Source organism: Pipistrellus kuhlii, unplaced genomic scaffold (assembly GCF_014108245.1).
Source record: "Pipistrellus kuhlii isolate mPipKuh1 unplaced genomic scaffold, mPipKuh1.p scaffold_m20_p_35, whole genome shotgun sequence".
In the NCBI taxonomy this organism is placed as follows: domain Eukaryota; kingdom Metazoa; phylum Chordata; class Mammalia; order Chiroptera; family Vespertilionidae; genus Pipistrellus; species Pipistrellus kuhlii.
Genome location: NW_023425535.1, coordinates 4,339,400 through 4,483,578, shown reverse-complemented (window position 1 = coordinate 4,483,578; position 144,179 = coordinate 4,339,400). Strand labels below are relative to the sequence as shown.

The following is a 144,179-nucleotide window of genomic DNA, read 5'->3' as shown; positions in this document are numbered from 1 at the left end:
GGAGCCCTGGATCATCGTCAAAGCCCTCCCCAGCCCCAGCCCCAGCCCCATGCTTTTCTTTCTGATGTTTCTCTTCCTGTCCTTGTTTCTACTCAGGTATAATTTTTCTTTTCTTTTTTAAATATATTTTTATTGACTTCAGAGAGGAGGGGAGAGGGAGATATAGAAACATCAATGATGAGAGAGAACCAGTGATCGGCTGCCTCCTGCACTCCACTGAGCCACACTGGCCAGGTGACTCAGGGATAATTTTTCAATCACAGGGGACAAAAGTGTCACTACCTCAATTAACTTATTTTCACTTGCTTATTGTCTGTTTCTATAGAAGATAAGCCTCATGAGAAGAAAGATGTTATCTATCTTCTTCAAAGTTTTATCCCCTTACCTAAAACAATGCCTGGCCTGTCTATATGTTCAATAAATGTTAGTTAAATCAATGAACTAATTAATGAGCAAATGAACATTTTAATGTACTTCCCCCTGCCAAGAAATTGTTTCCTGAAAACATTATTTTTAACAGCCACTTACAGTTCTATCTCATGAATCTATCAAACTTTATTCAACCAGTCATTTGCTCTGGGACATTTTTCTTCCAATTTTCACCATTGTAAACAATGCCACTGTAAAAATACTTACACAGGCATTTTCAGCTCTTGTGCAATTATTTTCTTAGGATAAATGCCTAGAATAGTTATGCATAGTTTAAATCTCTTAATGCATATTTTCAAAATTGCTCTCCAAAGCTGCTCTTTAAAGCCAATTTGCATTTTCATGAGCAATTCGTGAAAGCGTTTGTTTCTTTGCACCTCCACCAACACTGGGCATTACTAATTTCTAATATTTTTGTTTCGAAAAGTCGTACTCCCAGTTGCTCTCATGTACGTTTCATGGCGGATTGCTCGGTTCCTGCCAGTGTATGGCTTTGGGCGGGTCTTTGGGCTGGGGATGACCTGCATCTGCCATCATCTACCGGCAGTGTGTGACCCCGCATGGTGGAGGTGGGGTCCCCTTGGCCAGGGTGCAAGCTCCTCCAGGAAGTGTAGGGGAACAGCCGAGAGGTAGGCCGGTGGAGTCCCTGAGGTTTCAGGACTGGAGTCTGAGAGGGACCTCCCTTGACAGGAAGCTGAAGCTGAAGCCAGGCCCTGAGCAGCTCAGGACTTCTGAGCGGGCTAGAAGGGAGGGGGGCGGGGGGCAGAAAACACGATAGCACAAGCAAAGACCCTGATCAGCCCTCGCTTCAGAATCACACAGCCAGCAGGGACCCGCACTTCACCACCGGTTCGCAGATGGGGGTTGTGCCCTGGCTGAGGGCAGGGCGCAGCGCCCCTGCGCCGAGGGGTAGCGGGAAGGCCATGGGGCGCCCGGGCCCCGAGGAGCCCGGGGCGGGCAGAGACGGCCACCGGCCACCGCCTCCCCGCTCCAGTGCCACCCCTCCTGGCCCGGGGACCACGCAAAAGACGCAGCCCACCCCCACCCCACCTCCCACCCCCCATCCTCCTCTCTCCACCCTCCGCCCCCACCACCACCCTGGGCTTCCGAGGCGGGGCCAGGGCAACTGTGGTGCAATGCTGCCCCCGTCTGGCGGCCTGGGGGATGGCCCCGGCTGCAGCTGCCTCCAGAGCAGAGAGAGGGCTGGGCTCAAGGACACAGGTGCCTTGACCTGGAAGGGGAGAGCTTAGTTGGAATCCAGACAGGGCCTGATCTCCAAGGAAAACAGTGTAAATATTTGTCTCTTTACCGCGTCCAGCGCGGCTAGAGAGAGGACAGGAGTCCTGAGTAGGGGTGATGGGGGATTGAGAAAATGAAAGAGATGATGTCACTCATCTAGGGGAAATGGTGAACAACATAGACTGATGAACAAGAACAGACCCAGAGATAAGGAGGCATGCGTCAGACTGTTGGACCTCAGAGGGAGGGTGGGGATGAAAGGGAGAGATCAACCAAAGGACTTGTGTGCACACATATGAGCCTCACCAGTGGTCGAGGACAATAGGGGGGCAGGAAGGGGCATGAGTGGGGGATTGGAATGGGGGCTTGAGGACAAATATGTGATTCCTTAATCAATAAAGAAATTAATTTTAAAAAATAAAAGAAGAAAGAGTTTTTAACTGAATGAAAAAGAGAGAGAATGAGAGAGACAGACACAGAGACAGTAGAGGAAGCGGGACAGGGTGGATAGCTGGCCCTCTGATGGGGACCCAGTGACCAGAGCCTGCGCAGTGCGTTTATTTTATAGGGTGTGATTCCAGGGAGTTTTACTAAAATTTAAAACAAAGGGGATTATGAGAAATCATGGTTAAAGAACAAGCTGTAACTTTTCATGCTTGTGGCTTCTTTGTAATTGTCACTCCTGGCTTAGCCCAGATCATTGCATCTGTTCCTTGCACTGAACTTAGATAGTGAAACCCACCCCCTGGCACCTGAGGTGAGGGTCAGGCTGACGACGCACTTGCCTTTGGCACGGTGGGTTTCAGGAGGTGGCTCTGCCAATGCCACCAGGCTCAGCTGACAATAATTAAGGAAATGCTCATGTGCCTTCCCAGGCGCTCTACAAACAGCAGCAATAATGGCAACGTTTATTATGAGCCAAGCGCCGTCCGAATGCTCTGCATCATTAACTCACTCACCCTTAACAAGGGAGGCATGCTAATCATTCCCACACACCAGAGGGGAAACTGAGGTACAAAGAGGTCTGTAACGTGCCCAGCTATTAAGTGGCAGATTTTACTTTGGAAAGGTGGGGAAGAGCCTGTGCAGATGGGCTTGAACCCAGGCAGTCTGGCTGCAGCATCTGACAACCTTCAAACACCTGAGAGTCAGAAAGGGAAAGGAAGCCTTTGCCTTGAGGTATCCCAACACAGCCCTCTAAAGCAAGCATGTCAAACTCGCAGTCCACAGGCCGCATGCAGTAAGAAATGTTTTAATAAAAATTTCATAACTTATAACATTCTCTTATACATAATCCTACCTAATAAAAGAGTAATATGCAAGTTAACCATCACTCTGCTCCATAAGCCACACCCACAAGCTAATCAGAGCAAGTATACAAATAAACCCAACCAAGATGGCTACAGCCACAGAGAGCAGGAGGAAGGCGTTTCCCCAGCAACGGGAAGCCAAGCTTTCTGCCTGCCCCAGCCAGCCTAAGCCTCCACTCGAGGCTATAAAGTTTCAAGTATAGAAGGTAAACAAATCCAAACAGAAACGGCTGCTGCCATTGAGTGAGCAGGAGGCTTGGCTCTGCTCCAGGCTACAAAGTTTTAATTGTAGAAGGTAAATATATCTCAGAAACCAGGGCCTCCGCTTGGGTCACTAGGGGGTGTGGCTGGCCTGAAAACCACCACAGGCCCCTCACTCAGGCTGCCCCCACCCCAAGGGAACCCCCACCCTGATCCGGGATACCCTTCAGGGCAAACCAACTGTCTCTGACCCATGTACCAGGCCTCTATCCTATCTAATAAAAGAGTAATATGCAGATTAACAATCACTCCAATACACAAAGATCCTGGCCCTATGTGGACTCAAGATGGCCAGCAGGGGAGGGCAGTTGGGAGGGACCAGACCTGCAAGAAAGGGCAGTTGAAGGCCATCAACCCTGCAGGGGAGGGCAGTTAGGGGTGACCAGGCTGGCAGAGGAGGGAAGTTGGGGGCAAACGGGCTGGCAGGGGAGCAGTTAGACATCAATCAGGCTGGCATGAGAGTGGTTAGGGGGTGATCAGGCTGGCAAACAGAAACTGTTAGGGGCAATCAGGAAAGCAGGCATGTGAGCAGTTGGGAGCCAGCAGTCCTGGATTGTGAAAGGGATGTCCGACTGCCAGTTTAGGCCCGATCCCACTGGGAAAATAGATTTATTTGCGTTACACTTAATAACTATTCAGTGTCTGTAGGTTAATGTTAAAGAAAAAAACACTCATATTTATTAAAATGGCCTGTTATTTTATGTTAACAATGACTCATTTACATCAGCCCTTTGTGTTCAGCATGTCTCTATCGAAATAAACCTATGTTTCTATGAAAATTGAAGCTTTTGTTTTGTTTTTTGCAGCCACATAAACTTACACCTTGTTTATTTGGCCCATGTGGGCCTTTGAGTTTGACATGCTTGCTCTACAATCTCTAGAGCTGGGCTCTATGGCCGGGCCACTGCTGCCAAGGGCAGACAAGTGTCCTCCATCCCAGTTACAAACCATTCTCTGCATGGGCCTAATCGGGGCTGCCCTGAGCCTTCCCTGGGTCCACACAGACCCCAAAACCCAAAGAACTTACCTGGGCGGCCTTTGTCAGACCAACCGGGACCCCGAGCAGGAAGAGGACCCGGGGCCTCAGTGAGGCCTCTGTGCATGGCGTCTGTGCTGCCCAGCGTGGCCTCCTCTCCTCTCCCCGTGTCGCTGCAGACTTTTCAGGCTCCGTTTTCTCCAAACCACACGTCCAAGTCTGACACCCTGTCAACAGCAACAAGATTTTAAAATGGCAAAATGAACCTCTCTCTAAAGAGGATATGCACATGGCCAATGAGCACAGGAAAGGTGTTCAAAGCCACTGGTCATCACTGAAATGCAAGTCAAAGCCACAATGATCTACTCCTTCACATCCACAAGGATAAAAACGCCTACACGATAGGAGGAACCAGGGCTGGTTACAGCATGGATGAGCCCTGAGGACATTATGCTAATTGAATAAACCAGTCACAGAAAGACAAAGACCCTCTGTTTTCCTCATAGCTGGTATCTAAAGAAGTCAAAGTCATAGACAGAAGGTGGAGTGGGGGTGCCAGGGGCTGGGGAAGGGGAGGGCAGTGGACACTCAATGGAAGAGGAGTTTCCATGTGGAAAGATCAACAAGCTCTGGGGAAAGTTGCACAACAATATGAATGTACTTAATGCCACTAAATTATACTCTTAACAATGGTTAAGATGGTAAATTGTATGTTCTGTGTATTTGTCACAGAAAAAGTAAACTAGGGATGGGTTTGGGGACTGGATGGAAGGGTCAAGGGATTAGAAAGTATAAATTGGTGGTTATAGAACAGTCACTAGTGTTGTAATTGAAATAGGATGAATTCAAATTCTAAGCAAGGTTACAGGCAGAACTTACTTTTTTTTATTAAAGAGCCAGCCCTATATACACTTAGTGGTTATCTTGATGCTGGCCTTGAAAAACAATGCTGTTCTTGCCAAGACCGGTTTGGCTCAATGGATAGAGCGTTGGCTTGGGGACTGAAGGGTCCCGGGTTCGATTCCGGTCAAGGGCATGTACCTTGGTTGCGGGCATATCCCCAGTAGGTCGATGACTCTCTCTCATCGATGTTTCTAACTCTCTATCTCTCTCCCTTCCTCTCTGTACAAAATCAATAAAATATATTTTAAAAAAAAGAAAGAAAGAAAGAAAAACAACGCTGTTCTATCCAATAAAAATTTAAAAAATGCACCTGGCATGGTATTGAAATTGTGGGCATATCTGGTCTCTGGCCTACAAGGTCAGACAGCTAAGTTTATCTTCATCATTCTTTAAATGGGCTAAAGCAAACTAGAAAGCAACATTTTATTTAGGAAGAACAGCAGAAAATTCCAAACAACAGTTTGTTGCAGAATGGGGGTTTTCCTTCTCAGAACCTTTAAAAATAACTACCTGCCCTTAAAGTGGCGCAGTCATGTAGGGTCCGCCTGCGTGTGGTGCTCTTGTGGCTGCTCTGGCCAGATATTTCAATAAATTCTTGCCTGCTTTTTTTAATAAATCATCAGCCTCCAGTGGTCTTATTTTGAACACAGGGTTTGACCCCACAACATTTGGAGGCCCCAGCGAAATACCCGAGAGAGAGGAAAGAGGGACCCCCCAGTAGGGGCAGAAGGCTCTCCCTCCCGAGAGAGGAGAGAGGGACCCCCCAGAAGGGGCAGGAGACTTTCCCTCCTCTCGGGGACCTTAGCTGGAGACAGAAGCCGCAAGGATTTATTGAAATCAAGAAGACCGGTCTCAGGAGGTAAGGCGCCCAGGTTGAGATCTCAAAAGGGTAAGAGTCCTTGGAGGGCTGGACCAGGCTTAACCTCCAGGCTCTGGCCGGAGGACACGATGGTGTCCTTGGCCCGGGAGGAAAATATGGTGTATGTATTCGGCCCCAGGTGTCCGGACGGGTTGTCTTGTGTTTTGTCATGTTTGTGTCAGGCCTATTTGTTTTGTGTTTTGTGTTTTGGTCTCCGTCAAAATGGGTCAAGGTCTGTCAGTGTCTCTGTGTTCCCCTCTACAGTGTTTTTTGAAAAATTTCCAGGACTTCAAGAAACGGGCGGACGACTACGGCTCTGATGTTAATGCTTTTGATTTAACCACTCTTTTTCCCAGGTCAACGCCGGTCTGTAGGATAACTTTCCTCTCACCGGTCCTAGAGTATTAGTCTTATTTCCTTTGTCCAACGTGAGTGCCATTTCTGTTTTGCTGAAACATTGTGATAGTACTTGTTTACTGAAAGGGTGTAAGTACAGACGTTTGTCTGATGTTTTGTTTGTCTGCTTGGGTATAATTATTTGTTCATATAAGTGTGAAAATCTGTGAAAAAGAAAAAAAGAGAGAGAAAGAAAGAAAGAAACCTTTTATTTGTTTAAAGCTGAGTGCTCTGACAGCTAGCAAACTGCCCAGAGTGGCCACTGGTTTTCCTTTTTTTCCAGGGGTGCTTGCTTTCTGCCAGAGGGGAATCGGCCCACCTAACAGGATTTATATGTTTATTAATTTAAAGGTATAAAATTGTAACAATTGTGGTACAAAAAGTTAAAAGCAGAGACCAAATTCTAAAGTTAACTATTTACAAGAAGGAAGCTTGAGCTGGCAAAGTCGCCAAGTCTGCCCAGCAAACTCAAAAAACTAAATGAATCTTATTTCTTCTGCCACCCAGTCTTGATCAGTGATGGAGGAATGGTCTCAGAACTGTTTGTTTCAATTGATCAATTTAAATTTGATATAATTAATGATTATAGTACATTGTAAAATCTTTCAAAGAAAAGGAAAATATTTTGAGGGCAGCTTGGTCCTTATGTGTGTGTGTCAACTCTTAAGTTATAGTTTTAAAATCAGTAATATTAATGAAAACACACGCAGGGGAGCTTTTCAAAAAGTCCAGGGAGTCTGATTACAGTGTGGGGTCACCGGTTTCCCCAGGGCACCTTTGCTAACAGGAGGCAAGCGTTTTTTTCCCAGTGGGAGAAGAGTGGACTGCCAGATGAAAATGCCTGGCCTGGGTGGGAGCTCCTCCTTCACCACCTGGGACCCCTGAGCTCCCTGCCTCCGCCCACCTGGTGTCTATTCCCTCCAGGAGTTGTTTAGAGTAGCTGAAGGTGGCAGCTGCTTCGAGGAGAGAAATTCCTTTGTGACCCCTTGCACCCCAATGAAACCCAAAACCCCCTGTGACGGCTTGGACACTTTTCACCGTGCTCTGTTAGGGGGCTTAAAGGCGCAGTTAGAAATTCTCCCATTCCCCTTTTCAGGCCTATCAGAATCTGAGATCTATATCTGTAGGAAAAATATGGCATTTTAAATTTCAAGCGGCTGGAGCCTGGGAACAGAGTACTGGCCATACTCCCTCCTCCCTCTGCTTTTTCTAAATATTTTAAAATAATAGGAGGTTTAAGGCATGGTTATACATTTTTGAAGGACATAGAAAGAAGGTTTAAAGGCTAATGTAAAATAGTGAAAGTTTTTGTGAAGGTGGTACATGTGATGAGAAGGAGAAGCAGGGAGAGAGGGAAAGAATGAGACAGAGACTTAAGAAAGAGACTCTGGGAGTTCGAGAGGAAAGGATTTTGACAGAAACAGAAACAAAGATTGGGAGAGAAAGTGATATGGATATGTATGTGAGAAAGGGAGGGAAAGAGACATGAGCAAGAGACGGGAAGGGACAGAGATTAGAGAGGGAGAGAGACAGAAGGTGAGGCCGGAAGAGACAGAGACGGTCTGAAAGAAAGGGAGACTTAGACTCCAAGGGTTTTTTAACTTAGAGGAAGAAGACTGACAGGACCGGGGCTCCTTTCAATTAAGCCCCCAAGGGTAACCTTACAAGTGGAGGGCAAACCTGTTACACTGAAGCAGTCTATTCAGTCTTGACAGAGCCAATGGGACCCATACATCAGTCCAAGGAGCCACCGGACAAACTGCCTGTCTTCCTTGGACATCAAAAAGGACTGTGGACCTACGAAGAAACACGTACTGGAGGAACACAACTGCTGAACTAGACCAAAGTGGAACAACGGGCCTTTGAGAAGCTAAAGAAGGCTCTCACCTCAGCACCTGCCCTAGCCTTGCCAAATGTCATGAAGTGAGTGAGGTAAGGGGCATTGCCAAAGGGGTTCTCACTCAGACTCTAGGTCCCTGGAAGAGACCTGTTGCCTATCTGTCTAAGAGACTAGACCCTGTGACAGCAGGGTGGCCAGTGTGCCTCTGGGCAGTGGCCACCACAGCATTGCTGGTAAAGGAGGCAGATAAGCAAACTCTGAGCCAGGAGCTAGCCCTGACAACACCCCATGCCGTTGAGGTCCTCCTTTGAGGTGCTCCAGAGAGATGGATGTCAAACACCAAAATCACCCAGGGCCAAGCTCTTCTCCTGGACCAGTCCTGCATCAGGTTCCATAAGACACTGGCCACCAACCCTGCCAGCCTGCTTCCAGATGATCCAGAGGAACCCATTCATGACTGCATAGAGGTAACAGACGCAGTACTGACAGATGTCCTGCCATCATCACCAGATGAGATACTGTACACTGATGGGAGCAATTACGATCAGGATGGGATCTGATATACAGGGGCAGCAGTAGTCACCATGGACCACACCATTTGGGCACAGTTCCTGAACTTTTGGCCTTAATCCAGGCCCTTTGACGGGGACACAGTGCCATCCCCTGGGAAAGAGGGTTACCAACTCCAGCCAGAAAGGACATTATTTTAGCCTTATTTGAGGCCATCTGACTCCCAATGGCAGTTGCAATAGTGCACTGCAAAAGACATCAGAAAGGGGAGACAATTAAAGACAGAGGAAATAGACCAAACTGCTAAGGAAGATGCCCAAAAACCAGTGGGGCTTTTACAAGTCTTAGTAGCCCTGCCGGACTCCCACCTTTACCAAACTAGAGGAGGAATTGGCTGAACAGAAGCAAGCCATCAAAGGACCAGATGGTTGGTGGACCCTACCAGATGACAGACTGTTGGTCCCAGAGGCTCTAGGTTAGACGTTAGTTGCCCAGTTACACCAGGTTACCCACTTAGGTGTCACCAAGACTTCTGAACTTCTGTGAGGCAGATACTACCAAGCTTAGATAAGATAATTAAAAGCATAGTCACTAGAAGTACTATCTGTACACAGGTAAATGCTAAGGCAGGAGGGTCCCCCTGGGAATTTGGGCTCCCAGAGAAATTCCCCAGGAGAGCATTGGGAAGTAGATTTTGCAGAGATTAAGCCACCAGCATTGAGGTACAAGTACATGCTAGTTTTTATAGACACCTTCTCAGTTTGGGTTAAAGCATATCCCACTAGGACAGGAACTGCCTCTATAGTAGTTAAGAAATTACTCCAGGAGATTATACTTATTCAGATTCGGGCTGCCAGTAGTCATAGGATCAGATAACAGCCCAGCCTGTGCTTTCCCCTCTCCCCTCCCTTCCAGGCGTCACCCTTCCCCTTCCCTTTCCTCAGCCCAAGGGCCCTTCTTTGGCCTCCATAACTTTCAACTTCACTGGGTGCATTTCCCAGTCAGTATCCCCAGCAGCGTCTTAGGTTCTGTGACTCAGGGTGTTTTTGCCATCACATTCCTGCTTGTTTGTTCACACCACATAGGTCTCACTGTGGAAGCCCAGTCAAGGCACATGCCTTGGTTTCAGGCTCAGTCAATGTTGAGGCAGCCAATCAATGTTGATGTTTCTCTCTCAATGATGTTTCTATCTCTCCCTTCCTCTCTCTCTAAAAATTAATAAAACACGAGAGAGAGAGAGAGAGAGAGAGAGAGAGAGAGAGAGAGAGAGAGAGAGAGAAGAAGGAAGGAAGGAAGGAAGGAAGGAAGGAAGGAAAGAAGGAAGGAAAGAAGGAAAAAAGGAAGGAAGGAAGGAAGGAAGGAAGGAAGGAAGGAAGGAAGGAAGGAAGGAAGGAAGATGGAGCAGTCTATAAACTTGGCTTTTGGAATGATACAATAATTCCTTATCGGGAGGCAATGCTCGGGGTTTCCAGCCCACCCGACTGGAAGGTTCAGTAACAGCCTCTCTGTTCCAGTCTCACATCCCATCCCCTGGCCCCCCTTGGGTCACACAAGGAGAGACCTTCACACCCTACATAGGCAAGGACCACAGCCCTGGTCAGCAGGAAGCAGCTACTGGAGACAGAAATCCTCCCTCAACACTCCCAGAAGATTTCAGAAATGAAAGTTCTCTGAGGGGCATGAGACAGGCTAGTAAACCAGAGCAAGCAGACTAGGGAAACTGAGACCAACAGTTAAACAGCCAAGTAGTTCACAGCCTCCAGCAAATAGAAAACCCTACCTTCCATAACCAAGGACACTTAAAAGTAAATGATGTGCCCTGGCCAGTGGGGCACAGTTGGTTGGAGCATTGTCCCATACACAGAAAGATGGTGGGTTCTATGCCAGGTTATTGCACATACACAGGTTGTGGGCTCGATCAGGGTCAAGATATGTATGGAAAGCGACTGATTGATGTTTCTCTCTCCCTTCCTTGCTCTAAAGTCAATTTTTTAAGTAGTCTTAAAAAAGAGTTAATAGTTTGCACTTCTCCCAAACCAGATGGTAAATAGCTTAAGTCACTCTACTCAGGGAGACAGAGAGCAGAAACCCAACTGGTGCCGTTTGTGCAGCCACACCTCAGACAGAGGAAGTTGAGGGAACACATCTCATTAGGGCACATTCGCACAAAACTGATGAACAGTCCACTGAGCTCTCCCCCTAGACCTCCCCCAAACTCCCACCTTTACTAAAACCCACACGCAAAGGCCCCAGGAGCGCTCTCCCACCCAGGAGCCGCTCCTGCTGTTCCCTCCCCCTCCTTACCCAGCAGGCATGAAGCCTGGCTCCCGAGTATGTTTTGTGTTCTACCAAGACCCCTGAATTGGAGGCTCTTCTTATTTCTAACAATTTGGGGGCTCACCCGGGATACCATCTGTCACCACAGAGAAATTGGACCCCTCTCCTGAGGAGGTGTGCCCCGCTGCCAAGTTGTGGCACCTCTGTGAGCAGGGACAGCCATCACCCCTGGGCCGACTATGAGCTTGAGATCGAGAGTCAGCCAGCAATGCATGAAGGGCCCAAGCAAGAACCTCGGCAATCAGTGACCTCATGCATGCCAAGGCGGGAATTGGACGGAGTATACTTTGGTGACTGGGTGTCCTCGGAGGTCAGGCATATGTGACTGGGATGTGTCTTGGACATAAAGTGAGTGTGGAGTTCTGATCTGTGGTTCCATTCTCCTGCAAGGAAAACAGCCGGAGAGGGACGAAGCAGATCTCGGGTACTATGAGAAACCTCCAACATGGAGGCTGAGTACATAGTCACAGGGGACCTGCTGAGGCTGGGAAACAGAAATTCTAGGCCTAGGAATACATTCCCCTGAATAGTCCATTGGGGAATGTATTCCTAGGGAATACTGAGGTTCTGGGGAGGCAAGTTCCCAAACAGGGACAGGAGATGTTGCTCTGCTTCAGTGGGTTTTTTCAATGCTGTGCATTCTGTGGTGTGTCTGTAATGTAATGTTGGCTTTCTGTCTTTTAGGGACTTTAGTTTGCTCTTCCCTGGGTTATGGATATGGGGAAGTAAGCTAAACAGGCTGGTTTGGGCAACAAGGTTAATGCTCCCATGACAATGGTCAGTTCTTGAATGAGGATGGACTGCAGTCCAAGGATGACTCCCAGGTCCTGGGGCATATGACTCCCAGCCAGGTTGGTATGTCCTTTCTTTGAACAGAAAGGTAAAGCATGGTTAACAGCATAATTAATATTTCCTATAACTATAACTCATCCCAATGTTCTGTCTTTCCCCATAACCCTGGGAGGAGCAAATCTGTAGGAGTGCCCTCTAGCAGTGAAGTGGGGCACTCCTGTTTTTTATAAAGAAAATAAAACAGTACTTTCACATCGCGTTATCCTTCTTTCTTACAAAATTGGTCCAAAAATGCTTTAGGTAATAATTGGCTTTAAAATCTCAAAGTTGTTAAGATATAATAAATAGATGTAACTAAAATGAAGAATTTCTGATAAAGCTTTTCAGTAATAATTATAAATGTGTTAATGACACAAGTCCAGTCACTCAAGAGGAGATTGACTATGCTCTGTGATGGAGAAAGGGGCCAGTTGTACTTCTCCCTGTAAAGGCAGGGAAGCCTAAAAGAGAATAAGGCAGATAGAGGGGGAGATCCCCTGCCTTGCCTTCCCCACCCTGTTACTTGGGGACACTCGGAGGGAACATCCAAGATGAACGTTTACAATCCCAGCCTCCCCTTCGGGAGGAGGCTGTCCTGAAAGGCTCCTACAGACGCCGAGCCTCTGTGCCACCAGGAACCAGCTTCTCTGGGTTGCCAAAGGAGTTGGACCAGTGTAAAAAAAATAGTTAAAGCCTCTGCTGGGGGGCCCACTTGGCTTAGCTGACCAGCCTGACCCAGTTTGGGGCCCACAAGTATATACATAGACCTGAGTTAATGTCTATCTTGGGGGGGAAAAAGGAGGGGGAATGATTTGAAGGTTGGGTATGGCTATCTGGGAAAGGGAGCATATAGGTCTCAGAGAAAAAAGAAGGGACTCCTCACCCTCACTGGGCCTTCAGATCCCAAGGCCACATTCTCACCCCCTTCCCAAAGAACAGTTTCTTTACTGAACAGTCCAGCTACTATCAGAAGTTGAACTCATTATCACCCAAACCTTAGCATGTTATCTCTAAGGGAAAATGTGGCAATTTTGAACCCAAGCAGCTAGAGGCCTGGGAACAGGCTTTGGGGCCTGCTCTCTTCTCCCCTCACCCTTTCCTCCAGCCTTATATGCCTACACATAATTTTCTAAAGTCTTTGATAACTTAAAGGCTTTGGATCATTGCTGGGTTAAATGATAAACATCTAAATATTTTGAAATAACAAGAAACTGAAATATTAATTAGTTTGAATTTGCCTCTTAGGGAAAATATAGAGGGTGGATTTGAATCTATTAATGAATAAGTCTTGTATTTTATTTGAAATATCTCTTAAGATGTGAATGTATTGCTAATCTGAGGAATATTAATGCCACCTAAAGTTAAGGTTTCTAAGGGTTAAGCATTCTAAAATGATGGAAAGAAATTATGGTTTTGGAATAATAGAGAAAACATGAGGCATGAAAATGCATTTTGAAGGTGAAAGAAAGTGGTTTCTAAAGCTGGTCATTTCTGAAACTTGTAAGGTTTCTAAAGAATGATTTGTGAAAGTTATAGAATGTTTGTAAAGAAAAATGTTGAAAGGAAGTTGAGTAAATGACACAGGCCAGTAACCCAGGATTAGTAGAATAGGGAATTTGAAATAAACAGCAATTTGGAGCCATCTAGTAAATCCCATCTTCCCTAAACCAAGGACACTTGCATTTTGCCTCCCCAAAAAGACAGAAAATAGCTTATATCAATGTACTCAGGGAGACCGATAGCAGAAATCCAATTAGCATCATTTGCTGACTGCACTCAAGGACAAATGCAGTTAGAAAATAAACCTTATTTTGGTTAGTCCTTCTGAAACAAAAGTTCTATAAATTATTATATGTTATATTAATCAGGTATTTTAAAAGTAATCTTAGTTGTGAGAACAGGTATATATTTGTGTTTAATACTCTCTTGTCACTTTGAATGCTATATAATCTTTTGGTAGAATGGGTTTGACAACCTTCCTAGGGTTTACATTTTAAGAAAAAGTGTTTTGGTTTTTTTTATTTATTTTTTATTTTTTTTCCTAATCTTACATTTATTTTTTTTTATTTTTAATAAATTTTTATTGTTCATATTATTACAAATGTTCCTTTCCGCCCCCTTCTCACCCCACCCTCTGCCCTTTCCCCACCCCCCATTATCTTCATCCATAGGTGCACAGTTTATGTTCAGTCTCTTCCCACATCCCCCTCTCCCCTTTTCCCCAAGAATAAACAGTTCACTCCCCTTCCATACTTCTGATTCTATTATATTCAACAGTTAATATTGTTCCTCAGATTTTTTTTTTTTTTTAGTTTCCTTGGTTTTTAGATTCACTTGTTGATAGTTACATATTTGTTGTTCATAATTTTTATCTTTATTTACTTTCTCTTCCGAAAGAACCCCCTTCAGCAATTCATATAATTCTGGTTTGGTGGTGATGAACTCCTTTAGCTTTTTTTTATTAGTGAAGCTCTTTATCTGACCTTCGAATCTGAGTGATAGCTTTGCTGGAGAGATTATCTTTGGCTGTAGGTTCTTGCTATTCATCACCTTGAATATTTCTTGCCATTCCCGTCTGGCCTACATGGTTTCTGTTGAGAAATCAGCTGACAATCGTATAGGTGCTCCTTTATAGGTAACTACCTTCTTTGCTCTTGCTTCTTTTAATATTCTCTCTTTGTCTTTTGCTCTTGGAATCTTAATTATGATTTGTCTTGGTGTGGTCCTCTTTGGATTCCTTTTGTTTGGAGTTCTGTGCGCTTCCTGGACTTGTAAGTCTAATTCTTTCACCAGGTGGGGAAAGTTTTCTGTCACTATTTCTTTCAGTATGTTTTCAATATCTTGCTCTCTCTCATCTTCTGGGACCCCCGTAATTCTGATGTTGGTTTGCTTGAAGTTGTCCCAGAGGTTTCTTACATTATCTTCAACTTTCTGGATTCTCTGGCCTTCTTGCGTCTGCGGAGGAGTGTCTTCTGGCTCTTTATGTTCCAAATCTTTGACTTGATTCTTGTGATCTTCCATTCTGTTTTTAGGACTCCATAAAATATTTTTTATTTCAGACAATTTATTCTTTATTTCTTGTTGATCCCTTATTATTTCTAGTTGATCCCTTTTCATATCCTCATAGGTCTTGTTTATTTTATCGGCCTTTTCTAGGAGATTCTTGAACAACCTTATAAGTGTGGTTTTGAACTCTATATCCAGTCGCTTTTTGTCCTCCATTTCTTTCGTTTGTGATCTATTTGGTTTAGGCATTTTCGCAGGCAGCTTTCCTGATGGGGCGGGGTTTCAGGGTGGAGCTTACAACCTTGGCTTCTGTCAGACCCGCCCTATGCGACTCCTGAGACTCGGGGTCCTTCAGTACTTGTTGCGAGCGCCTCTGAGAGAAAGGTGCCCTCAATTTTCGCCTGCTGCCAAACTGTCTATGCTCTCCCCCAATGAGTCCGGTATTGGGGTTCAGTTCAGTTGGTAGTGGGATTGGAGGTGGCGTTCAGAGCAGTCTGGAGCCCCTGTCTCCTTCCCGTCAGGGCAATCCCGCGGCACAGCCGGCCGGGACCTCCTTTCGCCGCTTCCCCGGAGTCCCGGCTTACAGCCCGGCTCCCTATGGATGAGCCTGGGTCCCCGGGGTCTGGCCTAGAATTGGGGTTCAGAGCAGTTGGAGCTGGGCCCAGCACAGTCGGAGCTTTTCTCTCCTTCCCGCTTGGGACTGCCAGCCAGGCACTCGGCCTCCCTCCTCTCCACCTTTGTCCTCTCCGCGCGCACTGCATGTCTCCGTACCTTGGGCTTTTACAGCTCCTCCGCGCTTCCTTCTGGTTTTCTCCTTGCTTCTTGTTGTAGAATTTCCAGTCAGTCGACTTTCCTGTAGTTCTGGGTAATGTCCATTTTATATTTTAGTTGTATTTTGTTGAAATTGTTGTGTGCGGCTGCGGCTAGTTGCCTACCCGAGCAGTCATCTTGGATTCTCCAGTTTTGGTTTTTTTTATCTAGAGGTGGCTATAGGTGATTCTAATAGGCCCTAGAATGTCTCAAGATTTCCTACTGTGGAAAATAGGGACCAAATTTCTTAAGAACTATGTACTGGGTATCTCTTCTACTTTAATCTCTCTCAGGTTAGAAGGCCTCCTGACCAAGTTTCCGGTTGATCACCTCTGACCAGAGAAGACTATGTTTGTTCTAATCAAGACTTGAAAGGGAAACAAGTTAGAACCCTCCTGGGAAGAGCCCTACCCTGTCTTGCTTACACAGAGACTGTTATTCAGACTGCAGAGTGAGGTTAGGACCCATCACACACGGGTGAAGAGCGGACACACATCAACTAGAACAGCCATACCAGGACATATCCCCTTGACACTGACGCTAAAAACTGTCTTAATAACCATCATGTACTGAGTTCTCTTTGTTTTAGAGATCTGACAAATTACAGGGCCTTACAATGTGGGCTGGAGAAAGGTGTTCAATCTGAATCATGATTACCCAGTTAAGTTCTTGATTATGGGTAACTTGGATGACGTGGATATCTCAACCTTTAGTCAAAAGATTGGCTAGGACTAGATTTAGGAACAGATGTCACAGGACAAAATCCCCTAGGCCACTGCCACTACCATACAAATAGAAGTAAGATATGAGGGAATGAATGCCTGGTGGAATGGATTAAATATTCTGTTCATGCCCTGAATAAAGTGACTGTTACACTTGTACAGCAGGAAGTCTAAAGTCCCAAGTGGTCCCTTCCCCATTTGGATGGATCTCAGACAATAACGGGATGGGATGTGTGCTTGCCTTATGCCTGGGAAAATGCTTCCTGTAAGACTCTCACCCTGTTGTTCCCATCCAGCAGAGGTAAAGAGCAAGGACCCACCCAAAATCATCTAGTTCCCATCTGACGTAAACTATACTTCCTGCCTCTCAAGCAGGGGATCAATACTCAGAGTGTATGAGAAATTTATCTGGATGCTCAAATGGACAGGTATCCTCAGAAGCCAGTCACACTGCACTGTTGTACCCCATCTGATGTCTGGGGGTGTTATGGGGGACCCATACTTGTGGCCTTGCCCAGCAAATGGAGTAGAACTTTCCCTCTGATACAATTGGCTACCTCTTTCACATTGTCATATTGTAAACCTTTTTCAATGGACAGACAGGAAAAAGAGAGAGAGTCCACAGTGGTATATGTACACAGATAATAATTTAATTTTAAAAATAATTTTTAAAAAAGAGAGAGAGTCCAGGGGGCTCCTTTGATCCCCACATTTACACAGATTCCATTGGGGTTCCAGGAGGGGTGCCAACGGAATTTAAAGCAAGAAATCAGATTGCTGCAAGATTTGAATCTGTCCTGTTCTGGTGGCCCACTGTAACAAGAATGTGGTTGGATTAATTATCTCTATATATAAAAGCCAAGCGACCAGAACACCGAAACAACCAGAACAACTGGAATGACCAGTCGCTATGATGCAAACTGTGGCTGGCCAACTGGCCCAGTGGGGGTTGGGGGGGAGGAGCCGGCCCCACCCCTAATCACCCCACCAATCCTGATAGGGGGCAGAGCCAGCCAGCCAACCACCTGGAGCCCTTCCCCCCAGCCAGCCCCATGCCTGATGGGCTCCCATCAGGGTAGGCCAGCCAGATCCCATCTGTGCACAAATTCGTGCACCAGGCCTCTAGTATCTATACTAATAAAAGCCTAGGTGGTCCTCACATCCTCGTGTGATGCCCTCAAGTCATCACAAGATGGCCGCCACAAGATGGCCAGCAGGGGAGGGCAGTTGGGGGCTAACAGGCCAGCAGGGGAAGGAAGTTGGGGGTCATTAGACCAGCAGAGGAAAGCAGCTGGGGGTCATAGGGCTGGCAGGGGAGGTCAGTTGGGAGCCATCAGGCCAGTAGGGGAGGGCAGTGGGGGGCATCAGGCCAGCAGGGGAGGGCAGTTGGAGACGATTGGGCCAGGAGGGGAGCAGTTAGGTGTCAATCAGGCCAGCAGGGGAGTGGTTAAGGGGTGATTAGGTTGGCAGGCAAAAGCAGTTAGGGGCAATCAGGCAGGCAGACCAGCAGTTAGGAGCTAGCAGTCCCAGATAGTGAGAGGGATGTCCAAAGGGTCCTAGGTTGTAGAGGGTGCAGGCCAGGCTGAGGGACACTGTCCCACCCAGGCATGAATTTCATGCCCTGGGCCTCTAGTCCTATATAATAAAAGCCCAGCAACTGAATGGTGGAACGAGCAGAACCACTAGTCAACCAGTCACTAGGACACACACTAACCACCAGGGGGCAGACATTCAACACAGGAGCTGTCCCTTGGTGGTCAGTGCGCTCCCACAGCGGGAGCACCACTCAGCTGACTGGGATGAGTGGCTACTCCCACAGGGGGCGTATCCCCATTGGCCACGCCGCCCACCAGTGCACAAATACCATGCACTGGGGCCTCTAGTATTTACTATAACCAGCAAAGGCTTGTTAACTATACTCAAGATGCAGCTAAAGGGATAGCTAAACAGCTAGATGCCACCAGCAGAATGACCTGGGAGCACAGGTTGGCCTTGGATATGATTCTGGCAGCAAAAGGAGGAACATGTGTAATGAGTGCTGCACATTCATCCCTGACAACATAGCAGACGGGCCCTCACTGAGGCCCTAAGGCACTGGCAGCTTTAGTGACGGGTGAGCTGACACCTGGGATCTAGGCTCCTTTCTCTGATTTACTAGAGCAATGGTTTGAAAGTGGAAGAAGCAACGATGTCCACTTCAACATTTTGATTAGGAGGTACAGTGATGAATGTCACAACATCCCAGTCTTTCCCAAAAACTAATTGAAACCACATTGACCAAACAGCAAAACAGTATTCTCTTAGACACTGCAGAGGAGCATGAAAGTCAATGACTGTCGGCCAAGTTTGAAGAAAAGAGTTTAAGTAAAGAGAAGGGGGGATTGTGAGAATAAAGAAGTCATCTTTTCTATCACAGAACAGATTAAGCAGCTGCCATTTTGGACTGTGTGACTTGGCAGCTGCCATGTTGGCCACATGATTTGGGGCCACCATCTTGAAACTGCAAAGGCCAACCCCTCCCTTTGAATTAACCAATCATGAAAGACTGTGTGCCTGAGCTCCAATCAAGAGTGAGGGGCAGGTCACATACGAAAGGGATTATAAAGCCAAGCAGACCACCCTCTCAGTGTGTGTGTGCTCCCAGACCATCTACTGCACACCCTCCTGCAGGAATAAAGATGTATGCTTTGTGTTCTACCAGGACTCCTGAATTTGGGGGCTCACCTTATTTCTAATAGTTCCACCCTTGGCCCCAGTTGGGGCACATGTGGGAGGCAACCAATCAATGTGTCTCTCTCACATCGATGTTTCCCTCTGTCTCTCTCCCTCCCTTCCACTTCATCTAAAAATCAATGGGAAAATATCCATGGGAGTATTAACAATACATATACAGAATAATAACAAAAATGCTATACATATCAAGAGTTATGTTTTAGTCTAAGTCCTTAGAGTACTTAGGAGGAGAGTTATATAGTCTTGAAGGAAGAAAGGCATAAAATTAATGAGAAAACATCTATTTTAAACATTAGAAAAAGGAAAGTAAATAACTCAAAAAGGTAGAATAAAGAAAATTAGAGTAGAAATTGATGATATATAAAAGAAGTATATAAAAAATACAACAGCAAGATCAAAACAAAAGGCAAAAAAGGGCTCTCTAAAATCTCTGACACTGAAACCCGTGGTGAGACAGCACAAAGGGGCTAATTTTTCCCATTGATTTTTAGAGAGAATGGAAGGGAGGGAGAAGGAAGAGAGAGAAGCATCTCTTTTTATTTTTTATTTAATTGTTTTATTGTCTAGCCGGGACCGGTTTGGCTCAATGGATAGAGCGTCGGCTTGGGGACTGAAGGGTCCCGGGTTCGATTCCAGTCAAGGTCATGTACCTTGGTTGCGGGCATATCCCCAGTAGGGGGTGTGCAAGAGGCAGCTGATCGATGACTCTCTCTCATCGATGTTTCTAACTCTCTATCTCTCTCCCTTCCTCTCTATATAAAATCAATAAAAAATATATTTAATTGTTTTATTGTCTAAGTATTATAAATAGTATATAAATGTCTCCTTTTTCCCCCCATTCACCACCCCCCCACCCCCACCCCAGTGTCTTGAGTCTATTGGTTATGCTTATATGCATGCATACAAGTCATTTGGTTGATCTCTTACCTCCTCCAACCCCTCCTCAGCCTTCCCGCTATAATTTGACAGTCTGTTTGATGGAGAAAGAAACATCTTGCTTGCCCTCCTGCCTGGTCAGTCTGGACCAGGAATCAAGTCTGCAACCCAGGTGTGTGCCCTTGACCATGTGCACCATACGAACCACTGTGCACCATACAAGGCTTTTTTAAAAAAAAAAAATTAAATTCTTTATTGTTTAAATTATTACATGTCTCCTTTCTTCTCCATTGACTTCTCCCTAGCTGTTCCCACCCCCCATACTATGCTTTTTTTAACCCGGTTATGTGGCTTATTATCAATCTCCCCTGCTAGATTGTGGACACCCAACAATAGGGTTGTGAGTTTCTTCAGTGCGGTACCCCCGGGCCTGGAGTACTGCCTGGCACGGAGAGGGGTGGCCACTGTTCATTAAGATAAGACTTTCACTCGTGGGTGTAAGACCGCAGAACTCAGGTGTGCACCCAGGTGTCTCCAAGCAGCCACTGGTACCATCAAGGGCCCTCAGAGGGGCGGCAGGCGGGGTCAGATCGGAAGCCCCCGGTCCTACCGCTCAGCTCAGTGGGATTCCACATGTTAAGCTAGAGGGTGGCGGGAACCCAGGGCACGGCACAACCTCTTCCCATGCAGGTCCTGTGGAGGCACCAGGGGGCGACAGAGCTTCGGGTCCCAGCCTCCTGCCCCTATCTCGTCCCACCACTGGTGCTGAGCAGGAGGGACTGAGGACGCCGGACCCTGGGCCGACGTAGAGGAACCACCAGCCCAGGAGAGAGGGACCTCTAGCATCTGAACTAAAACCTAAAGATGAGTCAGTATCCAGGTGAGGAGCAAAACGGTGTGGGAACGTGGGCCCTTAGCGACTGGGGCAGGGATGTCCGTGGAAGAACAGGCGTGGCTGGACTGCAGAGAGCAAGGCTCGGAGGACTGCTGAGAGGAAGAGGGCTGGCGGGCAGAGTGCCCTGGTTGTCAGGGAGGCGGGCTAAGGTGTCTGATAGGAAGGAGTGAGGGATGGAAAGCGGAGTGGGGCTCAGGGCAGCGCAGTGTGGCCTGGACAGAGCAGAGAGATGTGAAGTGATGGACTTATTGTCCAATTCTATGGGACCTGGGATGAGTGGGTTGCAGATGGGTGAGGCACCCTCTTGCAGTCCAGGATCCTTCAGAGGATGTCCACCTGCCAGCTTAGGCCTGCTCCCAGTTGGAAATCCCTCTCGCAGTCCGGGGCCCCTGGCTCCTTACTGCCCACCTGCTCGTTGCTCCTTAGCACTCAGCTCGCTGCCCCTTAGCGCTCAGCTCGCTGCCCCTTAGCGCTCAGCTCGCTGCCCCTTAGCGCTCAGCTCGCTGCCCCTTAGCGCTCAGCTCTCTGCCCCTTAGCGCTCAGCTCGCTGCCCCTTAGCGCTCAGCTCGCTGCCCCCTAGCGCTGCCATGGAGGCGGGAGAGGCTCCTGCCACTGCTCGCCAGCCGGAGCCCTGTCGCCTGTGTGGTTGTCCGCGGGCCCACCGCTCTCTCCCTTCTCGCTGAGGGCGGCAGCGTGTGAGGGCAGGGCGCTGGTGTGGAACGCAGAGGGCTGCCCGGAGCTGAGGGGAGGGGCCGCCCACGGGTGACCGGTGGGCGCGGAGGACGCCATCTCGCCCAATGTGGGGCAGGCTGGCCGGCCTTCACCTGCCTGACCCCACCCAGGGAGGGACCCAGCATCCTCCATCCTTCCATCTGTCACACCTGTCACCTTGGCCAGGCCTCCTCCAAAGTGAGCTCAGCTCAATCCCTGAATGCAAAAGGGCACGGGGGGGGGGGGGGGGGCCCTACACCCGTGCCCCCGATTCCCAGCGACAGGACCTGGTCTCCGGACGGCGGCCACAGCTGCAGAACACAGATGTTTCCGGAAAAGCTGGGCGTGCAGGCCTCCGTCGCCGGAGGAGCCGCAGGAGTGACCTAAGTGCGTGGAGGCGGCCAAGCCGGCCGTTTCCTCATCCAACCTCTCCGCGGCGCGGGCGGACCCCAGTCCCAGCTCTTCGCAGGACATCGGGGTTTTTAAGCCAAAGGACAGCAGTCTGTCTCCACTCCTGTTCGCTGGGATTTCTTCATCATCGGATAAAAGGACACATACATGGGGCAATCCTCTCGACATACAATATTCCAGTTGCACCCATGTGAGGACGACAGCGCCCCCCAGAGGGCAGGAGCCCACAGACGGGGGCAGGGAATCCTGAAAGCCCCGGCGATGACAGAGACCCCCCTCCTCAGGCGCCTGCAGGCCCGGGCCTGCTGGACCTTTACCACTGATGCCCTGGCGTAGTCCAGGCCGCTCTGGGTGACCCAAACGCCTCGCGGCCAGCAGAACCGCCCCGCCCCTGTCGGTGGCTCCTCAGTGTTTGCTGCTCGGGGCGCGGGAGGTGAGCCCACGTCCTCGTCGAACAGCTCCTTGGCCAGGAGCCTGAAGATGCGCCAGGTGCCGTCGGGGCTGGCACCCACGTGGAGCCTCACCTCCTCCTCCTCACGTCTCCAAACAGTGTCCCGGCGGCTCCTTCGAGGCGAGGTCACTCTGCTCCAGTCTGGACAGCTCCGCCTGGGGAACCGCAGGCAGCACGCCGGGACCTGCGCAGACTGTGGGCCCGTCCTCTGGAAGGGCCTCCAGGGTCTGTCGCACACGGCCTCGGTGACGGAGGGCTCGTCTGGGACAGGTGCTCCGTCCGGAGAAGTGATCCCTCACAGGGAGCCCGGGCCTGCTGGACGTGGCGTGCAGAGCGGGTGGCGGGGCCCAGCACACGCTCTGCACGCCGGTCCGGCCGGGCAGGCGGAGTGGGCACGGGTAGCGGGCGCTTCCTCGCGGAGCTGGCAGCCCGGCGCCCAGAGCGCCTCTGCCCCCGCGATGCGGACGTCCGCCCGTCCTCATGTCCACACAGCGCGCCCGCCGGGCCTGGGGACGCTCAGAGCCTCTGGACGCCTCGTGACACTGAGGCTGAATTAGCAGCAAACTGAGGCGGAGCCCGAGGACACAGGACATGCCGCACGTGTGCTGTGCGTGTCTCATTCTCATTAAGGCTCCGAACAGGAGGAAGTCCGCGGCTTCTGCTGAGAAAGCCGGGTCCTTCCCCTGCGGCCACACAGCTGCCCACGCCAGCCGTCCCTCAGGAACACCGGGACCGGCCAGCTCCCGGGCTTCGCCCTCTCCCCGTCTCTGAGCCGGACTCTGGGCGTTGGCCGTGGCCTTCTCTTGGTCACCGGTCTTGTTTTCCACTCCATTCCCTCCGTGTGCGGTGCTCACACTTCATCTGGAGCAGGGCCTGGAGGCAGCAGGGACGGCAGGCACTGGCCGCTCCTGGCGCTGGGCGTGTCCTTCCTTCCTGGGGAGCGTCTAGGGAGGGAAGGGCCGCAGTTCCCCAGGCCGAGCTCCAGGAGGCCGCAGTGCTGTCGGGATCCTGCTGGAGGCGCTGGTCCATTGGTGCCTGGCCTGTCCTCTGGAGACTGAACCTGCAGGCCTGCTATGGAAGCCAGTCCCCAGTTCCGCCCACCGCCGCCACCGGAGCCAGGGAGGGACCCAGAGGCCTGAGAGCCGGGATGGACTGGTCCGTTGATCAGCCCCTCCCTCCTCTGGGTTTTATATATTAGGATTCAGAGACCATGATGATGTGGGAGCAATGAGTGCCCTGGACCAGTTCAAGCTGCAGCCACAGGTTTCTTTTAACATCCCAATTTTTCAAGTTTCTTTCCATCACATCTAATGTCCTGAGGCGCCACCAGATGGTGCTGTCGCACTGGTGCTCCGCGAGGGTTCAGGCTGGGAGGCAAACTGGGCAACAGTGGGCCTGGCCATCCGCCTTGGCAGAAGTCCCAAGTGATTCCAGTGCACAGCCAGAGCCCAGAAGCTCTGGTCCAGGGAGGGCAGGCAGAGAGGTTCTGCCAAGGGGGGGGAGGGGTGTCATCATTTGAGAGGCCAGCTGAGGGCCTTGGACTATCTGGCCATGAAGTGTGAGCTTCATCACTGAGAGGAAGGAAGAAACAGGCCATTGAATGGCAGGGTCAGAGGCTTGGGGGGGGGGGGGGGTGTTTGGGGGTGACCTGGGAGGTCCCTAGTGATCAGAGCAGACAGGATGTCGGGTGAAGATAGACTAAACGGACAGTAAAGGCACCCATGAAGATGGGAAGGGGAGGCTGGTGCAAGGCACGTGTGGACAGTTCCGCGTGGACGCCTGCGGGGAAGGGGAAGGCAGCAGGGGCCGGGGGAGGAGATGTGGAGCCAAGGGAAGTCTGACTTGTCAAGGGAAGTTTAGGGTGGGCCTGTTGGGCATGTTGGGGTGGTGAGGGGAAGCCTCCGGGAGAAAGAGGAGTGGGGGAGCAGGCCCCTGAGAGATGAGACAGCCCGGCCTAGCCCTCTAGCCCTGAGAACCCACCTCAGAGTGAGGAGAGGAGGGGGGTGCTGGGCAAGAGGGTAGCGGAGCCAGGAGATGGGGTGCAGGGTCAGGGGCTTACTTAAAGAGAAGGGGATCCTGGAAGGAGAGAAGAGATGCCCCAAAGCAGGAGGAGGACATGGACTCCAGCGTCTCCCAGGCCCAGGGGCTGTGAGAGAAGAAACAGCCTGCATCCCACCTACTGTCCGGAGGTGTGGGGCCCAGTGCCTGCAGCCGGAGAGTGCTGGGAAGAAGGGAGGAGAATGAAGGTGGGCAATTGGAATGGCTACAAGGGGCAAGATGGGGACCAGCGGGGAGCAGGGTCACTGAGGCTTGGACCTCATACCTCCAGCCCCAGCCCCACCCTGCGAGGCCCAGCCAGGCCTCCTCCTGCTGAAGTCTTCCCCAACCTCAGCGGAGCACAGGTCTGCTTCCCTTCGGCCAGAACAAAGATGCACCCTACAGGGCCTGCAGGGAGCACTCTTGGAGTCTGTGCCCCTGCAGCCCAGGTCAGACAGCTCAGCAGGGCTGGGAGGGATGGACAAACATAAATGAAAGGGGCTTGAAAGGTAATGTTAGGGTGTCCCAGGGAATGCACTGAGCAGCATGGGTGAAAGTCCCAAAAACTTCCAAGTCAAATGAAAGGGGAAGACCAAGTCGGAACTCCTGCCAGCCTTCTGCCCCACCTCCTTCCCTGAGTGGGACTGCACAACTGCCCCAGATGGACTGAAGCTACAGAAAAGTGTGCAAGTGAGATGATGGTCAGTGAGTGACACAGCCCCACCCAAGCACTGAGATGGGACCAGGAACATGGACACATCAGAGGAACAAGGCTACTGGGGACGGGCAGTTATCATACTCTGACGGTGAGACTCACTGTGTCTATGGGGTATGCATATACACATGTGAGTTCATTGGTTGATCTCTTCCCCCCTCGCTGGCCTTCCTGCTAAGGTTTGACAGTCTATTCAATATTTCTGTCTCTGGGTCAATTTTTGTTTATCATTAGATTCCACAAATGAGTGAGATCATGTGGTGTTTATCTTTCTCTGACTGGCTTATTTTGCTTAGAATAATGCTCTCTGGGTCCATCATGCAGTTTCAAATGGTAACTTTTTATCTTTCTTTCTTATAGCTGCATATTATTCCATTGTGTAGATGTAGCACTGTTTTTTAACTCATTTATCTGCTGATGAGCAGTTAGGCTGTCTTCAAATCTTATATTGTAAATTGTGCTGCTTTGAACATAGGGGTGCATATAGGCTTTCTAATGTGTGTTTCTGAGTTTTGGGGATATATTCCTAGAAGTAGGGTCACTGGGTCAAATGATAGTTTCATATTTTAAAGTATATTTTATTGATTTGTTTTTTTTTTTTACAGAGAAGAAGGGAGAGGGACAGTTAGCAAAATCAATGAGAGAAACATCCATCGGCTCCCTCGTGCACACCCCCTACTGTGGATGTGCCTGCAGCCAAGGCACATGACATTGACTGGAATAGATCCTGGGACCTATTTCAGTCCATAGTCTGACACTATATCCTCTAAGCCAAACTGGTTAGGGCATGATAGTTTCGTTTTTAATTTTTTTAGGAAACTCCAAACTGTTTTCCAATGAGGCTGCACCAGTTTGCATTCCCACCAGCATTGTGCGAGGGTTCTCTTTTCTCCACATCCTCGCCAGCACTTGTCATTTGCTGATGTGTTGATGGTAGCCATTCTGACAGATGTGAGATAGTACCTCATTGTCGTTTTTATTTGCATCTCTTGGATGATCTGTGACTTTGATCACTTTTTTATATGCCTTTTGGACTTCTGTATGTTCATTTTAGAGAGGTGCCTATTTAGGTCCTTTGCCCATTTTTTAAATTGGATTATTTTATTTTTGTTAAGTTGTATGAATTCCCTATAGACTTTGGAGGTTAACCTCTTATCAGATGTATCATTGGCAAATATGTTCTCTCATGGGAAGGGCATTCTTATTTTACTGAAGATTTCTTTTACAGTGCATGAGCTCTTTATTTTGATGTCATCCCATTTGTTTATTTTCTCCTTAGTTTCCATTGTCCTAGGAGATGAATCTGTAAACACATTGCTATGAGAGATGTCTGAGATTTTGCTGCCAATGGTTTCTTCTAGGGTTTTTATGGTTTCATGTCTTATAGTTAAGTCTTTTATTCATTTTGAGTTTATTCTTGTGTATGGTGTCTTATGTACGGTAAATTAATTTCATTTTTTTGCATGTATCTGTCCAATTTTCCCAGTACCATTTGTTGAAGAGACTGTCTTGACTCCATTGTATGCTCTTGCCTCCTTTGCCAAATATTGAGTATAATGCATTTGGTCAATTTCTGGGGTCTCTGCTTTATTCCATTGGTCTATATGTCTGTTCTTGTGCCAGTACCAGGCTGTTTTGAGTACAGTGGCTTTGTAGTATAACTTAAAATCTGTTATTGTTATTCCAACTTATTTTTTCTTTCTTAAGATAGCTGCAGCTATCCAGGGTATTTTTTAATTACATATAAATTTTTGAAGTATTTGTTCTAGGTCTGTGAAATACTGTTTCTCCAAAAATAAGACAGTGTCTTATATTAATTTTTGCTCCCAAAGATGCGCTAGGTCTTATTTTCAGGGGATGTCTTATTTTTCCATGAAGAAGAATATGGTACACATTTATTGTTCAATGAAAATAAAGGAAATTTATTACCTGTATACGGTACGGTAGTACGGTAGTTGTCAACACAAACCAGACAAACTGTGAATCTTACAGTATCAAGAATTTACTCATTTATTCAATGACAATCATGTCATCATCTTCTGGAACATCATCATAACAATCCAATTCCTGAATTTCCTGGTGAATTTCTTGTGACTCCATTTCTTTCAGAATCAGTGGACCAAATCTCTCATGTTTAGCCTAGGGGGGGCCTTATTGTCGGGGGGATGCCTTATATTTCACTCAGAAGGAAACCTATAAGTAGGTCTTATTTTCGTAGGATGTCTTATTTTTGGGGAAACAAGGTATGGTGTTATTTTAATAGAAATTGCATTAAATCTGGAGATTGCCTTGGGTAATATGGACATTTTAAAAAATATATTCTTATTGATTTCAGAAATAGAAAGAGGAAAAGAGAAAAACATTGATCAGCTGCCTCCTGCTTGCTTTTTACTGGAGATCAAGCCCACAACCTGCACAAGTGCCCTTGACTGGAATTGAAGCCAGGACCCTTCAATGCTCTATCCACTGAGCAAAACTGGTTAGGGCATTTGGACATTTTAATGAAGTTGATTCTACCAATCCATGAACATGGTGTATTCTTCCACTTGCATATATCTTCCTCTATCTCTTTTTTCAATGTTCTATAGTTTTCAGAGTATAGGTCTTTTACCTCCTTGGTTAAGTTTATTACTAGGTATCTTAATTTTTTTTGTTGCAATGGTAAATGGAATTGTTTATTTAGTTTCTCTTTGTGAGTTCATTATTGGTGTATAAAAATGCTGTAGAGCCCTAACCAGTTTGGCTCAGTGGACAGAGCATCGGCTTGCTGACTCAAGGGTCTGAGGTTCAATTCTGGTCAAGGGCATGTACCTTGGTTGCAGCACATCCCCAGTAGGGGGTGTGCAGGAGGCAGCTGGTCAATGTTTCTCTCTCATCGATGTTTCTATCCTTCTCCCTTCCTCTCTGTAAAAAATTAACAAAATACATATATTTTTAAATGCCATAGATTTCTGGGTGTTAATTTTGTATCCTGCTACAATGCCATATTCATAGATTAAATATAATAGTTTTTTAAATATATTTTTATTGATTTCAGAGAGGGAGAGAGATAGAAACATCAACGATGAGAGAATCATTTATTGGCTACCTCCTGCACACCCCTCAATGGGGATTGAGCCCGCAACCTGGGCATATGCCCTGACCAGAAATTGAACTGGTGACTTCTTGGTTCCTAGGTTAACACTCAACCGCTGAGCTACACCCAGCTGGACTCTAATAGTTTTTTGGTGGAGTCTTTAGGGTTTTTTATGTAAAATATCATGTCATTTTTTAATAATGACAGTTTTACTTCTTTTTCAATGTGGATACCTTTTATATCTGCTTGTCTGATCACTTCCAGTACTATGTAGAACAGGAGTGGTGAAAGTGGGCATCCCTACCTTATTCCTGTTCTTTGGGGAAATGGTTTTAGTATTTTCCCATTGAGTATGATGTTGGCTATAGGCTTTTCATATAAGGCATTTATTATGTTTAGGTATGATCCCCTTATTCTCACTTTGATAAGAATTTTTATCAAAAAAGGGTGTTTAATTTTGTCAAATGTTTTTTCTACATCAATTGATATGATCATGTGATTTTTGTCTTTCAATTTGTTTATGTGATGTGTCACATTTATTCATTTGCAGGTATTGCACCAGCCTTGTACCCCCAGAATAAATCTCACTGGGTCATGGTGTATGATCTTTTTAATGCATTGCTAGATGCGATTTGCTAATATTTTGTTAAGGATTTTAGCATCTTTGTTCATCAGAGATATTGGCCTGTAATTCTCTAACTTTGTAGTGTCTTTATTTGGTTTTGGGTTTAGGTTAATGATGGATACATAGAAAGATCTTGGAAATGTTCCTTGCTTTTGAATTTTTGAATAGTCTGATGAGGATCAGTGTTAGTTCTTTGAATGTTTGGTAAAACTCCCCTGTGAAGCCGAGGTCCAGAGCTTTAGTTTACTGTAAGTTTCTTTTATTACTGCTTCAATTTCATCGGTAGTTGTAGGCCTATTCCGGTTGTCTGATTCTTCCTGGTTGAGTTTTGGAAGATTGTATTTTTCTAGGAATATGTCCATTTCATCTAGGATGTCCAGTTTGTTGGAACAGAGTTGTTCATAGTATTGTTTTATAATCCTTTGTATGTCTGTGGGGTCTGTTGTTATTTCACCTCTTTCATTTTTTATTTTACTTATTTGGGTCCTCTCAATTTGTTTGTTATTGAGCCTGGCTAGAGGTTCATAAATCTTGTTTATCCTTTAAAATAACCAGCTCTTGGTTCTATGGTTCTTTTGTATTGCTTTTTGTTTTTTTCTGGGTTTTTGGGTTGTTTTTTGTTTTTGTTTTTGTTGTGTTGTGTGTTTTTTTTTGTCTCTATGTCATTTATTTCCACTCTGATCTTTATTATTTCCTTCCTTCTTCTTACCCTGGGCTTTTCTTGTTGCTCTCTTTCTAGTTCTTTAAGTTGTACAGTTAGATATCATTACCAGCTTTTGTTGTTTTTTGAGGTAGGCCTGTAGTGCTATAAATTTCCCTCTCTCTCGCCGAAACTGGTTTGGATCAGTGGATAGAGTGTCGGTCTGCAGACTGAAGGGTCTCAGGTTCGATTCCGGTCAAGGGCACATACCTTGGTTGTGGGCACATCCCCAGTAGGGGGTGTGTAAGAGGCAGCTGATTGATGATTCTCTCATCGATATTTCTAGCTCTCTATCCCTCTCTCTTCCTCGCTGTAAAAAGTCAATAAAATAAAAAAGAACTGGCCATTTAGCAAAATTTAAAAAAAACAAAAACATTTCCCTCTCAGGACTGCTTTCATTGTGTCCCATAGATTTTGGATTGTTGTTTTTCATTTTCTTTTGTTTCCAGAATATTTTTTCATTTCTATTTTGATCTCTTTGGTAAGCCATTCATTGTTGAATGTCATGCTGTTTGGTTGTTTTTATTTTAGTCGATAAATAGCCTCCGTGTGTTTGTTTTTATTATAATTGACTTCTAAATTTAAGCCATTGTGATCTTAGAAGATGCTTGATATGATTTCAATCTTTTAGAATTTGTAGAGACTTATATCCTAATATATAACCTATCTTTGAAAATGTCTCATGTGCACTTGAGAAGAATACATATTCCATAGTTTTGGGGTGGAATGTTCTGAAGATGTCAGTTAATTCCATCTAACCTAGTGAGTCATTTAGGGTTACTGTTTCTTTGCTGATATATATATATATATATATATATATATATATATATATATATATATAGTCTAGAGGATTTATCCAGTGGTGTTACTGAAGTATTAAAATCCCCTATTATGACTGTATTGCTGTCAATCTTCCCCTTGATATCTTCCAGAAGGTTTTTTTTTTTATGTATTTGGGCACTCTTGTATTGGATGCATATATGTTTACAAAGCTTATATCCTTTGGAGAAACCAAGATGGCGACATAGGTAAACATCTAAACTGCTCCTTGCACAACAATTTCAAAACTACAACTAAAAGGCAAAACGGACATCATCCAGAACCACAGGAAGGCTGGCTGAGTAGAAACTCTACAACTAGAAGGAAAGAGAAAAGCACACTGAGACTCAGAAGATCTGTAGAAGGCAGAGGTACCGAAGCGCATGTGGAAAGGGCTGGCAATTGAGTATGCAGCTTTCTCAATTAGGAGGGGGACAAAAGCTCCAATGGCTCTGAACTCTAGACTCTGGGGACCCAGACTCATTCGAGGAGAAACTGGACTGTCAGGAAAGAGAAAGCACACTGAGACTCAGAGGAACTGCAGAAGGCAGAGGTACAGAGGCATGTGCACACATGTGTGTAGAGAGGGCTGGCAACTGAGTACGTGACTGGCTTTCTCAACAAGGAGCAAGACAAAAGCTCCCAACAGCTCTGAACTCCTGTTCCAGGTGAGACTCTGGGGACCCAGTCACATTTGGGGAGAAACTGCACTGTCTGGCAGCGGATGAAACTTGAGGGCGATTTTCTCTCAAAGGTGCTTGCAGTGATTACTACAGGACACTTAAGACCCAGGGGCCTCTTAGGGAAGGGCTGATGGAAAGCCATTGCTGTCTGCTCCACCCTGAGACTCCGCCCCATCCAAGCTGAGCACAGAGGCTTTTGCAAGTCTTGTCTCATAAGGGTGTCTCTAGCACAGAAGTTCTCCCAGCATAGATACAGCTGATCCTCACAGCCAATTGGCCTGGAGGTCAATTACTCTCAGTGATACCAGCAACAATCAAGGCTTAACTACAAACAAGACTGTGCACACAGCCCACAAAGGGGTGCACCAAGAGTGTCCACCTCAGGTAACTGGGGAGGCTGAGCCACTGGGCCCTGCTAGGACACCTAGCACACAAAGCAACCCATCTACTCAGTGAAATAGCTAGAATGTGGAGACAGAGGCAGGCCACAAAGGAAGGAAGTGGATGAAAGCAAAAGACTGGATATAGAGTTTAAAACCATGGTTTAAGATTTTTCAAAAATTTCCTAGGAAAGTCTGATAAATTTAACAAGACTCTTGAGTATATGAGAAAGGATCAACTAGAAATTAAGCATACACTAATTGAAATAAAAATTATGCAGAGACCTAAAAGCAGACTAGAAGGCTCCACCCTGAAACTCTGCCCCACCCAAGCTGCACACACTTTTTTTTTTAATATATTTTTTTGCCCCCCTCCCTCCCTCCCACCCATCCCCTCCCTCCCCAGAGTTTTGTGTCCATTGGTTGTACTTATATGCATGTATAAAAGTCCTCTGTTGATCTATTATCTCCCCCAGATTTTCCTCCCCTCCCCGCTGTAATTTGACAGTCTACTTGTTGATATACTGTCTCTATATCTATCTTTTGGTTCATCAGTTTATAATGCTCTTTATTATCCACAAATGAGTGAGGTCATGTGGTGTTTCTCTTTCATTGATTGGCTTATTTCACTCAGCATGATGTTCTCCAATTCCATCCAGGTTGCTGCAAATGATGAGAATTCCTTCTTTTTTATGGCAGCATAGTATTCCATTGTGTAGATGTACCATAGTTTTTGGATCCAATCATCTGCTGACGGACACTTAGGCTGTTTCCAAATTCTGGCTATTGTAGATTGTGCTGCTATGAACATAGGGGTGCATATATACTTTCTGATTGGTGTTTCTAGTTTCTTGGGATATATTCCTAGAAGTGGGATTACTAGGTCAAATAGGAGTTCCATTTTCAGTTTTTTGAGGAAACTCCACACTGTTCTCCACAGTGGTTGCACCAGTCTGCATTCCCACCAGCAGTGCACGAGGTGAACACAGAAACTTTTAAGGCTACCAACTCAGAGAAACTGCGAAAATGCCAAGACAAGGAAATAGATCACAAACGAAAGAAATGGAGGACAAAAAGCAACTGGATATAGAGTTCAAAACCAAGCTTATAAGGTTTTTTAAGAATTTCCTAGAAAAGATTGATAAGACCTATGAGGATATGAAAAGGGATCAACTAGACATAATAAGGGATCAACAAGAAATAAAGAATACATTGTCTGAAATAAAAAATATTAAACAGAGTCTTAAAAACAGAATGGAAGATCACAAGAATCAAGTCAAAGATTTGTAACATAAAGAGCCAGAAGAAACTCCTCCGCAGAAGCAAGAAGGCAAGAGAATTCAGAAAGTTGAAGATAATGTAAGAAACCTCTGAGACAACTTCAAGTGAACCAACATCAGAATTATGGGGGTCCCAGAAGAAGAGAGAGAGCAAGATACCGAAAACATACTGAAAGAAATAATGACAGAAAACTTCCCCCACCTGGTGAAAGAATTAGACCTACAAGTCCAGGAAGCGCACAGAACCCCAAACAAAAGGAATCCAAAGAGGACCACATCAAGACACATCATAATTAAAATTCCAAGGGCAAAAGACAAAGAGAAAATATTAAAAGCAGCAAGAGAGAAACAGGTAGTTACCTATAAAGGAGCACCCATATGATTGTCAGCTGATTTCTCAACAGAAACCATGCAGGCCAGACGGGAATGGCAAGAAATATTCAAGGTGATGAATAGCAAGAACCTACAGCCAAAAATAATCTACCCAGCAAAGCTATCACTCAGAATCGAAGGTCAGATAAAGAGCTTCACTAATAAAAAAAAAAGCTAAAGGAGTTCATCACCGCCAAACCAGAATTATATGAATTGCTGATGGGGGTTCTTTCGGAAGAGAAGTAAATAAAGATAAAAACTATGAACAACAAATACGTGACTATCAACAAGTGAATCTAAAAACCAAGGAGCCGAAACCGGTTTGGCTCAGTGGATAGAGCGTTGGTCTGCGGACTGAAAGATCCCGGGTTTGATTCCGGTAAAGGGCATGTACCTTGGTTGGGGGCACATCCCCGGTGAGTTGTGTGCAAGTGGCAGCTGGTTGATGATTCTCTGTCATCAATGTTTCTAGCTCTCTGTCCCTCTCTCTTCCTCTCTGCAAAATATCAATAAAATATATTTTTTTAAAATTTTTAAAAATTAAAATAAAAATAAATAAAAACCAAGGAAATTTTTTTTTTAAATCTGATGAACAATATTAACTGTTGAATATAATAGAATCAGAGGTATGGAAGGGGAGTGAACTGACAATTCTCAGGGAAAAGGGGAGAGAGGGGTGTAGGAAGAGACTGAACATAAACTGTGCACCTATGGATGAGGACAATGAGAAGTTCGGAGAGGGCAGAGGGTGGGGTGGGAACCTGGTGGAGGGGAGCAATGGAGGGGGGGGAGAGAAAAATTTGTAATAATATGAACAATAAAGATTTATTTTTTAAAAAAAAAAAAAGACTGTTCACAGCTCACAAAGGCTGGGAGCTCTAGGTGACTGGGGAGGCTGAGCCACTGGGCCCTATAGAATACTTACTACACAAGGCCACTTAACCAACTCAAGAAAACATAGCAGCTCTACCCATACATAGGAACAAACACAGGGAAGCAGCCAAAATGTGGAAACAAAGAGATATGTCACAAATTAACAAATGGAAGGAAGCAAACTACTGATATAGAGTTCAAAACCACGGTTATAAGATTACTCAAGAATCTTCTAGAAACCTCCCCCCAAATGGGAAAAGACCAGTCAGAAATTAAGAATACACTGACTAAAATAAAGAATAATATACAGGGATTCAAAGTAGAATAAAGGATTCTCAGAAATCAACGATTTGAGTATGAGGAAACAAAAAAACCAAACAAACAAACAAAAACACCCAAATAGAAGAGCAAAAAGGAAAAAGAATCCAAAAATATGAAAATAGTGTAAATGGCCTCTGGGACAACTTCAAGCATACCAACATTTACATTAAGGGGGTGCCAGAAGAAGAAAGAGAGCAAGATCTTGAAAAACTAATTGAAGAAATAATGACAAAAATTCTGCTACCTGGTGAAAAAATAGACTTATAAGTCCAGGAAGCACAGAGAACCCCAAACAAGAGGAATCCAAAGAGGACCACACAAAGACACATCATAATTAAAATGCCAAGGGCTAAAGACAAAGAGAGACTCTTAAAAGCAGCAAGAAAAAAAAGCATTAGTTACTTACTAGGGAGTACCCATATAACTGTCAGCAGATTTCTCAACAGAAATCATGCAGGCCAGAAGGAAGTGACAAGAAATATTCAAAGTGATGAATAACAAGAACCTACAATCAAGATTACTTTACACAGCAAAGCTATCATTCAAAATTGGTCAGATAAAGAGCTTCACAGATGAGAAAAAGCTAAAGGAATTCATCACTGCCAAACCAATATTATATGAAATGTTGAAGGGTATCCTTAAAAAGAGGAAGAATAAGAAAAAGAAAAAGATAAAAAATATGAACAACAAAATGGCAACAAATTCATACCTATCAACAACTGAATCCAAAAAGCAAAATAAACAAATAAGAAATCTAATTAACAGAATAAACTGGTGAATAAAATAGAATCAGAGGCATGGAAATGGAACAGACTGATGATTCTCAGAGGGAAGGGGGCGGAGGGCAGGAAGAAATTAAATAAAGATCTTATATGTTATTATGCATTACCTATGGACACAGACAATAGGATGGTGAAGGCCTGGGACAGGGTAGGAAGCAGGTGAATGAGGGTAATGGGGAAAAAAAAGGACATCTGTAATAATCTCAACAATAAAGATTTAAAAAATAAAAAATAAAAATTAAAATAAATTATTTATTTATTGAAAAGGAGACTAGAGAAGAGAACAGATTGGCTTGAATTTAGGAAGTGAAACTAATTAAAAAATTAGGAGAAGAAAAAAGCAAGAGAGGTGAAGGAAAAAACTGTGTAGCAAAGAAAAAGGGAAGGGAAATGGAGTAGGAGCAGGAAATTTTACATATGAATAAGCCAACAGAGATTACAATATTAATAACACATCAATAAAGCAGATAAAGATTAATTTTTAACAAGGGGTAAAAAAGAAAGAGATAAGCTAAGCCAGGGGAAGGAGAAGAAAAACAGGATGGAAAAAGATGGAAAAGAAAAAAGAAAAGAATAATAAAAGTCAAAAAAGGTTTTTAAATTAAAAATACTACATTTTCTAAATAAAAAGTGTTGTTTGCTTCATCTGCATTTTATTATTTTTTAAATTTCTTTATTGATTAAGATATCATATATTTGTCCTCAACCCTCCATTCCAATCCCCCACCCATCCCCACTCAGGCCCCCACCCCCATATTATCCTTGACCACGGGTTAGGCTCATATACAGTGGTGCCTCACACAACGAACTTAATTCGTTCCAGGAGCAAGTTTGTTATGCGAAAAGTTCGTTATGTGAAACGCGTTTTCCCATAACAATACATGTTAAAAAAAATAATTCGTTCTGTAGCATAAAATATGCTAAGATGACATAAAAAAGATAAATTTTTTGTTATTATTTTTATTTAGATACATCTAAAAACATAATTTAAAAAAAAAAAAAAACACACATTTTTTTAATTTTAAGACAGACTAAGTAGAGTCTACCGAATCTTGCACATCTTCATTTTCTGCTTTTTGGCTGATGGTTTCATGAAAAACCTGTCCAAAGTCGTTTGTTTTTCTCTTTTCTCCAACATCTGCCGGAAATAACAGACAAGAGTATCGGAGTAAAGATCGTTGATCCTGTTTGCTTCAGCTGAATCCGGATAGTGGGCATTGGTAAACTCCTGAACTGCTTTCCATTTGACCAGGATGTTCTTGATGTCAGCAGTTGGGATTGGTTGATTGTTTGATTGTTGCTCCTCGTTATCAGATGACACTTCCCTTTGAGCATTGTCCTGTTGCTGGACCAGAAGGGCTTGGAGCTCTTCAGTTGTCAGCTCTTCTTCGTGTTCCTCAATAAGCTCCTCTACATCCTCTTCCTCTACCTCTAATTCCAACCTTTGGGCCACTGTGATGATGTCCTTCACCACTTAATGTTTTTCATGAAATAGTTTTGATACTCCTTTGGCTACTTTGGCTGATTTGATTGCATCCTTATTTGTCAAAATGGTGAAAATGGTGGTCTTGCTGAGGCCAAACTCTTTGACGAGGTCACACTGTTTTACCCCACATTCACTCCTTCTAATTATTTCCTGTTTCATTTCAACAGAAATCACCTTCCTGCTTTTTTTAGAAGCCATGATATAAAAAAAATATTGAGTTTAACTTAAAAGGACGACTGCCGTGATACGTGCGTGATTTAATTCGTAATGAAGAACGATTGCCGCGATACGTGCTTAAGTTAAGCGCAGTGACTAACGACTGCCTGCAGTGCCTGCGCGGAAGGATGCAATACATCGGCAGCGATCGTGGAAGCTCGGGCGAAGCAGTCGTGGAAGCTCGGGCAAAGCGGTCGTGGAAGCTCGGGCGACTTCGTTGTGTGAAACGAAGTTCGTTGTATGAATCATGAAATGAAGTTCGTTGTGTGCAGCGTTCGCTGTGCGAGGCGTTCTTTATGCGAGGCACCACTGTATATGCACACAAGTCCTTTGGTTGATCTCTCCCTTTTATCCCCACCCTCCCTTTGAGGTACAACAGTCTGACCCATGGCTCCTTATCTCTGGGTCTGTTCTTGTTCATCAGTCTATGTTGTTCACCATTTCCCCTAACTGAGTGAGATCATGTCCTACTGAAAATATACTTAGAAGAATAAAAAATGAGACAAGCAATAATGGTTATGCTGAAAGGCATATGAATCACTCTGTGGTGAGTTTCTTTCTGGGCCATAAGTTCTTTTGAGACCCAATTTCAATGTCAGACAGTTCCTTATGTGAATATGTCAGCAATGATATTTCAGTTCTAGATGGTGGAAAAATTGTGGTAATACAGGTCCAACCCTCTCTGGTTTGGTCCTGGGCAACCTGCAGTGATACACAGCTGCTGACTGCTATTATGGCAAGGCGTCATCAGCGTCTTCCATCTCTGGACTGCTTCTCTTCTGTCTTCATGGCTGGAGTAGTCCTGTCAATTCCTCTCTGTTGCCAGAGTCCACATGGTCTCAGAGTTGTTTTCTGAAAATATACAAACATATTCTCAACCAAAAGTTAATAAAGGAATATTTTCTATAAATTTGACTTGGGACCCTTTTTCATTTTTTGCCCAAATGATTATCCTCTGGCTTGTTTTGACACCATTTGTGTTTTTCATGGGTGTCTTGCTGTTAGCATTACAATTAATTTTCTAAAGTACAAAATTTTCTAGATGTAATTTACTTACAGGATATTTTTCCTTACATGATATTCTTCTACTTTCTCCCTTTTTTGATTTTAATATTAGGAGGCTTTTGAATATTTTATAATATTGTCTTGATAGCTTTTAAATTTTAAATTTTTGCACTATAATATGATTGCGTTAGGTTCATTTCCTGTTGTGAGATTTTATTATGAAATGAACTACCAATAAAAATTTTAGTTAACACTTTAGGAACAGCTTTATGTCCAGAGCAATTATTTTTCTAGAATATTCGTTTTGTTTTATTTTGTTTTTTTAAACATTGAATTTGCTGTTCCATCTATCCATTCACTGGTTGTTGTTTTTTTGTTGTTGTTGTTGTTATTGTTGTTTTTAATATATTTTATTGATTTTTTACAGAGAGGAAAAGAGAAGGATAGAGAGTTAGAAACATAGATGAGAGAATCATTGATCAGCTGCCTCTTGCACACCCCCTACTGGGGATGTGCCTGCAACCAAGGTATTATACATACCCTTGACCAGAATCGAACCTGGGACCCTTCAGTCTGCAGGCTGATGCTCTATCCACTGAGCCAAACCGGTTTCGGCTAGAATATTCACTTATTTTAATTAGCCAATTTAAATTAGCCTGAAAACTTGTCTACTATTTTACTGTCAAATTTATTCTAAAACAATCTTATTTTACCCTGAAAATATTAGTGGAAAGGATTATTTGTCTTCTTGAGTAGGCCCTGAGCATTCCTGGTGATAGGCTGGATTTAGATATAAAAAACCCACTTTCCCACACCATGGGTACAAGACAACTCAAACAAGTCTTGTTGTAGTGAGAGGGCAGCTGCTGTCAGCTAAGTCTCTGTCTTTTACCCGGGTCCCGATTTGAGCTAGGCATGGGAAGTTAAGCAGCCATGGGGGCAGGAGACTCCCTCAGCAGGGGTGAGGGTTCAGGCTCCTGCAAAGTTGGGGGGGGGGGGTCATCTGCGTTTTAATGCCCCTTCGGGGCTGGATTAGGGCACCACTGGTCTGTTCTGTCTGCCAGTCTGGGCTTCCTGTGAGGTAACAGGTGCTGAGCACTGTCAGGCATTGTCTTTGGCAGTCAGCACCTATTGAAGACCCAAGTGATCCAGCAGGCAGGACTCAACTGCCGGCTTTGTCTGCCAGCTGTCAATCATAATCACTCAAGCGTCTATTTCTGATAGGGCTTTTTTTTGGGGGGGGGGGGTGCTATTTTACTTTCCAGAAATCAGATTGTGTGGAGTGCCTAGCTCAGGTGACTGGGGAGGCTGAGCTACTGGGCCCTATAGGACACCTACTACACAAGGCCACTCTACCAATTCCTGGAGACATAGCAGCTCTACCAAATATATTGAACAAACACAGGGAAGCAGCAAAAATATAGAGACAAACATGTCACAAATGAATGAACAGAAGAAATCTCCAGAAAAAGAACTAAATGAAATGGAAGCAAGCAAACTACCAGATATAGAGTTCAAAACAATGGTTATAAGGTTGCTCAAGGATCTTAATGAGATCTTCAAGGAGTTTAGTGGAATGTCAAGGAACTTAGAGACATTACAAGGATCTTAGTGAGAACATCAAAGATATAAAAAAGGACCAGTAAGAAATGAAGGATACACTAACTGAAATAAAGAATTTACAGGAAATCAACAGTAGAGCAGAGGATGCCTAGAATCAAATCAGCAATTTGGAATATGAGGAAGCAAAAAACAAAACAAAACAAAAAACAAATCAGAAAAGAAAAAAGAATTTTAAAAAATATGAAGATAGTGCAAGGAACCTCTGAGACAATTTCAAGAGTACCAACATTCGAATTATGGGGGTACCAGAAAAAAAGGAAGCAAGAAATTGAAAACCTTTTTCTGAAAAAAAAATGACAGAAAGCTTCCCCTACCTGGTGAAAGAAATAGACTTACAAGTCCTAGAAACACAGTCTCAAACAAGAGGAGCCCACCAAGCCACACCGTAATTAAAATGCCAAAGGTTAAAGAAAAAGAGAGCATCTTAAAAGCAGCAAAGAGAAAAGTAATTAGTTACCTACCAGGGAGTGCCCATTTGACTGTCAGCTGATTTCTCAACAGAAACTCAAAGTGATGAATATCAAGGAACTACAACCAGGATTACTCTACCCAGCAAAGCTATCATTTAGAATTGAAGGTCATATAAAGAGCTTCACAGACAAGAAAAAGTTAAAGGAGTCTACCACCACCAAACCAGTATTACATGAACTGTTAAAGCGTCTTCTTTAAGAAGAAGATGAGCCCTAGCTGGTTTGGCTCAGTCGATAGAGCATCAACCTGCAGACCAAAGAGTCCCAGGTTCGATTCCGGTCAGGGGATTGAACCTGGGACTTTCAATAAGAGGCTAACCCTATCTAATAAAAGACTAATATGCTAATTGACCATCACTCCAACACAGAAGATGGCCGCCCCCTTGTGGACACAAGATGGCTGCCATAAGATGGCTGGCAGGGTAGGGCAGTTGTGGATGATCAGGCCATCAGGGGAGGGCAGTTAGGGGGAACCAGGCCTGCAGGGGAGGGCAGTTGAGGGGAACCAGGCTGGCAGGGGAGGGCAGTTGGGGGCAACTAGGCCTACAGGGGAAGACAGGGGAGACCAGGCCAGAAGGGGAGGGCAGTTAAGGACAATCGGGCCAGCAAGGGAGCAGTTAAGCATCGATCGGGCGGGCAGGGGAGTGGTTAGGGGTGATTAGACTGGCAGGCAGAAGTGGTTAGGGGCAATCAGGCAGGCAGGCAGGCAAGTGGTTGGTAGCCAGCAGTCCTAGATTGTGAGAGAGATGTCTGACTGCCCATTTAGGCCTGATCTCATCTCTTAAGGGGTCCCAGATTGGAGAGAAATGCCGTGGCCTTGGTGGCATATCAACAAGAGAAGTGTGTTTCTCAAAGTTTGGGGGTTGGGGGTCTGAGATTAGGGGGCCTATGCATCCAAACCCGAGGGCCACTTTCTGGTTCGTAGCCAGCATCTGTCACCGTCCTCAGAGGTTTGGGGGGCAAGGGTCCTCTCACGGGGGCACAAATCCCTCCGGACCTAATCACCTCCCAAAGGCCCCACCTCCAGTTTCAACAGGAGTTGGGGGAGGGAGCATATTAGTCCATTAGCAGAGGCCTGAGGGCTTTTTCCCGGGGAGAGCCTTTTCTTCCTCACTCAGAGCCCCAGTGAAGCTCCTCCGGGAGGAGAGGAGGGCACAGTCTAGTGAACCTTCTATTAGGGCCGGTCCACCAGGGCCCGGCTCGGTGTGTCTGACCCTATTCCCCGCTCGCTTCCTGTCACAGACAAGTCAGTGAAGCCTCGCTCCGTGGACCAATAATAGGACCCACCCCCCTTCACTCAGAGCCTATCTCTTCTCACCGCAGCCAGGCTGCCAAGGCTGTGCAGGCAGCGCAGGTGCCGGGCCTGCCTGGGCCGGAGCTGTTACATGGCTGGCAGCCGATGGAGTGGAGATGAGCAGAGCAGGAGAGCCGCCTCCTGGTGCCTATGTATTTATTCAACAGACACTTTTGAACTTCTGCCATGTGCAGGCATGGTGCAAAGTTCCCCTGAAGAGGTCTGGCATCCTCTACAACGGAACTGGCTTGATCTTCCCCTTCCGAGTGACCCCGTTTCCCTCTGCACCGGCCGCACTTGCTCACCTCTCACCCTTTTCTCTGTGGACCCGGTGTCTCATGAGTTTAACTTACTTAGATTCCATCTTGGTTCTTCCTAATTAACATCATTCTCTGTCAGCTCTAGCTGTGTATCAAAGTGCACCAAAACTTAGTGGTTTAAAACAGCACTCACTTTGTCCCCATGACTGAGCAGGAATTTGAGCAGGGCTGGGCTCTGCCACATGGTGTCACCTGGGGCAGCTCACTAGGGCTTCCCTCTATGAGCAGGTTCGGAAGGACTGTATTTCTCTCTAAGTCTGATAACACAGTGGAATGGCTGCCACAATCCCTAAAACAAACACAAATATGTTAATCCTGGCTGGGCTCTGTACCTGCACCAGTTGTCCTCTGTGTTTGGAAAAAAACATGCTTTAGGAAATGCCAAAGATATTGTCCACTCTCCGATGAGGAGAGTAATTCTGGCCTAAAACATTTCCTTTCTTAAGAAAGATGAGAAAACGGTATTTAGGTAGCCTCTTGTACCCTTCTCTTGGCACTGTCTCCACTACACCCAGATGCTGTCCGGAGTTCTCTTTCAGGCTGGGTCTTTGTGAAACCAAAGCATCAGCACAAATGTAGGTGCAACAAAACAGAAATCAGCGTCTAAGGCTGCACAGATCCAAGCAGGCGCAGTCTCTGGCCCAGCGGATTGTTTCAGGAAACCCGTGCAGCTCAGACACGGTTCCTGTGTGGCTGGGGGCCGCGAGGCAGCCCTTCTCTGCTCGCTGTGGCCTGGCCTTCTGGAGGCCACGGTCCCGGTCCCGGTCCCGGGGTGTTGCTGGGACGTTGGAGGAGACAGTGCACACAACGCCCCTCGCACCATCACAGCCTGGTAGGCGTTTGGGGGCATCAGCTTCTATGGGTGAGAAGCAGCCAGCCTGCAGACAGCCGGCGGCCCGCTCACTGGCCCAACCATCACGGACCATGGGCCGAGGCCCCAGGAGGCTGTCCCCCTCGGCAGGCCCCGCGAAGGGCTGCCCTCTTCCTGCCCAGCGAGGCTGTGCACCCAGGGCCGGCCCTGTAAGCACATCCGGGTCAGGTCACCCCACAGGCAGGGGTTCGACTGAATGCCGGGTTACCTGTTTCATTTCCTGCGCACTTCACACGGCCTTGAACCAGTAGGAGTCAGCTGTTCCGCCAAGGAATCTCCCAGCGCCCACCTGGCCCCGCGCTGCGCGCCGGCTCTCCGCGGGCACGTCGGGCGGGCGGCGCTGAGGAAGCCGTTGCGGCCCTCCATTCCGCTCTCCCTGCAGCGGGGTCTGCCGCGTCGCCCGCTCCTGGGCCCTGAGGAGGAGGGTGGGAACCGCCTCGGGAGGCTGTGGGCGCGCCTCCGCGCCTCGCTCAGCGCTGCCAGCCGCTGGGGAGGGCGCGGCCGGCGCCTGCGCTCCGGGCCCGCCGGGCCGTCGGGGCGAGCCCGCCATGTGCTAAGCCAGAGCCTGGCGAGACCTGCAGCCCGGCCTCCGCCTCCCCCGCCACCGCGGCCGCCCCGCACGCACGGCCCGCTTCATTCTCCAGTTTTACTCTCCCACAGTAATGTGTACTGAAGGGTAAAGCGTGTCGTGCCGGCGTGCTCAGTGGGTAGAGCTGGGCCTGCGGCCAGGGCCCGGCCCCGCCCTGGCCAAAGCGCCCTCCGGCGGGCGCCCCCTGCCGGGCCGGAGGCGGCGGCCATGCTCCTCCGGGACGGTCCCTGCGCGCTCAGTCTGTGGGAAGCAGCCTCCAGCGAGGACTAGACAGAGTCCCCAGTTTCAGTGAAAAGTCTGAATGGAGACCATGGCCCCTCGGTCTCCCCGCTGCCCTGCCCGAGGCGCCGCCAGCGCCGCCCCTTTCCGGGCTCGGGCGCCTTTCTCCCGCCTCCGCCGGACCTCAGGCGTGAGGAGCCGTCCGTCCGCTTCTCCGTCCGCCCGCTTCTCCCGTCCGCCCGCTTCTCCCGTCCGCCCGCTTCTCCCGTCCGCCCGCTTCTCCCGTCCGCCCGCCTCTGCCCGTCCGCCCGCTTCTCCCCGTCCGCCCGCTTCTCCCGTCCGCCCGCTTCTCCCCGTCCGTCCGCTTCTCCCGTCCGCCCGCCTCTGCCGTCCGCCCGCTTCTCCCGTCCGCCCGCTTCTGCCCGTCCGCCCGCTTCTCCCCGTCCGCCCGCTTCTCCCCGTCCGCCCGCCTCTGCCCCTCCGCCCGCTTCTCCCCGTCCGTCCGCTTCTCCCGTCCGCCCGCTTCTCCCGTCCGCCCGCTTCTCCCCGTCCGCCCGCCTCTGCCCGTCCGCCCGCTTCTCCCCGTCCGCCCGCTTCTCCCGTCCGCCCGCTTCTCCCCATCCGTCCGCTTCTCCCGTCCGCCCGCTTCTCCCGTCCGCCCGCCTCTGCCCGTCCGCCCGCTTTTCCCCGTCTGCCCGCTTCTCCCCGTCCGCCCGCTTCTCCCGTCCGCCCGCTTCTGCCCGTCCGTCCGCTTCTCCCCGTCCGCCCGCTTCTGCCCGTCCGCCCGCTTCTCCCCGTCCGCCCGCTTCTCCCGTCCGCCCGCTTCTCCCCGTCCGCCCGCTTCTCCCCGTCCGCCCGCCTCTGCCCGTCCGCTTCTCCCGTCCGCCCGCTTCTCCCCGTCCGCCCGCTTCTCCCGTCCGCCCGCCTCTGCCCGTCCGCCCGCCTCTGCCCGTCCGCCCGCTTCTGCCCGTCCGCCCGCTTCTGCCCGTCCGCCCGCTTCTCCCGTCCGCCCGCTTCTCCCCGTCCGCCTGCTTCTCCCCGTCCGCCCGCTTCTCCCCGTCCGCCCGCTTCTGCCCGTCCGTCCGCTTCTCCCCATCCGCCCGCTTCTGCCCGTCCGCCCGCTTCTCCCGTCCGCCCGCTTCTGCCCGTCCGCCCGCTTCTCCCGTCCGCCCGCTTCTCCCGTCCGCCCGCTTCTCCCGTCCGCCCGCTTCTCCCGTCCTCCCGGTGCCCCGCCGCCTCCCGCGCGTTAGAGGCTCTTCCTGCGGCGGGGCCCCGGCCCCCGGCCCGCGGCTCCCGGCCCCGGCCCCGGGTGCGGGGACCCCGCACGGGCCCTGTCACCCACACGGAGCGCGGATGCGGCGGGAATGGAGAGACACAGCAACAAAAGTTACAGATGACACTGCCCGGCTGTGCTGGTGGTAAATAAAGAATAGAAAGAAAGCACACATGGCAGGTCGAAATGCGTGGGAGATGGCAACGTAGCCACTGAGTCCGATGTAACCCGAGGACTGCCTGCATTTTAGAAGTCGGTTTAGATAAAAAGTAGGTTCCCACCCTCCTACTTTCATCAGGACCGAAGCTTTCACACAGGAGCGAGGCCTCCTGCCCTCAGCCCAGGCCGGGGCGGCGGCGGGGCGGCGGCGGACCCTCCGGGGCCGCGGGCTGCCGCCCTGGAGCCGGGCGGCCTGGCTTCACCTGATTTCCTCCGGGGCCGCCGGCCGCCCGCTGCCCTCCCCCGGGGCTGGAGCTGGGCTTACTGCTCCGGGAAGGGCAGGCATCTCCCTCCTGAAGCCCAGGCAGAGCGAGGCCGGCGGGCGGACGCACTCGGGGTGTCCAGCCTCCGTGCAGTCACCCACCGCTTCCCCGGAAAACCCGAGGGTCGCATACATCACCCTGCCAACAGGGTTTCATGCGCAGCCATCCTCCTGGAAAGCATGGTGCATTTTTTGGAAGTTACAGTTTTGTAACAAGGGGAGTAAAAAGCTCGATTTTTCTGGAAGGTAATAACTTTATTTCAGCCGAAATCGGTTTGGCTCAGTGGATAGAGTGTTGGCCTGTGGTCTGAAAGGACCCAGGTTCAATTCCGGTCAAAGGGCATGTACTTTGATTGCGGGCACATCCCCGGTGGGAGGTGTGCAGGAGGCAGCTGATCCATGTTTCTCTCTCATCAATGTTTCTAACTCTCTATCCCTCTCCCTTCCTCTCTCTCTCTCTATATATATATAAAAAATCAATAAAATATATTTTAAAATAAAAATAAATAAAACAGAAATGTTGATTGTCTCAAATTCTGCCACTGGACTTTATTAAAAAAATTAAATAAAATAAAAAACCTTTCAGTTCATGCCCATTTCAGAGCTCTACTCAAGTTTCCATGACAGAATTCTTTGCAGTGGTTGTGAGAGAAATCCCCTCAGTAAAAATTCTGATGCTTCGCATTCTCAGAAAAATATACACTTCCAACTGTCATCACAAGTATCACTGAAGAGCTAAAGAAGCAGTTTTAATATTTTTTTATTGATTTTTTACAGAGAGGAAGAGAGAGAGAGAGAGAGAGAGAGAGAGAGAGAGAGAGAGAGAGAGAGAGAGAGAGAGAGAGAGAGAGAGAGAAATGTCGATGAGAGAGAAACATCGACCAGCTGCCTCTTGAACACTCCCTTCCGGGGATGTGCCCGCAACCAATGTATATGCCCTTGACCGGAATCGAACCTACCGCTGAGCCAAACAGGTTTTGGCTAAAGAAGCAGTTTTAAATGCTCAGGCCTGGTCCCGCCCTCGCTGGCCTGGTCCGGCCTCCACTGGCCTGGCCCCATCCCAGCGGCCTTCTTTAGAAACTGGGCCCAAGGTCTCACTGTTCATCCACAAATGGTGGCCAAGTTCTTTTTTTTTTTTTAATTTAATAAATCTTTATTGTTTAGATTATTACAATTGTTCCTCTTTTTTTCCCCCATAGCACCTCTCCACCAGGTTCCTCTCCCTCCCTCTGACCTTATCCCTCCCACTGTCCTCATCCATAAGTGTACACTTTTTGTTCAGTCTCTTCCCACACTGCCCACACCCCTTTCCCCCGAGAATTGTCGGTCCACTACCTTTCTATGCCTCTGATTCTATTATATTCACCAGTTTATTCTGTTCATCAGATTTTTTATTCCCTTGGTTTTTAGATTCACTTGTTGATAAATACATATTTGTTGGTCATAATTTTTATCTTTATCTTTTTTTTCTTCCTTTTCTTCTTAAAGAATACCTTTCAGCATTTCATATAATACTGGTTTGGCGGTGATAAACTCCTTAGCTTTTTCTTATCTGTGAAGCTCTTTATCTGACCTTCAATTCTGAATGATAGCTTTGCTGGGTAGAGTAATCTTGGTTGTAGTTTCTTGCTGTTCATCACTTTGAATATTTCTTGCCACTCCCGTCTGGCCTGCATAGTTTCTGTTGAGAAATCAGCTGACAATCATATGGGTGCTCCTTTGTAGGTAACTGGTTTTTTTCTTGCTGCTTTTAATATTCTCTCTTTGTCTTTTGCTCTTGGCATTTTAATTATGATGTTTCTTGGTGTGGTCCTCTTTGGATTCCTTTTGTTTGGGGTTCTGTGCATTTTCTGGACTTGAAAGTCTATTTCTTTCACCAGGTGGGGGAAATTTTCAGTCATTATTTCTTCACATAGGTTTTCAGTATTTTGCCCTCATTCTTCTTCTGGCACTGTTTGAAGTTGTCCCAAAGGCTCCTTACCTTATCTTCATATTTTTGGATTCTTTTTGCTTTTTGCTTTTCCAGTTGGGTGTTTTTTAATCCTTTGTATTTCAAATCTTTGACTTGATTCTTGTGATCCTCTAGTCTGCTTTTGGATCTCTGTATATATTTTTTTTTCAGTCAGTGTACACTTAATTTTTAGTTGGTCCTTTTTCATATCCTCAAGGGTCTCGCTAAATTTATCAGCCTTTTCTAGAAAATTCTTGAAAAACCTTATAATCATGGTTTTGAACTCTACATCCAGTCTTTTGCTTTCCTCCATTTCCTTCATTTGTGGCCTGTCTCTTTGTCTCCACATTTTAGCTGCTTCCCTGAGTGGATGGAGTTGCTTTGGGTACTAGGTGTCCTAGCAGTGCCCAGTAGCTCAGCCTCCTCAGTTTCCTGAGGTGGACACTCTTGGTGCACCCCTTTGTGGGCTGTGTGTGCAGTCTTGTAGTTAAACCTTTTGTTGTTGGTATCACTGGGGGGAGTTGATCACCAGCCAATTGGTTGTGAGGATCAGCTGTGTCTCTGCTGGGAGAGGCACACTTGGATGGGGCGGAGTCTCAGGATGGAGCAGACAGCCTTGGTTTCCCGTCATCCCCACCCTATGAGGGCTCTGGGTCTCAGTGTCACTCAGCCATGGCTGCATGCACCTCTGAGAGAAGGCTGCTCTCGAGTTTTGCCTGTTGCCAGACAGTCCAGTTTCTCCCTGAATGAGTCTGATATCCAAAATCTCACCCGGAGCTGGATTTCAGTGCAGTCGGGAAGTTTTGTTTTCCTCCCAAATGAGAAAGATAGCCACGTGTTTGCTGCCCACCCTCTCCAAGTGCTGAGAGTAAGCCAGCCACGTATTCAGCTGCCCACCATTTCTGCGTGCACGGGTCTCCGTACCTCCATAGCTCCTCTGAGTCTGTCCTTTTCTCTTTCCTTCTAGCTGTAGAATTTCCACTCAGCCAGCTTTCCGGTGGCTCTGGACGATGTCCACTCTGTCTTCCAATTGCAGTTTTGAAATTGTTGTGCAAGGCAGCAGTATATGCCGCCATCTTAGCTTCTCGGTGTCCAAGTTCTCATCACAGCTTTGCTCAAAGTTACTTTGAGTTATACCCTGTTCCGATGTTTTAAAACACTTTACCTTAAACTTCAGAAATTGACCCTATTTTTAATAGTATTGACTTTCCCATGGTAGTTTTAGAGTAGGGGTGTCAAACTCAATCAGAGAAGGGGCCAAAATCTAAAATCCAGCCTAAATCGCGGGCCGAATGGTTTACTGAATAGTCATAAACTGTCATTGTGATGGAAACGCAGCGGAGTGCAGTGATGACAGCGCGGTGCGGGCCACATTGCAAGGCCTGGTGGGACGGATTTGGCCCGCGGGCCTTGTGTTTGACACATGTGTTTTAGAGGATCAAGATATTCAGTAAAAGTTCTAAGAACCAGTTTCAGTTTTGCATTAATCATTCCTATGATGCTTGGTGAAATGTACATACCTGTTAACCCCTCAAGAACTCTTTTTTCCCCTCTCACCTGAGGGGATGTTTATTGCGGGGGGTGGGGGGAGTAAAAGAGAGAGAGAGAGAGAGGTCTAAGTATGTACCCTGACTAGAAATCAACCTGGCAACTTTTGTTGTTGTCAATCCTTACCTAAAGATATTTTTCCATTGATTTTTAGAGAGTGGTATGGAGGGGGAGAGAAAGAGATAGAGATAGAGAAACAATGAGTGAGAGAGACACATGGATTGGTTGGCTCCTGCATGGCCTTCACTTTGAGGGCCAATGCTCTACCCACTGAGGGAAACGGCAGAGCAACTGGAAACCTTGTGCTGCACAGGAGGACACTCCACAGCAGAGTGAGGCTCTTTTTACAGGTGACATGTTACTTACATTCACACCTGCCACTGTCAATAAATAATGATACTCTGCTCCCAGAGAGGGGTTGGTTTCCACTGAGCCATTAAAACTGTTGTAGCTGAGCTCAGTGGGGTTTGCTGAACATTGTTGACTGTACCCAGATCAGCATCAGGCACAGCTACCCTGTGCAGGCAGCACTAAGTAAAAATGCCAATAATGCCAACTTTTGTCTGTTCATTTGATTTTTCTATCCTTTAAAAATTTTTAAGACATATGAACAGAATAACTATATTTTCATTTAAGTGAAATCCAAATCAATACAAACTAAACGAAGTCCACCTTAACATCTCCCTTCATCTTTCCCCGGGCATAATCACTGTTATCAGTTCAATAGGTAGCCTCAAGAGTCTTCCTGTCTGTGCACTCACAAGAACATGTGTGTAATAGAATGCACTCTAGCTGATTATGACACACTGTGCAAGTTACTACACATCTTCAATTGCCCTCTATGCACAGCTCTGCAGGATATTCATACTCAGGCTTGTACAGTGCATGTGCTTTCCTCCAAGTCGATGTCTAGAAATAAAATGTCTGGGTCAAGAGACACCATTAAATTGGTGTCTAATAAGGCTGTAACAACTTATACTCACACCCACAGTGTACCTGTGGCCCAACATCCTTACAAATTGCTATCAACCTTTTAAGCTTTAGTGCTGTGTGAAAAATTACTGTGGGTCATTAATTGTAATAATACTGATTGGTGCCTACTCTGTGTCAGGCAATGTTGTGTTACTACTGAAACTTACTGTAATGAAAGAGAGTGTCCTGCCTTCATGGGGTGTCATGCTAGTGAGGGAAAGATAATACACAGATAAATAATAAAAATACAATACTTGGTAAGGATGTGGTGAGAAGTAATTGGATGGGGATGATGGATGAATTCAATGTAAAGAGGATGAGGAGGGTCACAATCATTCCAAGTTTGGAGCTCAGTAAAAGCAAATGAGCTATGAGAGCCTGATGGGTAAGTACAGGCTGGAGAGCCTGTGGGTGGGAGGGACCCAGGACTCCCTGTAGACATGTTGGGTAGGAGAGGCCTGATAGACAGCCAAGGGGAAAGGGAGTAGGCACCTGGATTGCACACAGGTGACATCCAAAGACATGCGTTTGGAAGACCACTTTGGAGTGAGGGAGGCTGGAGGCTGGAGGCGGGCCACGTCTGAGACCAGGCCTCGGAGTCTTGCACATACACTGGAGCGGTTTTTGTCCTAATGGATGTTTGACTTGGTTGTGAGGTATTCACATTTTTATATATTGCTAGAATCAGCTCACTAATATTTTGCCATTTCACATGTAAATCACAAAACATTGGATTATAATTTTTCTTTTTTATAATGTTCTTACCAGGTTTTGATATGATGGACAAACTGATCCTGTAAAATGGGTTGGCTGGGAAGTGGTTCCCTTTTCCTATCCCCTTAAAGAGTTTGTGCAGGACTGTTTTTATTCTTCTTAAAATGGAAGTCACCAGTAAAGATAAATGGGCCTGGTATTTTCTTTATAGGAAGGTTTATTATTATTATTATCATTTTAAACATATTTTCATTTATTCCAGAGAGGAAGGGAGGAGATAGAAAGATTAGTGATGAAAGAGAATAATTGATCGGCTGCCTCCGGCACATCCCCTGCTGGGGATCCAGCCTGCAACTGCGGCGTGTGCCCTTGAGCGGAATCGAACCCGGCCCTTCATTCTATAGGCCAACACTATCCACTGAGCCACACCGGCAAGGGCAGGGCGGTTTTATTTTTTAACGGATTTATGGAGCTATCATTGACATGCAATAAACTACATACATTTAAAATGTTCAATTTTATGTTTTGACATGGATATAACAAATCAAACCATCACCACAAGCGAGTATATTTTACCCCCAAAAGTTTTCTCATGACCCTTTGAATCCCTCCTTCCTGCAGGAACACCCACTACAAATCCTCATAACCATTATGTGTGTTGTATTTATTTTGGAGAAGTGGCTGTTGAAATCTTTTGCCCATTTGTTATAGAGTTGTTTGCATATTATTGAGCTTGGAGAGTTCTTTATATATATATATTCTGGATACAAGTACTTTACCTGATACAAGCATATTTCCTCTTACTCTATGATTTGTGTGTTCATTCTTTGAGCAGTGTTTTTCTGAGAAGTTCTTAATTAAAAAAAAACATATATATATATTTTTTAATTGATTTTTTTACAGAGAGAAAGACAGAGGGATAGAGTTAGAAACATCGATGAGAGAGAACCATCGATCAGCTGCCTCCTGCATACCCCCTACTGGGGATGTGCCTGCAACCAAGGTACATGCCCTTGACCAGAATTGAACCTTTCAGTCCCCAGGCTGATGCTCTGTCCACTGAGCCAAACTGGTTTTGGCTGAAGTTCTTAATTTTGATAAAGTCCTGCTTTTCAATGTATTTATCATTAGAATTCTGAAATTATTGCTTTATATATTTAAAGTAATATTATTAGATGAAGTCAGTGTTTTAATATTTTTATCTTCCTGGTGAATTGACCATTTTATCATTAGGAAATGAAAGTGTAATGTTTATGCCCAGCTGGTGTGGCTCAGTGGTTGAACATTAACCTATGAACTAGGAGGTCACAGTACAATTCCTGGTCAGGGCATATGTCCAGGTTGTGGGTTCGATGAAGGAGGCAGCTGATGAATGATGTTCTGTCATCATTGATGTTTCTAATTCTCTCCCTTTCCTTCTCTCTCTGAATCAATAAAAAATATTTTTTTAAAAAAAAGAAAGTGTAATGTTTATGATTCATAATACTTTTTGCCTTTAAGTTTCCCTGTTATTTTTTCCAGAGTAGCAAATTCCTCAGGGAAAAAGTGGTTGTGAGTGGCAGGCTCTTCCTTTTCACCTCAGGCCAAATAATACCTCATCCTAAGAGGTTTATTTTTCTATATTTATTTTAAAGTTTTTTCAGCATCTTAATTATTTTCAGCAGAATAGTAGGTCTGCATTCTTTTGCTGGTTCTTTGTTTTCTGAATTTTTGTTAACCTGTCTTTTGATTTCTAACAAATTCTCTATGGCAGTGTTTCCCAAACTTCTCACATGATGAGAATCACCTGGTGGAGTTGTTAAAATACAGATTCCTGAATCCCAGCTAAGAAGTGCTAAACTAGAATTTTGGAGAACATATAGGTAAAATTGTATACTTAACTTGGTGCTCTGTCCTTGAATCTGTAATTTAACAACTCCACCAGGTGATTCTCATCGTGAGAGAGGTTTGGGAAACACTGCTCTATGGTTTTATTTGGATTTGCTTTGTAGACCGTTAGTTTCAGGAGTTCCTTAGCCCTTTCCAGCTTTTATGCCTATAATTATTTGTCTTATTTTATCACGCTACTAAAGTCTAATGCAATGTTAACTAGAAGGACTAATGTTGGGAAATCTTGTTTTGTCCCCGACTTTAAAGCAAATCCTTCTAAGAATTTTACTCTTAAGAGTAATTCCTGGCTTGGTGGAACCAGAGGTTTACTGGTTGATTCCCGGTCAGGCACATGCCTGGGTGCAGGCTCAGTACCCCGTAGGGGGCGTGCAGGAGGCAACCGATCGATGATTCTCTCATCACTGATGTTTCTCTCTCTCTCTCTCTCTCTCTCTCTCTCTCTCTCTCTCTCTCTCTCTCTCTCTCTCTCAAGTAAATAAATAAATAAATAATTGCTGTAGATTTTTACTAGATACCTTTAGCTGTTTCAAGGAAGTTCTTGTCCATTTCTACCTTTTTGAAAGGCTTTTTTCTTTAATATTGTTGAATTTGTTTTACTAGTATTAATGTCAAATGTTCAAATAAAGATCTCAGCTAATATATTTAATATTTCTTTCAATATTAACTGCATTGAATGCTTTTTATGCATCAATTGAGAAGATACCATGCTTTCTTCCTAGAATCTACACTAATAAATGAGAAAGATGAAAATTGTCTGTACCTTTGCAAGGCCACCAGACAATCTGGAGTGAGTATGCAAACCAACCAACAAAGATGGTGGGTTAATTTGCATATGCAAGCGTTGAATGGCTGGAGATGGGGCAGGACACAGGCATCCTGCCCCTCCCCAGCAACTCTGGGCCTCTGGGCAGCGTGGGAAGGCCAAAAGGCAGCTTCGGGCCGGAGGAAAGGCAGAAAGGTGGCTCTGGGCCGGAGTGAAGGTGGAGCCGGCAGCCAGGGGAAGAAAGGCCCATGCTGCACGAATCTTCATGCATCAGGGCTCTAGTAAAGGAATAATAAAATAATGTGTGGTGACTTACTAGAATTACTGATTTTTTAAGAATGTTTTTATTCATATTAGAGAGGGAGAGGGAGAGAGAAACATAGATGTGAGAGAGTAACACTGATATGCTGTCTCCCATACTCATTGAGACTCAGGGTGGAACCCAAAAGCTGGGCATATGCCTGACCAGGAATCAACTGGTAGTGACCTTTTGGTGCACAGGCCAATGCTCAACAACAACCACACCAGCCAGGGCTAGTTACTGATTTTTCTCATGTTAATTTACCATTGCATTCCCATGATAGATCCAGTTTTGGACATCTTGTATTCTCTTTTTATAAATTGCTGCACCCAATTTGCTAAAATTAAAGGAATTTTGTGTCTATGCTTGAGTGGAATAACTCTACAATTTTCTTTTCCCTGTTACCCTTGTATCCATTGTATAGACTTCAGACATGAGACACGTCTCGCTTTTTTTCAGTGCTCTAGAAGAGTTTATGATTGGAATTATTTCTTGAAAATTTAGTGGTTACTTTCAAAACGTTAGTGGAAGTAACTTTGTGTTATGTTAGAGAATTTTTTTCAATACTGAAAATTTTCCATTTCATTTTGTGTCAGTCTTTAATTCATTTTATTTTTCCAGTAAATCCATTAGCATTTATTTATTCAGAGTATTCAGCTAATGTCTTGAGGTCTGTCTCTGTACTTACGTATTTAATTTAAAAAATTATACTTTATTTCTTCCTTCTTAGTCAGTGTTCCCAAAGTTAATCTTGACTAAAGAATCAATTTTTTGCCGAATTATTTTGTTTGTTACCTTCTTTCTACTTGTCAAAGGTTTATTCTGTAACTCTTGATCTACCTTTAAAATGGAGTTTGTGCCGGGACCGGTTTGGCTCGATGGATAGAGCATCGGCTTGGGGACTGAAGGGACCCGGGTTCGATTCCGGTCAAGGGCATGTACCTTGGTTGCGGGCATATCCCCAGTAGGGGGTGTGCAAGAGGCAACTGATCGATGACTCTCTCTCATCGATGTTTCTAACTCTCTATCTCTCTCCCTTCCTCTCTGTACAAAATCAATAAAATATATTTAATAAATAAATAAATAAAAATAAAATGGAGTTTGTATTTTAGAATTTTGTCACTTTGGTATTCAAATATAAACATTAAAGGTTAAACATTTCTCCTTAGGTAGTTTTTATATCCCACAATTTTTATACATTTCATTTTTATCATTTAGCTGTAATTCTTTTTAAAAAATTCCATTATTTCTTTAAAAAAAAAATATATGATTTCAGAGAAGAGAGCTAGATATAGAAACATCAACGTCCACTACGGGGGTGAGTGCTGGAGTCGAGGGGGCGGGGGGAGATCGAGCCTGCAACTCAGGCATGTGCAATTGGCCGGAATCAAACCTGGAACCCTTTAGCTCGTAGGCCAACACTCTATCCACTGAGCCAAACACATTATAATTTTTAAAAAAATATGTTTTATTGATTTTTACAGAGAGGGAGAAAGACAGAGAGCTAGAAATGTCGATGAGAAAGAAACATCGACCAGTTGCCTCTTGCACACCCCTACTGGGGATGTGCCCGCAACCAACATACATGCCCCTGACCGGAATCGAACCTGGGACCTTTCAGTCCACAGACCGCCGCTCTACCACTGAGCCAAACCGGCTTCGGAGCATTATAATTTCTTTAACCCACGATTTACCAGAAGATGTTTTAAAATTTCTAAACGTAATGGACCTTTTCATCTAATTTTTGTTGTCTCTTAAATGAATTGTGCTGGTTTTTCTGTGGTTAGAGCATCAACCCACAACCTGCAAGACCTCAGGTTGGAGGCCCAGTCAAGGGCACGTACCTCATTTGCAGGCTCAATCCCTGGCCCTGGATGGGGCTCAAACAAGCAGCAGCCAATCATCGCGTCTCATGTCCATTTCTCTCTCACCCCTATTCCCCTCCTTTCTACTTTCTCTAAAACCAATGGGAGAAAAATCTCTCTTCCTCTGACTAGTTTCACCTGTTCTACAATTTTTATCAGCTGATTCATGTGATGTTTTTACTTTGCTTGTTCCACGCCGTTGAGAGCCCATTCCTAATTACTGCTAAGTAGCCTTCTATTGCATACATGTATCACAATTTGTTTATCCCATTGCCTGTTGGTAGATGAGACTTGGGTTGTTTCCAGTGTTTGGCTATTGTTAATGGCTATAAACAATTTTCCACAAGTTTTTCAGTTGAATGTTTTAGTTTCTCCTAGGTAAAATGGAAATGTAAACTAAACTCAATGGACTCAGCAATATGAAAGGCATTCTTCCAAGTAGTCACAGTTTAGAATAGGGGTGTCCAACTCAATCAGAGAAGGGGCCAAAATCTAAAATCCAGCCTAAATCGTGGGCCGAATGGTTTACTGAACAGTCATAAACTGTCATTGTGATGGAAACGCAGCGGAGTGCAGTGATGACAGCGCGGTGCGGGCCACATTGCAAGGCCTGGCGGGACGGATTTGGCCCGAGGGCCTTGTGTTTGACACATGTGGTTTAGAACATTAAAAATTCCCAACAGAGTAAAAGCAGAACTGTTTGCTGAAAGCTACCATTTACCATTCTCAGTTGGGAACCTCATGCTAATGCCTCACATGCAGTTTTACTTCATTCACAACCCGAGGCCACACCACGCATTTCCATTGTCTGGTGCGTACACAGGATAACAGTTCAGGAATTCGCTCAGCCAGTAGAACAGGCAGCACTAATACTTGAAATGTCTGTATGCGATTTACGTCTTTTTATATTCAGAGCTTGCCCCCTTAAACATGGCTGTACACTGCTGACATAAGAGGGGAGCAGATAACTCCCAGGAGAGGCCTTCCGACCCAGGTTTGAAGTTAACGAGGTGAGGAGAGGAGAGGCTGAGGCCTCCACTTGTAGTAAAAATGCAGAAAACTAAGGGCTGACAACTAAGAGGCTGAAAAAACTGAAAAGCAGCTATAAAAACTCAAACAAAAAAGAAGTCTTGGGTCATATTCAGAGGCAAAAAGACTAAAGCAAATAAATAAGCATACCAAGGACCCAGCAAATGCAGCCCAGTTGCTGAGTTGGCATTACATTCAGATGAGTATTATTAAACACACGGAGAAGTACATAATGCTTAGCAAACATCGGTTGTAAAATTTTTGTGTGTACGTTGAAAATGTGGAATTCAAGTGAGATATTAGGCAGCAACATCAAGCCCGTAAAGACTTCTTCCTCTAAAACAGTTCAATAGATTTATGTTAAAGACAACATGTGTATTGAAAGTAGCAATTTTATTTGAGTTAAAATTATTTACAAAAAACCCAAAGACATACTTCATGAAACTGGTACAAACTATTTTTTCCTGCCGTTGGCTTTTGCTCCAAAGATCACAGCTGAGAAATACTGTATAAAATAAGATTGGATTCAGAAAAGTATTCTACTGTTCTAATTTCCAACTGGTAGTATTTACAGAGATATTTACAATGGAAAAAAAGGTTACTTTAAAACTTTAATTTGTAAGTCAGCCTCAAGTACCCTAAAATGCAGAGTTCTCTGAGGGTTAAACACACAAATTCGCTGCAGCTGGTGAGGTGATGTCTCCCCCACCCCCCACCAAAATCTGCATTTATCAGTGCTTGACAATTAGTTATTATTTAAATAACAAAACAAAAAACTGTTAAACACCGAGGTAAATCAATTCTCAGATGATTACCAGTGTAACAGAAAAATGTAGTTCGCCCTGATTGTTCTCATTCAAATGTTTTGTATTTCTTACCACCTGCCAGTCAGCTTTACCAAAAAATCTGTTCCTTTTCCTAAATCAATGATTAATAAATATCAATGTATTTTAAAATAATTAAACAAAATATATCTAATTCCATTTTCTGGGTATCATTTCCTGATATGCCTTTAAAATAGTTTGCTAAGCTAGCTTCTGTACTCAGTCAGGGCAAGTACAACCTGTCTTTCCCAAGTTACACTGGCACACTATGCTCTCAGGTGATGGGTGGGGTCAGGGTAGGTAGGAGGGAGAAAACAATTTGTCCAGAACCAGTTACTTATAGATTTCCCAACAATCTGCATTATCAAAAATAGGAAGACATTAGAAGGCAGCCACTGCATTAAAAACATTACAGCTGGCACTGATACAAGAGCCCCGATTTGTCACTTTATACAAGGAAATAACAAAGTCTAAATGACTAAATCTTAGACTTTTAGCTATTTTCCCCAGTACACACCAAACTAATATTTTTATGGCTTCAAGTTTTACAAATCCAATGAAGAAACATGATATGACTACCGGAAAGGTATTTAAAAACATGAATGAAATAGATCTCTAAAAGCCTGTATTCAGGCCTGATCAATTAAAGAAAAAATGTAAAACTGGTGGTCTGAACAATACAAGAAAAATTTGCAGTGTTGTGAAATTAAATGTTTTGTGTGTTCCATGACTGTTTTCCAAACACACTGCTCTGTGAAGTAAGAATCTAAATGGAAAAAAGGGTCTTTTCTACACCAGCAATTTAAGGCTTTGCGTTTATGCATTTGATCCTGTCACTCTATAGAAGAATATACACGTTATCTGGAAACATGAATTCCACATTGGTGTTTTAGCTTCTTATATTTACTGTACTGAGCATTAGAAAATATATCTAGAGAGTTCTCCCTCCAAACTTAAGTGTTTCAGGAGCCTCCCTGACATGAAGCGTAAACTGCCCTGGGTTGTCCATTTTTCTTCAGCCTTTACAGGGCGCATCATCTTAGATAACAGTCCCTTCAACTGTTACTTGTGTCTATAGTTATGACTCACTATGGTATCATAATGAACATGGTCACGATCTGAAAGTGAAAAAGTTTGACAACCTAAATCAAATCAAGAATAAAAAGTATGCTATTAATCCCTTGTGTCTTTGGATTCCATCTAATTTTAAATATAGACAGTAGTTCAGGGAACAACAAGAAAAAATTCACAAAATTATTAAAAGCTTTATTTACGATCGGAATCATTCAACAAAAAAAGCAAAAGCAATGAGCCTGAAAAAGGAACTACGCTGTTGTCTAGAATGTCCTCAGAACATTCGATGCCTCAGTAGCTAAGCTGCCTCTGCACCTGGCTGGCATGACAACAGTGGCTCAACATACACAGCAGTTGCACTAACAGCAGCACAAATTTCCCCCTGAATCTTGCCCAGAGTGAAGCAAGAGAACAGGGGAAGAGTATAAACTCTGCCAAAGGAAGTGTACTTAAATACTGCATGGAATTAGCCTGAACCTTTTCCCTCATTTTTGATAGTTGCAGATTGATGTAGTAACTGTCATTGAGCAAATGCAGAATGCATGACGAAGAAATCAGGAGGCCTTAGAAATCCAACGTGAATGATACTGATGAATGTTCTTGGTATTCTCCAAGGAGATCTGTCTGTCACCACTTCTCTGTCTCAGACCGGCTCCAGCACGGCCGAGCCCCGCAGCAGAGGTAAAGCAGCTAGCAATGTTCCAAGTACTCAATCACTCTAGAGATAGACTTCTGGCCTGTGGTTCCAACAGCACACTGCAAGTAGGATGGGGAGAGAGGAAGCAAGTTACCAGTTCACAAACTTAATGTATCTGGCCATTATAACAATTATCTTCAATAGAGCAAACTTACTAAAAGAAGACCCCTTTTGCCCTGGTTGGGTTGCCCAGTCGGTTGGAACATTGTCCCGTATACCAAAAGGCTCAATTCCGGGCAGGGCACATGCCCAAGATGCGGGCCTGATCCCCAGTCAGGGGCTGCAGGAGGCAGACCCTCCATCTTTCTCATCAAATTGATGTTTCTCTCCCTTTATCCCTCTCCCTTCCTCTCTCTCTCAAATCAATAAAAACACTTAAAAAATAATAATAAAGTCCAGGTTTCTTTCCACTCACTAGGCCACAAAATTTTTAGTTCTGCTGTCATTAATTTACCATACTTATATTTAAAACCACAAAAACTGCACTGGAAGCTACTTACAGTAAGATTCATAAAGCTCAGGAATTTTTTGAGCATCTCTGTCATTATTGAAAAGTCCCCTTCAGGCAGATACTCCCGCACAGTGGTCACATTGATCTGAGGAAACATCAATGAAATACTGATCAGTGTGGCTCAATTGACTGAGCACCATCCTATGCACTGTATGGAAGGTTGCCAGTTTGATCCCAGTCAAGGTGTGTACGGGAGGCAACCAATTAATGTTTCTCACATCAATGTTCCTCTCTCCTCCATCCCCCTCTCTGAAATCAGTTTATATATGCATGTATGTATGTATGTATGTATGTATGTATGTGAGGTGGTAGAAAACACGAGCTTGCACCTTGCACTGTGTTGATGGTTATGGGCACATGTGTTCCAAACCTCCATAGTTCAAGGGCCCCTGAACTCTTGGTTAATATGGCATTTCCTCTCTTTCCTCGCTCAACAGTGCTTGCATGCGTACATTCCCATTCCCTATCCCATCCTTTCCACAAAGAAAGGCTAAGCTGGCACAGGCTACAAAATGAAGTTGTGTGTGCATGTTTACTTTTGTAACTGCACAGAAAATGCTTAAAACAACTAAACATGCCCTAACCGGTTTAGCTCAATGGATAGAGTGTTGGCCTGCGGACTCAAGGGTCCCAGGTTCAATTTTGGTCAAGGGCATGTACCTTGGTTGCAGGCACATCCCTAGGCGGGGGTGTGCGGGAGGCAGCTGATCGATGTTTCTCTCTCATCTCTCATCGCTGTTTCAAGCTCTCCCTTCCTCTCTGTAAGAAAATCAATAAAATATATTAAAAACAAAACAAAAAACAACTACACGTGCTGTTGAGTGTGTGTGTGTGTGTTGGGGTGGTGGGAAAGAGTTAGGAGAGGAGGAAGGAGTGCAGATTTAAAATGTTACACTTCATGGACACAGACAATAAACAGGGTGGTGAAGGCTTGGGGTGGGAAATGAGAACAGACTGGAAGAGATCAATGGGGGAGAAGGGGGACATATGTAATACTTTTAACAATAAAGATTAAAAAAATGTTACACTTTAAAATGTACTCAGAGCTGCTTATGGAATAAAAATAAAAAGATCAAAGAAAATTCCTCGCCTTAGCCGGTTCGGCTGAGTGGATAGTTGTGTCAGCCGGCGGACGGAAAGGTCCCAGGTTCGATTCTGGTCAAGAGCACGTGCCGAAGTTGTGGCTCGAGCCCCAGTAGGTAGTGTACAGGAGACGGCCAGTCAATGATCCTCTGTCATCATGATGTTTCTCTCCCTCTCCCTCTCCCTCTCCCTTTCCGAACTCAATAATAAAAATATATATAAAAAAAAAAAAAGAAAGAAAGAAAGTTCCTTATGTTCCACGAGTGAATCCAACTAATTATGGAGGCTAAGAATTTAAGTAGAGCTTCCCAAAAGGCACCTAGCATAACCTATGTAAAGGAGCATGTCAGAAGCCAGGAGAGATTAAAGTGTTTTCTCCACTGACTGTTAGCGAGACAGCTAAACTACTTATAAGCCCATCTGTTAAGGAAAATGTATGACTTAGGAGCCGAGAAGGAGTGCCCAATCTGCTCCCTAAGACAGACCGGGTGTAAGAGGCACTGGGAAACACTAGTCACCAGAACTCAAGGAACCAAAACCACATTTGATGTCTCAAGGGCCGGGGTTTTGAAGTGAGCCTAGTTGATCTGCAGGAAGACGAAGTTGCATTTAGAAAATCCAAGCTAATTACTGAGGATGTTCTGGGCAAAAACTGCCTAACTTTCATGGTCTGGATCTTACCCAAGACAAAATGGGCTCCGTGGTCAAAAAAACATGGCAGACCGTGATGGAAGCTCATGTTGCAGTCAACACTGCCGATGATTGTATGCTCGTCTATTCTGTGCTTGTTTTACTGAAAAGTGCAACCACCAGATTAGAAGACCTCTTAGGCTCAGCATGGATAGGTCTGCCAAACCCGGAGGATGAAGGAAATCGTGACCCAGAGATACAGACAAATGACTTGAAAGAAGTGTCCATAACAGATTCCAGACCCCATGGGGAAACACATGGAAAAGGCTCGCCACGCTATTCCTCCACTCCACTGTGTCTTTGTTAGAAAAGTCAATGCTGAAGCCCGGTTTGAACTGGGGAAACCTATGGAGATTCAAAAGCTACATGGGTTCGTGTGCCTTTAGATCAGAGCTGGACTGCAATGAAAGCATGGAGAGACAGATAAGAAAGATTCAGAAAAATACACAGAACTTAAGACACATGGACATGGTGGCAGTGGGGGATGGGAGGCGAGCACGATAGCAAAAATGACAAAGTGTTTGTGGGTAGGCAGACCCACAGTATGAATGCTTCTCCTAATTAAGCCCTTCACACTATCACAGATTCTAACCTTCCCACCATGCAACACACCTCCACTTTTTCTTGGCTCCTGAATATCCTGTCTCCTACAGAACCTCCCTTTCATTTGAAAATTGGGCTGTTCTACTTGTCCCTATCCTTAAAAACAAACAAAAAAAATCCAGCCAGGCCAGTGTGGCTCAGTGATTGAGCATTGACCTATGAATTAGAGGAGTTTTTGGTTCAATTCCTGGTTGTGGGCTCAATCCCCAGAAGGAGGTGTGCAGGAAGCAGCTGACCAAGATTCGCTCTCATCATTGATGTTTCTCTCTCTCCCTCTCCCTTCCTCTCTGAAATCAATACAAATATATTTAAAAAAAACAACCACCCCCATGTGTCCTGCTCTAAAAGCAGACTGTCCCAAAGGCCAGAACCATCCACTTCTGTGTTCCCTCAGCACAGAACTGTCTGGACATTCATACTTCTTACAGTTCGATTACAATGATCTCGCTCTCACATAGCAGCCCCATTCACCTGGCCAATGAGTAGTTCAAACAAAAGCACGTGGGCCAATATTGGCCAAGATGAGGGAAAGCCTACTTGGTATAGTGAGTGTGAAGGGGTTTTAGAGGGGGAAGCAATGCTCTTACAGTCCTTGGTGTCACTGAGGCCAGACTCTTCCACCTTGAGCCAGCTGAGCATGGATTTTATATTATGCTCTCTTTTACTTCAACCAAAGGTATGTGAATTGATTTATCATCCATTAGTCAAGAATGTTCTCATCAAACCCAATGTACTATTACTTGGAATGTACCTTTAAAAGTTCACCAAATATTCAAAACAGTCACAGGAATGTAAAGTACAGAATAGGGTCCTAGCTGGTTTGGCTCAGTGGCTTGCGACTGAAGGGTCCCAAGTTCAATTCCAGTCAAGGGCACATATCTGGGTCGAAGGCTTGATCCCCAACCCCAGTCAGGTTACATGTAGGAGGCAACCAATCAATGCATCTCTCACATTGATGTTACTCCTTCTGTAATCAGTAGGGACCTGAGGCTAAGCCCTCCCTTGCCTGTGGGGCTCGAAGGGGACCTCAAGGTGTGCTTCCCATGCTGGTACTTGGCTAGAGGATCTCAGGCTGCTCCCCCAACTCCAGCACCAGGGCAGAGGCCTCAGGCCACGCCCCCGACCTCAGCACCAGGCCAGAGGAGCTAAGGTTGTGCCCCCACCCAGTGGGGCTTGACAGGGAACCTCAAGGGGCACACTCAGTGTTGGGTTGGGGGAACTCAGGCTGCACCCCGGCCCAGCGGGACTTGGTATGGGACCAAAAGGCTGTACCCCCATCCCGGTGCTGGGCTGGGGCATCTGAGGCTGCGCTGTCACCCATCCCCCACTTGGCGGGGCTTGACAGGGGATCTCAGGCAGTGTTCCCCACCAGGCAGGGCTTGGAGGACCTCAAGGCATGCCCCCCACTCTAGTCTGGTCTAGGGGACCTCAGGCCACGACCCCCCCCTGCCCCCCAATCCTAATGTCGACTAGGGGACCTGAAGCTATACCCTTTGCCCAGCAGGGCTTGACAAGGGTGGGACTGGCCAGGTCCGGATCTAGCCCAATTAGGGTGTGTGTGTGTGTGTGTGTGTGTGTGTGTGTGGTGCGGCCAGGTCTGGATCTCACATGATTTCGAGGTGCATGTGGGTGGACAGGGATTTGACTCTGCATCCCCTGGCGCGCCCCAGACTCTCACAGAAGGAAGGTTTTTATATACATTTTACTAATTTTCTTTCACCTCTGACACTTCTATTATAGAGAAAGGGCAAATAGCAATATTAAATTATTTCCTCTAATTAATCCCCTTTTAATGTGCATGAATTTCATGCACTGGGTCACTAATCTCTCTCTCTCTCTCTGAGAGGGAATGCAGTCAATAATATTGAATAACTCTGTACAGTGGCAGAGTTATTAAAAAATATACATATTTTATATATATAAAAGCCTAAGCAACCAAATGACCAGTTGACTAGTCGCTAAGACGTGCACTGACTACCAGGGAACCGATGCTCAATGCAAGAATTGGGCTCTCTCCTGTCTGGATTAGGCTAAAAGTGGCTATCCGACATTCCATTAGGAGTCCCAGATTTTGAGACCCCATCGGTGCACAAATCTGTGCACTGGGTCTCTAGTATAATATAACTGCAAAATAACATTTTAAAAAAAGTTCACCACATATTTGAAAGTTTTTAACATGAGGGGGTTAACAGAGTAGTATATAAGCTAATTAAATAATGGTATGAAGCTGCCACAATGGAATCTTTTCAATACACATAAAACAGTGAACTCTTACTTACGGGACTCTCCTGGCAGAGACAACCAAGAAGCAGTGCTGTGTACGAGGCCACAATGCAATCCTCCATATGTTTGCCAGCATGCTGAAGGGCTAAGAATAAACAAAACACTGTAACAGCATATAAAAAAATAAAACCCCACAAATCCAACAACTCAGTTATCACTTCTTCAAAACTATTAAACAATGATAAATGATGCTAGAAAAATGGGATATCCACACAAATTCACAAAAAATAATAAGTGGAAGATAATGTAAGAGCTAAAACCATAAAACTCTTAGAAGAAAACACAGACTAGTCCTGGCCAATGTGGGTCAGTGCCATCCAGTACACCAAAAGGTCGTAGATTCTGGTTAGGGCACATACAGGTTGAGGATTCCATCCCCAGACAGAGTGCATACAGGAGGCAACCAAGAGATGTCTCTCTCTCTCTCCTTCCTCACTCTCTAAAAATCAATTAAAAACATATCTTCAGGTGAGGATTAAACTCAAACAAAAACCACAGACTACATCATTGTGACATTAGGTTAGCAAATAGTTTTTTCAACACTAAAACCCAAAAATGACAAAGTAAAGAATAGGTACTTTTTGCAGAGACTGGTTTGGCCCAGAGGATAGAGCGTCTGCCTGCGGACTGAAAAGTCCCAGGTTCGATTCTGGTCAAAGGGGATGTACCTTGGTTGTGGACACATCAGCGACTCTCTCTCATCGATGTTTCTAACTATCCCTCTCTCTTCCTCTCTGTAAAAAAATCTATATATATATATAGAATAGGTACTTTGGTATTTCAAGTTACCATATACCATCAAGAAAGTAAAAGACAACCTTCAGAATATATCTGCAAATCATATACCTATAATCAGGGTCAAATATCCAGAATAAAGAATGTGTGCAGCAAATAGACAAACTGATTTAAAACATGGGCATTTGGCTCTACTGGTTTGGCTCAGTGGACAGTGTGTCAGCCTGCGGACTGAAAGGTCCCAGGTTCAATTCTGGTCAAGGGCACATGCCAGAGTTGCAGTCTCGATCCCCAGTAGGGGGGAGGGGAAGGTATGCAGGAGGCAGCCAATCAATGATTCTCTCTCATCACCGATGTTTCTCCCTCTCTCCTTCTCCCTTCCTCTCTGAAATCAATAAAAATGAATTTAAAAAAACAAAACAAAAAAATATGGGTATTTGGATATATATTTCTCCGAATATATTTAAATGATTATTAAGCATGTGAAAAGATGCTCAACACCATTTCTTAACTAGGGAAGAATCAAGTGACATACACCTTTACTCCCACTCGAATAGCTGAAATAAGAGGCACATAACTCTAAGAAACTGAAATCCTTACATGTTGCTGGTAGGAAATTAAAATGGTACAGCCACTTTGGAAAACAATTTGACAGTTTCTTAAAACGCCAAACATAGAATAAACAAATAATGTAGCATTTTCACACTTGGGTACGTACCCAGGAACACTGAAAATATATGTTCACACAAAAACTTGTACATTGATGTTCATAGCAGCATTACTTATGACCAAATATAGACACAAACCCAAATGTCCATCAACTGACTAAACAAAATGTGGTATACACAAAAATGGATTATTTGTCTCTAAAAACAAATTAGGGCCCTAGCAGGTTTGGCTCAGTGAATATAGTATCAGCCTGTGGACTTAAGGGTCCCAGGTTTGATTCTGGTCAAGGGCACGTATTTAAGTTGCAGATTCAATCACCAGACCTGGTCAGGGCGCAGCACATGGGAAAGGCAACCAATTGCTATCTTTCTCTCACATCAATTTTCTCTCTGACTTCCACATTCCTTCCACTCTCTCTAAAAAAATCAGTGGGAAAATATGCTCAGGTGAGGGATGAATGAATGAATGAATACAAAAATAAGAATGAATTAGGTACTGGCACATGCTGTGAGGTGGAAGAAACCAATAACAGAGGGCCATACCAAACGGTGATTCCGTTTATACAAAACTAGAGGCCTGATGCACGGACACTTGTGCCAGAACGGGCCTTCCCTCAGGCCCAGAGCGGCTGGGCCATCCTGCCCGGCCCCAACTGCTCGGTGCCTGTGTATACAAATTAACCTTCCATCTTTGTTGGGTTAATTTGCATACTCACTCCTGATTGGCTGGTGGTCGTCATGAAGGTACGGTCAATTTACATCTTTCTTTTATTAGTGTGGATGTCCAGAATAAGCAAATACAGAGACAAATTAGATTAATAATTTCCAGAGGCTATGGAGTGAAGAGTACGGGGTAATTACTGTTTATAGGTATGGGATTTCTTTGGGGCGGGGGGCGGGGGGGACCAGCGATGAAAATGTTCTGAAGTTAGACAATCTTATGAATATATTGAAAACTACTCAATTGTTTCCTTTAAAAGAATGAATTTTTTAATATCCGCCCCCAATTTATATGTTGATCTCGAGGTATGACTGCACTTGGAAATAGGGTGTTTGGTTTAAAAGGTAGCTAATTTAAATGAGGTCATTAGGGTGGGCCCATCTAATATGACTGTCCACTAAGGAGAAATTAGAATAAAGCACACACAGAGGGAAGATCATAAAAACATAGATCATCTAAAAGCCAGAAAAAAGAGGCCTCAGAAGACGCACTGATCATGGGCTTCAGCCCTCCAGAACTGTGATGAAATAAATCCTGTTATTTAAGACACTGAATTTATGTTACTTTGTTATGGCAGCCCTCACAAACTAATATTTATCCCAAATAAAGCAACTATTTAAAAAGACTGCTGCCGAAACCGGTTTGGCTCAGTGGATAGAGCATTGGTCTGCAGACTGAAAGGTCCCAGGTTTGATTCCGGTCAAGGGCATGTACCTTGGTTGCGGGCACATCCCCGGTAGGGGGTGTGCAAGAGGCAGCTGGTTGATGTTTCTCTCTCATCAATATTTCTAGCTCTCTATCCCTCTCCCTTCCTCTCTATAAAAAAATCAATTATATATATATATATATATATATATATATATTTTTTTTTAAATTAAAATAAACAAACAAACAAATAAATAAAAAGACTGCTAAGTGCCCTATCTGGTTTAGCTCAATGGATAGAGTGTCAGTCTGCAGACTGAAGGGTCCCGGGTTCGATTCCAGTCAAGGGCACATGCCCGGGCTGTGGGGCTCAATCTCTAGGAGGCAGCCAATCGATGCTTCTCTTTCATATGTTTCTCTCTTTCTCTCCCTCCCTCCCTTCTTCTCTCCCTCTTCCTTCCTCTCTGAAATAAATAAAAATGTATTTAAAAAATAAAAAATAAATAAAAGACTGCTAAGCAGTAAAAACTGTTATGCCAAAGGAAACATCAAAATTAGTAAATGAGGAAATAAAACAGATTTCTTACAATATCATAACTAACGACATTAGATTTGGAGAGCATGGGCACAAGAGAAAGTAGACTCAGAATCAACATTGCTGGTGCTTGCATCCTAGCTGGGTGAAGATAAACATATTAAATTTCGAAACTTGAGTGGCATGAATAACAACTGGCTATTTTGCAGAATTTGCATGAATCAAGCATCACAGTTCCTGACAACAGTAGATAATGTTTGATTAGTGAAACCATTACCTTCAGTATATTCTTTACTGTGTTTGCCACCAACTACCTGTACCATTTGAGAATGATAACTGTAATTTATGGCAATAGAAGTCAGTACATAAAGGGAGAACAATAAAAGAATCTCAAAGTTTCAAAACTAAAAACTTTTAGGGGTCAGTGTTCAGCTGCTTCCCATTACAGAGAAGGCTGGCCCGGAAGGAAAGGCACCTTTCCTCACTCACATGTGCTGTCTTCACTGCCAGAGCACCAACCAAAGCCTGTGCACGCTGAGACAGCAAAGCTGTGTGCACTGAACTAGAGAGGCCATGAAGTAGAATAAATAAAAGATCATGACAACACATGACTTAAAAGTATGTTCTGGAGAAAAAATAAGCCATCATTGAATTTAATATGTGAATACACTCAAAATAAATGTACCTTTATTGAGGTCAAGTTCCTCCTCCTCCTCCTCCTTCTTTTGTCTCTCTTCTGCACCATCAGTCTTTTCCGTTGATACCCACTGTATTTCTCCACTTGTTTCTTGCCACTCTCCACTCTTATCATGCTGAGTGGTGGGAGTATCTTTTATCAATTCATCTGTTTTACTTTCTGCCAACTGGGCTGCTCGCTCTCGCTCAAGAAATAGCTGACAAAAATTATTTTTAAAGAGATTAAAAAAGAGATCACCAACCAATATGTATGTAGCCAAATATAAAGTTCTATTTATTTTTAATCATCACTAATCCTGAGAAGCAAGTTGTATGATAAAAAGGTTAAGTATCAATAAAAGCCCTTGTTTGGTAATTCTTGCTCTATATCTTATGAAGGCCAAAATGAAAGTATAAATGCTGTTGGTATTCAATCAAGTAAATTAAGTGTCTACTAATAATGCAGGCAGGCATTGTGTTTGTAAGAATGAAAATCTCAGTACTTCCTTTAATTTGAATAATAATGACAAAAAATTTCAAGTAAAAAAAGCTATAAACTTAAATAATTAAAACAAGCCTGGCTGGGGGAGTGAACCGGAAGTGCAAGCGCCCGGGCTGCTCCTCGGCCAGGCGGAACCTGCTCTGTCGGGCCCGGTGGCTGCAAAAGAACTTTCTCCCGCCCCAACTGTCGCCTGGGCCAAGCGCCTCGCCCTCCTGGCAAGCCTCCCCCGCCGGGCTCCGCTCTCCGCTCGGCGCGGCCCGGCTCCCTCTCGCCCGGCAGGGCCCGCTCGCTCCCGCCGCCGCCACCGCCTCGCCTGCTGCCCGGCCCGGCGGCCCGCCCCGCTGCAGTGATGTGCGACAAGGAGTTCATGTGGGCCCTGAAGAACGGGGACCTGGACGAGGTGAAGGACTACGTGGCCAAGGGAGAAGATGTCAACCGGACGCTAGAAGGTGGAAGGAAACCTCTTCACTATGCGGCAGATTGTGGGCAGCTTGAAATCCTGGAATTTCTGCTGCTGAAAGGAGCAGATATTAATGCTCCAGATAAACATCATATTACTCCTCTTCTGTCTGCTGTCTATGAAGGTCACGTTTCCTGTGTGAAATTGCTTCTGTCAAAGGGTGCTGATAAGACTGTGAAAGGCCCAGATGGACTCACTGCTTTTGAAGCCACTGACAACCAGGCAATCAAAGCCCTACTTCAGTGATGGATGGATGGGCTGACACTCTGGAAGAATGACTCTCCTGTGGCCTCACACTGCTGCCTGTCTGTCTGTCACTCTCTATCTGCCAGCTTCTTCAGCTAAATACTTTAGGAGGGGTGAGGGGAGAGAGAAATTCATAACAAATCGGACTACCAGAAAACAAAAAATAAAAATGTTCTGGAGGAGAGGCAAAAACTACAATCAGGCTTTTACAAAGCCTCCTGATCAAGTCGGCCTCTTTTCCACTTCCAAAAATACACAGTTTATACCCAAGGGAGAGCAAAGACACATACCGTAACATTTGACCTTCTCAGCTCCCTAGCTAATTCAGTAATTAGATTGTGTCGAGGGTCTGATTATACAAAGGCCAACTCTACATAATTGGTAGCCCTAACTGTGCGAGCAGTAGTGGCTGCTGTGGTGTAAACTTAGGGTGCTGAGATAGCGATTAGCTCTAGCCTTCTGCCTTAAGGTGCACTCTGGGGTCTCCCGGTGTGGTGAAGAGCGCGCCGCCTGTGGTTGGTGACCAGATCCTCCCTCGGTGACTGTCAGCTTTACGCGAAAGCTCAGTGACGGGGAGGTGGGCACACCTAAATTGCTAGATGCCTGAACTTTGGATTTCCTCTCCCCTTTCCCATGGATTTCATGTATCTTTAGGTAAAACTGACTAGTTTTATTTATAAAATCTTAAATTTTGGAAGTCTATAGGAGAAACCATTCCAGTATGCATAAATTTTTCTCCTCTAGATTCAAATACTTATATAACATTGAAACACTTTAAAACTTTGCTGGTAGTAAAAGGGGATGTAAAACTAGAATCATAGCCATAAGCCTGTTAGTATCATACAAAGAGACAGTTGTCTTCGTAACTATAGTTGTCTTCATTTGCTATTTGAATGGATTGACCCCGGTTATGTGTGGAGAACAAGGAACATTGTAGGAATGTCTCTTTGACCCATCTTGGATGCTGATTACTTACTTATTGCACCAAAGCTATCACTGGGGTGAGATTTACTATTTGGACAAATTTAACCCCCATCTCTTAAAAAATATGCTTGTTACTAGGTTCCCCCAGCTGTTGATAAACTTCTGCTGAACATAAAAAAAAAAAAAAAAAAAAAAAAAAACAGCCCTAGCCAGTTTGGCTTAGTGGATAGAACATCAGCCTACAAACTGGAAGGGTCCTAGGTTCAATTCTGGTCAAGGATGCATGTTGGGTTGCAGGCTCGATCCCCAAAATAGGGGGCATGCAGGAGGCAACTGATCAATGATTCTCTCTCATCATTGATGTTTCTCTCTCCCCCTCCCTCCCATTTTCTTCCTCTCTGAACTCAATAAAAATATATTAAAAAAACAAACAAACCAAAACAAAACAAAACCACAAGCAGAAAGGATGAATTAACTGAAAAGAAGAACAATGAATAAAACTATATTATACTATGTAAAAGTAACATGGCTTCTTTAAAAGAAAACAAAAACCAGTAAAAAAGTAAAAAGGTTCAGAAAAAAACTCAGAGCTGGAACTCAACTAATCATATTTAAAATGAGGTGCAATTGTCAATGAAAGTGCAGAGGGAACACTCTAAGTGAAAAAGAGAATACCCTGAACCTCCTTGCCTTCACTGACCTGATCTTCCCTGGGTGGGTACAGTGCTGAACATGCAGAGAGCACTGAACATACTGGTATGATTTGGGGAAAACCCAAAGTTACTAAAGACAACTACCTGATAATCAAATGCCAAATAAACCTCAGAGATTTGCTTAATGTATTTAATACAAAGAGTGGTCTATAAAATTTAATGCCTTAAAAAATAAAATTCAGATTTTGTATAAAGCAGCATTTCTTAAAATTGGTTCAAGGATCCCTATATCCTTTCAGGGAGTCCATGAGGTCAATGATCTTAAGAGGTCAGGTGACTTCTTTCATTCTCTCTGAATATACAGTAGTTTTCCAGAATGCACAGCTCATGTACTTATATTATTGCTCTAGTGGCTGATGGTATGTGTGCCCATGTTTCACAATTTTCTTTTTCTTTTTAAATATTTTTATTGATTTCTTACAGAGAAGAAGAGAGAGGGATAGAGAGTCAGAAACGTCGATGAGAATCATCGATCAGCTGCCTCTTGCACAACTGCCACTGGGGATGTGCCCGCAACCAAGGTACATGCCCTTGACCAGAATCGAACCCAAGACCCTTCAGTCCTCAGACCGATGCTCTATCCACTGAGCCAAACTGGTTTCGGCATGTTTCACAATTTTCTAAGTTTGGAAAGATAGAGCACATATAAACAAAATATCTTTAATTTTTAAGAGTTTAAAGATCAAAATGTTTGAGATGAGAATGATGGGCTCCTAACTGTAATTCAGGAAAAAAAGATCAAATTGTCGTGGATTACTTTTGAGGGCACAGTTCAAACATCATTAGTTTCAAATAGGCCAAAAAATTAATAGGTTAGCTAGCAAAGGCTTCAGAAACAATGAAAAGGATAGCTTATCATCACTTCTGCATATATGCAAACTACTATTTAAGGAAATGACAAAGGCAGCTAGGAATCTATGAGTCTGGAAAAAAGTAAAAACTATAATGTCCACCGTTGTCAAGAAACAGGAACTCACAGACATTTTTTTTTAAGGGGGGGATATAAATGGATGGGAGAGGGAGTGTTTGTTTTGGGTGGGAGTTGGAGATACCAATTTTAAATATTCATATTCTAACACAATTCTTAAACCAGGAAATTATTCCACAGACATACTTTAAAGAGCATGACCCAGTATATAGGTATATAAGTCCTGGGCACAGATCAGACCAGTAAGTGCTGGATGAGGTGGGGCTGAAGGCTGATTCCTAATTTGTGATTAAAAATCTATTTTTGACTTATAAACAAATATGCCTTTCACTAACAATGCTTAAGGAGTGATAAGTAAGGGTATTCATTCTGACCCAGTGTACCTCTCACTAAACTGGTGAGACTGGGAGAGAAGCAGAGGGGTTGGGGGAGGAATAAAAAAGAAAGGAGGGGAGGGGAGATAAGACAGAGAGAAGTGCAACTGATAAGGAAATTGGACACATGCAACAAACTGAAGGTGTTTAAGTTATCGCTTACCTGCACTAAAGCCTGAACAGCATGAACTTGTCCAGCTATCCTTAAACTATCATCTGCTTCTCCACTGCAGAAGGAAGAATCGAAGGAGCACGACGTTTCCATGTTGACAAGACAGTGCCGATTCCGAGCACTATATTCTACTAAATTTATCAGTAGACCTAGGCCCTATAAAAATTAAAACTGCATATTACCACAGGTGAGAATTAAAAGCAAACGAACATAATGTACATCACTTTACTGGTAACTAGAAACCTAATCAGTGCCCTACCATCTACAAAATAGTTAAAAACTAGTATGTAAGATAATGGTCTTCCCAAAAAATGATTTAACCACTTTTTAAAGGAATCTTCACCTGAGGATGTTTTCCCATTAACTTAGATAAGTTGAAGGGATGGAGGTAGAAACATGGATGTGAGAGAAACATAAGACTGTTTGCCTCACACACACTGTGCCTGGAGACTATGTGCCCTTGAGGGGGAATCAAACCCTAGAGCCTTTGGTGTGGGGCAGACTCTCTAACCACTCACTGACCCACATCGGCCAGGGCTGATTTCACCACTTTTTTAAATCTCCACTTCTAATTCTTATATTATTTGTACACAGGGCCCTTCACAGCTACTTTGCACAGTAAGATCATGTTCATAAGGAATTTACTGAAACCCACAATGTCTGTGTACTAGAGGCCCCTTGCAATGGGCCTTCCTTCCCTTGGCTTCCTGCACCGGTTTTCCTCCGGCACCCCGGACTCAGGCCTTTGCTCTGGCCGGTTCGTCTTCACTGCTCTGCTGGAGTCTGCCATCTGGAATCTGCATTTTTCGGCTTCACTGCGGCACCCCGCTCCTGCAGATCCCTTTACCCCCTGCCCTCCCTCTCATCATATCAGGTGTCCTGCTCTGCCTGGCCACTCCTCGCCTGGAGCAGCTGGGCGGCCGCCATTTTTTGCCTTCTAATTTGCATACTCACTCTGATTGGCTGTGGGCGTAGCAGAGGTACAGTCAATTTACATGTTTCTCTATTATTAGGTAAGAAGATATAAAAGCCTAAGTGACTGAACGACTGGTCACTACGATGCACACTGACCACCAGGGGGAGACGCTCAATGCAGGAGCTGCCCCCTGGTGGTGAGTGTGCTTCCACCTCTGCAGCAGTGCTACCAATTGGCAGCAGCAGGTGCAGCGGCATTGGGATGAACAGGAGTGGCACCCAGCCAGGGCTTGGGCTCCTCCCCAGCCGCCTGCCACTTCGTACACTACTACATCCCCCGAGGGGTCCTGGATTGTGAGTGCACAGGCCAAGCTGAAGGACCCCACTGGTGCACGAATCCATGCAACTGGGCCTCTTGTATCCAATAATTTGTTCTAACCCCAAAACTAAGATGAAGTTTTCATTATCAACCAAGCACACAACTACTCATTTCTGAAATAGCTGCTTCGACTCACTAGCACTCGAATATCAAATCTCTGCTCCTGAGGTAGGTACTTTGGAACCTGAAGCACACAGTTCATCGCTGTGCCGATCAAGCCATCCTGTTCTCCTGTTTTGGTGCTGCCCCACTCTAAAACAGAAAACAGTGTGAAAGTGTTACTGGTTCTTCTTCATGATACCAACAACCAATATACACTAACAAGAATATGAAAAGTTAGAAATGTATAGTTGTTTTTTTTTGTGGTTTTTTTTTTGTTTGTCTTTTTTTAACACATTAACTGTGCTGACCATCACTCCATCACAAATGCTGAAGAAGTCATTAACTGTAATATTTCCAAGCCAAGATACCAGGCTTGTTCTAAAATGACCAACTCCTAAAGGCAGTCAAATCTACTAGTATACATGAATCAGTGAATTACATGATGGCAATTTAAAAAATCACTATCTCAAGAAAAGAAACAAGGGTGTAAACAGCCTTCCAGGGAGAATCCATGTAACACACGTCGCTCACCATTGTCGTTCGTTAAATTGAGCAGCACCCCGATAATGGCCCGCATGCAGTCTTCCACTGCTTTGCCCACGTGGTTAGTGACATTCTGCTGAGGCAGAGGCTTGCTATCAGGCAAGCATATACTGTTCTCAGCACGGTTATACTGCTGAATCAATTCTTCACAATGTTGCAATGCTCTTAAGAGAAAACAAAATGTAGATTTACTCTAAACAAAAATAATTAAATTTAAAACTTCTTACTTGGGCCTTAATGTTTCAAAATCTGTCATATGCTGTCATATTAACTTACTTTCCTATCCCTATGTTATACTGTATTAGCCTAGTAAATTATGTAATAAGTATGTATGGTATTCCAATGGTATCGCAATAGCTGCTACATTTGATTTATTTTGGGAAAAATCGAGAATTTAAATTTTTTTAGGCCAAGTTAAATTATGAATTCTATACAGAAGTTTTTATCTCTATTACTTAACAGTTGTCCCCCATTTTACCATTCTCTCCAACAGAAATGACTACAATCCTTCTCCAAACAAGCTAAAGTTCTTCAGAGTTAACACTAGACACTTTGGAATTTCACTCAGATCTTTTTTAATGCATGTTCTTAGCAGATAGAGAACATTATTAATACTGCACAATAAAATGATCTTGTATAGATGGGTATTAAATACTTCATAAATATTACAGCAAATGACAGGTCATTTAACTGATGTGTCTCCTGGCAGAATCAAGGTATCAGCTGTACCCAAGGATTCTCAAGATGCTACTCAAAATAACAAGTACATTTAATGCTTAAGTAGGTATAATATTTATGAATACTCTCCTTAAATCACAAAGTCCGTTAAAAAAAAAGTCTATGATGAGATGATGTAAGCGGTCTGTGATGTGACATGCGTTGTATAGATCACACAAGCCCCTTGAAGAAACGGCCCTGTACCTATTCCTCCTGGGCTGCCCTTTGGTTAGGTCGGTGTTCCTCACGCCTGATTTATAACAATGTCTTCCGTAGATGTTTAGGGATGTCAGCCACAACTATTATGCTGTTAAAGTTCACTCAACTGCGTTAAGCAGTACTGAGCTAAATCAGTTTGAATTGAGAGGTGGGTGAAGAAAAGTGAGGTATATTATTTAATTTTTCAATATGTTATCCTTGCATTTATCAGGGTTTTACAGAAAAGTTTAAGAAGCCTGATGAGAGATCGTTCACAAATATCCAACTCTGTCCTCCACCCCTACTTCTAAGACATTTGACACAAAGGTCCTAAATACAACAAAAAAGCTAAAACCTGTCCTTATCAGGAGGCATGAAACATATGAGACATTTTAAAAGTAACATATTTAACTTGCAAGAAGACTCCCTTTTTAACAGAGTAAAAAAACTAGAATACATGCTTTAATGGTATCAAGTGTGACACAAAATGTACAAAATACAAGAACAATGGAGAAGAAATTTACAGATTAAGAAAATCGATTAGAAAATACTGGAAATTGAATGCTAACTGGACATATTAATATTAGGCAAATAATTTTTGGGGTATAAAAATAATGTGGCTATATTTTTAAAGAGTCCTCTTGTATATACTTAAGTACGTATGAATGAAATGATAAATTTGTGGTTTGCTTCCAGATAATCTAGAAGGGGGAATGATAGGGTTACAGCTGGAAACAAGACTGGCTAGGATTGATGATGACTCAATCTGAATGATATGTAAATCAAGGCTTATTATACTATTTTGCCTCCTTTTGTCATGTATGATATTCTCCTGAATAAGAGGTTAAAAAAAAACACAGATAAATTTGAGTCAGGTAGTAAGTGGGACTTTGCTACTATACTAAGGACTTTGAGTATATGTGCAAAATCAGTAAGGAACCACAGAGATTTGCAGTTTGAGATTACTTTTACAAAGCATATACATATATGTTTTAAAATATATATATACATACATTAAAACATATTTTCATTGACTTTAGAGAGAAGGGAGAGGGAGAGAGAGATAGAAACATCAATGAGGAGAGAGAATCATTGATCGGCCGCCTCCTGCACACCCCCTACTGGGGACCAAAACCACGGAACCCAGGAAGGTGCCCTTGTCTGGAATCAAACCTAGGACCCTTCAATCAGACGCTCGGTCCACTTAGCCAAACCAGCCAGGGCAAAAGCAGAGATGTGAGGACAGTTAACCCCTGTGGTGTTGTGCTGGACATGCTAGAATATCAGGAGTTAGGACAGAGAGAGCAGGAAGAGGCTGCTGCACTGGGTGACAGCATTAGCCTAATGTCAGGAATTAGGGCTGAGTGTGTGGGGAATGAGGGAAGAAGCTGCATACAGATCTGGGGGGAAGATAAAAACAAAAAGGAAGAGGAGGGATAGTGATGTTTATTCATAATAAAAATAAGGCTGATATTTAGTGTTTACTCTATGCCAATAATTGTTCTAGGCCAGTGGTCGGCAAACTTGTTAGTCAACAGAGCCAAATATCAACAACACAACGATTGAAATTTCTTTTGAGAACCAAATTTTTTAAACTTAAAACTTCTTTTAATGCTACTTCTTCAAAATAGACTCACCTAGACTGTGGTTATTTGTGGAAGAGCCACACTCACAGGGCCAAAGAGCCGCATGTGGCTCGAGAGCCGCAGTTTCTAGGCTTTATGGATATATACTAACTTTTTAAAAAATATATATTTTATTGATTTTTTACAGAGAGGAAGGGAGAGAGATAGAGAGCTAGAAACGTCGATGAGAGAGAACCATCAACCAGCTGCCTCTTGCACACCCCCTACCGGGGATGTGCCCGCAATCAATGTACATGCCCCCGACCGGAATCGAACCTGGGACCTTTCAGTCCGCAGACCGATGCTCTACCACTGAGCCAAACCAGTTTCGGCCATATATACTAACTTTTAAAAAAATTAATCTTATTGTTGGAAGTATTACAGATATCCCTTTTCCTCTATTGATTCCCCTTCTTCCTCTCCCCTATATTAACTCTTTTAACATATATTGTTCATAACATATATAACATACAAGGGATATTTAAAAATCATTTTTAAAGTTTAGACATATATTTTATACATACTAATATACATTTTAAATGATATAATTTAACATATAACAAGTATATTATTATTTTTATGATAACAACCTTGGGTAAGTAGATACAATTATTAGCCCCCCCATCTGAAGAACTTGTAGCAAATAAAAAGCAAGGATCCACACTCCAGTCGCTCTGGCTCCAGAATCTGCACTCCTAACTTTTCCTAGACTGTACTGCTTCTGGTACACAGAATTTGACAGATGAAGTGTTTTATGGAGGAAGATCATACAACAGTATTTTTTTTTAAGCCAATCTAAATGCTTTAAATAAAATATTTTATTTTTATTCGTGTGGCTGAAACCGGTTTGGCTCAGTGGATAGAGCATCGGCCTGTGGACTGAAAGGTCCCGGGTTCGATTCCAGTCAAGACATGTACCTTGGTTGCAGGCACATCCCCAGTAGGGGGTGTGCAGGAGACAGCTGATCGATGTTTCTCTCTCATCGATGTTTCAAACTCTCTATCCCTCTCCTTTCCTCTATGTAAAAAAAAAAAAAAAAAAAAAAAAAAAAATCAATAAAATATATATATTTTTTAAAAGTGTGATATTTCAGAAAAACTTACTTAGCTGATGAAACAATGAGTTGTGAATCTTTATATGCTATCAAGTAGCCTTGATTGTCTGGATTATGCACTGTTACCTAAAAGAAAAAATTTTAAATGATGTGTCAATCCATAACTTCAGTCATTCATATATAACACACTTATAACTAATGCTGTAAAAGACAAAGATGAGAAAATTCAGCCCTTGTCATGTAAGTAAATAACCCACATGTTCCTACTTTAAAACAATAAAGCTATCGCTTTATTACAAAGTTAAAACATTACTGTTACAATTGCTTGCTCATAATGTATTCTGTGCTCTACATTCACTGTAATGAATTACCAATGAATGTCAGAAAAGAACAGTCTCTAACTTATACAAAAACTAATCAAGTTCTTAAATGGATTCATTTAGAATTTTAAAAAAATATACAGGAGTGGACAAAAGTAGAATTATAGTTGTGAGTATACAAAATAGTTTATTCCTGTATTATTATTAGTTGCATTATTTCCATACAAACAACTGTAAACCTAGTTTTGCCCACATCTGTATATCTCTGTTTATCAAATATACTCTAGAACAGAGTACTTCAATTTTGCCAAAAAATTTTTTTAAAAAGATTTTACTAATTGATGAGAGGAACAATGATTTGTTATTCCACTTATTTATGCATTCATTGGTCAATTCTTGTATGTGCCCTGACCAGAGATCAAATCCAAAACCTTGGTGTATCAGGATGGTGCCCTAACAACTGAACTATCTGGTCAGGGCCAAAAAATTTTAACTACACTAGATTATTTCCCCACAGATGGTTCAAAAGGCACCTGGCTACTCCAATCTAATCAATACACAATCTATGCATACTGCACTTCACTGGCAGCGTAATGTCTCTGAACTGGGTTAAGTTATTCATTAAAGGCCAAGAACAAATATACTTATTATGGCACTCAGTTCAATAATACCATTCTTCAACACCAAATATTAAGAAAATTCTTATTAATTAAAAAAACAAATGAACACCTGACTGCTTTTTACTATCATTTTTCCTAAACAAGTTAACATAAAGGGTGTCCCAAAACAATGTGTACACACTTTAATAGCTGATAGTTCTATTTTGAAAATGAAATGTATTTTAACAAACACTGCCTTTATAATTATTCAAAGTGTGTGAATACAGTTTTTTGGACACCCTATATAAGTAGAATTCCACATTAAGGAATATTAACATTCGGCAATATAAACAAAACTGACATACGAGGTTTTGTATGGAGCAGCAATACACATATTTTTAAAAAACTAAACTGCTCATTTAACTTGTTCATTAACAATGGCTGCTCAAAGAATGCATCACAATTACAATTTGGACTTTTTTTAAAAAGTGAAACTCCAGGGATACATAACACGTATTTGGCAATCTCACACAGTCACAATTAAGATTAAACAATTTTCTCCAAACAGTTGTCTATACTTACACTTTCTAGAACTCGTAAACATCTCTCTGCTCCCCATAATGAGGCTACTAGTTTCTCTTCATCCTCATCTCTACTGAGATGATCCACACATTCTTTCACTAGAAGAAAAGAAATGGATGTGTACCAGTTAGCACGTCTCAGCACCTAAGTACCTGGCCCTTCACGAACATTAAAAGCCAATGAACACATGCTGTGGAAATTTTGGAACCTCTTCGGACATGAATTATTCTAAGTTTTATACTATGAGATGTTGAAATGTCTGAGACTCTAATTTATTGTAATTATTTTCTTTCCATTACTTTCAAAGCATTAATGGCATTTCCTGTGAAAGAGATTTGCAAAATCTTTTCAAGTGATGAAATTACTTTTGGAATATGTAAATAAAATATATTTTTCATCCTTTTAAATCTATGAAAATATTGATCATACCTTTATCTACAATATGATCCAGACCACCCAAAAGCCGGAGTTCTTCTTTAAACCAGTCTCCTGCGCGTTTGGAAGTAAGGGATAGTAGCGTCTCCATAGCTAAATGCCCAGTCTAAAAATCAGAAGAACCATTAATGAATCTTTACTTTTAACAAAGATTCTGCAGCAAAAATTCCAGAGGTTTTCTTTAGAAAAGTTCACTACATGCCCATAAAGTTCACTGTATTTTTTCTTTTTTCAGAAACTTTTATTGATCTGAGAAAGGGAGGAGAGAAATATCCATTGGCTGTCTCCCACATGCACCAGACCAGGGACCACACCACAACCTGGCCATGTGCTCTGACAGGAAATGGAACCAGGGCCCTTTAATGTGTGGACGATACTCGACCACTGAACCAGACTGGCCAGGGCCATGGTGTTATTTATAATGCAGCAAGTGCTTTTATAAGTAAAGCTGGAGTGATTTTAATTTTTATGAGAATAGTCATAAGCTGAAGAAATGGTTTTAACCAATGGTTTGCTTTCATGGAAGATGAATCTCATTTATCAGTTGAATAAAGTAGATACTGGTGGCCAAAACTGGTTTGGCTCAGTGGATAGAGCGTTGGTCTGTAGAGTGAAAGGTCCCAGGTTCGATTCCGGTCAAGGGCATGTACATAAGTTGTGGGCACATCCCGGTGGTGCAGGAGGCAGCTGGTGGATGTATCTCTCATCGATTTTTCGTTTTTTTTTAATATATTTTTCTTTTTCTAATATATTTTATTGATTTTTTACAGAGAGGAAGGGAGAGAGATAGAGTTAGAAACAACGAAGAGGATATACATCGATCAGCTGCCTCCTGCACCCCCACACCCCCACTGGGGATGTGCCCACAACCAAGGTACATGCCCTTGACCGGAATCGAACCTGGGACCTTCCAGTCCGCAGGCCAACGCTATATCTACTGAGCCAAACCAGTTTCGACTCATCGATGTTTCTAACTCTCTATCCTTCTCCCTTCCTCTCTGTAAAAAAATTAATAAAATATATTTAAAAAAAGAAATAGATACTGATAGTATTTCCAAGGTACAGATGCTTAAGAGTGGGAGTTTGAATTAAAGGGTGCCTGTACTTTAACTGCAAATCAATTAATACCAGATTAATTTACCACGGAGGCTAAAACAAGCAGCACTCTAAGTGTGGCTGTGTCGGTTGTTCTGAATTCTCAAAATCTTATCACTTTAAATTTTTATCCTGAGGGTAAAAAATTGTATCTTATTGCTTTGGTTTGTATTGTTCTAACTACAGTAAACTTCAGCATCTTTTCACATACTGTTTCTTCTGCAATTCTTCTTTCCTTATTTACCTGCTAGGTTGCTTATCCTTTGCTTATTGTTATAAATATTTTCTTATTAGATTTACCAGGCTTGAACTGTATACTGCAGGGTTAGCAGCTTGGATACACATTGTGTGGCCACCACGACAAAACTATGAATAATTTCAGGACCACCATGAAAGGAAGCACAGAACAGTAAGCCATATTTATAACAAGAATGACGTTTTTCTTAATCTTTATTTGCCTTTAATTATTGTTTTTCTTTTCTACTATATTTTATTCTAAAAGCATATAGCTATCTCCCACCAAAGAGCAGTAGCAGTTTGAATCTTGTTGCAATAGGAACTTCAGCATAAGAAATGGTTTCATTAGCAAAGCTAAAAAGACCTGGTTTTCTTCCCAAACCTTCTTTCCTTTGTAATTTGCAAGTTTACATTAAGTCCTCCTGAACAATTTGGAAATGAATATAAATTGGGAATTTAAAAATGCAAAAAAAACACATCTTACCATCAAATCTCAGGAGTACTGATTTAGGAGAAATCTAGAACATTTTAATCTAATCTCTAACAAAGCTGATGTTAAGGTGGAAATATAGAACTAAATTCAATGCTATAAACACACATTCATTTCCCTCCATTCCCAGTCCCTGAAAGAATAATTTAATGCGATTGGTTCCGGTATATTAAGCTCATAAGCCACATAGTGAACCTGAAGCCTAATGAGACTATTTAGGAAGAAAGGGAACAGTAATTTGATGTTAATATCACAAAAGCTGGTGAGTTTTTATGCTAAAAAAGGACTATCATTTACTTCTATTGGCATAAAAAGGATTGTGGCTATTTCCAATATATTATATGCTAGCATTTTAACACAGCCTACACAATCCAAACATTTTACTTGAAAACGGAAATAGTCCTCAGAGTTAAAGCACAGCCAAATCATTAATCAGAATATTATATTCAGCTACTGTTAGCTCTGTTATTTAAATTATACCTGAAAACATTATAAAATTAATATTTTAAATTATTTTTCCAGGGCACTGCTGGAAACCAAATCAGTTTCACTGAAAAAGAGATACTGACAGGAAGCCAGGAAGGCTGGTCAACAACCTTAATTGCTCTAACCTTTAGTTGAGATTTTGTTAGCTGAAGCAGAATCTACAAGTTTCTATTATTTCCTGCCTAAGGGCTACATGTAAATTTCTGTTTATGTTGCTTAAGATGTCTTCCCCAAAGCCTCAATAAAAGGGGATGGCAGGGCCAGAGCAGTAGTAGTTCTCCCACTAGAGTTGGACTACCGCCTGGCCCCCCAAATCGCCAAATTGAATTTCTTCAAGTCTCTTCATTTGTGTGCGGCCCTTCTCCAGAACCTGAACCCTGAATTGGAACTCTTTCTACGCAGGCCGTGAAAGAGAGTCCTATAGGGCACATCAGGAATAGCAGTATATTTCGAGGAAGAAATTAAGCAATTAATAAAACAAACAAAAATTATGCACAGGGAGACAGTAAATGTACAAAGAATATCTACTTAAGATTTAAGACAAACAGATATTAAGAGAGAAGCAAAGACATTCAAAAATTAGCAATTCTGTTCTGGTTTTAATCATGTGAGTAAACTAGTTAACACAATATAAGAAAATTATTATGCTGGTATTTACCACCCTAATAAATTCAACAAATTCAACAAACCATGGAGGAAAATCAATAAACAAGTTAATCATGTCATTTAACATCAAATATCTGGAAAGAATATTGAATAATATGGGAGATAGAACAAACACATACATGTATGCAGCAAATAAAAATTATAGGCTCAAATTTATTCTTTATTTGATTAAAAATTTGTATATATTATGAAAATATAAAAAACCAATAAAAATTACGAATACATTTTACAAGTAGTATAAAAATAGTTTGGTGAGGTAGAGGGATTTTTTATCCACTATCTGAGCATAAAACAATTCTTTGTCCAACTTTAATACATGAAAGTGCTCTTTAGTAGTACATGTCAATTTTATGTCCCGCCATTTAATGTTAACTTGCTTTTCCTATCAACCCCCACTTTATTCAAATTCCATACTCTACCTTCACAAAATAGAGCAATATCCCTAAGTCATAGCTAGCTCAACAATGTCTGAGGCAATTGCTGCAGTCTTCAGTTTACTAAGCAGTTGGGGGAAAAAAACAATATTATTTATATAGTTTTGATGTTGAAAATACCTAAAAGTCAAGTTACATATAAAGAAGTAATTTTATTTTTTCAAAATGACAAGTCGAATTATTTTCTACTAGCCTGATAATCTTGAGGAGGATTATTGATTATACAAGTAAAAGACAGATAAAAAAAAAAAAAAAACCCACAAAAACTGGAATTAACCAAAAGCAACAGGCATTTTAAACTTGGAAATATGGCCGGGACCGGTTTGGCTCAATGGATAGAGCATCGGCTTGGGGACTGAAGGGTCCCGGGTTCGATTCTGGTCAAGGGCATGTACCTTGGTTGTGGGCAGATCCCCAGTAGGGGGTGTGCAAGAGGCAGCTGATCGATGACTCTCTCTCATCGATGTTTCTAACTCTCTCTCTCCCTTCCTCTCTGTACAAAATCAATAAAATATATTAAAAATAAATAAATAAAATAAAAATAAATAAACTTGGAAATGTGTGTTGAGCATAAGTGTAGCAGTTAATGGGACACCCTGAAACTCTAGAATGAGTGAATGCTCATTGGAAATGATCTGGTGCCGAAACCGGTTTGGCTCAATGGTAGAGCGTTGGTCTGAGGTCTGAAAGGTCCCAGGTTCGATTCCGATCGGGGCATGTACATTGGTTGCGGGCACATCCCCGGTAGGGGGCGTGCAAAAGGCAGCTGATTGGTTTCCCTCTCTCATCGAAGTTTCTAGCTCTCTATCTCTCTCCCTTCCTCTCTGTAACAAATCAATTAAAATATATTTTAAAAAGAAAAAAAAGAAAAGAAAATGACCTTGCAGCTCTAGCCGGTTTGGCTCAGTGGATAGAGTGTCAGCCTGTGGATCACAGGGTCCCGGGTTCAATTCCGGTCAAAGGCACATACCTTGGTTGCAAGCTCCTCCCCGGAACTGGCCCTGGTGAGGGCTCATGCAGGAGGCAACCAAGGAATGTGTTTTTCTTACACCGATGTTTCTCTTTCTGTCTTTCCCTCTCTCTTCCACTCTCCCTAAAAATCAATGAAAAAATATCCTTGGTGAGAATTAACAACAAAATAATAAAAAATAAAAACATTAAAAAAAAGAAAAGAAAAAGAAAATGACCTTGTAAAAATCTCTGAGAAGAAAATGACCTTGTAAATCTCTTTAAAAATATATATTTTTTATTGATTTTTTAGAGAGAGGAAGAGAATTAGAAACATCGATGAGAGACAATCAATCAACCGTCTCTTGCACACATCCCACTGGGGATTTGCCCGCAAACCATGGTACATGCCCTTGACCAGAATTGAACCTGGGACCTTTCAATCCGCAGGCCGACGCTCTATCCACTGAGCCAAACTGGTTTTGGCAATCTCTGAATTCTTATTCCTAAAACCCACAGAGAATAAGTATTCAAATTCCTTATTCAAATTCCTAATAGCTTAAAAGTTATTTTTACATTAAAAAAAAAAAAAAAAAAAAAAAATCGACCCCAACTGGTGTGGCTCAGTGGTTGAGCATTGACCTATGAACTAGCAGGATAGGGTTCGATTCCAGGTCAGGACACATGTCTGGTTGCAGGCTCAGTCCCCAGTGTGGGGCATATAGGAGGCAGCCGATCCATGATTCTCTCTCATCATGGATATTTCTCTCTCTCCCCCCCCTCCCTTCCTCTCTGAAATCAATAAAAATATATTTTTTAAAAAATTGAGAAAAGAATGTGCTGGGCAATGGGAGCGGACGGGGAGAGGTCAAGGGGGAAAAAAGGAGACGACATATGTAAAATTTTAAATAAAGAATTTAAAAAGAGAAAAAAATTAGGCAAAATGCAATAAAAATTTTACTGGTAAAAAAAATATATAGTTTAGGAATTTCAGGCAGGGAACAGAACTATGCTCAGAACTATACCTTCAGAAAATCTGCTGTATTATAAACCAAGAAGCTAAATGATTTGTCCAAAGTCACACACTTGCTGTGTCCAAAAACTTTCTGGAAGTAATTTTCTTTTTATAATGGAAAGAAGAAAGGAACCCACCGTTATATTTTCTAGATCAAGATGCTTGTTGTGTACAGTTTCACAGAGCCTGCGAATTTTTTCCTTGATTTTGTTCATGTCTTTTTCATTCAGTAGCTTAGCTGAAGAAGCATCTTGTTCCAGTTCTAAAAGTCGAATCATTAGGTCTAGACTAGCTCTATCAAGATCCATGTTCAAACGATCTCTACTCAATATGTACATGAGGGCAGCTGTACAAAGGGACAGATTCTTCAATGGACAAAAAGAAAAAGAAAGTAATCAATTACTGGCAATTTCAGGAAATAAGATTATTTTGACATTTATTCACATGGTGGAACCCCCATCCATTAAAATATTCTATAGAAATGTGAATTAAATAAATAAAGTAATGCTGCATCAAGTTGTGCTTTCTGAAGACCTCCCTACACGAATGGTCCAAAGCAAGAATATAAGTGAAAGTACATATTTCTTTAGCTATTCTATATTTAATAAAAAGTTTACAGTACATTTTTCAGCTCACTTCACTATCATTCTTTATGATTAAATAAAGTCAAATTTCAACAAACAGATTTCAATAAGTAAAATCAATAATCTGTGCCCAGATGCTCAGTGGTTGATCATCAACCCAGGAACCAAAGAGGTCACTGGTTAGATTCCCGGTCAGCCAACATGCCAGGCATTTTGAGCTCAATCCTCAGTTGGAAGTCATAATGTTTCTATCTACTTCTCACCCTTCCCCCCTCTCTCTAAAATTCTATAAAAACATTTTTTTAAAGTGAATAATGTGTTTTAAAACCTGTATCAGAAATTTAGCTATGTTTTTCTGTAAAATAAATGCAACCGCATTTGTGTCAATATGTAAAACTAAAATGCCCTAATAAACACATTTAGACTCATTTCTTTGAAATAAACCAATTAGGTCTGGCTGAACCAAGTATTTAAAAATAAAATCATGTGTTCTCAAAATCATTCAAATCAGGTAGCTGGCACACTTCACTTATAATAGGTACTAAAACCTGTAAGTAATGAAAGGGATATAGTTTAGGTCAGCATTATTTCAATATATAAGATATATTGTATTACACTTATTTCAATACATAAAAACACAATTAACTATGTAAACATTTAAACTTTAAATCCCCCAAAGCAAAGAGATTTCAGACTAAGTGACTAATTAAATCCTTACACAAAAAAATTAATTTTGGATATTAGGATGACACAGTATAGGTTTTGGGAGTCCAATGCCCTCAAGAACACACAAATCAATACTTTGGTCCTCTTATCTATCTATCTATCTATCTATCTATCTATCTATCTATCTAAAACCTTAATATGCAAACAGAATGGTGAACCTGTCGCTATGATGTGCACTGACCACCAGAGGGCGTGCACAGAGCATGATGGACATTGGCCACTGAGGGATGGTGGAGCAGGTGAGCTGAGGTGCCAGACCAAAGCAGAGTGCCAGTCGCTGTCATTAAGGAGATCCTCTGGTGGTTACTGAAAATTCTTTGCTCCTGCCTGGCCCTTGCACCCACTGCCAACACTGATCTCGCTAGCACTGGCTGCCAACCTCAATTGCGGTGGCTGTCAGCCCCAATCGCCTCTGAGGGCTTCTCCATCTCCCCTTGTTCTGAAGGGCAATTGGGGCAGCAGCTGCCACTGGCACCTGCCCCAATTGCTCTGTGCTGTCAGTGGATAGGAGCAGGGCCGGTACCGTCAGCGCGTAGGAGCAGTGGTGGCAGGAGTGGGGCTGTTGGCCGATAGGGCACTAGAGGCTAGGCAGGGGTGTGGAGGATGGGCAGAGACAGTTCCTTTCAAGGTGCACAAATTTGTGCGCTGGGCCCCTAATAACTGCGTAACAAAACAAATTAACAGGTCTTTTCTCTTCCTACTCATTCTTTATCTGCTACAATTTGGTAATGGAGTTATCCTCACAGAGGGATAAGTACAATGCTTTCAGTTTCAGACTCAGAGTGTCTCCCTTATTTGCATTTGAAACATAATTTCCCTGAACAAAAATATATAATAAAGTTATCTCAAAAATACCACTATCAATAATAATTAGCAATGATTATTTTTTAATTTAAGAAATGTTAAACCTAACTTTATCACATATTTTTAAAAGGAAATGTCAAAGTCAAAATGAAAATGAGGAATTCTTTTTCACAATGAGTTATGTCCCAATTCAACATATAGACAAAATGCTTTTTTAAAAAGTTCAAAACCTTTTTTTTGTCATGCTACTGATATCAAAGATTAGTAAAATATTTTTTTCTAGCACTTTCTGGTTAGAAGAAATCAATGTTTATAGAATTAAATACATTGGAACTTGGTTTTCAAACTTAATTCGTTCCGGAAGGCTATTTTAAAAGTGATTTGTTTGAAAAATGAATCTTTATTTTTTTCATTAGAAACAAATGATTCCCTGCTTTAACCTTTCTTATATACAGTGATGGCTAATGTACTGTTTAATTTATAAATAATAGTAATTTTTTTTTTTAATCCTCACATCCGAGGATATTTTTTCATTGATTTTTACAGAGAGTGGAAGAGAGAGGGAAAGACAGAAAGAAATATCAGTGTGAGAGAACAACAACACTTGGTTGCTTCCTGCATAAGCCCTAGCAGTTCTTGCCCTTGACCGGAATCAAACCTAGGACCCTTCAGTCTTCAGGCCGATGCTTTATCCATTAAGCAAAACCGGCTTGAGCAACACTTCTTTTTTTAAATTTATTGAACCACCTTAAACGAATCACTTTTAGCATTCGGTCCAGGAATGTCTTTCAGGTCTGTATGAATCTTTGCTTGTTTATATGCTACTGCCAAAACGACTAACTGCTTTTCATTTTTCATTTTGCCAAACCAACAAATTTTTCTACTTCTTCAATTGTCTGTGATCATTGTTTCTTTCATACCTTTAACAATATTAGGAATTGTGATGGCCTTTGTTTTAAAATTGTGCTAATCATTGGTTTGATTTTGCCAGCAACAAAAGCATTCTCTCCTTTGTTGCCTGAGAGACACTTTTTGTCATTCTGTGGCAGCAGCCTGAAAGGGTTGTCAGGTTGAAAACCAAAGTTTGGTTGACAGCTGAGACATTTTTTCTGTGAACAACTTGACAGAGAACTGAATTGTTTGAGATGGGGTATCCAGTATGCTATGATAATGTTTTATTTTTGTTAATCTTCACCGGAGGATATTTTCCCCCCATTAATTCTTGGGGGGAGGGGAGGGGAGGAGAGGGAGAGAAGGAGAAAGGGAGAGAGAAACATCAATGTGAAAGAGACATCCATTGGTAGCCTCCTACAGGCATCTGGGTCTCAGGATCTGGCCTGCAACCAAGGTACATGCCCCTGACCAGAATAGAGTCTGCGACCCTCCAGTGTTGGTAGGCCAATGCTCTAACCACTGAGCAAAACAGGCGAGGGCTTGAATAAGTGTAAACAGTACAAACTGACCAGAGGAAAAAATGTCCTGAGAAAATAATCTTAAATGATTAAGCAAAAACTTCTAGCATGAAACTCTATATTTAGCAAATAAAACTCAACCCATTTAGGAAATATTTATATCTGAATATACATAAATATATTTGTCAATAACTAAACAGGCTAGAATTTTTAAATAATGCTTCTTAAACCCAGAAACTTAAAAATACCTGATGGTGCTGGGAATCATCCAAGGTTTTAAAGACCATTGCTACCATTCCATGTGCTCTCAGGTGCATTCGAAAACTGGGCATGGCACATTTAGTAGCCAAGCTAATAACACTAGAAGAAAATAGACTAGTTAGGGAGACTAAAAATAGCTAGTGCATTACTATTTTGTTTGCACAGTACCAAAACAAGGGCATGGGGTGAGATGTCAAAGCGTACAGATCACAATATAAAAAGCATGGGCAAACCAAATTATTAAAGATTTACTAATACATATGTGATTAGATATGTTATATTAAACTATATAAATAACAAATGATCATCCTTACTTCTTACAGTACTTACTACCATGAAAAGCAAAAAGTTTTAGCTACTTTTGATAATGCCTCTAATACATGAATTTTATATTTGATTGAATATATTCTCATTGACTGGATAATTAATCAAATCAAAATATTCAATCCTATATAATAAAAGCATAGTATGCAAATTGTCCCCTCAGCTGGGAGGTATCTGGGAGTTCGACCAGGGGGCGAGGCCGGCCAGAAGAAGGGAGTAACTGGCCGGCAGCCAGCAGCTGCTAGGTACCCTACCAGTCTATACAAATGAAAGGTGGGCCTCTAGTCTATACAAATAAAAGGGTAATATGCTAACTAGATTGGATAGACCAGACGTCTTCCAAACATCATTTCAGAGGTCCTTCCTGACAAAGCCAGGTCCTGGGCAAAGCTGCCCAGGGTCCTGGGTGCCTGTGGCTGGCCCCGGTGAAGCCACCTGGAGGTCCGGTGCCGCAGGCGTCGGGAGAGGGGGCTGCACAGTCTCGCCCCTTCATGGAGTCAGTAGCATGGGCCCGGTCCTGGCACCATGCCTCCGCAGAGGTGTGTGCCGGGGGAAAAGGGGGGGGGGGGCTTAGAGGGGGGCCGGGAGGGAAGGGTGTGTGACCGTGGTTCCTCAACCTCCCACAGCCCCTCCCCCAACCAGCCTGGTTCCGGATCAGGCCTCCCCACCAGTGGGCGGGGTCAGTGCTTAGAAGCCACACGCCCTCGCATCCCTGCACCTCAACCAGAAGCCGGGCTCATGGCTGGTGAGCACAGCAGAGGTGATGTGAGCCTCTCCTGCCTCTGAGGCAGGTGGGCAGTAAGAAGCAAGGGGCCCTGGACTGCGAAAGCCCCGGACTGTGAGAGGGATGTTGGAGTTCCAGCTTAGGCCCAAACCCTGGGAAGTCTTGCATGGTGAGAGGACACAGGCCAGGCTGAGCCCTGTGCACTGGGCCTCTAGTATATACATATATACACACATATATACACACATATACACACATATACACACATATACATACATACATATATACACATATACATACATACATATATACACATACACACACAGATATATTGTATATATATATAAAAGCCTAAGTGACCACTCAAGTCGCTATGACATGCACTGACCACCAGGGGACAGATGCCTAATGCAGGAGCTGTTCCCTGGTGGTCAGTGCACTCCCACAGTGGGAGTGCCACTCAGCTGACTGACGGGTGCCAGACACTGGGCTCACGGCTGGCAAGGGCAGCTGCGGTGGCGCAAGCCTCTCCCGCCTCCACAGCAATGCTACCAAGCAGTGGCAGGTGCAGTGGGAATGGTGTGGCACCTGGCCCAGGCTCGGTCCTGCCATTTCTTGCACTACTACATCGCCCGAGGGGTCCTGGATTACGAGAGGATACAGGCCAGGTTGAGGGACCCCAACAGTGCATGAATCCGTGCACTGGGCCTCTAGTATAGTATGCAGACTATCCAAATTAAAAGATGCTTGAATTTATCAAATTTTCTACTTGCACATTTAAAACATTGGGCTGTAAAAGAACGTAGGGCTTCTTTGGCATAACACTTTCAAGAATCTGGAAATTGAAGTCTAGATTATGCTAAAAATATATAAACATCCAACTTTCCTTCCTCTATAGAATAAAATCCCTTATAAGAAACCAATCACATTTTAACATTATCATCACTGACTATAAACTATATCCATGATAACAAGATCACAAATGTTTAGCTCCATCCATTTGAAAAACTTTAATGGGCTATGTAGCATGTATACAATTTTCAAAAGTAAAAGAAAGAGCTTACCTAAGGCAACGTGTGTTTAGAGGCTGAGTGCTCTTTAAGCCACTTAACAAATACTCTATGTCATCAGTGAACTCTTGATTTTCACCAAATTCCACCACATCATTGAAGTGCTTCACGTGCTGAACAACTGTATATAACTGCCAAGAAAATAAGTCCAACTCTTTTGTAACTGTGAATTGGTATATTTAGTTAAATGTAAAGGCTTGCTGCACTGACAGTTGCTTTTAAAACACTGGTAGTACTAGGACAAGGTAAGTTCATGACTCAGCTGTATCAGTGTACTGTATTTGTTCAAGACACTAAATTGCTAAATGTTAGACACAAAAACCTATCCATACATAGGAAAATGACAGGACTTCTTACTTCTTTGTCTTCTTTTCTGCATTTTAGTGCGGTAACTATATCTTGGTAGGGCTGAGTAGGTATTGTCACAGTTTTTATCACTTTGGGTGGTGGTGCAGGAGCCTTAAAAACTCCATCATCTTTTTGATTTGGTTCCTTTGAAGACAGCCTCACCTATTAAAAAGGGTATTAGTTACTCTAAAAAATATTCTATCTAATAAAAGAGTAATATGCAAATTAACCATCACTCCACTACACCCATAAACCACGCCCTCCAACAACACCCACCACCAATAAGGAGCGAATATACAAATAAACACAACCAAGATGGCTACAGCCACAGATAGCAGGAGGGAGATTGGGTTACCCAGACAATGGAGGAAGCCACGCTTTCCACCTGCCAACCTAGGCCTCCACTCAAGGCTACAAAGTTTCAATTGTATAAGATAAATAAACCCCAGATACCAGGGCCTCGCTTGGGTGGCCAGGGGGGCGAGGCCAGCCTGCAAACCACCACAGGCCCCTTGCCCAGGCTGACCCCTGCTCCAAGGGAACCACCACACTGATCCGGAACATCCTCCAGGGCAAACCAGCTGGCCCCCATCTGTGCACCAGGCCTCTATCCTATCTAATAAGAGAGTAAGCTGCAGATTGACCATCACTCCAACACACAATAGCTGCCCCCACGTGGTCAAAGATCCTGCCCCTATCTGGAAACAAAGTGAGCACCAGGCCAGCAGAGGGAAGTTGGGGGTGACTGTGCATGCAGGGAAGGGCAGTTTGGGGGGGCAGGCACAGGCCTGCAGAGGAGAGCAGTTGGGGGGGACCAGGCCTGCAGGGGAGGGTAGATAGGGGTGACCAGACCTGCAGGGGATGGCAATTAGGAGCAAACAGGCTGGAAGGGGAGCAGTTAGGCAGCATCCAGGCTGGCAGGGGAGTGGTTAGGGGGTCAGGGGCAATCAGGAAGGCAGGCAGGCAAGTACTTAGGAGCCAGCAGTCCTGGATTATGAGAGGGATGTCCAATTGCCCATTTAGGCCCGATTCCACAGTCGGACATCTCTTGAGGGATCCCTGATTGGAGAGGGTGCAGGCTGGGCTGAGGGACCCCTCACCCCCTGCACAAATTTCGTCCACCGGGCCTTTAGTATATACACACACATAAAAATAGTAAAATGTCCTCTATCTAGCAAATGTAGCTTATGAAAAAAAGATGGGAAGCGGCCTCTGAAAGGTCATAAGGGACATTTAAAAATTCCATTTACTACAAGGTAAAATTAATAATGTGTTTTACTTACAAAAGAACCACTCAGGAATTCCCACTGCTTTCTTAAACTGAGATTTCACACAATTTTTTTATTTTATTTTATATTTATTGATTTTTACAGAGAGGAAGGAAGAGGGAAAGAGAGTTAGAAACGTCAATGAGAGAGAAACATCGACCAGGGATGTGCCCGCAGCCAAGGTACATGACCTTGACAGGAATCGAACCAGGGACCATTCAGTCCACAGGCTGACGCTCTATCCACTGAGCCAAACCGGTTTTGGCAAGATTTCACACAATTTGCTATTTTGTTTTTAGGACTATTAGAAAGAATAAAGAACCACAATTCCATATATAAGCAGTATTGATAAGAAGCTAGGGATGGGATAGAAAAACTACAACCGATAGACAAAAGAATTTTTAAGAACAGAAAACTGTACTTCAGGGTAGAAATAAATAGCTAAAGTAAGGGCATAGCATATAATTACTAATACGTACAATGATGATATTATGCTACTAAAAGAAGTTTAATGTATTCAACTTAAGAAGATAGAGAACTAATTATACATTATATTTTACAAAGATCTAACTTTTGTTGTTATAAAAAACTCACTCCTTAAAAACAAAAAAGAACTCACTCCTTGATAACTCCAGATGCCTGAGGAGTTACCGTTATCTACAACAGCCATGCCCATCTAAGCATCTCTAAATTCCTGATGCCCTTGTAACATAGAATTCTTGTTATTCAAAAAGTGAACTCCTATACACCTGGGGGAAGCCTAAAATGTCATTAACTTGGTCAAAACACACTTTCAAAGAACCTGGCATCAATGAAAGAGAAAAATAAAAGAATGAAAGGATTAAAGTACTGAGGAAGAAATCACAAAGAAATTGTTAAAATAATAATAATAATAATAATAATAATATGAAGTGATATAAAAAAAAATCAAGTTTCAAAACAATAGAGAACTGAAATGCATAAATGCCATAATATATATTTATATCCTGTATATGAGGCCCCTAGAATCATAAAAAATGCAAAAAATTCACTATTAATAACTCATTCTTAAATTGCTCCCTTAAAAATCAAACTGCCCCTCTGTTGGAAACCACTGATCTAGAAATATTACTGTATATAGTCCTAGCAGTTATTCTGAATAAATTTATTTGATAAGAATGTTTTTCAAATGTGTTCTGAATTGAATTACTGGAATGCAGGAAAAGTTCTCTAAAAAATGAATTAACCACTCAAAGCCACTTTATCATCTATGTAGGATATAATGTATAACACAATTCTAAATACAAATTTCAATGACAGACTAATTTGCCCTTTAAAATGGAACACTATCCTATACAATAAAAGCCTAAAATGCAAAATGTCCACTTGACCGAGAGTTTGACTGGGAGTTCAACAGCTTGCTATGACGTGCGCTGGCCACAAGGGTGTGGCATGGAACATGGTGGGCGTAGGCAATGCCACGCTGGCATTGCCGGCCCCGAAGGGTCCTAATGAGCGCAGGATGGTAGAGCAGTTAAGTGGGCGGCGCCAAGCCAAAAGCGGTTCAAACGGGGCCCAATCACCCTGCAGACAGCAACCAGCAGCAGCAGGACAGCCACCTGGCTCCCAGGTGATGAGGGAGCTGGGCTGGGGGGCTCATGACTCAGGGGGAGGTGGGTGTGCAGGGGTTGGGGCAGGTGCTGCCTAGTGCCCAGAGGTTAGCTGGGACCTGCCCTTCCACGCCGGATGCTCACACTTTGATTGTTGACCAGGCCTAGGGACCACACCTGTGCACGAATTTTGTGCACCAGGCCTCTAGTAATTCCACAAATGTGGGTCCGAAGTAAAAAAAAAAAAAATTAAGGCTTTTATTTATAACGTGGTAAGACCCAAATTTCTGTAATCCCATCCACAATCCTCACTTTTCCAATGAATTAAACTAAATTTTTATTAGGAAGCCACTAATTTTAGTTAAGAAGTTCAAAATAAACTGGTAAAGAGGAAAGTCAGAGACATGCAAATTATGAATAAAGATAACAAATAAACAAATATGAAATTAAAAAGTACAGTTCACTTACTGCAACACTCTGAGGTTTTACTACTGGTGGCCCAGGTAGTTCTTCTGAGTCTGGATGGTTCCAATGTCTGGCATTATACACAGCTTTTGTAGGAGACTATAGAAATGAGAAAAAGGTCAACTGTTTCCATATTTTGCATCCTTATGAAACTGTCTTATTTCATAAAATAAAAGTCATAATGAATAATTTAAATGCATAAACATATACCCTAGACCAGCTGTCACCAACTTTTTGGACCTCACGGACAATCAGTGGTCCACGGACTACTGGTTGGCAACCACTGCCTTTGAGCAGATAAACAGTATCTAGCTCATATTCCCACTATGTACCCATGCCTATGGCAGACATGGAGTCACTGTGACATTCTCCCATGAAACTGATCATCAGTGCTCTAGAGGACAACTATTAACAATCAAGATAATCCTACCTAATAAAATGAAAATATGCAAATTAACAATCAAGACAAGGAGAAGTAAACCTCTTGTCAGGCTTGTGCTAACTTATTAATCAATGTAATTAATTCAATATGTTCTTTATTCCTCATGCTACTGATTCATGCCCCACATTCTTCCAACCATAGAAATGGGACAGGATAAGTGATAAAGGCCTATATTCATTTAAGTGAAACTCAGGGTCAGATGAGTGCCATCATTCAAAAGTTTTCAAATTTTATAAAGGTAAATATTGTACATACGCCTGGTATAAAAACAGAGAGAGGTCTAAAGCAGTACTATGTAATAACATCCATGATTTCTACTGCAAAATTTATACATATTTACACTAAATAGGATATTGCCCCAACTCAGTTTAGGGTACTTTACTGGCAAATCAATTTACTATAAACAAGGAAAAAAAAACTTTCAGTTTAACATTCTTTATTTCAGAATTGAGAATAAAGAACTGTGAACCTGTATAATCAAATCCAAAGGATAAAACCTGTATAAAATGAACATATCAATTATTCCAAAGGAAACTGATTAAAGACCAACATTTTGTTCATCCTTTATAAATGTTAAATTTTGATCTTTAACCTTCAAATAAGTGGTTTTAATTTCGTTAGAGATTAAAGGATTATGATGATTTATGTGTTTATAGTACTAATACAAAAATAAGAGTACAAGAGGAGAAACATACAAGATTGGCCAAAAATCTACATAAAAATATTACCCATCTTCCCTTACAAGCTGCAATGAACTAACATAATTGAAATTAAGCATCAGACAAAGTTATCATTTTATACAAATACTAGAGGCCCAGTGCACGAAATTCATGCAGCGGGGGAAAGGGGATGGTGGTGTCCCTCAGCCCAGTCTGCACCTTCTCCAATCTGGGATCCCTCTCACAACCCAGGACTGCTGGCTCCCAACTGCCTGCCTTCCTGCCTTCCTGATTGCCCCTAACCACTTCTGCCTGCCAGCCTGATCACCCCCTAACCACTCTCCTGTCAGCCTGATTGATACCTAACTGCTCCCCTGCCAGCATGTTTGCCCTTAACTGCCCGCCCTTGCAGGCCTGGGTCCCTCCCAACTGCCCTTCCCTACAGGCCTGGTCCCTCTCAACTGCTCTCCCTTGCAGGTCTGGTCCCTCTCAACTGCCCTCCCCTGTGGTAGCCATCTTGTGTCCACATGCGGGCAGGATCTTTGACAAGGGGGCAGCTATTGTGTGTTGGAGTGATGGTCAATCTGCATCTTACTCTTTTATTAGGATAGAGGCCTGGTGCATGGGTGGGGGCCAGTTGGTTTGCCCCGAAGGGTGTCCTGGATCAGAGTGGAGGTTCCCTTGGGGCTTGGGGCGGCCTGGGTGAGGGGCCTGTGGTGGTTTGCAGGCTGGCCACACGCCCCCGGTGACCCAAGTGGAGGCCCTGGTATCTGGGGTTTATTTATATTCTACAATTTGAACTTTGTAGCCTGGAGTGGAGCCAAGCCTCCTGCTCACTCCATGGCTGTTTCCATTTCTGTTTGGATTTGTTTACCTTCTGTAATTGAAACTTTGTAGCCTTGAGGGAGGCTTAGGCCAGCTAGGGCAGGTGGAAAGCTTGGCTTCTTCTGTTGCCTGGGAAACCCAAGCCTCCCTCCTGCTCTCTGTGACTGTAGCCATCTTGGTTGGATTTATTTGCATACTTGCTCTGATTGGCTGATGGGCATGGCTGGTGGTTGTAGCAGAGTGGTGGTTAATTTGCATATTACAGCACTCTTTTATTAGGTAGGATTATCTTCAAATTAACCATGTTATAACATCAAGATTGCAGTGTAGCCAAAACCGGTTTGGCGCAGTGGATAGAGCGTCAGCCTGCGGACCAAAAGGTCCTGGGTTCAATTCCGGTCAAGGGCATGTACCTTGGTTGTGGGCACATCCCCAGTATGAGATGTGCAAGAGGCAGCTGATCGATGATTCTCTCTATCCCTCTCTCTTCCTCTTTGTAAAAAAAATCAATAAAATATATATTTTAAATATAAAAAAAAAAAAAAAGATTGCAGTGTAAACTCCATAAGAACTGTCTGCTTTTTAAGAGTTTTTTCTTGGGTTTTTTTTTTTTTTTTTAAGAGAGAAAGGGGAAAGGAGAGGATGATCTGCTGCCTCCTACTACATGTTCCCTATGGAGAACTGAGTCATCTGGACATGAACCATGACTGGGAAGCAAGCCGGCAACCGTTCAGTGCTCAGGACAATGCCCAACCAACTGAGCCACACTAGCCAGGGCAACAACTGGTTTTTAAAAGATAAAGCTTAAATTGATTCACATATTAAATGTGTTAGAAGATCTGCCGAGACCGGTTTGGCTCAATGGATAGAGCGTCGGCTTGGGGACTAAAGGGTCCCGGGTTTGATTCCGGTCAAGGGCATGTACCTTGATTGCGGGCATATCCCCAGTAGGGGGTGTGCAAGAGGCAGCTGATCAATGACTCTCTCTTATCGATGTTTCTAACTCTATCTCTCTCCCTTCCTCTATGTGAAAAATCAATAAAATATATATATTTTTAAATGTGTTAAAAAATCTTAATGTTAAAAGAAATTCTACTATGAAACTTACATCAAGTAGAAAGTCTCTCATTTATAAACAGACCAATTATTCTTATGTAACATGTTTGTATAAAGTGATGGTGCTTTGATAATCTAAAAAGCAGTTTATGTACTCACACAATGACTTAACTAGGCTTCTTGAGACACAACAACATAGGCACTCAAGCATCCACCATATAATATGCTACTCGTTTAAACAACCTCTAATACACAAACCACTGACCTGTGGAAAGAATAGGTACTTCAAAACTCAAAAACTTTCCTTTTAAAACTCACTGATTTCAGCTCAGTTAGTAGGAGTGTCGTCCTTAGCATCAAAAAGGTTGCAGGCTCAATCACTGGTTGGGGCACATATGGAAGGCAATTGGTCGATGTTTCCCTCACATTGACATTTCTTTTTCTCTCTCCCTTTCTCTCTCTAAAAATCAATAAAAACATATATTTAAACATGAATGAGTGAATGAATGAATGAATGAATGAATGAAATGACATGATTGTCACTGAATAAATGAGTAAATTCTTGATACTGTAGGATTCACAGTTTGTCTGGTTTGTGTTGACAACAACCGTACTACCGTACTGTATACAGGTAATAAATTTCCTTTATTTTCATTTAACAATAAATGTGTACCGTATTCTTCTTCATGGAAAAATAAGACATCCCCTGAAAATAAGATCTAGCGCATCTTTGGGAGCAAAAATTAATATAAGACACTGTCTTGTTTTCGGGGAAACAGGGTAATACTGTATGGTATATTAAGAGTTTCTTAAGAGGGCATATCTCATGTTGTGGTTTTAACCATAATGAAAGATTTTTCAAAAAGCCCTTGAAAACTAGCTATGTAGATAATAACTGAAAATTTTATATTAAAAGGACACATTCAACCCTGGTGTGGCACAGTAGTTGAGCATTGACGTATACCTAGGAGGTCACATGCCCAGGTTGCAGGTTCAATTCTCAGTATGGGGCGAACAGAAGGCAGCAGATTAACGATTCTCAATTATTACTGATATCTATCTTCCCCTCACCCCCATCTCTCTCCCTCTCTCTCCTTCCTCTTTAAATCAATAAAAGTATTTTTTTAAACTTGGGTTTATTAATAGGGTTTACTATAGGAAGGAGGAGGAAATGAAGATACACCCTGCTTTCTAAAAATTAGTGAGATAAACAACATCTGAATGTAATTATTACACACTGTGGGGAGAGGAACCAAAGTGCATGACAATGACTGACTTTGAGGTCTTCAAATGATTCCAAAATGATATAATTCACATACACTGAAATGATTTGTATCTGAAAATTATACAACACGACATCACATGCTAATGTCACTCAGTAAAAGTGACTGTGTACAGTATCTGCAAAAAATATAACCAACTTTTCATGGAAAATGAAAGTCATCCTTACCATACCATTTAGCAACCTAGCTAAGTTTTATCTGGATCATTCTGACTGCACCACCAGGCTCATCTTTAATCTTGTTAATTTTATTCTGGTTTGTGAAGCAGACATGTCATATTAACCAGATTCCTCAACTTTTCTCTGTTAAAATATCTGTGAATTGTTTATTTAGAATAAATTAAGTAGAAAGCTCTTTAGGAATATTCTAAGATTGAAATCATTTTAATATACAGTTCAGTTCTAGTGATCTTAAATATATTATTCTTTACTATTCAATTATCACAACAACAAATAAAGAGAACCTCAAATGTAACACATTATTACAGTGAAGAAAAAATATGCCAAAAACAGGCCTATGAAGGAATAATATATTCATAAGAGAGAATCCAGTTTCTATCAAGATAATGGATAAAAATCTGTTTTTACAATTATAATGCCAAGGCTATGGTTAAACAGAATGGTGTGTTGAGTCACAATTATAAAGCAGAGGAAAGAAAAGTTCCTTCATGAAAAGCTAAGATGCTAAGAAGAAATGACAGTATTATGCTATCCTTCATTAAACTGGTTCCCAAAAGGGAAAAAAATTAGAATAACTGCCTTTAAGTCATATGAACTTTTAAAACAGTACCCGAGTTTTCATTTTTTTTTTTAAATATATTTTATTGAGTTTTTACAGAGAGGAGGGAGAGAGATAGAGAGCTAAAAACATCGGTAGAGAGAAACACCGACCAGCTGCCTCTTGCACACCCCCCACCGGGGATGTGCCCGCAACCAATGTACATGCCCCTGACTGGAATCGAACCTGGGACCTTTCAGTCCGCAGACCAACGCTCTACCACTGAGCCAAACTGATTTCAGCTAGTACCCGAGTTTTCAAAGAAGACTATGTACTAAATGAGGACAAATACAGTAACCTGATCAGAATTAATCCAGCCTGCTCTGGCCAAGTGGTTCAGCTGGCTGGAACATTGTCGGGCACACCAAAAGGTTGCAAGTTTAATGGGAGACAGCTGATTGTTTCTCTCTCACATTGATATTTCTCTCCCTGCCCCCTCTTCCCTCCCCTCCCATCCCCTCCCTCTCTTTCAAATCAGTAAACATATCTTTCAATGAAGATTTAAAAAATAAATTAATCCAGATGTTCCCACTCACGAATATCAGACCAGAATCACACCAATTAGCACACTCTAAGTTCTGCCAAAACCAAGAGCTGCAATGCCAAATATGTATGGTGTGTGTATGGATGTGTGGAGCGGAGGGGTACTTTGGTGGCAATTCAAACAGGAAAATCTGGATTTGGCCTTTTAAAAAATTGTTAAAGATATATATTTTAAAAGATGAGTATTAGAAGCTGAGGAAAGAGGAGAATCCAAGATGGCTACACAGGTAAACACCTAGCCGCAGCTGCACACAATTTCAATAAAATACAACTAAAATATAAAATGGACATTACCCAGAACTACAGGAAAGTCGACTGACTGGAAATTCTACAACGAGAAGCAAGGAGAAAACCCGAAGGAAGAGCAGAGGAGCTGGAAAAGTCCAAGGTACGGAGACACACGGCGCACGGAGAGGACGGAGCAGGAGAGGAGGGAGGCTGAGTGCCTGGTTGGCGTTCCCTAGCAGGAAGGAGATAAAAGCTCCGAATGTGCTGGGCTCCAGTTCCGACTGCTCTGAACCCCAGTTCTAGGCCAGACCCCGGGGACCCAGGCTCAAACAAAGGGAGCTGGGCTGTAAGGTGGAAAGGCTGAACCCCGGGGAAGCGGCGAAAGGAGGTCCCGGAGGCACACACATTTTGCACAGAGAAGGGACGGTTGGCTGTGCCGGAGGATGCCCTGGCGGGAAGGAGACAGGGGCTCCAGAGTGCTCTGAACACCACCTCCAACTCCACTTCCAACTGAACTGAACCCCAATACCGGGCTCATTGGGGGAGAGCCTAGACTGTTTGGTAGCAAGCGAAAATCGAGGGCACCTTTCTCTCAGAGGCGCTTGCAACGAGTACTGAAGGACCCTGAGACTCAGGAGCCGCATAAGGCAGGGCTGACAGAAGCCAACCTGAAACTCCGCCCCATCAGGGAAGCTGTGAAAATGCCGAAACAAGGAAATAGATCACAAGTGAAAGAAATTGAGAACAAAAAGCGACTGGATATAGAGTTCAAATCTACACTTATAAGGTTTTTCAATAATTTCCTAGAAAAGATCGATAAGACCTCTGAGGATATGACAAGGGATCAACTAGAATAAGGAATCAACAAGAAATAAAGAATACATTGTCTGAAATAAAAAATATTATACAGAGTCCTAAAAACAGAATGGAAGATTGCAAGAATCAAGTCAAAGATTTGGAACATAAAGAGCCAGAAGACACTCCTCCGCAGAAGCTAGAAGGCAAGAGAATCCAGAAAGTTGAAGATAATGTAAGAAACCTCTGGGACAACTTCAAGCGAACCAACATCAGAATTATGGGGGTCGCAGAAGATGAGAGAGAGCAAGATATTGAAAACATACTGAAAGAAATAGTGACAGAAAACTTCCCCCACCTGGTGAAAGAATTAGACTTACAAGTCCAGGAAGTGCACAGAACTCCAAACAAAAGGAATCCAAGGAGGACCACATCAAGACAAATCATAATTAAAATTCCCAGAGCAAATGACAAAGAGAGAATCTTAAAAGCAGCAAGAGCAAAGAAGGTAGTTACCTATAAAGGAGCACCCATATGATTGTCAGCTGATTTCTCAACAGAAACCATGCAGGCCAGACGGGAATGGCAAGAAATATTCAAGGTGATGAATAGTAAGAACCTACAGCCAAAGATAATCTCTCCAGCAAAGCTATCACTCAGAATCGAAGGTCAGATAAAGAGCTTCAATAATAAAAAAAAGCTAAAGGAGTTCATCACCACCAAACCAGAATTATATGAACTGCTGAAGGGGGTTCTTTTAGAAGAGAAAGTAAATAAAGATAAAAATTATGAACAACAAATACGTAACTATCAACAAGTGAATCTGAAATACAAGGAAATTTTTTAAAAAATCTGATGAACAATTTAACTGTTTGAATATAATAGAATCAGAGGTATGGAAGGGGAGTGAACTGATGATTCTTGGGGAAACGGGGAGAGGGGTGTGTGGGAAGAGACTGAACATAAACTGTGCACCTATGGATGAGGACAATGGGGGGTGGGGAAAGGGCAGAGGGTTGAGTGGTGGGGAAAGGGCAGAGGGTTGGGTGGGAACCTGGTGGAGGAGAGCAATGGCGGCAGGGGGGGGGGGGGGACAGTTGTAATAATATGAACAATAAAAATTAAAAAAAATTTAAAATAAAAAAGAAAGACTAGGATACCTTTTAGCTCTTTAGAATTTTTAGGCATAACATATAATCTCAAATTGTTCTAAACTATGATAAACTTAAAATAAAATTTCATAATTTGTTCAGTATTCAGAGGATTAAATTGTTTGAGGGAAAACTGCATATATCTCTAAAGTAAAACCAAGAATGACTGTACTGCTTTAGACATTTAGAATGTTAAGACAGAGCATTATGAATAGAATACAATACACGAGTAAAAAGGAGTAGTAAAGCTGAAAAATGTCTTTCCTGCCTGATTCACTTAAGTTCCACAGATAAACTGTTTAAAGATTCAGCAGTTAATTTTATGAGAAAATTGTCAGCACATACCTTACGAAGAACAATACATATTACTACTCAGTTGTTAGTGAGTACAACTTCAAAAGTGTAATTAGTTGTGAAAGTTTTATAAAAGCCATTGTCACTTCAGAATATCAACTTGAAATAGAATATAAACATAAACTCTTAACTTCCAGATAACAAAAAACTTACTTGTGAAATAACAACTTATGTTTTTATTCAACTAGATGCCTGGTGCACAGATTCATGTATCGGTGGGGCCTCTCTGCCATGCCTGCAGGGATTGGGCCAAAATCGGCAGTCAAACATCCCACAGGGGGTCCCAGATTGTGAGAGGGAGCAGGCCTCTAGTAGGCATATAAGATCTTTGCTTAATCTCTTCCAGCCCTCTCCGCTTCCCTCAAGGGATTCCAGTAGTTTTGGGCCTAAACAGGCAGTCAGACATCCCTCTCACAATCCAGGGCTGCTGGTTCCCCCAAATGCTCACCTGCCTGCCTTCCTGATTGTCCCTAACCAATTCTGCCTGCCAGCCTAATCACCCTTTAATCACTCCCCTGCCAGCCTGATTGCCACTAATTGCCCTCCCCTATCAGCCTGGTCCCTCCCAACTGCCCTCCCCTGCTGGCCATCTTGTGTCCACATGGGGGCAGCTATTTTTCACCATATGGGGCAGCCATCTTGTGTGTTGGAATGATGGTCAATTTGCATATTGCTTTTATTAAATAGGATTATAAAAGATATTAGAATAAGCCATGATGAAAGTTATCAGCTGAAAGGGGTTTCACCATTTTACAATTAAAAATACCATTAAATACTAGTATATAATGAACCAGTTATACTGGGAAAATGACTAACATACTTAGAAATATGAAAAGAGAAACTGTAAACACATTGAGACACCTGTGGTTAAAAAATATTCATTTTCCTTTAAGAATATTTAGCTGGACACATGCTTGTCCCGATTTTCCAACATCTCTTGTGGTTTGGGTACATGACTAAGTTCGTCAGTGATGTGTGAACAGAGTGAGGTAGCCTCCTGGCTCCTGGCCTTCTAGACTGCCTCCCCCTTTTCATTCTTTGTTTTTAAATCCTCTGGAAACGGTAGACCACCACACAGAGGAAGCTGGTTCCCAACAACACAGCAACTTGAAAATAGTCCAGAGATAAACACCTAAAAACTGGTTAGGTCAGCGCTGGGCCAGGGGACCTGAGCCTGTGCCTCCCTTCCTGGCTGGGCTTGACGGGGGATCTCAAAGTGCACCCCCAGTGCTGGGTTGGAGGAACTCAGGCCGCGCCCCCGTCCAGCAGGACTTGACGGGGAACCTGAGGCTGCGCCTACCTCCCGGTGCTGGGCATGACAGGATATCTCAGACCGTGTCCCCCACCTGGCAGGGCTTTATGGAGGACCTCAAGACACGCCCTCCACTCCGGTCTGGGCTGGGGGACCTCAGGCCATGCTCCCCTCCACCCCTCTCAGTCCTGGCGCCGGGGCAGGGGACTGAGGCTAAGCCCCCTGCCTGGCAGAGCTTGACAAGGGTGGGAATGGCCGGGTCTGAATCTAGCCCAATGGGGGGACTGGGGGCTGGCTGGGACTGGGTTTCATGCAATTTTGAGGTGCATGTGGGTGGGCGGGAACTTGATTCTGGGTCCCAAGTTGTGCCCCAGACTCTCACAGAAGGAAGGTTTTCATATACATTTTACTAATTTTCTTTCATGTATGACACTTCTATTATAGAGAAAGGGAAAATAGCAATATTAAACCTTTGCACTCCGAACCATTCTGGACATTGGCTACCAGCTACTCGACGCTACTTTGCGAAACATGCGTTTGAGTTAACTCAATTCCCCATAATCACTAATAAACTGCAATGTCCCCTGAGAGGGGACATCCGAGTGATATGCTAGAATTCCGATGTCCCCTGAGAGGAGACAGCGGAGTGCAAAGGGTTAAATTATTTCCTCTAATTGATCCCCTTTTAATGTGCATGAATTTCATGCAGCAGGTCACTAGTATGTTAACTGTAAACCGAGTGGGATCTATAAATACATCAAACGTAAACAATATCGGGAATGGGTAGGACGTATGAATACATCCTTGAAATATATGTTGCGCCCCGAGAGGGACGGTATATATTTTTTGTAATTTTTTTTTATTTAATATTTTATTGATTTTTGCAAAGAGGAAGGAAAGGGGAGGGATAGAGAGTTAGAAATATCGATGAGATGAGAGAGAAACATTGATCAGCTGCCTCTTGCACACCCCAACTGGGGATGTGCCGGCAACCAAGGTACATGCCCTTGACTGGAAATGAACCCGGGACCTTTAGGTCCAAAGGCCGACGCTCTATCCACTGAGCTAAATCGGTTTCGGCTATTTTTTGTAATCTTTATCATTGTTTGTAAAATTTATAATTTTTTAATTCGAAGTGTTCATTTTTTTTTTGTCGGTATTCTTTTCTATTTTTTTGTAATTTTGTATTTTCCTTTGTGCTTTATATATATAAATAAACAAATATATATATATATATATATATATATATATATATATATATATATATTTCATTTATTTTCATTACGTATAAATTAAAAAAAACACATGAAATTACATCCTCTGGGCGTGACGTACTGATACGTCCTAGTGAAAGAATAAGCGCCCGTTACAGGTTGCGTCATTAAAAAGGGAACTCCCCGGTTAACAGGTTAAGTAAAAACAATGACAAAAAATAGCCAACTAAAATGAACCCTCTTCCTACCCAGACTCTGCCAGAACATGCTTAGTTTCAACAATTCTTTGTATTACCCATCTAGGACCTATAAATGGGGAGCTGTGGCTTTTTACTTTTACACTTCGGCCAGTATTCTCATCAGCAAACCAATGGCTAGAGTCTCTTCCTCAGACTTCACATCCATGTTTTAGATTTCTATCTAGTATGTGAGAATACAGTGAATCTCACACTACCGCCTTGATGACTAGATTCCAGATGGACAGTTAAATCCCCAGTTACAGAACAATTTTTTTTCAAAGTTTTTCTTTTTTATTGATTCCAGTGAGGAAGGGAGAGGGGAGAGAGAGAGAAAAACATCAATGTTGAGAGAAAATCATTGACCGGCTGCCTCCTACATGCCCCCCATTGGGTATCAAGCCCACAATCTGGGCATGTGCCCTTAACTGGAATTGAACCCAGGCCCCCTCAGTCCACAGGCCAACACTCTATCAACTGAGCCAAACCAGCTAAGGCAGTAGAACAATTTCACAGAAAAATAGGTGCTTCATGAGTGTGAATCCTAACTTCTAGAGGAGGACAATACGAGGAAACGTCTGTTCTTGGGTGGGAAGAGGGACTACTTACACTTTAAAATCTCTTCAACTATTATATAAGATTCTGTTTTTAAGTTGACAATCTTTATAAATTCATTTTATAAAACAAAACAAAAAATGAGTTTATAAACTATAAAGCTACACTTAAAACCTCAGCTTTATGCAATTTTTAATACAATTAAATCTGATGTTACATTTATAATCAAATTTTAATTATCTAGGATCACACTATCCAGTGTCATATTGCATGATAGAAGGAAAGAAAAAAATAAAGTCCAGAATGTTCCTTTGAGGGTCAAACAAAAGATAGTGCCAGACAGGCCCAGCATTAAATTGCAGGGAAATTATGAAAGTGAAGATACAATATATTTGAGAATTGAAACTAAGACTGACATTATGGTTGGTTCATCTATAACCCAGCAGCAGTCTTAACTGACAAAATAAGATGGCCAAAGTCCCATGTAAAATATAACCCTCCTTCAGACAGCAGAGATTAGTTAGGATGATTATACAAGTAATGCCTTATAAAGAGGGCAGACCAGCAGATGAACGAAATTAAACGAAAAGCAGGGCAGACAGAAGAAATGACCTAAGTAGATCAGCACGTATATGACAACTGCAAATAACAGAATACAGAGAAACAGTAGCCAGTGATCAGAAAGAGGACGGTATTTTTTAAAGCATTAAAATTGGCAAATTATCAATAAAACTATGTAGAAACATGTAATTATATCCAGGCATATCCCAACCTAATCTCTCAAACTCTACTTTTCTCCCCAGCAAGTGACAACTTTTCTGAGTAATCATTTCAACTATGTTCTTATCAGGAGTTTTCTTCACCCTCATCTTTCTACCTCATGTGTTCCTAGCCAATCCTCACTACTGTCATGAACAACCCCCCCACCCTCCGGTGAGGTACTGGAGAAAATCCTCACAATAGGCATGCTTGGAAAGTTAATGTTTATAACATGAGGAGGTGGGAAGAGGGAACTCTTGGCTAGTGCACTAAAGCTAAGGAGATGACCTGTGTAGCCAGGAAATGGGTTATATATGTGAGAATTGAGCAAATATGTAAACGTGGTGGCATAATGGGAACCAGATTTCTCACTGTTGGCAAAGCAAAGTAAAATGTGGAATGTGGGAAGGTTAGAATAAAATATGTTTGGTTGAACTAGAAATGGAGGTACATATTGAACTCATGGTTCTAAACATATATAGAAACAAAATAAGGGTATGTGTGAGAGAGTGAGAATATGCATGTAATTTTCCTACCTCTATCAACTCAAAAATAGGCCCAGAAACAATGACACCCCATAAAAAATGACCACATCTCGTGACTAGATCTTTTCTAAATAAATAACATTCTCCCACTAAAAGAAGACAGGGGTCCTTGAAGTGGCTGAATACAGGGGATGTACATGACAAGTCTTGAACATTTCAGTATGTCAGTAAAAAAATGCAAAATGGTGGAGCATACTAAAAGTTAATTTAAAAAAACATCGATAAGCCAAATCATAAAAAATATCTTAATATCTAAATATTGTTAGTACTATCAGTTAAATTATAGTAACAAATGATTGAATAAAACAGAAATCTATGTTCACACTGACATAAAAACACAGATATTATGAATATATAATGTTTATATATTGTATAATGAATACATAAATACATGTATTCTTACAGACATGGAGGGAAAGGAAACACCTACCTCTGAGCAGAATACCTAATGTTAATAACTGTAGAAAGAATGATGTAATTAGGGGAAAAACGATTCAACAACCATCATAGTAAAAACTGATTCAGACAAAAATCAATGTTAAAACTAGAGGTAAAAGTCTGATGAGAAAAGCTGAGGAACCAGACAGATACCAACAGTGATCACGTCAATAGTAATGGTACAAACTGACACTGTGCCACCTGATGTGATGCTGTGAGAAAACAGTATCTCTTCTGTGGTATTCCTGACAAATGCAGAACCTAAATCTAATCACGAGCAGCCATTAGAAAACCACAAACTGAGAGATAACTCCACAAATAACTGATCTTAACTCTTCAAAGGTGTCAAAGACATGAAAAGAACAGGAAAGACACAGTTGCTCCAGATTGAAGGAGAGCAGGGACTTGTGACAACTAAATACACATGATCCTGGACTGAATCCTGGACTCTTTAGGATACTATTTTGCTATAAAGGTCATTATTGAGACAGTTGGTGAAATTTGACATCTGTGTATTAGACTGTATTACTGTATCAATGTTATTAACGTCCAGATTTTGATGGGTATACTGAGATACTGTGTTTACAAAGTACAAGTTACTGTACAGTATTTAGGAGAAATAGGCATCAAGTCTGCACTTACTCTCAAGTCATTCATAACCCCTAGAGGGGAGGGGCTTCTATTTTGACCCCTCAGAAAAGACTTTTTGGTTGAAATAAAAGGGGGAGGGGTGTTGCTACTAGCACTTAGTAGGTAGTGGCCTGGGCCACACTTACAACTCCAGTGCTGAGGGTAAGCCTGATAGGTAGGGGAGGCAACTCCTGCCACTATAAGGATGAGCTACCTCTTTACCATTAAAAATGAAGAAATGAAGTCATTAGTGTCCCGAAGACCCAGATATTCCCACTGACCTATCAGCTCCCTGATGATGTTTCTACTGCAATAGAGAACTGGAACAATTGCTGAGAATATTTTCTACACCCACTTACCTAGCACCCTCCACCACTAACTTTCTTTTTTCTCTGGAGATTTGGGAAATATCCTACATAAAAATTCCTTGGGGCCGAAACCGGTTTGGCTCAGTGGTAGAGCATCGGTCTGTGGACTGAAAGGTCCCAGGTTCGATTCCAGTGAGGGGCATGTACGTTGGTTGTGGGCACATCCTCGGTAGGGGGTGTGCAAGAGGCAGCTGGTCAGTGTTTCTCTCTCATCGATGTTTCTAGCTCTCTATCCCTCTCTCCTCTCTGTAAAAAAAAAATCAATAAAAAATATATTTTAAAAATTCCTTGGGAAATTAAGCTTAGTTTTGCACAGAAAACATGAATCCTAATTTCTTATATATAAAACAAATCTATCATTTCCACCATATTAACTTATGCCATTTAACTTAATGCTTAAAACTGGATCCCATTTATTTCCTCTATTCCTTTATACTCTTCAAAAGTCAAAAGGGCCCAGCTGTGTGGCTCAGTGGTTGAGCACAGACCCAGGAACTACACAGCTGATTCCTAGTCAGGGCACATGCTGGGGTTGGGGGCTTGATCCCAAGAGTAGGGGGCATGCAAGAGACAGCCAATTAATGATATTCCTCTCTCCCTTTCTAAAAATCAATAAAAAAAATTTTTTTACATCAAAAGGTACAATTTCCCCTTATTTCTGTTTCTCTATGTTCTTTTCTTTTTAACCCCTTTTAAGTAGTCTTTTAATGTCTTGAAGGCAAATGGATGACCTATTTCTTACAAGCGCTAGGGATTTTATACTGCACTCTTTCTGAGTAGGCTTCTCCATTCCTTGCCTACATATTTCCATAAAGATACATAACTTCCCTGGGGTCTAAAATATTTTTAATTCCTTCTTAATAAAGAACTATACCACTAAGGATCAAAATTTCATTTTTAGAGCTTACTGGTCCATCTAAAATTTAAAATTCAGATATAATTCCACTTAAAATTAAAAGGATCTTGGAAAAAAAACATTTCAGTTTGAGGTTTAAAAAGAAATAAAAACATTTAATAAAGCAAGCCTCTTCAGAGAATAAAATGTGGTTTGGCACTATTGTTTTAAGACAGGGCATTACCCACATTACACTTTTTAATCAACTCAACCCCATAGCTCTTTGGTTTTACAAACAAGCACTATTTCTTCTGACATTATTTAGCAACAATAAATAGGTCTTCTGCTTACTAGGATGCATGACCTGATTTACTTTAGGCCAGAGAGATTCCTTCAAAATCAGGTCAAGTACATGTACAATGCTGCCTTCTATGCCATTAAGTAGCAAAAAAAAAAAAAAAAAAAAAAAAAAAACTCCAATATTAAGTTTAAAACAAAGTTAAAAAACTGAAGATAAATAAGTTGGCCACAAGGGTAATTGATTATTGAATTAATATAAGTATATATGATAAAATTAGTTCAAATCTTTTGAACAAACACATCACTATTACTTCATCCTTAAGTGAAATAACAGACAAAAAGACCTGGAAAGAAATTTTTATTCTTCAAAGTAATTTGATATTATAATAATCTTAGCTTATTTGTCAACATATTCCACAGCTCTGTTCAATGAGAGTCTATAAGCAATGAATACACCAGCACTCAGATCTGGTGTCTAAGTACTAATCCACATAAAAAACACAAGGGCCCTTGATTAAATGAATGATTCCATGATTGAAACAGGTCAAGTACAAGATGAATCTGGGTAATCTTATGTGCAAAAAGCAAGGGAAGTGCTCAAAGATGACGGGGTTATATCAAAAGGACACAAAAGATAGCTGGAAATGGTTCATACTAGCTAAATCTATTGTAAACGTATTTACTAAGTAAAAAACTATTGAGTCTATAGTGATCAAGAGGGTGGGGGAAAGGGAGAGAATTCTTCTTTATAGAATTCGAGTTATTAAATGTGGAAGAAATAGCAATTAGAAAACTCCATTCTGCCACTGTCATTGTAAAAAATGATGCAGGCAAAAATCAACAATGGCTGCTAAAATAAAGGGGTAAAACGAACAGTGGGAGAAGGATATTCACATGATAGCAGAGCAGTACCCACAAGCTTACTGACAAATGAAATTGTAAAAGGAAAAATGTACCTGTATTTTGGAGAAAGCTAGTTAACAATGTGTTGTGTAGTTTCTGATGTGAAGCAACATATAACGTATCACTTTGAAGTATTCTTGCCAAAATACGTTTAACCTGAACCTAATCAAGCTTATCAGACTTAGCTTCTAGTGTAATCTGACACTTTAATGAAGAAACATCTTACATGATGACATCAGCAGAAAACTAGAGGCCATGAAATTTGTGCACTGGGGCAGGGCAGTGACGGTGCCTCAGCCTGGCCCACTCCCTCTCACAGTCCGGGACCCCTTCCTTTTACCGCCTGCTTGTTTGCTGCTCCTTAGTGCTGCCACAGAGGCAGGAGATGTGTCTGCCACCTCTGCTGCACTCGCCAGCTGTGAGCCCGGCTTCTGGGAGTGCACTGACCACCAGGGGACAGCTCCTGCCTTAAGCATCTGCCCCCTAGTGGTCAGTGCACATCATAGTGACCAGTCATCCTGCCATTCGGTTGATTTGCATACTAGGCTTTTATTATATAGGACTAGAGGCCCAGTGCACAAATGTGAATATCTGCTACCATGTCAATATCCTTCTCCCACTGTTGTTTTACCCCTTCATTTTGTGAGTGGGGAGAAGGGGTGTCCAATCTGGCACCCTCTCCAATCTGGGACTCCTAGGGGGATGTCCAATGTCCTTGTGGGATTGGGCCTAAACCAGCAGTTGGACATCCCTCTCACAATCCAGAATTGCTGGCTCCTAACCACTTGCCTGCCTGCCTGATTGCCCCTAACTGCTTCTGCCTGCTAGTTCGATTGCACCCAATTGCCCTCCCCTGCCGACCTGATCTAGCCCAATTACCCTCACCTGCCTACCCAACTGCCCCTAACTGCCCTCCCCTGCCAGCCCAATCGCCCCCAACTGCCTTCCCCTGCAGTCCTGGTTGCCCCCAACTGCCCTCCCCTGCCGGACAACTTTGTGGCAGCCATCTTATGGCGACATGAGGGTGTCATGTGAGGGTGCAAGGACCACCTAGTATTTATTAGTGTAGATAATCATATAAATTCTGAATATGAAACATTCTACAAGACAAATATCCTGGGCCCTTAAAAAAATCAGTTCCATGTGAAATTTTTCAAAGATGAGGGGAGTGCTCAAGACTAAAAAGTACTATAATCATATCACCAGTTAGTTATGAGACTGTTCTTTTTCTTAAGTATAATATCATACACACACACACAAACACACACACGAGCTATGTGTGTGCAATTATGTAAAAATGTTAACTGAAAATCAATCTAGGCAGAGAGGTATGGGCTCTTTCACACTTTCTATATATTTTAACTTATTCATAATAAAAGGATAAGAGTGAGGAAAATAAAGTAGAATGTTATAAATCAGGATCCCAAAACTTTCAGAGTGTCTACAAAACCAAAACCATTTTCACAATAATAATGCTATGTGCCTTTTTCATGATGTTGACATTTGTACAGAGTAAAAGCAATGGTGGGCAAAGCTGGTGCCTTACCACAAACCAGGGTGGGGACTCCAAAGGGTATTAAGTAGTCATAGTCTTCACTTCCCACACTTCACAGTTAAAAAATGACAGTTGCACATTAGAAAAAGCCCTTGATGAAAGATTAAAAATTTATTTTATCATATCACAATTCTCAAAGGCTCTAATATGCTGTGTGACAACGTAAGTATGAGTCAACACTTCTGCTGTGTACAAAGTATCTGTTGTGTTAAAGAGAAAACATTACTGCTCAAGTTGCCAGATAAACTAGCCACTTTTTCCCCTGGAATACTACTCCTTACTTGAAAGACTGACAAAACTATGCTTACATAGACTTGAGTATTAGGCAGACCACTTTTTAAAAAATGAACAAAGTGGGCCTCTAATTGTCAGTCATTTTTCTTAGTCATTTCTACCAATGAAAAATTTCAACTTTTAAGCAAAAACTAAAATTCTGAAGAACTTTTATCTACCACTGTGAACTTGATAGCCCCCAATACCTAAAGGCTTTTCAGATGAGTTTGGTAGTGATAGTATTGTGATATTTTGATACTGTATAATGAGGTGTGAGCCCATTTGCATGAAATCAGTGTAACTAGAATTTTCCAAATGACAAATGTATGATGTTACAAAGCAGGCATATGTAAAAAGTCCATTCAAAGTGCAAGACAAATAGATTTTAATGTTAATAGCATGGAAAGTTATTAGAGTGGTGCTAAGATTTCAAGCTGCAACTAATCTTTATATATAAAAGCCTAAGCAACCATTACAGCAAGAACGACTAGAATGACTGGTCGTTATGATGTGCACTGACCACCAGGGGGCAGATGTTCATCACAGGAATTGCCCCCTAGGGGTCCGTTCACTCTCACTGGGGGAGCACCCTCAGCCAGAAGTCAGGCTCACGGCTGATGAGTGCAGCTGCCACAGCAGGAGCCTCTCCTGACTCCATGGCAACACTATCAAGTGGCAACAGCAGGTGCAACAGGCTGGGATGACTGTGAGCAGCATGGGCGCCCCGCCTGATTGGGGGTTTTCCCTGGCCACCTGCCACTTGGCACACTGTTACATCTCCCAAGGGATCCAAGGATGTCTGACTGCTGGCTTAGGCCCAATCAAAGTGCCATTCTATGTAAAAGGCAGTCAGTCTGAACAACTCAGTGACTCAGGGAAACACAGGGAACTCAGGGTGAGCCTGTCTCCACGCTTGACTCACCCACTCAATGGTGTTCGCAGGACAGACCATGGCGACCCAATCCGTGCATGTGCAGCAGCTGCTGAAGTTCAAGCAGCAGGCTGTGCAGCAGCAGCAGGCCATCGAGCCACAAGCCGGCAGTTGGACATCCCCTAAGGGGTCCCAGACTAGGGAACGCCCTCTCCCAGTGCACGACTTTCACACACCAGGCTTCTAGTCTTTTTTTAAATATATATTTTTTATTGATTTTTCACAGAGAGGAAGGAAGAGAGACAGAGAGCTAGAAACGTCGATGAGAGAGAAACATCGACCAGCTGTCTCTTGCACACCCCCTACTGGGTATGTGCCCACAACCCACGTACATGCCCTTAACCGGAATAGAACCTGGGACCTTTCAGTCCGCAGACCGACGCTCTACCACTGAGCCAAACCGGTTTCGGCGCAGGCTTCTAATCTTTTATACTTAATTCAGGGGATATGAGAATTCAGCTATCTTTTTATTAAGCCAAACTATTATTTTCTTTTTCTTTCTTTCTTTTTGTGCTGTTTTTGTTTTTAGAAAAAGGAAGGGAGAGGAAGAGGGAGGGAACATCAATTTGTTGTTCCACTTATTTATGCATTCTTTGGTTGATTCTTGTATGTGCTCTGACTGGAATCAAACCTGAAAACTTGGCATATCAGGACAATGCTCTAACTAAGCTACCGGGCTAGGGACTATTAAGCCAAACATTAAAGGAAGTTGCAAAACTTTCTACTCACTATTTTTTAAAGAATATTTATTTCATAAAAATATTGTTAACATGTAATGGGTTGTTGTTATTTTTAATCTTAGAGAAGGTAGGAGAGGGAAAGGGCGAGGGGGAGATAGAGAAACACTGCTGTGATCAACTAACATAGACTGGTTGCCTCCCACATGAACGCCAATCAGGGACCGTACCCATAACCTGGGCATGTGCTTTGACTGACTGGGAATTGAACAAGAGATCTTTCTGTACATGGGACAACACTCAAGCAATTGAGCCACATCAGCCAGGGCAGGTTATTGTTACTTTGAAGTGAAATACTAGTATTTTTTGAAATGTTTCACATTTCTAATTTGATAAATATTGATATAACATATAATCAAAAGCTCTTTGGGATTCTCAATAATTTTTTTAAGATTTGTAAAAGTAGTTGTAAGACTAAACAAATGATTTAACTGTTGAAAATCAATACACAATTTTCAATAAAACAGAAACCTCACCTTAGCATTAATGACTAGTCTTTATACTACCCTGGCTCCTGGCAAGTTAGCTCTGTTGAAATTAACTTTAAGCACCTTTTTATTTCTTGTAGAAGTTGGGCACCTGGAGTATACAGCACAATTACTTTGACAAAAATCCCAACTGACTCTTTACAAAGGTAAAAGAACAAAAAATAAAAGGACGCCATAAAAACACACACACACTCATTCTTTAGTTGCTTAAAATTGGCTCAATCTAACAAAAAGATTAGACAATTTCAAACTGATTTTCAGTAACACATACATTTATCACTCTAACAAGCTATTTAAGTAAAGAAATCTGTATATATAAAGCCTAAGCAACCGTTACAACCGGTTGACCAAATGACCGGTCGACCAAACAACCAGTCAACTGGTCACTATGACGTGTGCTCAGCCAACCTCCCGCGGTCCCTCCCTGACGGCTGGCCAGATGGTCAGTGCGCTCCCAAACCAACCTCCCACGGCCGGCAAACCTCCCACGGTCCCTACCCCGGCCAGCCTGACTGGCCCCGATTGCTAGCCAGGCTGAGGTACCCCACCTGTGCACGAATTTGTGCACTGGGCCTCTAATCCTTACTAATAAGAGAGTAATATGCAAATTGATAATTACAACACACAAGGTGGCAGTCCTCATGTGGACAAAAGATGGCTGGCAGGGGAGGTCAGTTGTGGACAATCAGGCAAGCAGGAGAGGGCAGTGGGGGGGGGGGCGACAGGCAGTAGATGCAGTTTGGGGGATCAGGCTGCAGGAGAGGGCAGTTGGGGGGACCAGGCAGACAGTAAAGGACAGTTGGGAGGACCATGCCTGCAGGGGAGGGCAGCTGGGGGGGGAGGGGGGACTAGGCCTGCAGGGGAGGGCAGCTGAGGGGACCGGGTCAGCAGGGGAAGGTAGGTGGGGGGGGAGGGAGGGAGAGAACCAGGCCTGTAGAGATGGGCAGTTGAGGGAGACCAGACCTGCAGGGGAGAGCAGTTGAGGGGAACCAGGCAGGCAGGGGAGGGAAGTTCGGGGGGACCAGGCCTGCAGGGGAGGGCAACTGGGAGGGCCAGGTTTGGCAGGAGAGGGTAGTTAGGGGTGAACAGGCCAGCAGAGGAGGGCAGTTGGAGGCAACCGGAGCCTCCAGGGTAGGACAGTTAGGGATGACCAGGCCAGCAGGGGAGGGCAGCTGAGGGGACCAAGCCTGCAGGGGAGGGATATTGGGATGGGGGGACCAGGACTGCAGGGGAGGGTAGTTGTGGGGAGACCAGGCCTGCACGGGAGGGTAGTTGGGGGAGACTAAGCAGGAAGTGGAGGGCAGTGGGGGGGGGGGGCAGTCTGCAGGGAGGACAATTGGGGGCGGGGGGGGCAGGTTCGGCAGGAAAGGGTAGTTGGAGCAAACAAGCTGGAAGGTGAGGGCAGTTGGGGGCGACCAGGCCTGCAATAAAAGACAGTTATGGGTGACCAGGCCAGCAGGGGAGGGCAGCTGAGGTGACCAGGCCTACAGGGGAGGGATGTTGGTGGGGGGGGGGGACCACGCCTGCAGGGGAGGGTAGTTGGTGGGGGGGGGAGACCAGGCAGGAAGTGGAGGGCAGTTAGGGGGGGACCAGTCCTGCAGGGGAGGGCAGTTGAGGGGACCAGGCTTTTAGGCAGGCGAGCAGTTGGGAGCCAGCAGTCCTGGATTGTGAAAGGTATGTCTAACTGCCCGTTAAGGCCCATTCCCACCAGGATTGGGCCTAAACGGATAGTCGAACATCCCTCGAGGGGTCTCAGATTGGAAAGGGTGAAGGCTGGGCCAAAGGACACCCCACCTCCATCGCCCTGTGCATGAATTTCGTGCACCAGGCCTCTAGTTTTTAATAAAAACGCAAAGCCAAACAAATTATTCTCAAAATCTATGCTGAACTACATTATGACTTACATATTGCATTAAGAATGAAGTTGGACCCTTAACTTATATCATACACACAAATTAACTCAAAATAAATAAAAGATTTCAATATGAAATTTAAAACTATAAATCTTTTAGAACAGTTGAAAAGTTACATGACATTCAATTTGGCAGTGATTTCTTGGATATGATATTAAAAGCACAGAAAGAAAAAATAAATTGGAGTTTGCTGAAATAACTTTTGTACATTTAAGCACACTATCAAGTGAGTAAAGAGAGAATTCATAGGATGGGGGAATCTATGTGAAAAATTATATATCTAAGAAGGGGTTAATATCAAGAATATATAAATGACTCCTCAACAATAAAAACAAACTCAATTCAAAAATGAGCAAAGTACTTGCATAGACATTTCTCCAAAACAGATATAAAAATGGCAAGTACATGAAAAGAGGCTCAACATCACTAGTTAGCAAAACAAACCACAAGCAGATACCATTTCACAGCCTTTATAATAGTTATTAAAAAAAAACCCTCAGGTGATGTTTAACCACTGAGCTGGTTTTGCTCAGTGGTTAAACATCAAGCCACGCACCAAGATGTCACCATTTGGATTCCTAGTCAGGGCACATGTCCAGTTTTCAGGATGGATCACCAGTAGGGGGTGTACAGGAGCCAACCAATTGCTGTTTCTCTCACTGATGTTTCTCTCTCTCTCCCTCTCATAAATCAATAAAAACATATTAAAAACTCAGAAAAGGTGTGCCGGTGATGATGTGAAGAAATTAGAAACCTTGTACATTACTGTTGGGAATGTAAATGGTACAGTCAAGGTGGAAAACAGTTGGGACAGTTCAACAAAGATCTACCATATGTCCCCAAAATTCTACTCCAAGGACAAATCCAAAAGAATTAAAAACAGGGATCCAAATAGCCAAAAGGTAAAAACAACCCAGTGTTCACCAACAGATGAATAGCTAAACAATGGGGTGCTGTCTACACTAATAAGAGTAAGATGCAAATTGACCATACCTTCATGACACCCACCAGCCAATCAGGATTATGCAAATTAACCCAACAAAGATGGCAGGTTAATGTGCATATGCAAGCATCGAGCGGCTAGGGGCAAGGTGGGACGCTTGCGTCGTCACCATGGCAACAGTGCAGGTGTTCTGCACCCCCATAGCCGTTCCAGGCCCCAGGGCAGCATGGGAAGGCAGAAAGGTGGCTCCGGCCAGAGTGAAGGTGGTGCCCGCAGCTAGGGGAAGGAAGGCCCATTCTTGCACAAATCTCTGTGCATCAGGCCTCTAGTTCAGCTATAAAAAGGAATGGAATTTTTATATAGGCTACAACATGGATGGACCTTGACAAGATTACACATAATAAAATAACTCAAATGAGATACCTACAATAGGCAAGTTCACCCTATATAATAAAGAGGTAATGTGCAAACTGACCATCATACCCTGGCACAAGATGCAGTTGTGGGCAATCAGGTCGGCAGGGGAGGGCAGTTGGGGGTGACTAGGCCAGTAGTGGAGGGCAGTTAGACATCAATCAGGCTGGCATGGGAATCGTTAGGGGTGATCAGGCTGTCAGGCAGAAGCGGTTAGGAGCTATCAAGCACGCAGGCAGGTGAGCAGTTGCAAGCTAGCAGTCCCGGATTGTAAGAGGGATGTCCGACTGCTGGTTTAGGCACAATTCCACAGGGACATCCAGCAGTCGGACATCCCCCTAGGAGTCCCAGATTGGAGAGGGTGCAGGCTGGGCAGAGGGACAACCACCCACGCCTAGTAGAAACAGAAAGTAAAATAGCGTTTACTAGGACTGGAAGGAGTATAGGAGGAGTCATGAGTTATTGTTTAATGGGTACAAAGTTTTTGTTGGAGAGGATTAAAATGTTTTGGGTTACACAACATTGTGAATGTATTTAATGTCACTAAATTGTATATTTGTATATAATATATATATATTGAAAAAATGGTTACCTTTTTAAAAAAAAATGACGTTTATTTTTTGCAAGAAAATTTAATTGCCTTAATGTTTGTTAGTATTTTTCAAATAAAAATATTAAGAGTTGAGCCCTCTAATAAAAATAATACGAGTCACTGATAATGCTTTACTTACCCGTTTGGGGCCACTAAAAATCTTTCTGGTATTTTCCTTTGATTTATCTCCTTGTTTACTTGGGGGCTTCTTCACACTTTCAGGAACACCAGGCAAGTCTTCTGTAAAATCCAAGTTTTCTGAAATGGTAATCAAAACTATCTAGCTTTCTAAGATTTCAAATTATCTACCAAACAATCTATGGACATTTGGTGGGGAGGGGAGAGGGGCAAAAACAATAAAGGAATAAAAGCACCACACAGTTGATAAAATACTACCAAAAATATTAGCTCATTCTCCCATTCTCACCCTATTTGTCACTTGTTCCACCCCTACCATTAAGAAAACATTGAGAAACCTACTTGCTCCAGTTTTTATTTTCTATAAATGGCAAAATCAATTATTTTACAAAATAACTGCTGGATACCTATGAACACTGACATTGATATGACCTAGTTTAAACTCATACATAATATCAAGTGGTATCTATCTTAAACATTTTCCTAGAATTTAAGGACATAATCATGTTGAGCTTCAAAGAAGGCCCACTTACATCTACAAAGATACATTAAAAAATAAAATTTTTAGCCCTAGCCAGTTTGGCTCAGTGGATAGAGCACTGGCCTGCGGACTCAAGGGTCCCAGGTTCAATTCTGGTCAAGGGCATGTACCTTGGTTGTGGGCACATCCCTAGTAGTGGGTGTGCAGGAGGCAGCTGATTGATGTTTCTCCCTCATTGATGTTTCTAACTCTCCCTCTCCCTTCCTCTCTGTAAAAAAATTAATAAAATGTATTTTAAAAATAAAATTTTTAAAGGATTACTATCTTTGGCAAAAGATACAAAATGACCAAGTACAATGTACTTAAATGATTTGGGGGAGGGGAGTGTTCACACAAACCTAACCAAAAGATCAGATAAATTCCCAGATAGCTATAAATTTTTATTTTCAAGCTTAAAATAGAACACAAAAATAGACTTTTCTCCAGGTCAAAATTTTAAAATGTTTGCTACTCCTGTTATAATTATATGAAAACTCTAATTTCAACTCAAATGGTCTCTAATTTAAAATGATCTCTAATTTAATTTTTGGTATCAACCTGAAATTTTTGAAAGGGAGCTAATGGTTTCTCATTGTAAAATTTAAAAAACTACATATTCCAAGATGTAAACTTCAGCCAGAGATGCCCAATTGCAGATTAAGATAATTTGCTATCAAGGTTAGCATACATTTTTACTTATCACACCCACCCCACCCTCCCAGAGAACAACAGTCAGCTCTCAGAAACTAGCAAGGTTTCTGCAATCATCAGTTTTCCAGAAGAGATTCAAGACAAAATGAATAATTCTGACATTTTATTTTATTTTATTTTATTTTATTTTTTATTGCAGTGGGTGAGTCAGGAGTGAACCCTTAGAGACTACTCCTGTATAATTCTATTTTTAGAGATAAGAGTGATTCAAATCTAGCAAAATTATTTTTAGGCCAAATAAAGCAAAAAGATGGGTAGTCTCCAGTATGACTATGAGAAAACCTATGTGGAAGAATACGATTAGAATTCTAATTTATCATGACACTTTCTCTATGACCCTAACAAAAGCTTTATTTAAGGAAGTGAACGGATACAGAAAAGCTATACTTAGTCAAATTCAAATAAATTTAGCTCCTGTAACACAGAGGCTTTCACATGCTCTTTCTCACTCAGCAGTTAATGCACTTCACAAAACCCTTGTCAAGTAATGACTTAATTACTGCAAAGCTAACCTATTCCTTTTGTCTTTCACAGTGGAGGCTATCAACTCTTTGAGGACCTCTAGTCATTACTGGTCCTACTATCTTAAAAGATAAATTAAATTTTCACCATTGAGGATGGAAAAATACTTTATCACTTTTTAATTTTATGAAATCAATTTAAGAGGGTAACTTTTTACATAAAGTTTTTTTTTTTTAATGTTTTTATTACTGATCTTAAGAGAGCGAGGAAGGAAGAGGAAAAGAGAAATATCTATGTGACAGAATAACAACATCAATTGGCTGCCTCTATTGGGGATCCAGCCCACAGCCCAGGCATGTGCCCTGACAGGGAATCAAACTTGCAGCATTTGGTTGCCTGGGAAAAACTCAACCAACTGAGCCACACCAGCAGAGGCTAAGAGAATAATTGTTAAGATTAAGATTTAATTAATATTTCTTTAGAATGTTTTAAACATTTATTAGTTGGTTAGTTTTGAGCCAAATGCAAAGGCTTTTTATCAATTTTAATTTTTAATATTTCCCTCATTACAACCATCCATTACAAGCATGTCAAACTCAAAAGCTAAGATGGGCCAAATAAACAAGGTTTAAGTTTATATGGCCACAAAAAACAAAAGCTTCAATTTTCATAGAAATGTAGAGATATGCTGAATACAAAAGGCTGAAATAAATGAGTAATTATTAACATAAAATAGAATATTTTAATAAAAATTAATATTTTTTTCTTGAACATTAACTTACCCGACACTGAATAGCACAAATTAATAAGGGTAACACAAATAAATCTATTTTTCTTGTTCTCCAAAAGCAAAATATCTCCTGTTGTGTACACCCAACAAGTCAGTCCAAGACTAATGGCGTAGCAGTCGGCTGCTAAAACATTCGCTGCCAGTTATTAGTGGCGAGAAATGATACTCCTGCGCATAAGGGCGCGTAAGGGAAAGGAATTCAACACGATTATAGTTATCAGTCATTAGCAAACGTTGTAGTTCATTATCAATAGTTATGTATGACAAGATACTATAAAAATTAAGTTATGAAATTTTTATTAAAATGTTTCTTACATACCATTATATTTGCTTGGCTGCAAAAATATTTGTGGGCCACATGCAGCCCATGGGCTGCGAGTTTGACATGCTTGATCTACACTATCAGTTTAATTCTAAATGTACAAAATCTATCCTTGTCTCAAATCCCAAACACACACACACTCTTTAAAATTCTCAAGTGCTAATAGATTAATAAACAAATATGACGCTGGCTAGTGTGGCTCACTTGGTTGGGCATCTTCCCATGCACTGAAAAGGGTGCAGGTTCAATTCCCGATCGGGTCATAAACCCAGGTTGCAACTCAAGCCAATTGAAGTTCCAAGTGTTTCACTTTCACATAGATGTTTCTCTGCCTCTCAAAATCCATTAAATAAATAATAATGAAAAGATTCCAAAATCTACAAATTGGCTCCTTACAATGTAAAACTTAACATTTAAAATGTTATACCTTTGAATAAGCTAGTCTGTAATTCTAAATAGTGTTTCTATTAAAATTAAATGTAAGTTAAAACTGAGTATCTAGGAGGAAACTAAGTAGCTTAAGCCTGAAAAGCACTTAATACAAAAATTTTTTTAAAGTCTTACCTGCGTTATTAGTATTAGACTGACTGTCCCGGGAATTATCATTGCTTTCTGGAACAGGATGCAAGCATGGAGCTGTTTTTCTTTTTTTGCTTGTCTTTCTTTCCACTTGACAGTCATCATCTTCATCATCTTCACTTTCACTGAGATCATCAAAGCCAAAATACTTAATTTTGTAATTAGAACTCCCTGAACCCCCTTCATCACCTCCTGTTTCATCATGAGCTTCAAAACCAAAAAATTCAAGTTTAACATCCTTTTTGGATTTAGTATTACTAGGTCGAAATCTAGTAGTGGTTTTAGAAGTTGCAATATCTGCCTTTTTTCTTAGGCGGCCAGCTTCCCCCAAATCGGCAGGAGTTGATGCAGTGAACTCATCCATGCTGCGTTCCATAGTATCCTGAATGGTAACGTTACAAACTGACAAGCAAGATGGATGTAAAACAGTGTAATCTCTAGTCCGTCCAACTGTCCCTCTAAAACTGGTCCCACAACTCACACTGCCTTTCTTTGCCTGATTCAGGCCATCTTTACCTGACTCACTGTTTGCTTTGGCTAAGGCCTGACTGGTGCCATCTAATAGCTTATCAAAATTGGATGTTCCTTGGGAAGATTTTGCTTTATTGACCCTACAGTACGTCCTACAATTGCTTGGCCTAAGAACACTTTGCATGATGTCTTCTTCCTCAATGGCTTCGTCTGGGTTTTCCAACCGGCTTTTTAAATCCTCATCCTTCATTTCCAAAAGAGGATCACTATCCAAATTTAAGATACAATCTTCTGATCTGACATCTTCGAAATCATTATCCCACTCATACAAACCAGTTCTTACAGATCCCTTAATCAGAGATATTTCTGATGGAGATTCTAACCTTCTTCCAAGTTGGGAATTCCATGTATCATTTGTTTCCTTGATTTCATCAGCTTTGTATCCAGGAGCCACTATAGTTTCCGCATTGGGTTTCTTAGTACTGTCTTCAGCATTTTTGTAAATATGGTGACTATCCTTTTCATATTCGTCACTAAAATTCTCCACTTTATCTATAAAAATTAAACGAAGAAATTAAAAGCGAGTGACATCAAAGTACAAGTTAACAACTAGTAACAGTTTATGTGGCTAATTAATACCACAGAATCAATTAACCTTGAAATGATTGCAATAATTTTAAATTAAGACATTAATGTTTACATAGTTGACATTTCTCCTTACACCTTTTATATATATCATGTCTTCTAGTGACCTCTTCCTAGGCAACCAAATCCCTTAAAATTATTACCCTAAATTCATGAGATTTCAGTTGCTAAGCAACTGGATCAATTCAAAATGACACTTAAATGACTCAGCTAAGCCTCAGAAGTATAAAGAGTTTTTCAAATTAAAAAATGCTTAAATTAAAATGTATTTAGAATAAAAATAGAATATCACAATGAAAACATCCCAGTGTGTCTGTATTTCTCTGGGATAAGACTGCCCAGAGACTGATCAGCTCTGTCTAGAAACTTGTCCCAAGATCAGGCTTCTTTAACTATTTCTGCTGTCCATTCTTTCTTCAAATCTTAAAAGCCAAAGGACTTCAATAGTTTTTTGGGTTTTTTAAACAGTGGTTCTGAGGCCCAAGTTAAATGACTACAGTAGTTATTTATGCTATCAGTCAGGAGTAAATCTTAAACTCCATATTCATTTTGTGCTTGAAGAATTCATTATTGTTATCTTTAGTTTTTATCATCAGAGACATTTTTGTTAACCTTTCTAAATGAGACAGAAGTATGACTCAAACTGGTATTATGATTAATTCTCCCAGGACTCACTGATAGAAAAACACTGGTAAATACCTATGCCAAAAAATAAAACTCGCCCTGGCTCATGGGTTAGATTCCCGGTCAAGGACATGAACCTAGGTTGCAGATTAGATCTCCAGCCTCCATCAGGATGTGTGGTAAGAAACCAATCAATGTGTCCCTTTTATAACGATCTTTCTTTCTTTCTCTCTCTCATACTCCTTTCCCTCCCTCCCTTTCATACTCTCTCTAAAAATCAACAGAAAAAAATATCCTCAGGTGAGGATTAGGAACAAAAAAAGGTACCTACAACTGTTAATGCTATCCAATGGGTTTAAATATAATTTAAGATTTGTATTTACTTACCTTTAGAAGGCATCTAATTTACAGGTATATGTGTTTTATTCTTAGATATTTCCTAGCTGAAGGCAAAAGGAACTATAGTTTTCATAATCTCAGAAGTACCAATCATATAAGTATAAAATACTAAAAAACAAAAATTAAAAGCTGACTATGACATCTCTTACTTTTAAAAGGCATGGAAGCAAAACTTAGTATAAAAATCAAACCCAATAACTGCTTTTATAACAAGTGGAAAGAACACTGATAGCTGAGACTGGAAACTAGTATTGCTCTGGTTAAACTAGTTCTTTAGAGCTCAGGCAATACCCCTAACTTAGGGAGTTTTCCTGAAGGCTCCAATTTTCTCACCTGTTCAAAAAGGAAGCCACTGACCAAACTATTTTCTACTGTTACTGAAGGAATTATTTATAAATAAATGCCTATGGGAAGGAACACTTAGTACTTAGCTATACAAAGGCCTATGAGATGTCACTGAATTCCATACATCATCATATTTGTAACTATTGTATATAGATTTCATTGTATTAATGTCACAAATTTATTGAGGCTGCTTATGATTATTTATGAATAAACACCTCTGACTTAAAATAAAAAATTTAAGTGAATAAACTTCCATGTTTTCAAAAATTACTACTCCAGCCGAAACTGGTTTGGCTCAGTCGTAGAGCGTTGGTCTGTGGATTGAAAGGTCCCGGGTTCGATTCCAGTCAAGGGCATGTACCTTGGTTGCGGGCACATCCCCGGTAGGAGGTGTGCAAGAGGCAGCTGGTCGGTGTTTCTCTCTCATCGACGTTTCAAGCTCTCTGTCTCCCTTTCTATCTGTAAAAAATCAATAAAATATATATATATTTTTTAAATTACTACTCCAGCCCTAACTGCTTTGGCTCAGTGAATAGAGCGTCAGCCTGTGGTCTGAAAGGTCCCAGGTTCGATTCCGGTCAAGGGCATGTACATTGGTTGCGGGCACATCCCCAGGTGGGGGTGTACAGGAGGCAGCTGATTGATGTTTCTTTCTCATCTACATTTCTAACTCTCTATTCGTCTCCCTTCCTCTCTGTAAAAAATCAATAAAATATATTTAAAAAACAAATTACTATTACAATTTCCCTTAAAATCAGAAAGAAGAATCCATATTATGTTTTAACAGTAACTACTCTCATAACCAGGCTACCTTACATGTTAAGTATTATGAGCCTGTCTTAAAATTTTGTTTTAAATGCAGAGAATAATAAAGAGCCCTATATAATTAAGTTGTATTAATAAATATAATTCATAAACAGTCCTACAAATGAAATACTCAAGTACATTACATATTTAAACTTCTAAAATACACAGATAAAAGCCAATTTAATCAACAAAAGTTCTGCATAAGAAAAGCTTTCCAAGTTCTCCACAAGAGTATTTCAACATAAAAAGAAATGCTTTCTACAGTCCTTGATCCTTTAGCTCTCCAGTATTGGTAACTAACCATACCTTCAGAAGATAAGACAAGGCTATCTTACCCTAAAATGCAGAGCAACAATTACTTTCAACTGCCCTCCTCCCTTAAACATGCCAGCTTCTCAAACAGATAAACCCATTTAACATCTCAAAACATCAAGCATTTTAAAAAGAATTAAGTAGCCGAAACCGGTTTGGCTCAGTGGTAGAGCGTTGGTCTGCGGACTGAAAGGTCCCAGGTTCGATTCCGGTCAAGGGCATGTACATTGGTTGTGGGCACATCCCTGTAGGGGGTGTGCAAGAAGCAGCTGGTCGATGTTTCTCTTTCATCAATGTTTCTAGCTCTCTCTCTCTCTTTCCCTTCCTCTCTGTAAAAAATCAATAAAATATATTAAAAAGAGGTAAAGATTATTTTTTAAAAGAGAGGCTAAGTATTACTCTTTTTATATCTAATATTATACATGTATATGTTTATAAACAAAATGCACTTCTAGCTCCAATAACATTTTAGGAATTAAGAGAATAGTGTCAGTTTTACCATTTACTGGCAAAAATGAGGTCTTAAGTTCAGACAGTTCCTTCACCTAATAAAAGCAACTAATAAAATCCATCTCAGGGCAGGTTGAATAGATAAAAGAATGTAACCAGCCAGTGTTCCGGGTGGTAAGAGCATGAACTGGAGGTCATGGTTCAACTCCTGGTTCAATTCCAGTTTAGGGCACATATTCAGGTTTCAGGCTCTGCCCCCAGTAGGGGGCATGTGGGAGGCAGCCAATCAATGATTCATTCTCACTGTTGATGTTTTTTTCTCTCTCTTCCTCTCTGAACTCAATAAATATATATATATTATATACATATATATATATATATTATATAATATATATATATATATATATATATATATATAGGTTTTCTTAAAAAACAAAAAAAACACAAAAAAAGAATACTAGAGCATCACACAAATGCATATTATCATAACTATTACAACTTTGCCAGAATATATTTTTAATAATCTATTATCAAGACTTAGTGGAATTTAGCCTGCAAGTTCATCAATACTCCCTTATGTCCTCTATCAGCTTCATGCAAGGAATCCAAAACCACATTCCAAGGCCTACTGTTTTTCCTCAAGCTAGAGGATGAAGACTGGATGTATAGAAAGTTCAATACAAGACTTAGCCAAGCAATCAGATACTTAATGCCTTTTAGCATCACTATATTTTAGCATCACTAGATAGTTATTCAATATTTAATATATTAGGTAACACATAGGGAAGGCATTGATCTTAATGAAGACTCTGTGTAATCTGGAAGTTCTGAGTAGCATGGGGCTGAACCACACAGCTAAGCCAATAACTTGATGTGTAAATATTTGACAAGTCATATTGCTCCACTAAGCCCTATTCCTGCTTACCTAAAAAACAGTGAGTAACTTCTAAAAGATTAATTAAATGCCCATTATTTTCTTAAGGATTCTTACGTTTGGAAGAAAACAGATGATTCCCTTAAAATAAACACACAAACATATCAATACTTGCAGTAATAGAAGTGTATACATAGTTTTATAAAGGAAATTAAACGGAGAGATGATTTCAGGCTTCCATGAGGGAAGTGAATGCTCTGAAGTATTTTAAAAAGTGGGAAGGGAAGGGAGGCTCTCCATCCCTGGAGAGGACCCTTTCCTTTCCCTTCCACCCCCCGCCCCTAGGCACTTTACCACTGGCATATACACTTATAAAGTTGTATGCATCTGTGTGTGTGTGTGTGTGTGTGTCACGAGTCCAGCTTCAATTCATAGCCAATTTTATTTTATTTGATCCCCATTTATTTTCTTTTTATAATGGGTTATTTTGAAGCAAATTCCAGACCTTGTATTTTATACATAAACTAGTGACCCAGTGCACAGATTCACGCACATTGAAAGGAAATTAATTAGAAGGTGGCCTGGTCACCCCTAACTGCCCTCCCCTGCTGGTCTGATCCCCCTAACTGCTCTCCCCTGCTGACCTGATTACCCTTAACCACCTCTGCCTTGGTCCCTGCCACTATGGCTTTGTTCCATAGAATGTCTGGAAGACGTCCGGTCTAATTAGCATATTACCCTTTTATTAGTATAGACCAGTGATGGCTGCTAAAAAATTGAATAACTACAGTAGATAAACCGTATTTTTTTATTGCTTACCTTCATTTTTACTTAAAAAGTTATTATTTTTAATCCTCACCCAAAGATATTTTTTCCATTGATTTCTAGAAAGAATGGGAGGGAGGCGGGTGAGAGAGAAAGAAATATCTACATAAGAGAGACACACCAATTGGTTGCCTCCTGCACCGCGCCCCTACCAGGGCTGGGGAACTAGCAACAGAAGTGGCCTTGACTAGGAATCGAACCTGAGGGCCAATGCTCTAACCACTGAGCAAATGGCCAAGGCTACAGTGATTTTAAAAAAATATTTTTATTGATTTCAGAGAGAAAGGGAGAGGGAGAGAGAAACATCCATGATGAGAGAGAATCATTGATAGGCTGCCTCTTGCACGCCCACAACACTCTATCCACTGAGCAAAACAGGCTAGAGCTATAGTGGCTTTTTAATTCACATTAACAAAATATACTGTTAAGAGAAAGCCACAGACTTGAAGAAAATGTCTGCAATAAATATATCTGATAAAATCCCTGTATCCAGAATACACAATAAAGAACTTTTGAAGTTCAATGAAAAAATAAACCACCCAATTATAAATAAGCATAGCCCTAGATGGTTCGGCTCAGTGGATAGAGCATCGGCCTGCGGACTGAAGGGTCTCTGGTTTGATTTCGGTCAAGGGCATATATCTTGGCTGCAAGCTGCAGGCTGGATCCCCTTCCTGGTCAGGGCGTGTACAGGAAGCAACCAAGAGATGTGTTCTCTCACATCGAGGTTTCTGTCTCTCCCCCTCTCTTCCACTCTTTCAAAAAATGAATGGAAAAATATCCTTGGGTGAGGATTAACAACAACAACAACAACAAAATGTCTCCTGAGTATCTCAGCGTGGGATGGTTTTAGGTTCCTGGTATGTTTCTCCACTCCACTATCCTTATAAAAGCCAACTCTTTTGAGTCTTGTGTCACCTAGGTAGTTACTCTCCAATCTTCTCTAAACCTGTCATCTAACAACCTCTAATTCTTTTAAGAACTTTACACAAGATTTATAATCTACCTCTTCATGCCAGTTTTGCTATCATCTTGAATTCCACCAAATCCAAACTCCCCTAACCTCCCAGTTCTTTAACTTCCTATCAACAGTCTTCTATATTCTATCTCAGTCACTAGCTCTCACAACTTCATCAGGACCTTCTGTCCTAAAAGGCTTTTCTTAAGTATTAAAATCAAAGAACCCACTTTTAAATCACAACTTATCTACTTTCCAACTTGATTATTCCAGTAATCCCATTCTTGTTTTTATTTAACAAGACTCTCAGTATACTGACCCCCCTTTCTCTCCTTCCTCTTATCTACCAGGCTTGTTCAGTTACTAAACATTTTAAATCCCCCAGTCCATCACTTCAATCACTTTCTGGGCAATATCCTAAATTTTCTTTCTTCTGTATCTGTTCATTCCACATCTTGTCAGATAAAAATGCCAATTTGGGATAATTCTAATTATCCTACCCAATATTGTATATTCTGTGTAGTTTCTTACTAATAGGACCTACTGAGGGGGTGGGAGGAGAGAGGAACACATTCTCTCATACAACAGGTAGATTAGTGACATTAATTTTTAATGGCAAACTTCAACTGAGAACCCAATAATGTCCAGACATCCTCTCCCTGGGCAGTTTCTTCTCCCACTTTCTGCAATATTTGAACTCTTTGCCTCTCCCTTCCAGCCCCTACATTACTCCTGCCCTATCTTCTCCCTTTCCAAGATGACTTCTTCTGTCACTGCATGGGAGAAAAAATGCTTCTGTCCACAAACCACCTTATGTTCCATCCTCCCACTAAGCTCCCACTTTCACCCATCTTTCCTCCTGTCCAGGAAATGCAGCACCCCTCTCCCAAGACCACTTTCCCCATGCTTCCAGGGTCTTTCATACAATTAAATCTTTCAGAAACCTCAGATATCTCTAGCTGCCCTTTTGTTGTTGTTAATCCTCACTAGAAGGTATTTTCCTTTTTTTTTTTTTTTTTTTTTGAGAGAGAGAGGGGGTGGGAGGGAGGGAGGGAAGGAGGGAGGGAGGGAGGGAATGAGAATGGAAGGGAGGGCGGGATAGAGAGACAGGAGAAACATCCACTGGTTGCCTCCCGCACTTGCCCTTTAGGCAGGGGATCAAACCTCAACCCAGGCACATGCCCTTGAACAGGAATCAAACACTGACTATTCAGTCCAGTCCTTGGGCCGATGCTCCAACCATGAGCCATGCTCTCCAGGACTTTGGCTGCCCTTTTAATTCTCCCCTCCAAGCATCTTTAACAACTGCATATACTTGCTACCTCTATTTCCTCACTGTGCTCTCACTACGGACAACTTCAATCCAGTATCCACACTCCCATGCCTACTTTGCAGTCTCTGTATTCACCGACTTTGCAGCAGCATTACAATTCAGTTGGTCCTCCATGAAGCTGTCTGCTGGTCTCCATAAAATATCACTTGCTTGATTTTCCTTCAAGTGCTCTAGCTGCTCCTATTCAATTTCTTTCTAGTTTTTCTTCCTCTTCTCTCCATCCATTAACTATTACAAGTTCTTCACAGCTCAGCTGATTTTCCTCTCACATTTTTCTTAATGACTAGATCTAACCCTATATTTTCAAGGAACTTTATATGCTTAACCTCAAATTTATCATCTCCAACCAAGAGTTCCACACCAGCAGATCCTAGTAAGGAAATCTTCTGCAAGAAATTAAAGTTCTATTTTAAAACAAAGTGAATTTAATTAAAATTACAGAGCCTCCTTTAAAATTTATATACTGTTGAATTTTCATTTGTACACAGCACAAAAAATAGAAAAGATGATACTTATTACTTGTAAAAATAAGGTCAGTTATAAGTAGTTTGAACATCGTTCTTATTATTTTTAAGAATAACTTTTAAGAGGTAAGACAGAATCTATATTTTGTTCACCAAAATAAAGTTTTTTCCAACATCAAGACAAAACTGATCATACAGTGATAGACTATTAGTTGAAATACAAGGCTTTATAATAAAATTAAGATTATTCACATCAGAAGACAGCAGCACTTTGCATGTTTCTCATATCTTGCATTTAATAGTCTCTCTAAACTGTACTTTAATAAAATGGGAGTAAAGCCTGCCTTACATAGTTGTGACTAAGGATCAATCCTATATAAAAAAGCCTAATATGCAACTCAACCGAACGGTAGAACAGACCGGTTACTATGACACACACCGACCATCAGGGGGCAGACACTCAATGCAGGAGCAGCCCCTAACCTGCAGGCCTAGGCCAGCCAAGACGCTTGCCAGCGAGGAGCTCCCAATCACCCCCCAGATTGGCCTTGATTGCCAGCCAGGCCTAGGAACCTTACCTGTGCCAAATATCATGCACTGGGCCTCTATTTGATATATAAAGAGCTCAGCACAAAATAGGAACTTAATAAATAATAGGAATCTTACCCACTTCTCTTTCAACTTTTTTATTAATAGTTTACATTCGCAATTTTGTATTAGTTTCAGGTATACGGCACAATGGTTAGACAATCATAAACTTCACACAGTACTTCCCCCATTATTTCCAATACATACCTGGCACCATATATTGACTATATTCCCTATTTTACATCCCTCTATTTGTTGCTACTAATTGGTACTTCTGGTACTTCTTTTATATATATATACATATATCGGGTCTAGTAATAATTAATGTCGTTTTTTAAAATTCGTTTAAAATCTTGCTTGGCATTTACTTGTATTGACATAACCTTCAAACACATGGTATCTACAGAACGTGTGAAGTGCAATTAACAAGTTTTGCTTGAAAAAGTTGGTGTTTGGTTTGGTTTTTGTTGCAAAACTAGGGCTAAGAAGATGGCGGATGAAGAGCATATTCGGCACTGCATGCTTTACGAGTTCCAATTAGGAAGAAAAGCAAGTGAGGCTGCAAAAAACATCTGTAGTGCTCTTGGTCAAGATGCAGTTAGCGCCAGAAAATGCCAGCGTTGGTTTGAGGAATTTCTCGAGGGAAATTTTTCGTTAGATGACAAGAGTGGTCGAGGCCGTGTGTCCAATTTTGATCAAGAAGCTCTTCAAGCTCTTTTGGTGCAAAATCCTCAAATTACCCAACAAGAGCTTGTGACAACTTTAAATTGTTCACAAAAAACAATTTCCAATCAATTGCGTGCACTTGGCAAAGTCCAAAAGTTTGGAAAATGGGTTCCTCATGAGTTGACCGACAACAACCGTAATCAAAGAGTCACAATTTGCAGTTCGCTCCTCTCTCGTCAAAACCGTTTGCCGTTTTTAGAGCAAATTGTTACCAGAGATGAAGAATGGGTACTGTATGTTAATTTGAAAAGGCGGCCTCAATGGTTGGACAAAAATGAGGCTCCGCAGCCAAAACCTGACTTGCATGCGAAAAAAGTGATGTTGTGTGTTTGGTGGAATTTTAAAGGAATTCTTCATTATGAACTTTTACCATCTAACCAAACCATTACAAGTGCAGTGTATAGTGCCCAATTGGAAAGGTTAGCCCAAGCTTTAAGAGAAAAAGAGCCCCCGCTGATTAATCGGAAGGGCGTAATTCTTCAACACGATAACGCAGGACCGCATACTGCAAGAATCACTGCTGAAAAACTGCGCCAGTTGGAATGGGAAGTTCTCCCTCAACCTGCATATTCTCCTGATATTGCCCCTTCCGATTACCATTTGTTTCGTTCTTTGCAAAACTTTCTTCTTGGAAAAAAATTTAATAATGAAGAATGCCTCAAAAATGCATTGACCGAATTTTTTGCATCAAAATCACAAGAATTTTACAACAGAGGGATTAAAATGCTTCCTGAGTGTTGGGCACAAGTAGTAGAAAACAACGGCAACTATATTGTTGATTAAATTTTGTTGTATTGTTTAAATAAATTCGATTTAAAAAAGTATTAGAAAACGACATTAATTATTACTAGACCTAATTTTATATATATATATATATATATATATATATATATGTGTGTGTGTGTGTGTGTGTGTGTGTGTGTGTGTGTGTGTGTATATACATATATATGTGTATATATATATATACTTTTTTTAAATTGAAACATCTATGATGAGAGAGAATCATTGATTGGCAGCCTCCTGCATGCCCCCTACTGGAGTGTGAACCTGCAACTCAGGCATGTGCCTTGACCAGAATCAAACCCAGGATCCTTCAGTCCATAGGCCAATGCTCTATCCATTGAGCCAAACAGCTAGGGCCATTTGGTATTTCTTAATGCCTTCACCTCTCACCCAGCCCTTTAACCTCCCTCCCCTCTGGCAACCATTAGTCAGTCTGTATCTATAAGTCTATTTCAATTTTGTTTGTTCATTTATTTTGTTCTATATTTCACAGATAAGTGAAATTATATAGCATTTCACTAATGTGAAAGTATGTTCCTGACAGTAACATCCCTCTAACTTACACATATTTTCAGTACAGCTTTAAGCAAATGGAAGAAATTTTACTGGCTACAAAGACAGTCATGCAAATTAGAAGCCTATGCAGTAGTTATCTCAATATTTGCCAGCTAGCTGGCAAGTTAAAGTGTGCCAAAGTAGAAATATAAGTCTTTGCATACTTTATTCTAGACTCCAGGTTAAAAACCTAGAGCAGATAGCACCGATGGAAAATGGAAGTAGCCTCATATAAAAGGCAAGAGAAGCTTTCTTTCATCCTTCATGCACATAGCTCTGGATTCTACACTAAAGAATATTCCAAGATCTGCTAAAAGAGCAAACCTTGCCGAAACCGGTTTGGCTCAGTGGTAGAGCGTCGGTCTGCGGATTGAATGGTCCCAGGTTCGATTCTGGTTAAGGGCATGTACATTGGTTGCGGGCACATCTCCAGTGGGGAGTGTGCAAGAGGCAGCTGGTCGATGTTTCTCTCTCATCGACGTTTCTAGCTCTCTATCCCTCTCTCCTCCTCTCTGTAAAAAAATCAATAAAATACATATTTTTTTTAAAAAAGAGCAAACCTTTAAGTCCTGTTAACAGTCATTTTTAAGTGGCACACTTGTTTGAGAACTCACTAGTTTTGATAGCAACTGAAACTAAGTATTTGCAAATGAAATAGGAAATCCTCAATCTGCTTTTAAATAATGCAGGGGTAGAGGATAAAAGGTGGGAAAGAGTAGTGTATAAAATAGATAAAATAAGATTTGCCATACACTGGTAAGTTTTTAGTTTAGTTTTTTTAAAATAAAAAATTAAGACATTTTACCATCCCGCTCCAACCTTTACCACAGGGAAAAAACAATATACAGGGTTCAGTACTATGATTAAGGTATCCACTGGAGGTCTGAGATAAGGGGGGACTACTCTAATGATACAGTGAAAAATGATCTCAATGAACAGGAACATTTTATTGGAAGCATGCTATGGAACTTAACTTGTATATTCTAAATATGCTTGATCATAAAATTTCTCAAAAATTCCTGAACACCTAAAGCCTATGTCTTTAACATGACCTGCAAAGGATTTCAGAGATTCCTGAGACCTATGTAGGTGTATAAATATTTTTATCTGAAATCCAAAATTTTATTCTCAAAAGGATCTCTAATTCAGAACAGTTAGGATCCACGTTAGGATTCCTTTTATCAGAAACTCAGGTTTGGCTCTGGCTAGCATGCTCAGTGGGAGAGTGTGGGTTTGCACACTGGAGGGTCTCAGGTTTTGGTCAAGGGTACATACCTGATTTGCAGGTTAGATCCTGGTCCTGGTGGGGGTGCATGCAGGAGGCAACCAATTGATGTGTCTTTCTCACATCTATGTTCCCTCCCTCCTTTTCCCTCTCTCTAAAAATCAATGGAAAAAATATCCTCAGATGAGGACTAATAAAAAAAAAGAGGGCGGGAGGGAGGGAGGGGAAAAAGAAAAAAAGAAAAAAAGAAAGAAAAAAAAACTTAGGTTTGAGTTTCTAAACTTCTGCAAAGTCAAAAGGCTTTCTGAATGAGAATAAAGGCAATGACAACCTGACAGGTATAATGTAAGAAAAGAGTTTAGATACATGGGGAATTAAAAAATAAAAGACAAAAACAAAAAAAACCTGATACAAGGGGAATCCAAATTTTACAGGGGAGAGGCAAAGGAAAAAAAGGTCATAACATGTAATATTCCCAGAACTATAACCAACTTGTAAACATACGAACTTATAAATTTTTTATGTAAGAACAATTTTATTTAGGATAAGACTACCATGAGACTTAAAAGCACTCCCTCAAAGCTCCCCTCTTATTGTACAGGGGGCTGCCAGCGTTGCTGCAGCTCTGGATGGCCAAAGGAGAGGAGGAAAACAAAATGAAATATTCACAGTATTGCACCCTATACTGGTGCCTTGTAAAGGAAGAAAGAAGATGGACAAGATGTTCTTGAACATCTATTCATGGGTATTTTAGTATACATTTTCTTCTCACAAACCCATTGTAATGGAATTTGGATTCCCAGTCAGGCCACAAAGTGTCAACACCAAAACTACAATTCAGCAACAGGAACCTAGTTGAAAAGATAATATCTCTCTTTTACAGAAAACTGTTTCTAGTTCTCACCAAACCACTTCACATGGCAGTTTGGACATGTACGTAATATAGATGTAACAAAGCTACATATGCAGTTGCTGCCATTGAATATTTAACTTTCAGTTCCTGTTCTGCCTTTACATAGGGGTGGAGAATCTTTTCTCTGCCAATGACCAATTGAATATTTATAACATCATTCATTTAATAAAATTCACTTAATATGAATGTATGTTGCTAAGAAAAAGCTCCTAGATTTTGAATTTCGAGTCCCACCTGCCTTGGCAGGGCCTTATACAGCCCACCCGCAGGCTGGACAGTCCCTAGTCTTGCTCTACATAAACATTCATCCTCTTGCTCCCCCTCTGCCTGCCAGTGATGCACTATTCCCTAAAGACAGCACTTGGAGAAAGAAGCCTATGTCTGCCTTCCATGAGCAGTTTTACCACCTCCAGCCGATCTGCCCCATGTGGATCAACTATCAGAGGACAGAAAGCTATGACTGTAAAAACACTAATCAACTGAAGTGAAACAGCATTCCCAGAGCCTCAGCACAGTGGAGGACACAGTAGCTGCTCAACATATTGAAAAGGAATAAATTAATCTCATCCCAATTCTAGCTGATCCTAGACCTCTTCATCTTGGCTCAGTTATAATACATTTTAGGAGCTGATCTGGGAAAGTTTTTATGCTCTACTTTTTTCTGAAAAGTTATGAACAATGCTTCAGTGGAAATGTGAGCAAAGCATAAAGACAACCAAATAAGAATTAACCAGGAGGATCAAGGGAGTGACAATAACAGCTGGCTCATCCTCTAATCCAGTGGTCGCCAACCTTTCGAGCCTCACAGGCCACTGGCTGGCAACCACTGCTCAATCCAAGGGTGAGAAAAAGAGTGAAAAAAGTTCAGCATTGTTACTAAAACTTTCAAGGCAAAGACTTTTATCATATTGTTTGAGACCCCCCAATATTAAAAGCCTCAAAAAAAAATTCTTCTCAAGAACTGAATACTAAGAAAATTTTAACTTTTCAAAATAAGAGATCTGCATAACCTTTCATATTATATTACTAAACTCTGCCAATAAGTAAAAAACTAAGGTTGGCCATCCTTGTGCTATTGCTGATAAGGTGCATGCTGTCTCTCCTGCCACCTCCAATCTTAGCTCTTCAGCCTTTTTTTTAAAAAAAAATTCTCACCAGAGGACATGCTTAGAAAAGGAGGGAGGGAAGGAGGGAGGGAGGGAGGAAGGAAGGGAAGGAGGGAAGGAGGGAGGGAGGGAGGAAGGGAAGGAGGGAAGGAGGGAGGGAGGGAGAGAGACAGACAGACATCTATGGAGTTATTTTCTTGACCAGGGATTTAACCTGCAACCCAGGTATGTGCCCTGATCAGGAATTGAACCAGCAACACAGGATGTCACACTCAACCAACTGAGCTATTCCGACCAGGCAGTTCTACAATCTTTTGTTAACTGCGCTTTTATCATTTACTGTAACTCCCAATTCCTTTATAAAAGTAGAGATACACAACTGATAAAACATATTGTTTTAGGAATGAACATTAGATGCCAGATTTACAAATTAACATTTTAAAAACACATATTTTGTGGATTAAAATTTATTAATAGAAGTTGCTACCTGTGTCTAACAGACTACAAACTAGTCTCAATTTGCAATGAAGTTTACTTCTTCAATGTTTGCACTCAGTACCTCCTTAGTCTAAATTAATTTAGAAAGCCTAACACTCCTAAACCTAATACTCGTTGTAAATTCTCATCTCATTTTCATTATCAGTAACCATCCAAATCCTCTACGTCTACAGTAATAAAAATTAGGTTTTGTGTAATCCTAACCCAACAAAAAGAGATAATTTGCCCAGCTGATGTGGCTCAGTGTTGACCTATGAACCAGTTCAATTCCCAGTCAGGGCACATGCCCACGTTGCACGCTCAATCCCCAGTATAGGGCGTGCAGGAGGCAGCCAATCAACTATTTTCTCTCAACAATGATGTTTCTATTTTTCTCTCTCCCCCTACTATCCTCTCTGAAATCAATAAATAAACATATATATAAAAGGTTACAAGTGTAATCACGTAATTTAAAACAAACAAATAAAAAGAGATGTTTCTTATTGGAACTGGAGTTAGGGATTTATGAAAGACTGTTCCCAAAATGAGTAAGTCTGGAAACATTATCCAAGTTGTTGAAGTAAAATTTCAACCCCCAGTTGGTTTCTTTAAAGTTTTAAAATCTCTTCTATAAAATTATTTGTAGTCCCCATTAATCAAAAAGTAGAAAGAAAACCCAAGTATAGTTAAAAATTTAAATCCTTTAACTAAATGGCTTACATGAAGTTCTGTAGCTCACAATAAAGAAAATCAAAACTTACCTAAAGTCATTAATTTAGCACAACTACTTTTGCTTGCATCGTCTTCTAAGATTCGGTTTGTGCTCTTTTCTTTCTCAAGCAAAGTATCCTCCAAATGTAAGCATTTATCAGATACAACACCGTCTTCATCCACCACATGACTAATTTTGCTATTAGCTTCAAGTACAGAAGTGAAGTCTTCCAGCTGAGCGGCTTCACTGGTTTCTGAATGAGAGGAACCCTTACCCTGGGCTAAATTCTTTGAAGAAACTGGTAGAGATTCATCATCGCTATCAAATCCAAAAGGATCGCCAGTATTTTCTTCTTCCACCTTAGGTTTCTTCGGAATTTCTTGGATATCTGATTTGAAGTTGGGCCTCTTCTGCCCTAATTTAGCCATAAATGTGGTCTCTCCCCATTTTGTGCTAAGGGTAGTCCGTTTGTTAGAAAAGACTTCATCAAATTTTGAACTGCCATTTCCGCCTTTCCTACTGTATGTTTTCCCAAATCTGGATGTCATTTTGACACCTGTTTCATATTCTCTGTGAGAAAAAATAGAAAAGAATATATATAATCACCAAATACTTAAATGTTAACATTGAAAATAAAATTAAGAACCCAGGGATTCTTCCCATGTGACTTTCCAACATTCAAGATACAAATCTTGCCCTAGCCAGTTTGGCTCTGTACATACAGCATTGATTGGCCTGTGGACTGAAAGGTCCCAGGTTCGATTCTGGTCAAGGGCACATGCCCCGGCTGTGGGCTCGATCCCCAGTCGGGGGCTTGCAGGAGGCAGCCAATCAATGCTTCTCTCTCATCATTCATGTTTCTCCCTCTTCCTTCCTCTCTGAAATCAATAAAAATATATTTCTAAAAAAGATACAAATCTTTAAAAATTGTTAAATTAACACGGGGGGGGGGTGTTGAAAAAGAGGCTAATTTTTTACTCTGATTTCCATGTCAAATTTTTGTTTTTAATCTTTACCCGACCATATTTTTACATTGATTTTAGAGAGAGTGGCAGAGAGGGAAAGACTGAGAGAAATATCAATGTGAGAGAGAAACATTGATTGGCTGCCTCCTGCATGTACCCTGACCAGGGCCAGGGCTGGCGAGGAGCCTGTAATGGAGGTGCGCGCCCTAGACTAGAATTGAACCCTTCAGTGCACAGGCCAACACTATATCTACTGAGCTAAACTGGCTAGGGCCCATGTCAGTTTTTTATATTCATATGCTGTTTACAAAGTAAGACTATTTATCTTATAATACAGCATACACAAAACCAACTTCTAGTGGAATATCAATTTTATTTTGTTTCAAATGAATCTTACTATTCTTAACAACATCACTTTTACCTTTAAAAGGTAATCTTAAGGGTGATTTTCGCTAATATAAAATCTTAAGCACAAAATATTTATATTTTTCACCCAGCTGGCCTGGCTCAGTGGTGGAGTGCCCAGTGGCTCAGGGGTTGAACACCAACCTATAAATCAGGAGATCATGGTTCTCAGTCAGAGCACATGCCCAATTCCTTCTCATCATTGATGTTTCTATCTCTCTCTCCCTCTCCCTTCCTCTCTGCAATCAATAAAAATATATTAAATATACATATTTACATTTTTCAGGATTTCAGAAATATCAAATAATTGACTAAATTTAGTTCTTTGAAATTTCAGAACACTTACTAACATGAGGGGAAAAAATCGGGAAAATTGTGCAACTTTCTCATATATTAAAACATGCAGCTTTTAACCAAACCTTAAATTCTAATTCTTGGTCTAAAGTAATTTTGAAGTGTTACTTGAAAAATACTCGTTAGCCCTCGCCAGTGTAACTCAGTAGTTAGAGCACCACACAGAAGGGTTTCTGGGTTCAGTTCCCAGTTAAGGACAATTACCTGGTTTACAGGTTCCATTCCCAGCCCTAATCTATGTGACAAGAATGTTTTCCTCTCTCCCCCCTTCTCCTTTCCTCCCTTCCACTTGATATAAAAATGAGTGGGAACAATATCCTCTGGTTAAGAATAACTATATATGTATATGAATGTTTATTATTTAGTTGGTCATCTCCCTAAGCACAAGCAACCACACTTTTCTCTCATCCTTATGATCATTGCTGAGCTACATTTTTTGGAGCTGGTGAACTCCAGCATATTACAATGGTCCTTGGATTATTAAACAGAAACGTGTAACTTTATTTTCCTCTTCATTTTATAAAAAATAAATGGTTTCATCTGAATTATCTACATTTTAATAACAAATCTAGGAAAAAATTTCAGGACAGTAAATCAGAAGAGTCAAACATTTTTAAAACAAGTTACCATACAGTACTCTTTAAACTCTATCAACTCTTTCCCATTTCTTTGACATTCTAGAGTTAAATATAATATTTAAATATAACTAGAAAAAAATGAACAGTTGCCTAGGGGCTTGAAAAAAATCTTCATCCTGGAATGATATCATTCACCTAGAATGATATCTGACTTACATATTTTTGTTCTTATTTTTATTTTCTGACATTTTTTAAATATACTTGATCTATCCTTTAAATGTTTTCCCTGTATTAACTTAATCACTATAAACTTAGTTTTCTATATATTCAGTAGAGAATTTCCCCCTCTCATGTTTGCTCAGAGGTCAATTCTAATTTGACAAAATAATTTATCTTCATACATACCTGAATTAAGATTAAGAGTCCATAAATTATTTGAAAACCTTTTAACATATCACAAAACTTTTTACTAGGGAGATCTTTTTTCCCTTCTAGTGAAGATTAAGAATCTATGGTCTTTTTAAGTCCTGCCTAAACAAAATTAAGTATATTTGGCAGCTACAAGAATTACAAACTGAAGTGATTTTGATTTATTTTCATTCCAAGAATGTAAAGCCTTGATCTACAGACCTACATTTACACAGATCCATACGAAGCTGGAATGTTCTGGATACACTTACACAGTAATGACCTAAAAATGTTAACTGAAGGCCAAACCAAAAATCTAGACTTGAGATCCTTTAGGCCCACATCAGAAAAACTCATTGCAAAAATGGTCCTGGAACTACAAAGCATTCAATGGTCCTCGAATCAGCTGCAAGTTGAAAGTCTGAAGGCAAATATTTAAGGTTAAAGAATTATTTTAAAGGTAAGAAAAATCATGCTTACATCTTTAAAAAGAACTTGTCTTTTAGAAAGATATACTAAAATACTGATGAAATGATGTCAAGGATTTTCTCACTTCAAGGGGTGTGGAATGTAAAGTGAATAAATGAGAAAACTTCAGTGGCGTTAATAACAAATCTTATAGAGCACATGAGAGTTCATTATATAATATCCCCTACTTTTCATTTCCTCTTCAGTTTTCCATAATGTCTTTTTTTTTTAAAAAAGACACTAGAGAGCCCTGGCTGGTTTGGCTCAGTGGATAAAGTGCCCGTGGACTACAGAGTCCCAGATTCTATTCCAGTCCAGGGCACATGCCTGGGTCGTGGGCTCCGTCCCCTGTGGGGGGTTGTGCAGGAGGCAGCCAATCAGTGATTCTCTCTCTATTGATTTTTCTATCTCCCTCTCCCTTCCTCTCTGAAATCAATAAAAATAATATTTTTAAAAGTCACTAGACAGATTATTGTAATGGCATTATGTAAGCCTACAATATAAGGTGTGTATACATTAAAAAATAAGTATGCGGACACACGACACTATTTTAAGTATATTTCAAGTACACAGGCTATGTTGCTCAGGCTTCCAATTCCAAAGAAGGAATGATTCAAAACTAAGTCTTTTCGGCCGCTGGGCCTTTTCCTTCCTTAGCCAAAGTCAATTTTCAGGGAAGTACGCTAAGTCCTCACACTTGCCCCCATCCACACCTAGTCTTTCGGCTCCCCAAAGTTTTAGGGGAGACCCTTTAGGAAATGGTGCCGGAAGGGCAAAGCTAGCCCCCCAGAAACCCTCACCTGCGGCTGCCGGGGCGCCAGGGGGCAGCGCGAGCGGAGCTCACGCAACTTTCCTGCTCCCCGCCCCCACCGCCCAGGAAGGGACGTCGCTCCCGACGCCCCGGAAGCCTCGGCCCCGGAATCCCGGGCCGCCGAGGCCTCGGGGGCGCCGGGCGGAGGGCGAGGGCCAGGGCTCCGGGCTGAAACGGCACACTCGGCGCTGCTGGCGGGAAGTAAACCAGCGGCCACCCGGAAAGAACTCAGAAAAGAGGCCAATAATAGGGAGTTCGGTGTCTCTGCCCAACTTCCTCCGACCCGGGCGGGGAGACAGCCAGCCTCCCGCCCGCCCGCTCGCTCCGGCCCAGGCAGCCGCCCAGACCGCACTCACCTCGGCGCCTGGCGGGTGCTTTAGCCTCGGGCCGCCTCGTCTCTCCCAGCCCCAACGGCCCGCGGGCGCCGAGTCCCGCGCGGAAGGACAGGGCCCGCCGGTGCACGAAGAGCGGCGAGGGCTCCGCCGCCGTCAGACCCCGCGACTCCGCTCGCGGTAAATAGGAAACCGGCAAAGGGGGGAAGAGCGGCGGCACCGCAACTTCCCTCGGGCCTGGAGCGCCCCAGCCGGGCCTGGGCCTGGGCCTCCGGGGCCGCCGAGCCCGCTACGTGCCGCCGCTGGGCCGCCGCCGCCCCCTGCGCCGCCGCTTCCGCCGGTGAATGGTCAGCGCAGGAGTTTGAACAGGGCCCTGAACCATCTCAACGCCATTTGCGCTCCGGCCCCCTCCTCCTTCCTCCAACAGCCGCTCGCTCCGTCACTCGCTTCCCACAGGCCCCGCGCGGCGCCCGACCCCGCAGCCAATCGCGCGGCCGCTTACTCAAATCGCCGCGCAGGCGCCGCGCCGCGCCCCGCACGCGCCCGCGCCCGCCATTGGTCCGGCCGCGGGGCCCGACGGGAATTGTAGTCCCGGTCCGCGAGGTGGCGGGTGCGGAGCTCCCCGCGCGGGAGCGGGACCGGCGGCGGGCGGAGCCGCTCTCGCGGTCGTGGCCCGCCGGCTCCGGAGCCAGCTCCAACCCCGGCCCGCCGGAGACGCACGTGGTGCGGGAGGGCCGGGCGCGGTGCAGGCAGCTGTGTCAATCGTTTCCCCTCCGGGGACCGCCGGTGTCTGGGGACGGCGGGTTGTGCAGCTGCGCCGGGCCTGCTGCGGCCGCGGCTGGGGCGGGGAGGCGGGGTGGGGAGCTCGCGTCTCAGCGCCCCGCGGGCCCGGGCGGCGCGGGCCCGGCGCAGGTAACGACCGCGGGCCCGGGAGGCCGGGGGCTGGGCACCGACGGCCGCGTTTTACTGCGGGCCCTTCCCTTCGCAGCTCTCCCTGCGCTGCCCGCGCGCGCCCTTAGAGCGCATGGGAATACAGGTGGTGGTAAGGCTTGTCGTTGACCTTGTTGGGAGTGATAAGGATAATGTGGTTGTGTGTGTGTGTGTTTTGAGGCGTACTCAAGTGTTGACGGGTAAAATGATATGGTGCTGGTGCCTGTGAAGACGGGGCGGCCCGGCGGGGCTCAGTGACTGTGTGGACCTGTGATCCAGGGCTCACGGCTGGATTCCCTGTTGTCAGGGCACAGGCCCGGTTTGCGGGCTGGATCCCCGGTGTGGGGCGTGCAGAAGGCAGCCCATCAATGATTCTCTCTCATCATTGATATTTCTCTCTCTCCCTCTTCCTTCTTCTCTAGAATCAATAAAATATATATTTTTAAAAGAAAGAAAGAAAGAGAAAGAAACCCAAACTTGCCCAGCCGGTGTTGCTCAGTGGTTGAGCGTCAACCTCTGAACAAGGTGGTCAGGGCACATGCTCGGGTTGCGGGGCTGGATCCCCGGTGTGGGGCGTGCAGGAGGCAGCTGATCAAGGATTTTCTTTCCTCCCTTCCTCTCTGAAATTAAAAACCTGAGGGAGGAAGAATAAAACAAGCCAGCGGGATGTTTTTCTTTGATGCTGCCTAATGTCTATACACGAGCTCATTATTTCGGTCTCTACATGCATATCTGTAACTTCTCATAATAAAAGGGTTAAGAAATGAACGAGTGATTGCTGGGAAAACGGAGGGGGTTAATTATTTTCCGCTGTTTAATGTTTTGTGCCATTTAAGGTTGATTCTGACTAGTATATTACTTATTCAGAAAAGCAAAGAGTGTGTGTGCTGAAAAGCAACTCAGTTTCTCCTGAGGGGCATGACTCATTGCTCCACGCCCTGGTCTGGTGGGTCTGGTGGTCTTGGTGGGGCGGTTAAGGGAGATCCTCCTGGGAAATTAGAAAACTGCGTATTGCTTTCAGTGAAAGGCCTGCCTCCTTTTCCACAAACAGATAATTTGCTTTGAGGGCACCCAGAAGATACCAGCTTCCTCCGATATATTCGGAAAACTGTAAATAAAGAAGAAATAGTTCAGAGATCCTGCAGTCCTTCCCAATAGGAATTTAAGGTGGATCTTGGCATGGTTGAAATGTTTACTTTTCTGCCACTGCTTACAAAGTTAATGTCCTGACATTTATAATTTCCCAAATGCTATGTGGGTACTTTCTTTGGTTCAAAATAAATCAACTCAGA

The 144,179-nt window shown here is 42.5% G+C and overlaps 2 protein-coding genes across 13 annotated transcripts; one reads left to right on the top strand and one right to left on the bottom strand.

Annotated features, from left to right (window-relative positions):
- Positions 1 to 56,423: 56,423 nt before the first annotated feature.
- WAPL (WAPL cohesin release factor) lies at positions 56,424 to 142,365 on the bottom strand. Of its 12 annotated transcripts, XM_045570708.1 has the most exons (20): positions 141,982 to 142,362; positions 137,686 to 138,207; positions 122,899 to 123,067; positions 122,030 to 122,169; positions 118,662 to 118,798; positions 94,532 to 94,627; positions 91,216 to 91,368; positions 90,853 to 90,989; positions 88,728 to 88,839; positions 85,091 to 85,318; positions 79,577 to 79,688; positions 79,148 to 79,245; positions 77,696 to 77,772; positions 74,040 to 74,215; positions 73,543 to 73,658; positions 72,104 to 72,268; positions 67,804 to 68,011; positions 63,811 to 63,899; positions 59,145 to 59,240; positions 56,424 to 58,703 (listed from the first exon to the last, which is right to left on the bottom strand). In XM_045570708.1, the coding sequence occupies exons 2-20, from the start codon at positions 138,182 to 138,184 to the stop codon at positions 58,638 to 58,640; spliced, it is 2,874 nt and encodes a 957-aa protein (XP_045426664.1). In that variant the 5' UTR covers positions 138,185 to 138,207; positions 141,982 to 142,362; the 3' UTR covers positions 56,424 to 58,637. The 12 variants fall into 12 exon arrangements, 11 of the variants coding, with proteins under 11 accessions (XP_045426664.1, XP_045426657.1, XP_036317191.1 ...); XM_045570701.1 differs by having other exon boundaries at positions 122,030 to 123,067; positions 141,982 to 142,364; XM_036461298.2 differs by having other exon boundaries at positions 118,662 to 118,780; positions 122,030 to 123,067; positions 141,982 to 142,363.
- LOC118732190 (myotrophin) lies at positions 68,367 to 69,138 on the top strand. Its single transcript, XM_036461309.2, has one exon. The coding sequence runs from the start codon at positions 68,645 to 68,647 to the stop codon at positions 68,999 to 69,001; it is 357 nt and encodes a 118-aa protein (XP_036317202.1). The 5' UTR covers positions 68,367 to 68,644; the 3' UTR covers positions 69,002 to 69,138.
- Positions 142,366 to 144,179: the final 1,814 nt, after the last annotated feature.

Coding starts and splice junctions, on each gene's coding strand:
- WAPL (XM_045570701.1), bottom strand. CDS start 138,184: ATGACATCCAGATTTGGGAAAACATACAGTAGGAAAGGCGGAAATGGC. Junction 123,068..137,685: donor TGCTAAATTAATGACTTTAG/GTAAGTTTTGAT, acceptor TAATTTTTATAG/ATAAAGTGGAGAATTTTAGT. Junction 74,216..77,695: donor CTCATTGTTTCATCAGCTAA/GTAAGTTTTTCT, acceptor TTTTCTCTTAAG/AGCATTGCAACATTGTGAAG.
- LOC118732190 (XM_036461309.2), top strand. CDS start 68,645: ATGTGCGACAAGGAGTTCATGTGGGCCCTGAAGAACGGGGACCTGGAC.